Raw genomic sequence first — 144,179 nt, forward strand, 5'->3', positions numbered from 1 at the left:
GATGTGTTGCAGGTCAGAATGAACTTGTTATTGTGATTTGTGATTTCTTTATTATGTTTAACTCTAAAACATCCCTCAAGATCAATTAAGCGATTTAAAAACTATCTAGGTGAGTTTTTTTAATGAATAAATCTAATTATTAACTTGTAAACAAATCAACTTAAATCGAGTCAGCAGGCACATTCTAAAATGGAAGCTAATCCACAGTCTATGCGAAGCTCAAATAATTTAGCCTCGTTATCTTTAGGATAATACGGAAGTGTCAGAAATGTCTTGAGCTGTCTTTACATTCCCTAGGCAGTTTGCTGGATTTGTACTCATTAATGTCAATCAACGCTCGTGTTGCTTTGGAGAAACTGAGCTTCAAGCCCCAGTGGTGACAGTCAGAAGCCAAGCGTTCAGTCACAAGCTGAGCTCATTAAAACCACTTAACCAGAAACAAAAGCCGGACAGTAAATCTAACACATTGGCTGGTCAATGAATGATTAAATATCAATACAGTAAACAGATTTTGCACATCAATACACTACAGTAATGAAAACCGATAGATTGTATTGCTGTGACATCTGACATTTAACTCTGGATCATCATTTTCACACATTGACTGTCGAAATCTTTTGATTTGGAAACACACAGCTGGCTACATACAGTTTAACAGCTGAAAAAGCATATTAAAAATGGATATCAATGCAAAAATCGAGAGGTCTGATGAACTGCCTGCAGACTCGGGAACAGGACTGTGTTGAGGTGGAGATCTGATCTTGGAAAAGAGACAGAAATTTGCTGCATTGAACACTCTCAAGAGCACAGAATGGGTACAATTGTTACCGGACGTCCAGCCAAACCGAGGAACTCTGGCTGAGCTCCAGAGATCATGTGTGGAGATTAGAGTTACTTACTGAAGAAAAGCATCGCTGCAGCACTCCAATCTGACTAGATGGACATCTCTCAAATCCAAGACTTGATCCTACTTAAACATCTCTGCAGGGTCCAAAAAGCGACCCACAGATAGCAGCCATCCGACTTGACAAGCCAGTTTAGGAGAATCTGCAGAGAATAATGGCTCAAAATAAATCCCAAAGTGTTGTCGCATTAAAGTTTTAGACCTTTAGTGTTTATTTGACTCCTATCCACAGAGTGGTAGGGTTTGGTATCAGTAGCGTAGTGCAAAATGGGTGCCCCCCCCGCAAAAATTATTGATGGTGGGCCCAGGTGGCGATGATCCCGAACTGAAGAGCAGCCGGGGCAGGGGTGGGGAGTCCACTACGCCACTGTGTACAATATAGTATGGTATGCATTTACAGTTGGAATTACATTTCAAATCACCAGAGAGCAGAAGTATATAAACACTATGACAAATCAAAAGGTAGCAATTGTGTTTTAAAGCAGTTTTTTAAGCCCACTCAGCTTTAATGAGCACACTCAGATTTGCACAATCGGTTTCCAAGAAGTATGGGGTGCTTATAAAAAGCTGTCTGGTGCATATAGAGAGAAAAAGAGTCTCAACTACAGGTGGTTTGTCAAGCCCACTCACCTGCGCGAACAATGAAACTGAAACAGACAAGCACAATAGTTCATTAGTACGGTCCAGAGCCTCCTTTTGATGATGGGAATGAAAGATTCAAGTCCTGCACAGTGGCCAGCGGGATTTTGAGCCATTCCTTTTGTAGAATAGCAGCCAGGTCACTACATGATGCTGGTGGAGAAAAACCTTTTCTGACTCGCTCCTCCAAAACACCCTAAAGTGGCTCAATAATATTTACATCTGGTGACTGTGCAGGCCATGGGAGACATTCAACTTCACTTTGATGGTTTGATATTGCAGCCTAAACCATCACTGATCAACCTCCATGATTCACTCTGGGCATTCAACACTCTGGGTGGTACACTTCTTTGGGGCTTCTCCACACCGTAACTCTCCTGGATGTGGGAAATGCAGTGAAGATGGGCTCATCAGAAAACAGTACATGTTTCATATTGTCTATAGCCCAGAAATTTCGCTAATGGCACCATTGAAACTGCCGTTTGGCATTGGCACGAGTTTGGCTATAGCAGCCCGGTCATGTATATTGACCCTGTAGAGGTCCCGATGAACAGTTTTGGTTGGGACAAGAGAGTTGAAGTGCTTGTTTAATTCTGCAGTGGGTTGGGCAGCTGTGGTTTTGTTTTTTTGGATACAATCCGGGTTAGTACATGGACATCCCTTTCAGACAGCTTTCTCTTGCGTCCACAGTTACTCCTGGATGTGGTTCTTCTTCTCAGTGGTTTGCTGACATTGCTCTAGATATCTGGCTCTTGCACATCACATAGAATTGCTGTCTTGGTCACAGATGTGTCAGCGAGACCAACAATTTGTTCTCTTTTGAACTCCGATGTGTCACTCATAATGTTGTGTGCATTGCAATATTTTAAGCTAAACAATTTGTAAATAACTAGCAAAAAGTTTGAAGGCCTTTAAAAAAATGTCTTGATTTTGGGTAGCGGTAATGTGATGTTACAGAAGCAAGGTAATTTTCATTATCCAAACTCTTTTTTTTTTTTGGTTCCTCATGTCCTACTAAGTTTAGTTAGAGGTAACACATCATATTTAACCTTCTCTTTAGTTGTTTTCATCTCAAGGCTGGACCCGGAAAGCTGATTCATACTGTATATTAGAGCTAGCCTTGCTGAACTGATGGACAGAGGGAGAAAGAGAGAGAGAGAGAGAGAGAGAGAGAGAGAGAGAGAGAGAGAGAGAGAGATTACAGAAGTACGTCAGCTCTCAAAAATGCAGCACAGCAAAAACTTATTTCTCAGGGGTTCATTGGGGGATTCTACAAATAAGACGGTTTGTGCATGCTGTAATAATCTGGATGACAGGTATTAATAATTTGCTGGGGTGTTGGGACACTGAACAATGCCCAGAACAGAAAGATGAATGGTCTGAAGCTCAGAGCAGAAAACGAACAGAAGAAGAGAGTGTGGAGCAGAGCGTCGTCTTCATGTGGGTTCTCCTGCTGTGTACAGTAACTAAATCAAATAAGTATCGATTTCTAAATCAATGAACTGTGTTCTTCAGAAATACCAGCTTTCCCCGCGAGAATCTGAATAGGAATTTCAGATAAATTGCATGACAATAATATTGTCCGTTTCATGTGTTTTTTTATTGATTTTTAGAAATGATATACAGTTGAAATCAGAATTATTAGCCCTCCTGAATTATGAGCCCCCAGATTTCCAACACATTTCTAAACATAATAGTTTTAATAACTTATTCCTATTAACTGATTTCTTTTCTCTTTATCATGATGACAGTACTTAATATTTTACCAGATATTGTTCAAGATACTAGTATTCAGTTTAAAGTGACATTTAAAGGCTTAACTAGGTTAATTAGGTTAACTAGGCAGGTTGGGGTAATTAAGTCATTGTATGACGACGTTTGTTGTATTGATTAAGGGGACTCATAATATTGACCGTAAAACAGTTAAAAAAAAAAACTCTTCTCCAGAAGAAAAAATATTATAGGAAATACTGTGAAAATTCCTTGCTCTTTTAAACATCATTTGGGAAATATTTAAAAAAAGAGAACAACATTCACAGGAGGGCTAATAATATTGACTTTAATTAATTACTCACCCTTGTGTCCAATTTCCTGAGACCACCATTCATCTTCTGAACACAAATGATGAATAAACACTGCTCAAAAAATAAAGGGAACACTTAAACAACACAATGTAGCTCCAATCAAATTACACTTCTGTGAAATCAAGCTGCTCACTTAGGAAGCAACACTGATGGCATTTCATGTGCTCGCCAGAGGTAGCCTGACTGCCATTAGGTACTGAGATTCTCAGACCCCTAGTGAGACCAAATGCCGGTGCGATTGGCCCTGGGTTACTCCTAATGCAGGACAATGCTAGACCTCATGTGGCTGTAGTGTGTCAGCAGTTCCTGCAAGACGAAGGCATTGATGCTATGGACTGGCCCGCCTGTTCCCCAGACCTGAATCCAATTAAGCACATCTGGGACATCATGTCTCTCTCCGTCCACCATTGCCATGCTGTATCACAGACTGTCCAGGAGTTGCTTTAGTGGATGCTTTAGACCAGGTCTGGGAGGAGATCCCTCAGGAGACCATCCACATTGTAGGGAGGTCATACAGGCATGTGGAGGCCTCACAAACTTCTGAGCCTCATTTTGACTTGTTTTAAGGACATTACATCAAAGTTGAATCAGCCTGAAGTGTGTTTGTCAACTTCAATTTTGAGTGTGACTCTAAATCCACACATCAATGGGTTCATAAATTTGATTTGCGTTGATAATTTTCTGTGATTCTGCTTGTCATTCAGCTACAGTTGAAGTCAGAATTATTAACCCCCCTAAATTATTAGCCCCCCTTTTTATTTTCTTACGCAATTTCTGTTTAACAGAGGGATTTTTCAACACATTTCTAAACATAATAGTTTTAATAACTCATTTATAATAACTGATTTCTTTTATCTTTACCATGATGACAGTAAATAATATTTGACTAGATATTTTTCAAGACACTTCTATACAGCTTACAGTGACATTTAAAGGCTTAACTAGGTTAATTGGGTTAACTAGGCAGGTTAGGGGAATTAGGCAAGTTATTGTATAACGATGGTTTGTTCTGTAGACTACTGAAAAAAAAGTAGCTTAAAGGGGCTAATAATATTGACCTTAAAATGGAAAACTGCTTTTATTCTAGCTGAAATAAAACAAATGAGACTTTCTACAGAAGAAAAAATATTATCAGACATACTGTGAAAATTTCCTTGCTCTGTTAAACATCATTTGGGAAATATTTTAAAAGAAAAAAAAATTCAAAGGGGGGCTAATAATTCTGACTTCAAGTGTATGTAAAGAACATTTAATAAGAATATTTCATTCATTCAGATCTAGGATGTGTTATTTCAGTGTTCCTTTTAGGTTTTTAAGCACTGTATTTTAGATGAAGTCCTAGAGCTCTCTCATCCTCCATAGACAGCAATGGTCCTTCAAAGTTTAGAAAAGGAGTTCAAAAACATTGTCAAAACATTCCATGTGACTTCCGAGGTTAAACTGTAAGCATACAGTACAACGCTCCAAGAACATGATTGTGTGGCAAAATAAAAACTCTACAATAACCTTGTTTGTCTACAGTATGTCTTCCCTAGAGTGTGCATTTAATAGGAACAATATGATGATTGTGTGTTGCAGTGTAGTAAACGCCATGACCTAACACAAAAGCAAAGACTTTGATGAACAATTTTTTTTGTTTTGTTTTTTGGTGCACACAATGTCCTTGGAGAGCGTTCCAGAAGTCCACTGAGCCAGGACCTTTATCTTCAGCACATTTCTTTAAGAATGCAATTTGGTGCCGCAGTTATTAAATCGAAGGCATGGATGACTTGTCTTTTATCAGGGTTACCTCACAAAAATGTACTGACATCTACAGTATAGATACGCTTTAACATCCACAAAAGCTTTCTTCTGAGTAAAGGGTTCTTTAAAAAGAGGAAAAGATAAAAACGTGCCTGCCTTCCATACCATTGTTATTTGTTTGCTTGTTAACTCGCAAGTCGTATAACATGGTGGCATAGTTTTTAGCTGGGTTCACTGTAAAAAAATGTTGGGTTCCACACAATTCCTTCATGTTGTCCCAACACAAACCGATAAAGGTAAAGTAATTGTTTTAAAAGATTTTCAAGAGTTGATTGATTGATAATAAAGCATGTTTGGCCTGCTGTCCCGGGAGAGAGCCCTGAGCTTAGAAGATCCTCGAGCCTGTGCTCCTGTTTGAAGGGCAAGAGGGGAGTTTGAATTCATGTAGGTCTCTTGCTTGTTTATGGCTAATAACAAGTTAGGAATTGGAGAGATATATAGCTGACTAAGAGCTCATCTATGTTTGGTTTCATCAATTCACTTATGTCGCATGTCTTTTGCCAGTGGGAGGTAATCGAGGAACCCGGGGGGAAACCCATGCGAGTACAGGGAGAACATGTAAACTCCATGCAAAAACGTCAACTATCCAGAATCAAGCCAGAATCAACTTTTATCAACTTGGTAAGGACTTAAACCAGTGACATTCGTGCTGTGAGGCAACAGTGCTAACCACTAGGCCACCATGCCACTCTAACTAGGAAAGGAGGAGGAGTAGGGGTGGAAGGGGGATTCTTTTTGATAAAGATAACTGAGGTAAGAAACTTGATTGGTTGATTAAAGAAAATGTCTGATTGGTGAATCGTGTATTGGCTAATGCGGGACCAGCCGTGGCCAATCATAAGCATGTGATCCCTCTTGAAATTAGTTTATGAATAAACCTTTTCCCTGGTTTGTCACAGTGGAATGAACCACCACTTACTTGACAGATTTAACCATTTCTAATTTTAGGTGGTTTGTGTAATGCGTTTAATGTTTGGGAAAAATTATTTCTATTTGCATCTTATGCCTAAATCCGCCACAGTGGGATAGCATAGCGTGCATCGGATTCACTCTTCAGAATCCCGTCGGAAGTAGTAGGTTATCCGGGTACTTCTCACATACCGTTTTTCGAATTCTATGAATTCGCACATACTACTCGTCTCACATACTGTTTTTAACGTACTGTATATGGAAGTATATGACTTTGAACACAGCCTATGTCTTTGACAACATGAGGTTTCAGTTTTTACTGCAGCCTAATCTGAATTAAAAAAAAAACTGTTGAGAATCGATACAGAATTGTTAAGAGGAAGAATCGCGATGCATGGACTTTTTCTCCCAACCTAATTGTTGTTGGGTGTTAATGATATTCCTTACAATATAACAAAATTTAAGTGGTGGTATAAAAATAGTAAAGGTCCCATCTGATTGGTCAGATTTGGATAAACAATGCATGCAGCACACAAATGCTTGGCACATAAAATGAATTCATTACACTTCTCTGCGATATATTTAAGGCATTTACTATTATAGCAATAACGATATTTCTTTGCGATGTATCATGGAGACCTAATCTGCTGTGCTGAGAAGATAAAGCATTTTTAAAAACTACTGTAAAGAGACACTCTGATCTGAAAAAGCTTCATCACTCTGGTAAACTCCATGTTGGGAGAAAAACAAATCACACTTCCACAGAAAAAGTAATAAAAATAATAATTTTAATAAAAAATACATTTATATTTTTATATTATATACTATAAACGTTTGCATTATTATGCTTCGTACGCTGTTACGATACCAAGGTTCTAATTTGTAAAGCTATTGGGAGCCAACCCATTTAAGAACACAGTAAGAGAGAGTAGATGGAGAACTATAAAAGAAGAGCATGTGAACGGGGTTGCCAGTCTTTGTAAAACTACAACAGCATGAGGGTAAGACTAGGACTTGCTTCCAATCTGGTCAAAAGCTGGATGGAGTTTCATAATGCACGACACAGAGTTTGGCAGGGGAGATGGAAATATAAGTTTGGTTTCATCATGAACACAGAAGCAGCATCTATGTGATTTTCAATTACAAAATAAGGGCGCTAAAGTCAACAGCACTGCAGTTTAGACAGCCATTTAGTTACACAAGGGGGGAGGGGGGTATCTTACATTTCTTAAACATCGCTGTGGGCTTGTATGCTGGTTCATAAATTAAACACACAATCAGAATTTGTTGGGATTTTATAAGAGCAGCTTGACAGGTCAAACACCTCACTGTACGATCTCCAACATTGGAGTGATATGATGGCAGAAACATCCCTGTATGAGGATTTGAGACTGGTGTTAACAGTTGTGCTTGATATATTAAAGATAAATAATAGTAATAAAAAAACACTGAACTAAAATATGCAAGAAGAAGAGTTTCAGTCAGTTATGTGTGTGCGTTGGAGGTCTTCTGATGCTCTTACAAAGGTTTTTTGCCTTCTACTTGGAAGCAGTTTTTGTGCAAATAATCATTTGGTGACTTTACTGACGGCACCAGCAAAGTCCGACGCTTACAATGAGTGATTCATGAACAAGTACAAAAATAATAATAATAATAATACCAAAAAAGGCAAAGCGAGGGTCTTAAAGCTACGTCAACAAAGGATGATAGCTCAACGGTTTAAACAAACACACAACAGGTCATGATACACGTTCATGGTTAAAGGTGACCCTCGAACAACATTAAATAAAACCTGACAAATATCTAACCAAAACTCTAATCAGATGCACACGTATATGCAAAACATCTGATAATATATACATCAGTACAGGCTTTCATATAAAAGTATGAAAATTGACAAGCAGCACCTTGTTTTCCGTCTGTTGCTATTCACTTTGACCTGTGAACTCGGTATTGCACTCTGGAGAGAAAGTTCTGGAGGAGCACAGTCACTGTCTTGTACACGCACACACACATATACACACACACAGAGGTAAAATGTGCTAGGATAGAGTCCTGGTTGGCCCTCAGTGTCCCCTCTCAAAAGTCTTTTAGGGCATGAGGCTTTTCCAATACATCATCGTCTACAAAAAAAAAAAAGAGAGGAAAAAAGAGGGAGATTTATTATAAAATTGACAATACAGGAGTTTAATACCATTATATTACATGTCTGTGTGGAATACTTGATTCTGATTGGTCAGTCGTGACATTTCATTATATGTTATTCTGAGATAACAACCGCTAAATAACACAGGCTCATCCGGGAACTTTGAATCACATTTATCAGTAAAAATGTTCACAACCATATACTTGCGTACCCATTTTTATATATCTGCTTGTCTGTAACACTGCTGTTTTTGACTGTTTAGAGCTGTCTTGTAAATAAATAATACGTAGGGTAGTGTATGCTTCATTCAGCCAATTTCATTTTCTCTCAGCTCAACATTTTTCACTGTTTGACGCCATCTTGTCACTGAATAATGCACAGGGTAGTGTATACTTCCATCAGCTGTTTTCGTTTTTGTCAGCTTTGCGTTTCTGACTGTTTGGCGCCATCTTGTGACTGAACAATGCACAGGTTAGTGTATACTCCATGAGCTGTTTTTGATTCTGTCAGCTTTGCGTCTGACTGTTTGGCGCCATCTTATGCCTGAATAATGATCAGGTTAGTGTATACTCCCATCAGCTGTTTTCGTTTTTGTCAGCTTTGCGTTCCTGACTGTTTGACGCCATCTTGTGACTGAATAATGCACAGGTTAGTGAATACTCCATCAGCTGTTTTTATTTGTCAGCTTTGCATTTTTGACTGGTGCCATCTTGTGCCTGAATAATGATCAGGTTAGTGTATACTCCCATCAGCTGTTTTCGTTTTTGTCAGCTTTGCGTTTCTGACTGTTTGGCGCCATCTTGTGACTGAACAATGCACAGGTTAGTGTATACTCCATCAGATGTTTTTGATTCTGTCAGCTTTGCGTCTGACTGTTTGGCGCCATCTTGTGCCTGAATAATGATCAGGTTAGTGTATACTCCCATCAGCTGTTTTCGTTTTTGTCAGCTTTGCGTTCCTGACTGATTGGCGCCATCTTTTGACTGAATAATGCACAGGTTAGTGTATACGCCATCAGCTGTTTTTGATTCTGTCAGCTTTGCGTCGGACAGTTTGGCACCATCTTGTGCCTGAATAATGATCAGGTTAGTGTATACTCCATCAGCTGTTTTTGATTCTGTCAGCTTTGCATCTGACATTTTGGCACCATCTTGTGCCTGAATAATGATCAGGTTAGTGTATACGCCATCAGCTGTTTTTGTTTTTGTCAGCTTTGCGTTTTTGACTGTTTGGCACCATCTTGTTACTGAATAATGCGCAGATTAGCGTATACTCCATTAGCTGTTTATGATTCTGTCAGCTTTGCGTCTGACTGTTTGGTGCCATCTTGTGACTAAACAATGCGCAGATTAGTGTATACTCCATCAGCTGTTTTCATTTGTCAGCTTTGCGTTCCTGACTGTTTGGCGCCATCTTGTGACTGAACAATGCACAGGTTAGTGTATACTCCATCAGCTGTTTTTGTTTCTGTCAACTTTGCGTTTTTGGCAGTTTGGCGCCATCTTGTGACTGAATAATGCGCAGGTTAGTGTATATTCCACCAGCCATTTTCTTTTGTCAGCTTTGAGTTGTGAACAGTTAGGCACTATTGTGTGACTGAATAACACGCAGGTTAGTGTATACTCCATCAGCTGTTTTTATTTGTCAGCTTTGCGGTTTTGACTGTTTGGCGCTATCGTGTGACTGAATAATGCGCAGGTTAGTGTATACTCCATCAGCTGTTTTCGTTTGTGTCAGCTTTGTGTTTTTGACTCTTTGGTGCCATCTCGTGACTGAAAAATGTGCAGATTAGCGTATGCTCCATCAGCTGTTTTTGTTTGTGTCAGCTTTGTGTTTTTAACTCTTTGGTGCCATCTCGTGACTGAAAAATGCGCAGATTAGCATATACTCCATCAGCTGTTTTTGATTCTGTCAGCTTTGCGTCTGACTGGTGCCATCTTGTGACTAAACAATGCACAGATTAGTGTATACTCCATCAGCTGTTTTTATTTGTCAGCTTTTCATTTTTGACTGAAGCCATCTTGTGCCTGAATAATGATCAGGTTAGTGTATACTCCCATCAGCTGTTTTCGTTTTTGTCAGCTTTGCGTTCCTGACTGTTTGGTGCCATCTTGTGACTGAACAATGCACAGGTTAGTGTATACTCCATCAGCTGTTTTCGTTTTTGTCAGCTTTGCGTTCCTGACTGTTTGGCGCCATCTTGTGACTGAACAATGCATAGGTTAATGTATACTCCATCAGCTGTTTTCGTTTCTGTCAGCTTTGCTTTTAATTGAGAAGTTAATAAATTATTATGGCTCAGAACAATGTTTTGTGTCTAATTTTTATATGTTGTGGCAACCACATAATAAGTGAGACAAAGTACATCTAGGATGGTTGTTTGCTACATAAAACCCTTCAGTCTTACACAACACTGCTCTGCGTCATAAAAAGACATAAAGAAAGCTGAAAAAAAGCATTATAATTAAAAATCTACACAAACAATAAGTCGATGAGAGATTTATTTTGGTACAAGTAGTGTACAAACTTCTTTTTCCAATCAGTGATAAAACAAAATGTGCTGACTTTGGATAACATGCACTTAACACAACATGATTTTTTATTTATTTGCTTGTTTTTGTATACTCAGGCCCTGTCAAGTTTTCTTACAACAGAATTGTCTAACACAGATGGCAGTTGATAATAGGAACTGAAATTGATTAAAACTAAGACAGGAATGCTATGGGGCATATTTGTTGTGTTTAAAATGATTTAAAATGTATTAAAAGCAACATATCCCTCTACACCAGGAACATTCAGGAAAAGTGCCTACAGGATCAACAGAAACATCCATTGTTGTATGCTGGTTTAAAGGGATGATTTTACTTTTGTCCAAGTATACACTTCATTAAACATGTACACATAGACATCACCTATATGCTATAAAATATGCTATAAAAGTTAAGGATGTCTGTAAGTAATAACTTATATTTGATTGTAACTTTCACTTAATTTGATTGTAATGCATTAATCTGCACCTTTTGTAAAGCTGCTTTGAAACAATAATTATTGTAAAAAGCGTTATACATTTGAATTGAAGTGAATAAAGTATGGCTGGGCGGTAAGACCACATTTTTTCCCACTGTATGAGAATGTTTATTTCATGGTAATGATATCTTTCACCATATAGTTTTTTTGTAAAGTTAGTTATTCCAGAAAATGTAAAAAAAAGAAAAGGTTTTATATAATAAATACTCTTGAATTTTTTGAAAAAGAACTTGATTTTATTTAATTATTTAGTATTTTATTTTTAGCCTTAAAAATATGGTAAATAATCCCACTGTATTTCACATTTTATATTGACGGGCATTAATATTATAAACATTTCTCAAGTAACATCTCACAGATATCAAATATATTCCAAGTAACAGGAAAAAACTGTAACACTTATATATAAACTTATATATAAAATATATAAACTGATCACTTCTTGTTGTTGAAAATAATACACATATAATATAATTTTATGGTATACTCAGAAAAAAAGAAAATTTGATTCCATGGTAATAGACAAAGCATTTATAAAGCATGCAAACTTGAACATGTTTTGATTGGTAATTGTTTAGTTTAACTATTTAAATCACCATCTTATTTGATTATGATTAACATATGTTTACGTTTATATTTATTTGTCTGGTGTTCTGTGTCAACTGTTGCTGTAAACGATTTTGCCTCTCAGGGACAATAAGGAAATTCCAATGCAATGTTGCAGCTAACAGCACAATCCTTACAGGAAAATGCAGCATGTGAAGTACGAAACCATCACATACTGCTTGATGAATCATGATGCATTGTTATGAGGTGAATTAATTAGAACAGACTTGGACCGTTTGGAAAAAAACAACAACAAACAATCAGTGTATGACGAATTCATTTTAGCCATCTGTTCAATGAGAATAGAAGAGATAATTTGTTGACTGTGCTGATAAGAAAGCAAGCTTTCTGAAAAAGTGACAGATGAGGAGTGTCAGAATTCCTCCAATGAATTTAGGTAGGTCCAATTGCCAGCAGAGGGCAGTACAGAAAGAATAGAGCAGGGGGTCTCTAGTACAGGCTACAAAAACAGCTACACTGTCCTCAAGCAGCGCTGGATTAACCAATGGGCGTTATGGGCACAGGCCCAGGGCCCCGTGCGCACTTGGGGCCCCTGCGAGGGGGGGGGGGGTCTGGGGGGTTGTAGTGTCCATTTAGGCTAAGTGCAAATAGCACACCTCATTGGAATGAGCTAGTTGAGTGATTCCCACCTATCACTGTTTGACTGACAGAAACAACAGAAGAACTAGAGAGAGTGGCGTAGCCCGTAAAGCGCATGGCAACATGTTTTGACACGATCGATCATGAACCCGGTTCGAATCCAGCATCTGATGAACTCAATCTTCTGATTTCCCCACTACATATCAGATTTTGCCTACTCTTCATCAGGAGGAAGACAAGAAGGAATCATTAATAAGTGTGTGTATTATGGAAGACTCAAAATCATAGAACTGAACTGGATTGGAGAGGTGTTATATCCAAATCATATGCATTATAAGTTTGTAGAAGTTATAGATTAAAAATACCCTTAAATATACATTGGATACATTAAATATACATTCTGTGAACTTGAACAAGTATATTAAAATCCATTAATTGTCACTAGTTGTATTAGTATTTTTTTTTCAAAGTGTGCTTTAAATGCATTAAAAATAAGTTAAAACTTTGTAGACTAGAAATATATGTACTGTATATCATTTATTGAAAAAATGCGGACAATACGTTAAAAATAATTTTATTAAAAATTATTATATTAATCTTATTTTTTATTTCAACTATAGGGGTGCGGCCAGGTAGGGGGGGCTACAAGACATTGTGCCCAGGGGCCTCTGAATTCTTAATCCGGGCCTGTCCTCAAGACACAGATTCTACATTATATGTTAAATAATCTGATGGGTATTTTGATCTGAAACTTTACAGACACATTCTGGAGACACCAAAGTCTTATCTTACATCTTGCAAAAGGGGTCAAATAGGTACCCTTTAATGGAGTTCATAACTAATAAAATTCAGTTGTTTTTTTATTAACTGTAATAGAGCTATTTCTTGCTGATTTTAATGCATTAGCTAACCTTCACTAATGAGATGTTGTTGTAAAGTGTTACTGTTGTACTTTATCATGCTTTTGCGATATCATTTGTTTACACTGAACTTGTACATACAACAAATTAATAAACAAAGTATTTTAAAAGCTTAGGTAGGTCAATATCATGATAAAACCATATTGTACTGAGTACTACAGTGAAAGACTGTCTTACCGTAGCTTTACTGAGCCATAGGAGTCCAGCATTTGTGTGCTGGCTAACTCCAGATTCCAGTCATACATCTCCAGAATCTGCTGACACTCCAGCCGGGTCTTCAGCCCCAGACAGAAGAGCTGCTCCACCTGGACAACAACACTAATTCAACTCAGATCCTTCATAAGCATGAGGAATACATGCCCTTGTGTGCATCAAAAAGGGAGAATTCTCAAAAAGAGATTCATTTAGACTTAATGCTGGGCTCTTTAATTTAGTTTGGTGAGCAGCCAATCACTGATGACCTTTTAACTTCCTAGCCACACCCTAGCAACCAGTTATAGCACCCCAACTGCCCCATAGACGGTGAACAGTTGTTCTAACACGTGCTTATAATTCTAACATGTTAGTGACATGCCAATCATGCTAATCATGCTAGAAACCTGTCAATTTATACTTGGAAAAATAATTCAATCTAACAACAATCTAATTCCTACTAAAAGCATGCTAGCATCATGACTATTCATACTAGAAATGTGCTAGCAAAGTATGCTAATTCATGCCAAAAGCATGCTAGCAAAACAGGCGAGTATGAGAAATTCTTGCTAAAAATCATGCTAGCAACATGTTAAATCATACTAGAAACATGCTAACAATATGCTTCTCCATACTAAAATCATGTCAGAAGACATGCTAATTCATACTAGAAGCATGCTAACAACATGTTAATTAATGCAAAAAATAATGCTAGCAAAATGTCAAATCATACTAGAATCATGCTAATTCATACCAGAATCATGCTAACAACATTCTAAATCTTACTAGAAACATCCTGACAACGTGTTAATTCATACTAGAAGCATGCTGTCAACATGCTAACTCATGATAAAATCATGCTAGCAAAGTGTTTAATCAGACTAGAATCATGCTAACATGCAAATTTTTAATAGAATCATGTTAATTCATACTAAAAAGGTGATAACATGCTATTTCATGCTAAAATCATACTAGAAACATGCTAATTCATGCTATAATCATGTGAGCAAAATTTTCAATCATACTAGAATTATGCTAACAACATGCTAATTCATACTAGAATCATGTTAACATGTTAAACCCTACTAGAAACATCCTAACAACATGTCAATATATACTAGAAACATGCTAAAAACATGCTAATTTATATTAAAAAAAATCATGTTATCAAAATGTTCAATCATACTAGAATCATGCTAACAACATGCTAATTCATACTAGAAACATCCTAACATGTTAAATCATGCTAGATACATGCTGCCAACATGCTAAAATCTACTAAACAAATCTAAACAAACTACTTCCAACAGGTTTTCTCAAGCCACCATGAAGTTTGTCTTCAAACTTGATTATCTAGTTACAATTAAACCCCAACTAAGCAGCTAGGAAACTCCATGCCAGCTTCTATGGCTAGATGAGGTGAAAATCCAGATTTTTCAAAATGAAAACAAGGTAAGATGTTCAAGGCAAACATTACTTATAAAGCCCATTTTAACACAACTGTAGTTGATCGATAGTCCTTCACAATAATAAAAAATTTATTGGAAGGAGAATAAAATGCAAAACATGCATCACTCGAAAGCTAGAGTTTAAAAATAAGTTTAAGAAATGTTACGGAAGGTTTTCCTATTATAATATACACTTGTAGAAGTTTTGTAAATGTGTATGTTTTGAATGGAGTATAAATAACAATAATCTATCTTGGATAAAAGTTTATGTTACCTTCAAGTAGTGCACAGCCTTCTGCACATTCCAGCTGTGATTCTGTAAAGCCGTCAGGCATTCTTCAATTGTTACTCCATGAACGGCCTCCTGCACCTAAACAGCAAATCCAAAATACAAGAAATGCGTAAATTCAGGATGTAAAATACTTAAGAAAGTCAATATTTTAAAAAGTATTATAAAGTTGAGAAGTTCAAGCTTTAAAAGCTCACCAGAAAAATAAATATGAAAACAAAGAACTTCAAAAACCACACAAAGCCAGCATTTAAGACACTTATTCAATCAATACTGTAGGTGTTATATGCGATTGCCATCATCTTCACTTTGTGTAGATTTTAAAGCACCATTTTATTTTCAGAGAGATGGATTTGTGAGTTATCAATGTTAAAAACTCGCCTAGAGCACAGTCTGCTGTTAAAAACTAGCCTACAGCACCATCTGCTGTCAAAAACTAGCCTAGAAAGTAGCTTAAAATGATGGCTGCTGTTAAAACTTCCCTACAGCGCCATCTTCTGTTAAAACCTAGCCTATAAACCAGCTTCAAGCGCTGTCCGCTATTAAAAACTAGCCTAGACCACCATCTAAAAATTAGCCTAGCTTAGAACACTATCTGCTGTTAAAAACTAGCATAGAGCACCGTCTGCTTTTAAAAACTAGCCTAGAGCACCATCTACTCTTTAAAAACTAGCCTAGATCACCAACTGTTGTTAAAAACTAGCCTAAAGCACAGTCTGCTGTTTAACAACTAGCCAAGCACACCATCTACTGTTTAAAAACTAGACTACATCGTCAACTGTTGTTAAAAAACTAGTCTAAAGTGCTGTCTGTTGTTTCGAAACTAGCCAAGAACACCATCTACTGTTTAAAAACTAGACTACAGCATCAACTGTTGTTAAAAATCTATTTTAAAGTGCCATCTGCTGTTTAAAACTAGCCAAGAGCACCATCTACTGTTTAAAAACTAGACTACATCGTCAACTGTTGTTAAAAAACTAGTCTAAAGTGCTGTCTGTTGTTTCGAAGCTAGCCAAGAGCACCATCTACAGTTTAAAAACTAGACTACAGCATCAAATGTTGTTAAAAATCTATTTTAAAGTGCTGTCTGCTGTTTAAAACTAGCCAAGAGCACCATCTACTGTTTAAAAACTAGACTACATCGTCAACTGTTGTTAAAAAACTAGTCTAAAGTGCTGTCTGTTGTTTCGAAACTAGCCAAGAGCACCATCTACAGTTTAAAAACTAGACTACAGCATCAACTGTTGTTAAAAAATCTATTTTAAAGTGCCGTCTGCTGTTTAAAACTAGCCAAGAGCACCATCTACTGTTTAAAAACTAGACTACAGCATCAACTGTTGTTAAAAAACTAGCCTAAAGTGTTGTCTGTTATTTAAAACCAGCCTAGAGCGCCATCTACCGTTTAAAAACTAGACTACAGTGCCACCTGCTGTTTAAAAACTAGCCTAGAAACAAGCTTAATGCACTTATTATCCCACTATGAATGCACTACTTAGACTATTGATGCTACAAAATGGCTGGAATAGTGCATAAGTACAGTATGTGATTTGGGATGCACCTTTCTTTACTGAAGAATCAAGTGAACATTCTGAAATAAAAAAAAGATTCAGTTTGAATATCAATCTCCAAGTCTCTCACCAGTCTGACTCTGTCATGGTTGCTGTCAGCTTTGTTAAACGAGCCATCAGAGCTTACTCGGCACAGGCTGAGGGAGCTCTTCAGTCCGCCTCTAAATCCAGAAGCTGTCAGACTGCTATTGTTGTTGGAGGAAAAGTTGGACTTGAGTTCCCCGTGCTGATGAACCATAGGCTTGACAGTGGCGGTGTTCACCTGCTTCTTCTCCTCACCACTCTCAGCCTCTCTGAAGAACTTGTCGTAGCGATCCAGATACGGAGGCCTCTCGGGCAGGAGGTAGTAGTGCGTGTTGCTGACCTTCTTACCATCACGTACGATAGGCAGAATGCAGGGGCCTTTGGTCGGCTCCTTATCTTTGCCCTGTGCCTGGATGACTTTGGGAGCAGCATATTTGGGATCTGAGGCAAAGCTCTGTGTGGTCGGCATGAGTTTAGCGGGTGAGGTGGAGAGGTAGGATGAGCCGTAGATGGAGGCAGCGGAGCAGAGGCTACTACGAGTCTGAGGGGATCCCACATGGGGACTCGGAGTCCGAGATCCCGGTTGAGAGAATGGGTCACGAGGGGGAATCTGAGGCGGACGCTCTTTATCATCCTCATTTACAAAAACCGGAGACAGGTCACCAGACAAACGACTGTAATCACCACCAGCACGTTTGACTGGACGAGGTGGTATAGGGATTCGTGGCGGTATCTGGGGTTTGTCTTCAGAAAAAGTGAGGACAATCTGTCGATGTGGTTCCAGTCCAGGACTGGTCGAGTTCACAGGTACTTTAAGGTGCCTCATGCACTCCTGCTGGAGCTCTTGGAAGATCTCGGCGGACTGCGAGAAGGTGCAGGCATTGCTCAGGCAAGGCAAAAATAAATTGTCTTCTACATGAGGTTTGCTCTCGCCGGTAGGAGTGCAGGGCGTGTGTGGAGAGCAAGGCTCATCAGCTGCTCGTTCCGCACTATTTATGGAACTTACTTCATAGTCGTCCTCGTCTTGTGCTACATCGTCGTAGGCTGGGGGTGGAGGAAGAGGCCGGGCATCCCAGTCCACCACTGGGGTAGGATGAAGGGGCCGCGGTAGAGTCTGCGAGGGGCTCTGAGGAGGAGTTCTATCCAAAATGTTCTCTGCGTCAAGTGCTAGCTTAGCAAGGGTTGGGATTTGAATCTCCACCACAGGAGAGGGTGATGATGTAGCTGATGGAAACTCTTCTCCGAAGTCTATGAGAGAGACTTCTGTAGGTGTGCTGCCCCCTGGAGTCCGTGCACCGTATGTGGAGCGATCCCCTAATCTGGTAGCCGAGACCCAGGCGGCTGGTTTGAGTTTAAGGCCCTTTTTCTTTAAAGAGAGCCGTCGGAGGGCGGAATAAGTTTGTTCCTCATCTTCAGCAACAGCATCATAACAGGGTTCTGGGCAGATGACAAAAAAAACAAGAACAAAAATAATGTTTAGATGATTTTTTTTTAGTTTGAAATGTAATTTAGAGATAGAACATACATGAGAAGGGTCCTAAAGATTTAAGGCAGTGTTTCTCAACCACGTTCCTGGAGAATCAACAACACTGCATGTTTTGGATGTCTCCTTTGTCTGTCACGCCCATTACAGGTCTTTCAGCCTCTGCTAATGAGCTGATGATCTGAATCAGGTGTGTTTGGTTAAGGAGACATGGGTTGCGTCCGAAACCACCTACTTCCATATTATACAGTACGCAAGCAGAGTAGTATGTCCGAATACATAGAATTTGAAAATCAGTATGCGAGAAGTACCCGGATGACTTACTACTTCCGATGAGATTCTGAAGTGCGCATCCCATGCACGCTGCACTATCCCATAATGCCCCTCGAGAAAATTCATGAATGGGAGTAAAGCGACGCAACTGACGCATGTAGGTCACGTGACTATTACAAAATGGCAGATGTAGTACGTCCGAATTCCATTCATACTTCTCATATTCATACTGTATAGAACATACTTTCCTAGTACTATGAGTAGTACATATAAATTCAAATGCAGTACCTACTGAGTAGTAGGCGGTTTCGAACACAGTCATGGAAATGTGCAGAGCTGGTGGTCCTCCAGGAACATGGTTGAGAAACACTGGTTTAAGAGATAGTTATAATAACAATGTCATCATTTACTCACCCCTCACTTGTTTCGAACATGTTTGAGTTTCTTTCTTCTGTTGAACACAAAAGAAGATAATTTGAAGAATGCTGAAAACACGTAACCATTGACTTTGATATAGTATTTATTTATCCAATTATGGATGTCAGACTTTCAGCTTTCATCAAAATATCTTCTTTAGTGTTGAAAAGAAGAAAAAAACCATTGCTTTATAACCACTTTAGAGTGAGTAAATGGTGAATAGACTTTCATTTTGGATCTTACATTTCCTCAGAAACTAATGAATGACTCCACACATCTCATACCCCTTTTTCACCAACATTCGACATGTTTTATGTTGTATGTTTTAATGTTGTATGTTACACCAAAGATTGTGATGGAAATTCTATGATGAATTGTAAACTTACAAGGTTCTGTGGAAGGACCGCAGTTCATTAATTTTTCATTAATCATTCCCTTGTTCATTAATTTTTCTTCGGCTAAGTCCCTTATTTATCAGGGGTTGCCACAGCGGAATGAACACCCAACTATTCCAGCATATGTTTTATGCAGTGGATGCCCTTCCAGCCACAACCCAGAACTGGGAAACACCCCTTCACACACGCACTCATACACCACGACTGATTTAGTTTACCCAATTCACCTATAGTGCATGTCTTTGGACTGTGGGGGAAACCAGAGCACCCAGAGGAAACCACGAATACGAGAAGAGCATGCAAACTCCACACAGAAAAGTCCACTGACCCAGCCGGGACTCGAACCAGCGACCATCTAGCTCTGAGGCCACAGTGCTAACCACTGAGCCACCATGCCGCCCTGACACATATCATCTATCTCCAAAACTGTTGTTTAAGTTAAAGTTAATATATTATAGTCTCACTGACATCCAAAGTAAAATTAAAATGCCCTATACACAAGTCTATGTACATACCAATAAAGATAATAGTAATAGGTCTGTAATACAAGCAAAACAAAATGTAAATACATGATAAAAGAGGTCACTATAATAGGCAGAATACAGAATATAGTAACAGTTACATAATTATTTAGTTCTCAAATAAGTGAATGTTGTGGAAAAATGTGGAGAGCTCCATAAACAACACTGTTTTGGTGAAAAATGGGTATCAAACATTTAGCAGATGTTTCAGTCTGTCAGCACAAACGACCACAGCAAATACACGACACGCAGGTTTAGGAGAGAATGGCGAACAATTGAGAGAGAAGCAGAGGGATGAAAGAGCAAGCAAAAAATGTAAACAATACAGATGTGCTGTACCTTTGATGAGGGGTGCTAGAAGTGAACAGAGGGGGCATGAGCAGTGCTTAAACTGAACTGAGGGTCCACACTTACTCTTAACCAGCAAAGACGGCTGAGGGGGCCGAGGGGGAGGGTCCTCTGCAGAGCAAGTAAGCCAAAGATAGAAAGCAAATGCAAAACAAATTAGCAGGTAAGAAAAGACAAAACAAAACTAAGGAGAAGGTTGAAAGAATGAGGTCCTGCCATTTCAAAATAATAATACATAATTTTTTCATTATTTTCATTGGGTAAGTATTAAAGGGATAGTTCACCCAAAAGTATATATTTACTCATTGTTTACTCATCCTCAATTGGTTTTAGGCATGGGAAGATAACCGTTTTCAAGGTATCCCGGGGTCTGGAAAAGTCAAGGATTTAAAACCGCTAAAATATTCCTATGGTATGTGTAAGATTTTTTTTTTTTACATTTTTTTGTTTGTTTTTTTAGGACAACAGTATTTTCAGCAGAAAAAATATCCAAAAATGCCGTTTTAAATTATAAAGAAATCTGTGTTTTTGAAACAAATGAAGAGACAAGAAGTCAATGAATCATTGAACCCAGGCTCATTCTGAAAACGTGGTCCCGAGGACGTTTCTGGAGACCGCGAAATACATCCTGGGAGGTACGTATTTTTGCAGTTTTTGGTTTTCGCGAATCTGCGAGAGGCCCCTGTGTGTGCCTTTTTGGCTTCTCGGACGTCTCCCGTGAGTGCCGTTCGCGCCCGTGCTGTTCTCGCGTGAACCCACTAGAGGCCGCTGTCAAACGAATGTCTGTCTGTCCGACTGGCTGAATGATTGACTGGGCGATCGGCCAATCGGCCGGCCGACCCACCCTCCTCCTTCCCCGAACCCAACCAATTTTACCAATCGACCCGCCTGCCCTAAACCCAACCAACGATTTACAAAAGCCGTTCGGAAAAGAAAAGCCCTCGTCTGATTTATTTATTTTTTTTAACCACATTCTCACCCGGTTATGAACCTCTTTGCTTTATTTCTTGGATTCTGTTTTAGTCTTACCTGATTTCTGGAACCGCTCTTCCCCGGACTCGAACCCGGTCGTCGTCGTCGTGGTCAGCTCCTCTCTGCGTATCAAGTCCGTCGACGTACAGGACGAGCTAACCGGACAAACTGGTTGCAACGGGAAAGCCCTCCACATGAAGGTAAGCGGTCAGCCAGCGAGTGCTAAAAGGAACGGCGTCATACCGCCCCGCAGCGTTCACTTAAAAAACTAAATGCAGCCATACGTACCTCTGGCTACATAATTCGCGGTCTCCAGAAACGTCCTCGGGACTACGTTTTCGGAATGAGCCTGGGTTGGATTCATTTGAACTATTTAGCCTGACATGCTTACTGCATCAAAATATTTAAAATATATTGTGTTCAAAAAGGAAAAAACTAATTGTTTACTACTCAGGCATTCAAAAAGAAGGTATTTTAGAGCAGTAATCGCAATACTGTGATATAGTGAAACCGTGATATTTTTATCCAAGGTTATCATACCGTCAGAATCTTATACCAGCCCATGCCTAATTGGTTCACAACCTTTTTAAGTTTCTTTCTTCTTTTGAACACTAAAGAAGATTTTTTGATGAAAGCTGAAAACCTGTAACCATTGACTTCCATAGTAGGAAAAAATAAATACAATGCATGTAAGTGGTTACAGGTTTTCAGCTTTCATTAAAACATCTTCTTTTGTGTTTACAAAAGGTTTGACACAAGGAAAAGGAGAGTAAATGATGGCTTAACTTTCATTTTTGGGTGAACTATCACTTTAAAAAAAAAGAGAAAGCAAACGCAAAAGAAAAATATGGCAGGTACTGTAAGAAAAGGGGAAAATAGAACGGGAAGATTGTATATAATATATACAATTCATTATGTGCATACACACACTGGTCAATTTAAGTGTATTTATTTATAATTTTATTTATTTTTTGTATACAGTATTGTATTTGATTTGATATCTTATTTTAAGTGTTATTTTCTGTTTAATAAATGTTGGGGTGGAAAAGTACATATTTCTGTACAATATTCTGTACTGTTCACTAGGCTTTGTAATATAATTAAAATCAAAGTAAAAAAAATAAATAAATAAATAAAAATCATAATATTTATGGGCTATTTATGATCAGGGATTTAAGCTTATGATGACATTAACAAAAATATGATTTTGTATGAGTTGTTTGAGAAAATAAATCATTTCTTGTTAGGAACACGTTGTTGTTTAATGCATTAAAATTCTTAATTTTGTTTTAGTAACGTTATTTATTTTCAAGAAGTTGCTAATACTTTCATAAGGCTTAGAAACACAAAATCCACACTGTAACATTTTGTCCACCTGAAAAAAGGCAACCGGGAACACTCAAATGACATTTGACAACACAGTACAGTAGATAATAATGATCACACTGCACACTGACGTGTCAATCACCAGTCCATCTATGCTATAAAATGCAAATGCCTTCATGTTTTGCCACAGGAGCATATTTGCAGGTGCATTTTCTGTCATCTTTGCAGGAATCTAATATGGAGATTGCAAGACTGTGCAAATTAAAATTTATCTACAAAAGTGGGCACACGCCGCTATAAACAGATACTTCTATTTGAACACACTGTGTGGATTTGCCATATTAAACTGTTTTTATTTGAGAGAGTAATATCAAAGTACTGTAAATATATCACTTTTGAAGTGAAATAAACCATTAAGCCACAATCACAGCTTTTCTTGCACATTAAGGAAAGACTTAAATCTGTCATATACTGTACACAATTTCTCTTACAATTGAAGATATTCAATACTTTTGAATGACCTAAAACATAATGAAACTGAATTTAGTGAAGATTTAGTAACAGGGTTTCTGCAGGTTTCAAGTCAAAAGTAAGACTTTTAAGACCTTTTTAAAACTATGATGAATTAAATATCAGACTTACACAGGGATGAACATTAATGGAAAAGGAAAAGGTTTTTACTTGCATCATAATTTAAAAAAACTCATATAGATATGTCTTAGCCACATTTTATATAATGTATCAAAACAAGCAAACTCTAGTGCAGGGATGGGCAAACTCGATCCTGGAGGGCCGGTGTCCCTGCATAGTTTTGCACCAACCCTAATCAAACACACCTGCTTGTAGCTTTCTAGTGATTTTGAAGACACTAATTAGGGTGTTCAGGTGTGTTTGATTAGTGTTGGAGCAAAACTCTGCAGGGACACCGGCCCTCGAGGATCGAGTTTGCCCATGCCTGCTCTAGTGGCATACAGTACATGCACTTTTTTCAACATGTTTATAAAATGTAAAAAATAAAATAAAATAGACAAGTTTTAAAACTATTTTAAGTCTTATTAACAGTCTGTCCAGGTCAGTGTCCCCATTATAAATACATGAAGAACTTTAAAACACTTTATTGTGATGAATATAATTAGGGGAGCGCGGGGCACAAACTAACACAGGGTAAAATGTAACAGAATTTTAAGTTATTTGCTCAGGGTTAACCATGGCATGCTTCTGAGGTTTTCACCACAGTTTCGTCAGATGTCTTTCTGACAATTATTGAAAAAGTTTGCTGAAATTTGTAAGAGAAACACAGGAGAAACCATTATTGCAGGATTTTTTTTTTTTTTTTTTTATTATAGTCAATATTTTTTTATTTTAAAAAAATCTGCAAAAGTATGGATGAAAAATCTTATATTGTTGTGATTACAGTCTTCTAGGCTGAAAGATGAAACCATTTTGAAAGATAAAAACACAGTGACTGCTAGCCAATTTTGAGGAAAACACAGGGAAACAGGGTGTTTCCCACACTGTTGGTCATCAATTAAATTAACAAAATATTTTTTGAATTTTGAGTGTAATGTTGAGAACTTTTTATATCAAAATGTTTTTAATAGAAAATATTTATTAGAAAAAAAAACATTGTATTGTTAATAACGCAAATAAAGGCATTGTATAATAATGGATAATAATGCAAATAAATCAAAATGTGTTTATTCAGTAGATAAATAAATAAATAAACATACTGTGCTATGTAGAATTAGAAAAAATAGCTACTGAGGAAATACACTATTTAAAGTACACTGATTTTAAATTAATTGTGTAAAATTTGACTTTTTAAGCACGTGTTACTGTATTACTGCTCCGCTCTCCCTTAAACCATATTGGCAAATAAAAGTTGAAATGAAACCTTTGTTAAGGGTGCTTTCAAACCTGTAGATCGATTGTTTTGTTCTGATACAGGTATTAAAATGGTTACAATGTTTATTTTTGGTGCGGTTTGGTTTGACATGGCACACGTTTCTAAACCAACCAATATAGTTAAAACAAGTCACATGCGAGTAAACTCTCCTCACATTAAAAAATAAACCCAGAAACTCTGACCAGAGTCCCACGGATTCCACTCGGCTGTCATATGTTGTTACTTAGGTTTATGATCATAAGCAATGAGACATTATAAGGGAAAGGGTGCACTTTAATATTGACAGCCGCAGACATCGTCACAAATATAAATCAGAGAGGTCAAACTTTCTCATACACAGCCTCATTTCAGTTGCTAGGAGTCGTAAAAATCTATTGAATTAATTAATCTATTAAAAATATTGATGGCTAGAATTATGCATTATGGGCTTAAATTATAGAGAGAAATAACAGATGAACCGAGACTGCATTCTTATCATGAAGCAGATCAATGTTGCTCTTTCTGTCAAGGTGTCAGTGCAGAAATACAATAGGCCTAATACAACATATTATATGATTAAAATATGGAAAAGTCATCAGATGGTAATCTCTGTCAATTTTCCTAACAGATAAACAGCACTCAGTAATATTTCAGCTTGCTTTTACTTTCGTATTCGACATGAAACGCTCATTTGCCCCGTAGAATGATATCCCACCCTACTCATAATTCTCTCGTCATATAGCCCAATATATGGCTATTGCACAACCATAATACACTGTGATATAGCCTGGTTCATTCATTTGTTGGATCATTTTGCTTTCTCACAACAATCGATCCGAGCATGTTTGCTGGAGTCACATTTGCCAAATGAACCACACTAACTGGGCAAATGTTTACGTGGGAAAGCACGCTAAAACTTTTATTGAATGGGTGTTGGCCTGATTGGGTAACTTTACATAGACATGTAATTAAGTGACTTAATAAAATGGTTTAAGACCTACAACACAATATTTAGGTAGATTTACGACTTTTTAAGCCCTAACATTTCGCTTTTGCAAATTAAGTCTTTTTAAGGCCCCCTGTGTAATGACCCGGCAATATCTCATCTTTTTTAACAGAAAGGCAATGGCTCACTTTTTGCTCGTCCGGGGAGTTGAGTTGGTCTGGCAGAGTTCAAATCCAGCCCAAGAACATCTGGCGGATCCATGGGATTCCCAAGATAAAGACTGCAAAAGAAATCAAATGACAGGAGCATTCAGCAGCTATATACTGCAGGAGTTCATTTCTGAACAAAGGAAAACCGGGACTGCGCTTTTATTTGGTGGATTTAATGACAGTATATAACCAAGGACGCAAAAAGACATTTCATATTTTAACAGTTGCACTGATTTTACTGGTTGTTTTATGGAAGTATTTACAGGCCATTGATTTGACCACATTTATGGTCGAGACAGAGTGTGTTGTGTTCTACTGCCACCTTGTGTTGATGAAGCAAAGCGTTTTTATCCTTTATTGTAAATAAAAACTTGGACTTTTGCTGTGTGTACAGTCAAATAAAAAAATAATACAGACCTCTCTCATGATATTACAGTGTAGAAAGTGATACTAAAATATAACAGATTAATTCAATTGAGTTAAACTGTCTCAGAACTTCTTCATAATGTCAGATAACTTTGATAGAAAGGATTATGATCAACCACAAATAATTCAGATAACTGTTAGATTGAGAATATTTACATGATTATTAATAGGCTCAATGAAAGCCAGTAATTTCTGCTGTAAATCAAATTCATCAAACCTGAACTTCAATATTTTCCCAGACTGGCTGCTGGATATTCCTCATTTCCTGTTGGTTCAGCCTGATCTCACGAGAAAACATAACTATTTTAATGGCTAATTCATACGAGTGCAGTCGTACGAAATTGTACGATTTTAAAAAGGAGGCGTGGCACCTAACCCCACCCCTAAACCCAACCGTCATTGGGGGATGAGCAAATAGAACCAAATTGTACGAATTAGATCATACGAATTCCTACGAATTAGCCACTAAATCAAAAGTTACGAATTGCCGTGAGATTGTGTTGTTTTAAGTCCTCTGTTTGAATATTTATGAGTATAATAATTCAGTCTGTATTATTTTTCTATTCGTACTAACATAAATAAACTATATATATATGTATATATATATATATATATATATACTGTATATGCCGAAATTATTCATACCCCTGGCAAATTCTGACTTAAAGTTACTTTATTCAACCAGCAAGAACATTTTTTGACCAGAAATAACACAGGCTTCTCCCGAAAGATAATACGATGGTGTACAAGAGGCATCATTGTGGAAAAAATATTTTTCTCAGCTTTTATTTACATTTGAACAAAAACTTTAAGTCAGAATTTGCCAGTGGTATGAATAATTTCAGACTTTACTGTATGTGTATGTATGTATTTTTCCCTTCTAGTGGGTACTGGTAAATAAATATAAAAATTATAACTATTTTATCCATTTGTCAGTGAATATAGACAATATAATTTGGTGCACTACAACAACAAATGTCAACTATATGCTATAAGGTTGTCTTGAATTTCTTCTTTATGTAAATTGTATTTTATATTTTCGCTTAACATATTGATCAGGGATGTCAGTGAAGTTAAGTTATTTTGTTAAATTAGATGTAGTTTTTGGCTTTGGTACTGACTAATCTAAAGTATTTACAAATGTTTTTGTAAAGCATCATAAAAAGTATATATACACAGTGCTGTGCGAAGGTCTTTGGCCACTATTAGATTTGTCATTTTAGTATAATTATTTATATGTATTTATAATATAATATAATATAATATTATAATCTCTCACTTTTCACCTGAACAGTTATAGAAATTTATATTGATTATGAAATTATATAATATTTATAGATATTCGTGATATTTATAGACAAAAAAAGCTAAAATAGTCATGAAAGGGCCTCCACAGAGTCCAGACCTTAATATAGTATTATAGGGGTAGTATGGGATTACCTGGACAGAGGGGAAAAAAGCAGAATAAAAACACTTAAATTAGAAGATAAACTTGGGTCTGGTATATGGACTCATGCTAAATACTGTCTTTAGCTTGCAGGAGCCATTTTAGTGTTTTGTTTTTGTCAGTTTTGTCATACTTCTTTTCTATCCATTTATATCTTAATGCAGAGACCAGTCTTATATCTGGAAAGTCATTAAAATTTCACCAAAACACACACATATAGATGTTTCTGAATCATAGGAGCCCTACTCTCATCTACATAAATGTGTGATTCATTAAAATTGGTAGCAGTTTTGTGCATAGCTTACTAAGAGAAAACATTGGAGGTAAGAAGAATGTTATTTTTTTGGTTATAAGGACTTAACAACATGTTAAATGGAAAATGAGGACTCACTCATCAATCCTGTCAGGAAAGCCCCAGCAGCGGTGCGGGTTGGTGTCTCCATGGCCTGTGTGGATGAAGCTGTTCTTCAGTGGTCTGCTGATGTCGTGGGCCGACAGACCTGCCACTGACGTCACCGTGTTCCTGGGAAACTGACCAACCTTCAGGGTGCGCTTGTTCTGACCTCTCCACCAGTAGTTCTCTGCCCTGCAGGACACATTCAGACTGTTATAAAGACCAGATTTTTGTTCAATATTAAAGAGGTGCAGATACAGAACATTTTTGAATGGTTCTATGGCATTGTGGATCTGTTCATGACCAGTACAGCCTAATTCAGTGTTTCCCAACCCTGTTCCTGAAGGCACACCAACAGTCCACATTTCCAACCTCTCCCTAATCAAACACACCTGAATCAACTCATCATAACATCAGAAGAGACTCCAAAACCTGAAATGAATGGGTCAGATAATGGAGACATCCAAAATATGTACTGTTGGTGTGCCTCCAGGAACAGGGTTGGGTAACACTGGCCTAATTCATAAGGCTGCAATTATGCTGCATGGTTCAAGTGACTCAATTCCAATTTTTTTTTTTTCCGTAAGCAGGTTCAGGCCTACTTCATATGTTGAAATTTATTCAATATGAATCGGATCCGTGCCCTCATGTCTGCAGTGTGAGCAGATAGATTGGATTTTCACCTGTCAATGTGAGTCGCGCATCATTAAAAACCATAGCGAATGATATCAGACTGACGCTTTCATTTCAGAACAGACTTCAGCAGAGTCCCAAACATAGGCGGAGCGTGTGTAAGGCTGGGGAAGGCTTAGCCTCCCCCTGGCCAGAGACCACGGAGATAGCAGCAAAGAAAAAAATCCATTGAAAACATGTAACGGGTGTAAGGCGTAATATGAATGTAATTTATTGTTGATGATTAACACAACACTTTAGCTATTGTAAGTTTGTCAATCAAATTTCAAGTCCCCCTCCGCATAAAAATGGAACTGTCCAACCCCGCACGCTGCACGCTGCGCTGTTTATTACTGGAGTTCGCAGCAGCTCAGAAAGCCAAATCAAAAGTGCTGGCCAGCGGACTATTCTGATTTGCTGGTCAAGGACATGAGTACTAAAACGACAAATGAGTATTATAATAATAATAACATATTATAATATATTATAATAATATATTACACTGGTTTAACTTGTTTTCAGCATTAAATGAAATTGGTAGTTTCATTGTAACGTAGTCTAGCCTATAGTGTAGTAATCTTGTTTCAGCAATCGTTTGGAGTTTTACATTTTAAAGGTCAAATATTTATTGCTGAATTACAAGTTCGGTTTTCAACTGGCCTCGTGAAAAAGAGAATGATTTCGTATTCTCAGGGCCAGCGTGTCCAGAGGTGACCTAGGGCGGTAGAATAGTGAGGGCTGTGTCCTCTCTAATAGTAATTATTATTATTATTATTATTATTATTATTATTATTGTTGTTGTTGTTGTTGTTGTTGTTGTTGTTGTTGTTGTTGTTGTTGTTGTTGTTATTATTATTATTATTATTATTATTATTGTTGTTGATGTTGTTGTTGTTATTATTATTATTATTATTATTATTATTATTATTATTATTATTATTGTTGTTGATGTTGTTGTTGTTGTTATTATTATTATTATTATTATTATTATTATTATTATTATTAATAGAAATAAAAGCAACAAGGAGTAATAATTTCATTTGAAACTGCATACAGTAAGTAATAAATAAATATTTAATAAATAAGTATTTAACAATTTTTTTATATTTACTAAATGCCGTCTTGATGAATATAACAATTTTAATTTGATTTTTAAAAGTAATAATAATAAAAAATAAATAAACTGACCCCAAACTTTTCAAACTGTGTAGATCAGTGGGTTAGTTTATTAAAATAATTTAATGTGCGGGTTGACTATAATGGACGTTTGTTGATAGGCGGTGCTTTTGTTAAAACCTCTTCTTGTTCGGTCGCAAATCTTTTTAAATGCATTAAATGGCAGCGCAAATATTAGCCTTACCCTGGAGTTTGTTCACCCTCTGCCTATGGTCCCAAACCTTAAATCTCATACTGGAGGACTAAAACAGCATTTATATTGTCATGTAGCACAAGTATTTAAGCATGTTAACAAGAGAGGGCTAGAGAGAGAGCGTAACATCCGCCATGTAAACAATATAAATTAATATAAAACTGTTGCATATGACAGTGCATAAATCAGCAAAGATTTTTTAAATACTTTCTCCGATCATTTTAAGACCTCATCACCACTACAAGTTCTAATCAGTACTTAACTTCATAAACAGTTGCAGTTAAATAAATGAATAGAGCACAACCATGCAAGAAAGAAACAAAGGTTGAAAGAATAAATTACGTGTTGATTTTCGGCCACTGTTTAAACTCGTCTTTCTCCAACCAGGAGTACGCAAACTTGCATTATCCAATTTTGCCGTCTGTTTTGCTCTATGGCAAAGCTATTCAATTAGTTCGTCATGGGGGCCAGTTCATGAAAAGCATCCAAAATGAGGGGCTGGAGAGATGTGACTTGCAATATGAGTGATGACAAAACAGCATATAAGAGCCCATATGTTGTATTTTTGCTCCTTAAGACACCTACATTGTATTTTTCTACATTGAAATGTTAATACATTGTATTTTGAAACTACATAATACATCAGTGCATTGTACAATGGGGCTTTTTTTTACATTCAAATGTAGTATTTCAAAACACAACAAAAGCAGTGCATTGCTTAAGTAAGCTTCTTCTACATTCAGACACATTCATATGTTATGTTTTGAACTGCATAACAATTACGAATGCAACGATTATAGATTTTTGTTGTACGATTATAGTCTGAAGAATAATCATGGTTTCACGGTTATCACATCTAATGTAAATTTAAGCTTTATATTAGGTAAGTATTTATATGAACTGTTGTTATCATCTGCGTTCATACATCCATGATCATTTTAATAACTTGTAATAATTCTTCTAACATATCTTTTGTTTACATTGCACTGAAAGCCACACACAACTCTCACCGTTATGGCGTGACATGTTTTCTACTCGGTGCGTCTGAAAGGCGCGAACACATCACTCTGCTTGCGCACGCATATTGACATATATTCTTACATTGCAAATAACGAACTTGCGCGCGGAAAAGACACGATGGGATATAAGCTCGGAACTTTAAACTAGCGCACAGGTGGCATAACTTTGTTTAGTTCCATGTAACAGAAACGCGGCGTTAAGAAGCCCTTAAGCTTAAGTATCCAAGTATGTTTTCGGCTGCTTGCGCCACTCGCTTAATGTCAGGTGACTCACGCTCTGCGCAGCCCTCAACTGCAGCTCGTGCTGTTTTGAACAGACGCAAGTCACTTCATAACTATAGCGGCCATTTTTCGACTGAACTAAATTTATTTTTGATGTCTTGGTCACACTATTTAGATGGTCAGAACAAATTGCCTCGCGGTCTGCCAATTGAATAGCCCTGCTATATGGTTTCGCTACATGTGGAGAGCATCACATCACCTTCCCGCGTTTGTCACAAATTACTTGACATCACCCGGACAGAGGAGCTTGGCCGGACGCACCCAGCCCGAACCAATCCAGGAAAATAAATATATTTCTGCTTTTTTGGAGTCAAACACTTAAACAAAAACTTAAAAAAAAAATTAAGACCTCGTAAAAACAGGATTAAGGCTTTTTAATACCTTTTAAGGGCCTTCATTTTCTCATAATTGATTTATTAACTTTCAATAGTTTTTAAGACCCAGCGGACACCCTGATATTGTAAAAAAAAAAACTACAGCAATTAAATCTCATGTCACTGAGAGTAAAGTAAGCATGCTTTTAAATGAAAGAAATTTTAGAGGTCTAGATGTTTTAAGAGCTTGGTATTCTTCAGTGACTCTATAGTCATTCACAATAGGCAGCAATCGTCCCTCTTACCCTCAAACACCATAAGACGGTTAGAGCTGTTATCAAGTAAATCCTAAACAACTATAAGTGTCATGTCAGTGAGTTGCTCAAACATTAAGGACAAAGAGGGGACCTTGGTGTGATAAATGTGTTTGCCAGCTTTTGTTTACCAAGATAATTACTTTCAAAATGAACGTGTCAAATAAATGAACCTACTATCTCCATTATATTCTGTAGTGCATGAGCTCACCTGCCCTCTATGATGGTAATGACATCATCCATCAGGATTTGAAGCTTGTCAGGTTCATCAAAGTCTTGCAGGGCCCTCATGTCTGTAGGCATGGTCTCTACTAGAAACTCCCTTAGGGCAACAAAGGTGGGCCGGTCATCTGGTTTTTGAGCCCAGCACTGCATCATTACATTATAGAGGTCTTGAGGACAGTCCTCTGGCTTAGGCAGCCTTTCGCCCTCCTTGTCAATTTTGTGAAGAATCTGTGTTAGGCACATTTATTTATTATTCATATTTCTGTGATAGTCTCAACCATACATTTAATGTAATAATGATGGCATAACTAATAAGCGCTTGTAAATATAAACATTTTCAGTTATATTCTGACCCTCCAGGATTTAGCAATTCAGTGATTGCTAAATTTAATACAAAATCAAGCAAAATTTGGTGGAGCTCGTTAATCAACACAGACAACGTAGCATTTATTTTCAAACAATTGTTTTCATTTTCAAATACGATACAGCAGGCTTTAGGGGTAAAATCTAGTTTCTCTCCGTTTCTCTCAGTGTTTCCTTTATATAAATTACAAAGATCTATAGTTCTCATGGTCAAAAAAATTCATAATGTATGTGTATATTTTTATATCAAATCCCTAAAGGACATTCAGCTAAATTGGAATCAGAATCAGAAAGAGCTTTATAGCCAGGTATGTTCACACATACTAGGAATTTGTTTTGGTGACAGAGCTTCTACAGTGCAACAGGATTACAGAGACAGGACAAAAAACAGATAATAAATATGTTTTAAAAAATAGAAGTAAGTAGTGAGTGCAAATATACAGATTGACAAGTGTATGTACATGTTTATTACTATATACAACGTTATATGTGCAGCTGTTATGTGCAAATTGGCATGTAAAGTGTGTTGTTAAATAAGTGTATATGTGTATAAAAGTGTATAGCAAGTAGTGATGTTGGTTTCGCAATTATTATCATCAAGTGTTCATGAGATGGATTGCCTGAGGGAAGAAACTGTTTCTGTGTCAGTGAGTTGCTCTTTGGCAAACACTTATTCCAAAATCACAAAAACCTTTTTTTTTCTTAAAATCCTGAAGGGAGTATATATTTGCAGGCTGTTCTTGTATGGCAAATTTCCACTGAGTGGTATGGTACGAGTCGGTACGCTTTTATGTCCGTTTCCACTGTCAAAAGGTACCAAAAAGCGAACTGCATCATACCACTTTTTGTGTACTCTTTCCAAAGAGTACCTAGCAGAAGAAAAGTTTACCAAAAGGCGGAGCCAGACATGCAGTGACGTTACAGAGAAATGTCAATAACTCGTGCACAAGCATGAGAATGAAAACAAAGAAAAAAAAATTTTTTTTAATACACAGCTAAGACTCTACACCATAATAATATATACATATAATATCAAGCCATGGTCGACCCAAGCTTAAACAAACCTTGTCGTTGTCTTGATAAACAGCCACAAAGCCAAGATGAAGAGCAGAATCTACCATGTGTCCTGTTGTTTATTACAAGGTCGTCTAAAAACGTGTGCGGTTTCACTTTCTCCAGAGAGCTCGCGTTTGTCTATATTTGAAATAACGAACTTCTTGAGCTGATGATAATAATGTACGCATGATTATTGAACTGCTTCTGACATCTGATCCTTTCAGAAACAAACGAACGCGAGAGTGAGGTGCGAAAAAACTAAGCAGCTGGAAAAAACAAAGGAGCAAGTGATTCTTACAGCAACCTAAAACATGAACGAACTGCCATGTTTAACTATTATCATCACCTTTTGGACTATTATGAACTCGGAATGACGGAATTGCTTTCTAACAAGATGTTACATGTTACATGTACTGGTGAAGGTTAAAGATGAGAGGTTTGTACTGGCTGTATACGTTTCGTATCATTTATGAACCCAAAAAAGGCCTAAATGCATGTTTTGGGTATTTGTTATTTGCAATTGGTAACATTTCAGAGATTATAAGTCTCTGTATGTGAATATAAATGGTTTTTTATTCTTTATATTATTTATTTGCAGACATTACAGTGGGCTACTTACATTATCTTTGATCTGCAGCTATAATCAAATACTGTTCATAGAAAGGTTATTAACTAACATTTATACATACAGTTGAAGTCAGAATTATTAGCCCACCTGAATTATTAGCCCCCCTGTTTATTATTTTCCTAATTTCTGTTTAACGGAGGGATTTTTCAACACATATATAAACATAATAGTTTTAATAACTCATTTCTAATTACTGATTTATTTATCTTTGCCATGATGACAGCCAATAATATTTGACTAGATATTTTTCAAGACACTTCTATACAGCTTAAAGTGACATTTAAAGGCTTAACTAGGTTAATTAGGTTAACTAGGCAGGTTAGGGTAATTAGGCAAGTTATTGTATAACGATGGTTTGTTCTGTAGACTATCGAAAAAAAATAGCTTAAAGGGGCTAATAATTTTGACCTTAAAATGGATTTTAAAAAATTAAAAACTGCTTTTATTCTAGCTGAAATAAAACAAATAAGACTTTTTCCAGAAGAAAAAATATTATCAGACATACTGTGAAAATTTCCTTGCTTTGTTAAGCTTTGAGAAATATTTTTAAAAAGAAAAAACAATTCAAAGGTGGGCTAATAATTCTGACTTCAACTCTAAGTATTTATGTATATAAAGCATGTTTAGTAAGAAGTGCTTCTCATACAATTTGTGAACTTCAAGCGAGAATGACGTCAACTGCAACTTTCTGTCGAACACCACGCTTACCAAAAGGGTACCATTGGTACCATTTGGCAGTGGAGACACAAGCCTGATAAAGGTGACCCATACCGAACCGTACCGTACTGTACCACTCAGTGGAAACGAATCATTACTCAGTAAATGTTTATGAGCAACTGGAAGTTCAGAGTGTATGAGGAAGTTGTACCTGACTACCATTTAGCCCCAGCCAGGGCTCCTGACCATAAGTAAACATTTCCCACAGCGTCACACCAAACATCCATGTGTCTGTGGCATGAGAAAACGTGCGTGTCTTCAGGCTCTCTGGGGCACACCTATGAGAAAAAACACCAGAGGAAAAATTAGGTCAGCAGCGTAATTCCTGAAAATGAACAAGTGACCAGGGGGAATAAAATTAAACGAGGATCATGCACAACTCATTTAATCAAAACAAGGGACACAAACAATGACCTCATTCATAATGGATCTGAATTCTGAGCTTTGGCAAGTCACTGCAGATATTCAAAATCAACCAAATGAGTTTAAACTCCTGTATATTTTGTAATGTTTAACACATTTCTAAAATTAATAGTTTTAATAATTAATTTCTAATAACTGATTTCTTTTATCTTTGCCATGATGACAGTAAATAATATTCGATTAGATATTTTTTAAGATACTAGTATTCAGCTTAAAGTGACATTTAAAGGCTTAACTAGGTTAATTAGGCAAGTTAGGGTAGTTAGGCAAGTCATTATATAATGATAGTTTGTTCTGTAGACAATCAAAAAAAATATTGTCAATGTCAATTTTATTATTGCACTATAAACACAGCCAAAGGTTGACCAATGTGCTGCAAAACACAAATCACAAAGAGAAAGACATACATTTATAGCTAAAACAAACAATTCTCGCTGATAAAATGCCAAATCAAAGAGGTAAGTTTTCAACATAGATTTAAAAACAGACAGAAATTATATAGATCTTATACAGAGGGGCAGAGCATTCCACAATGTAGGACCAGCAACTGTGAAAGCACCGTCACCCCTGCATTTCAGCCTCGACTTAGGGATGCATAATAATCTCTGGTTTGATGACCGAAGAGACTGACCAGGCTGATGTTTCATTTAATGATTTAAAAAACCAAGAGAAGAATTTTAAAAGTGACACTGGCAACAGTGCAAAGAGCGTAAAACTGATGTGATTTCATATTTTTTGGTACCGGTTAGAAGCCTTGCAGCAGCATTTTTAACTAAATAAACGGGATAAAGCTGTCAGAATAATTCCAAAATATAGTGAGTTACAGTAGTCTAACCTAGAGGTATTAGTATGAATTATTTTTTCTAGATACTATAGGTTTGACTGATGTTAAGAGTCGAAGCTGAAAAAAGCAGGATTTGACAACTGCATTTATCCATTTATCAAATCTCAAGCCATCATCAAAGATAACACCCAGATTTTTATTGCTTATTGCTTTATATTCCTTAAGGGAGCCAATAATTTTAACCTTAATTTTTTTTTTTTACTGTAAAACTGCTTTTATTCTAGCTGAAATAAAACAAATAAGACTTTCTTCAGAAGAAAAAAATAATACAGGAAATACTGTGAAAAATTCCTTGCTCTGTTAAGCATCATTTGGGAAATATTTGAAATAGAAAAATCATATCTTGACTTAAACTGTATCCCTTCTTTGCAGATTCAAACACAAACTCTTCTGTCGTGAGAATAATTGTCCCTCACCAGGCAAACGGGACTTTGCGGTGCTCCTGCATGACGTAATGGTCATCGTTTTTGGGCAGTGCCCTCATCAGTCCGAAGTCTCCGATTTTGACCTGCTCGCTTGAAGCCAGCAGTATGTTTCTAGCAGCCAGGTCCCGGTGGATGAAGCGTTTGGACTCCAGGTAACCCATGCCATTGGATATCTGGATAGTGTACTGACACAAGGTAGAGATGAGGAAATGGCCCAGAGTCTTTCGCAAGCGGTCCAGCATGGAGCCGAGAGGGGCAAGCTCAGTCACCTTAGAGAACGAAAGATGATAATGAAAGGGTCAATCAGGGAAGAGAGGAAGAGGAAAGAATAGAGCACAATGGACCCTTTTCAAAAGCCTGTTATGACACGTTTAACAGTCATCAGCAAGTTAAATTCTTATTTTTTTTCTATATGTATGAACATTTCTATATATTTACAGTATGTATGTATTATATCATCATTGCTTCAAATGACAAAAGGCACGAGGTGTCTCTAATGCAGCGTCTATGGGGCAGTACAGTAAATTTGAGGTTGTTCTCCCCTCTGGCTGCCGTCATCAGTCTCACACTAGTTTTTCCTTTTTCTGAAAGTCTTGATAACATCATCATGGAGTTTTTCTGCATGTATAATGTGCGTAATGACTGTGTTTTCATACTTAGGTAATAGTTAGATTGCAGTGTTTACTTTAATAATGCCACTAATATAAGCATACTCCACATGTCTTAATTCCATATCTGTTTAGTTCAGTTATGACTTTAGTCGGATAAAGGTAATCAAAAATCGATGTTTACATGGTAGACTCTTAATCCGAGTATTTTCTTAATCATATTAAAATCGTATTAAAGTATTGTTGCCCATGTAAACAGACTCAATGTTCGACTCAACCACACCGTCAGGGCTCTGCGAACTTGGCTTTGCGAAGCAGCATTTTCTGTATGTACGTACATCAAAAGCAAGTATGCTGTGGCTCACGTTTATTGACAGTGGAAGATGATTGACGGTTAGTCGTGTCAGGAATTCCACCACAGATCAGCATGTTGTCCTTACAGAAACAGGCTCAGCCATCCCACTGAATCAGGTGAGCTGTATATTTATGTTTCAATGTAATTAATGCTAGGCACTTTAAACGCAGCAAGTATGTGAATGATGTTTGGGCATGCATTATAATTTTGGCTCAAGGGAGAGGTGCCTGGGGAGGCGCGAGTGAAATTGGACAAACTTGGGGGGGGGGGGGTGTCCTAAAAGTTTGAAAACCCCTGAACTACTGTCTAATCCCAACTCAACATTGCACATCATGCGGTGTGACTATTGCACATGTGTACATTGCGATATCGACGCCGAAACAATATACATCGTGCAGCCCTAAGATTAATTTCATAAAAACTGAAGTAATGATCTGCTGAGAAGTATCTTAGCCATCGGAGACAATGAACGCTGCCAATCAGGAACAACTCCAGAAGCCAGTGTCAGCGAATAATGAGTCTGAGAGAGCATGCAAATGTCAGGCCTTATTTTAGCCCACCCCTCCCTTCTCAAGACCTTAATACTTTAGCACCCTGTCTTTGCCGCCAATATGATTTAGATCACACGCATTCACACACTCACCATCTTCATGGGGTGTGTGAGGACGACTCCATAGAGCCGGATGAGGTTCTGGTGGTCGAGCGAGTGCATGGCGTTGACCTCGCGGATGAAGTCGTCCAGAGCATCTGGCTGGTTGAGCACGTCCGTCTTCAGACACTTCACTGCCACGTTGAGCTGAGGAGGACATGTTGAAAGAACAACACACACTGGAAATGAACACATATCCCACAAGTCACTTCACTGAGGCCAACACATCTGTCTTTGCTGGGCAAGAGCTCAGAGCAGCTGGACTGACCTGTACACACATAACAATCCCACACACATGCTAATGACCCCCTCTGGGAGCTCTGTTGCTGGAGCTCAGTTCATAATTACACAGAAAACATTATTCCCTGAGCACCAGCGTGGACTCTGGCTGAGGTTCCAGCTTTTGGATTGACATCATGTAGCATCTGGCATTGTTCAGATCGCCGCACAGGCCTATCTGAGTTCATGTTTACCAGATTTGTACACAAGTGTTTTATTTTTCTGTTTTATAGGTTAAAGTCGGGATAAAACGGGAAGTTTTTTCCTTTTTTCCACTAAAGTTATTAAAGCTATTATGTGCATCCACTTGAAATGGTCTTAAAAAGGCAAGTATAGTATCGTGTATCGACGATAGGCTAAGATATCGGCAAGAGCTGAGACCTATGACGATTTTGAAGACGTTATTTAGCTCGTTTCGAAATCATGTAGACCTATAACATGTTTTAATTGCATTATTAAATAAATAGAATAGTATAACTTTTTTAATTATCATCATTATTAATAAATGAACTACAATTAATTTACATCAACATCACTTGACTGACACTTTCGGACAAAAAAATTATTTACTCTCTTGCGCTCTCCCTCTCTTTGTCTCAGCAGCAGCAGTTGAAGCGCGAGCTGCACGTGAGGGCACAGCCACATCTCATAGCAAATTAGTTAGCATAAAAATAATAACAAACCTGGATTTAATTAACAAACAAGTTAAATAAAACGATTTTTACAAATGAAACAACTGAAAAAAAAAAGTGAAAGAACCCTGAAACATATAACAGCACTCCCGTTTCTAAGTTTTAAGGTGGCTAGCCTATTTTTTCAGTGCATGCATTGACTGCTCCTTCAAATACATGGAATATACATACCTGTCTTATTTGTGTTTAATGGAATAATGAACACGGACACGCGCATTTTCAGAATATAAATAATATTTTTAATTAAAAAATATTTTAGACCTATGTTTTTATGCTGGTTCTCTTCACTTTCCGTTAGAGAGAAAAATCGACTGCAAAATTTAGTCAAGACTTGCTCCAAGATTATTGGTCTACCTCTGAGGAGTCTAGCAGAGTTACATGAACAGCAAGTATTAAGGAAAACTCAAAGTGTGATAAGAGATGACACCCATCCTCTGAAGCCTTTTTCTGTTGCCGTCTGGAAGAAGGTTAAGGAGCATTAAATGCTCTTCCAACAGATATAAATTTACATTTGTTCCAGAGGCAATAAGGCTTTACAACATTACATTTAGCAAGTTTTAAATTCACATACATGTGACATACAATTCTAATACATGTGTTTTTCCAAGGTTTTTTTTTTTTTATACATGAAGCATGCTGGATTGTTTTTTTTAACACTGTTTGTAAGTGATTTGTCTATGTTTGTTGAATCATGAAAAGCTATTACCCTAATCTAATTGCCCCTGGTGGGATTAATAAAGTTGTTAAACCGTTAAACCGTATATTTATTTATATAGGCTCTTAAAATATTTTTTATTTATTTATTTAAACTAGCCTATATTCAATTAAATCACAATCTGTATTTTACCATTCGTTTGGCATTAAATAAGTATTGAACAGATTATTAATAACTTCTCAAAGAACATTTTACTGAGCGCATGTGTTTGGACTGTGGGGGGAAACCTGAGCATGTGGGGGAAATCAGAGCACCTGGAGGAAACCCACGCCAACATGGGGAGAACATGCAAACTTCACACAGAAATGCCAACTGGCCCTCTGCAATGAAGGATTAAGGCAATTCTGAAGGCAAAAGGGGGTCCAACCCGGTACTAGTAAGGTGTACCTAATAAAGTGGCAGGTGAATGTTTTTTTTTAATTATTATTATCATAACTTTCATTAAAAAAGACAAGTTTTAAAAACAAGAAAGAACTGAATTTATTCACAACATACCTTTATGCACATACATAGAGAACTTTTAAACAAATGTTATTGTAAGGATTCAAGGAAGATAATTAAACCATATTGGTATATAGGGTTAATCAATTGTACTTTTGTCAGATGTTTGCTTTAGATGGATTGTTGGTTGTACCGATTGCATAGCTTTACATGCACAAATGAAAACTAAGACCCGTTTAAAAGTTAAGACATCCATCACAATATTTCAGTAAATTTAAGACTTTTTAAGGCCTAAATTTCAGCTTTTGAAAGTCAAGACATTATGAGCCCCTGTAAAAAGATCTGTTGGCATAAATATTAGATGTCCTGTCATTTTGTGTACAGCATAACAGAGCAGGGTTTGATCAGACAGAAGATAGATATTCTCAGTCGGGTCCCATGTGGACAGAAGCCTTTGGTGTGCAGCACAGACTATCACTACAGCCTCCGGCTCCATTCACATGACATCTGACCCCTCATCAGGTCATTAGAGGCCCGTCTCTCCCACTCTACAGCCTCCTCCGGAGAACACAGCTGCTACGACATGTAGAGATCAGCCCTGAAACAGGATGTTCACATAGAGTCCTGGAACACTCCAAGGGAAAGGTGGGACCACAGACACAAAGTGTCTGAAAGCTAATCTTGTGTTGATATCTGTTCCTGAGTGCCACAAACAACGCTCCAGCCAAAAACGTGCTGCAGTCACTAGTCCATTAAGGTGTTACTTGATGGATTTCAAGTGATGGAGCAAAAAATATATATTAGTGAGATATTCAATGCACTCATACCTCAATAGCACAACCTGAATCTCAATCTTGAGTCCATCCCAAGCAGGGTTGGGTGTAATTATTTACAAAGTAACTGGTTACTGTAATTAGATTACCTTTCTGCTGAAAAAGTAATGGATTACTTTTCATTTTTAGGTAATTTATTAGCTACTTGCCTTACTGTACATACTGTACATGAGTTCAGCAGATGTATACAGTGTATACACATTGATTCAGTGAAGCAGAGTAATATAAATTTACTCATAAAATTATTTACTCATTCATAATGATACTATTTTTATTGTGTTTTTGACAAAACAAAAGTACATTACATTGAAGGTATAAACAAGTAAGTAGTAAAGGTAGTAACAAAGGCATTTTCATTTTTTTTTCCTTTTTTAACCACAAACTGATTTAAGACAGGGACCAAATGAACAGAATTAAAAATGAATAAGAAAAAGAAATGAATGAAATGGTTACATTTAATAAATTAAATAAAACTTATTTTAAAAATAATGTAATTAATTAATAAAAAAAATATGGGGGTTGGGCGGGGGTTCATGGTTGGACTATTTTTAAGCTAAAAACATTTAGCGAGGTAATTTGAGAGTGAGCGATTGCTACATGACGGTATAGGTTTAGAAAAGTTCAGAGAAACATATTAATTTATTATTGAGAAATGTTGCACAAAAACTTTTGTCTGACTATTGACATTAAGAAACAATTCTTTTAAATTGTACTGTATGTCAATATATGGATGTATGATATATTCTGTCATTATTCACTTGAAACCTTTTGTATTCAGATATTGTTCAAACGGTGATTAAAATAGATTTAAAACTTGAATTTAGAGAATTAAAAACATCTACCGTCTATCTTTGTGTTGAGATTTATGTGGATTGTTTGTTATTGAGTCCAGTGATTGAATTACTTATTGAGTAACTAAGTTATTTTTTAGACAAAGTCATGTAAATACCACTTTAATGATGTAATTAGTAATGGGGGTACTAGTGTTTTTCCCCTACAGATAAACTTAACATGACTATTTTCTATTTCATAAGATTAATTTTACAGAGTTGATGTTGTAATGTAAATAAAATATAATCAGTAATAGATAAAGCCTTCATTCGGTTGTTCAAGCGTAAAACGTAATGAAAGCTGTTTAAACGAAAGCACCGTCAGGAGAATCAGGCGAGCTCCATTGAAATACTGGGGTAAAATAAATGTTCATATTTTAAAGACATGGAGTGGGACAATGGAATATGCAGAGCTTCTTGTACATTCTGAGACCTACTTTATATTGGACATTAATCAGGGAGTGAAGATCACTGATTTTTAAAGAAAACAGACCTTAAATTTTGTAACTGCATATAGTTCACAGCATATAGGACGCGCTTGAAGTGGGTTACTGACAATTAAAAATACTTCTGCATATACCCTATTTACTTACCCAACCCTGACCCCAAGTGCATGCATATTGTATGTGAACACTGCATCTGCAAAGCTGATGTTTTTTAACAAAGCCTCCACTGTTTTCCAAACACTTTCATCTTTTCTCTACTCACCACTTTTCCGTTCGGCGTGAACCATTCTCCACGCTTGACCACACCGAAGGAGCCGTCACCTAGTTTCTCAAAGAGGGCTAGGTCTTTCTCGCTGATGAGGCAGGTGAGGGCCTGCTGCTGGCCGTCCACCAACGGAGGCGTAGGAGAGAGTTTCCGGAAAGTACTCGCTGGTTGAGGATTGAAGTCCTCTCTTCTGGTCTCTTGCCACTGAACACCTGAGGGACAACAACAACAATAGTTTGCGTCTAGAGTTACAAAAAAGCCATTCGCTATTATAATGGCTCATGTTTTATTTGTGTGCAGCAAGATTATTTTTTAAATAACCATAAAACCATAATAAAAATATAAAATACAAATGTTACAATCAATGAAAATCTAAACTGACCAACTAAAAGCTGAAACTAACTGAAATAAAACGAGCAAAGTAAATAGAGGTGTGATACTACACTAGTCTCACGGTTCAGTTACAATTATCATGCCATCGATTGCATTGACGATACTTTCCATACACAATTTTATATTTACTTCACAGGCGCTGTTCACCGATGAATGACACTGATAAACTCGCAGTGTTGCCAGTTTGGGCGGTTTTGGATAGGCACTTGACAGGTTTTGGATAGTTTTGGGCTGGAATCAGTCAGCTACATCTGGCAACACTGCAGCGGCGATCACTGCTGATCATGATAGATGCGGTGGAGAAAACTCGCGCCACTCGTGTCTGTATCCAGAAGTACCGCTGTAACAGCCGAGAGGAGAGGAAAAGTCACGCAGCCGGTCAAATGGGCCACAGTCAATCCAGTTAAATAAGGGCCTCTGCTGTAAGTGTCTGTGAAAGACTGTCCAGCAAACACACACGCAGTGAAATTGTGCAGTTTTTCGTTTTTAAGTAGTTGGAGTGTTGTAAATACTCGTGCTTGCCTCCATCGCCTTAGTAAGCTGCAGCAACATGGCGCATATGAGATAAATGATGTCAGTACATAATAAACGGTTATGATTATTACCGAACTGATACCAAATTGTCTGCTGTCTACATCGCGGTGGCACTGAAGAAACAATTAATTTTGACACCCCTAAAATAAATAATCGTTTTTCAGAATTCATAAGCACCAAGGCCCAATCCTAATCTACCCCTTAGACCTTCCCCTTATCCCTACCCCTTGTTTTGCGCGTTCATTGGCTGTCCCAATTCTCTTTAGCTTGAAGGCATAGGGCTAGACAGCCCTTGAAACTGAGATTCTTCAGGACCACACTTGAAACCAAGGGATGTGGAAATTTCCCAGAGTACACCATCTACAACGACAGCATGGCTGCACATGGAAGTCAGGAGATGCACACATTAGTATTTGTTGTCATTATTTTGCTAAAATAAAAACGGCTAAATTGGCTATAATATATAAATCTATAATGCCTAATAATAACTCCTGTACAGCAGTCCCACAACATTCTGTCACTCGATGACACTCGAATACCCCTGTCAGAAAGTCTAGTGGCTGGGAATGAGCTTTTTACAGTTATTTTTGTTTTCATGTGTTTACATAGATGAATATGGCCACAGTTGTAAATGCACAGTACAGTTACGATCTTATTGCCACATTATATCATAATGATAACATGATAATCGTTCCCTTCATAGATTTCTTAAGATAATACCAAAAAATAACACAACTGGAATAACTACAGCAGTCGCCATCATTGATCTCATATGATGCAAGAGATTGCGATGACATATGATGACGTTTGCAGGTGTGTAGTGCTTGTCCCATTTCTTAGGGTAAACTTTGAACGCCCTCCCATTTACACTCTGTTTCAAGGGCCAAGGGAATTGGTAGGTGTACAAAACAGAATTGGGAGTGGGTTGTGGTGTAAAATCTAACCTGCTGCTATTAGAGAAACACAGTAGATGGCGCTTTTACAACTAAACGCATCAGTCAAGCGCATGATAGTATACAAAAAACTAATTTTCTTTTATACGTTCTGTTATTGCTTAAAATGTAAACTAGGCATGTTTAACTGTGTATACTGTATGATCAATAATATGACGATTTTTTGCCTGAATGTATCATTTTTACTTTTATTTGTTGAATTTATTTGGTTCTGGATTCACTGTTTTGTTCGAACAATTATTTTCTTTTTTATTATAAAATAGTTTTATTGCACAAGATGTTCTAGTAAGCTGTGCAAACCCTAATTAGCTGTGGTCGACACTGGACTTGTTTTGTTAACTTTACTAAACTACAAATACTAAAACTAAATAGGTGAAAACTTAATAAAACATGTGTTGTCCCGGCTGTTGCGCTGTGTCGCTCAGTCTGCTGTTTTTGTCTGTCTGTTTGCTCCCTTTACAGATGTGCTGCATGGCAAGGAGTCAATCAATTAAATTTTATTTATATAGCACCTTATTACAACCAGGAAGCTGCCCAAAGTGCTTTGCAGTATTAAAAACAAAATGAAACATTAAAACACATGACGGAAAGAAACACAAGTGTCAATAAAACAATAAAAGAACATTTTATACTATCAAATATCAAAAGCAAGTCTAAATAAATAGGTTTTAGTTTAGTTTAAACAGTGTCACAATTGTGACTGATGCAAAGTACTAAAGTTAGGGTAAATCCACAGTTTTGGACTGCCACTGCAAATGAACCCATTGTTTGTACCTGGATCAGGGGACCTACGGCAACAATCGGTTTGTGAACCTCTAAAATGTCACATAAATATGAAGGTGCAAGACCATTAACCGCATTAAAAACAAACACCAGTAGTTTAAAATCAATTCTGACTTTAACAGGAAGCCAAGTGAAGAGAGTAAAGGACAGGTGTAATGTGGCTATTGGTCAGCATGCACGCGGCAGCATTTTGCACCAGTTGTAACCGATGAAGTATGTTGTTAATTCCAACATGAAGTGCATTGCAATAGTCCAGACGAGAGCTGATTAAAAGCTATGAATGGCTTTCTCTAGAATCACGCTGGCTCGGAGAGATAATCTGTGGCTGTGCTTCTTTATCAGCATCCTGGTCCTGTTTGGAAGAAGCTCAGAGACTTCTTGATTGAACCAGGGGTTGGATGGAGATCAGCGGTGTGCGATTTGGCAAGGCTTTTTGCCTAATATTTAATCACTGGGTTTAAAAATAAACTCTTTTGACTTCCCCTCCTTTTTTTTGTTTCGCCTTGAGCGTAACAGTTTTCACAAAAGAACTAAATCAAACAAAAACTAAAGGGAAATGAGCAGCAAATGTTTAAATGGTATTGAAATACTTAACAATGCAAATCTGCATTTAAGGTTCTGAAATGTGCATTTTTTTTATTCAAACTTTGACATAATCTGAAAAATTAAGAGAGGGTGGGACCATAGAGTAGCTCCTCCCCTTTTAAAAAACAGCCAACAGCATTTAGTCTTTCACACAGCTCTGCCAGTGAGAGTGGTTGAGCTCAAGCGCATCAAATAAACAGCAAATGAGACGTGTATTGAATGGGGCGAAGCATGTCAGACACTAGAGAGCGCTTGATTGCTCAAGATTGATGCGAAACAGGTTTATATTTTCTAAACGTGAATTATTTCACTGTTGTAGAGCACACTTGCTCATCGATATCCTTAAAACTACCATCCAAAAATCTTAATGTTTACACTAAACTTACTGGTTTCATTGCAACCATTTCTTCTAACATGGGACATCCCAAAACCAAAAAGATGTACAGCAGCAGAAAGGATGAAAGAGACAGACGGCGCTCTCTCCAACTGCTTATCAGCTCTTGATTGGACTTTGTATGAGGAGCCTGTGGCTTGGCTGTGAAGAGCTGAAGCTATCATGAACCAGGGTGTGGGATGAGGAAATACAGACTCCAAACTCAAAGGATGGAGAAGTTAGATGTAGCCCTGACCTTAACCTTATAACACAGACAGACAGATCGGATTAGAGATGACGCTGCAAAAAAGGGCTGAACCGAATAGAGAAAGAGGGGACGCCATGTCTGTAGCCTTGAAAGCGAGAGCCTAGATTTGATGGACAGCTGAAAATAAAACAACCAAACTGGGACCAGAGTGACTATAGAGAATCCAGACAGCAATTTGAGACTCAAACTACTGCGTGATAAGTGATGCATAGCAAACATACATTACACACTGACAAATGCCCCAATGAATAACAGATCTAACCACATCTTTCCATTGGAACTTTTATTGACTTCAGTAGAGACGAACCACTGGTATTTTATGTATTATTGCATTAGTTAAGAAGATCCTTAAAGTCTGTGTGAACCAGAAACCCAATTGAAACTTTCTTTGAACATCATTCCCTCACAGCAAACTAACGGTAAGAGAGGTGCCCCAATTCGCATACTTATACTACATCCTAAAAGTATGTACTGTATTTGTGAAGAAAAAGTACATACTTTTAAATGTGTAACAAGAATATGCAAGCTACTTCCTCATTAACAGACCATAATTTTGCTTAGTTACGTCCCCTGTCAATCATCTCAACACATCATCCACATTTGTGTCATATTTAATCCCCTACTACATTCAAGATGCAGCAGCAGGTAAATCTGCCATTCACGAATCTTTGATGCACAGAAATCTCCTCAGGTCTTTGAATAGTTATACATTCACAAGTTAATGTCCCAAACACGTCTTTATAGAAGTTCACACTGTTGCAGCAGATGAAATATAACGTGAAAAACATGATTTCAATATTTTCATCTGGTTAGATATGAATTAATAGTCATTCAAACTCTCTACTTGATGGTTGTTCTCGTGCGTCCGCCATATTTGTAGTTTGTTTACATTTTAACCTGGGTTTGTAGTTCTAATTGAATTCACATCCAACTTGCAAAGTATTGTGGCCACTATTATCGTTACGAGCACGGATGGTTCTACACTTCAAATTTCTACTGGAACTAGTAGACCATACGGGAACCTTTGGCATACTCGATGATTGGTCTCATGCGTCCACCATATTTGTAGTTTGTGCACACATTTTAACCCGAGTTTGTAGTTCTAATCGAATTCACAACCAACATGCAATGTATTGTGGGCAATATTAGAGTACTCTATGTTAGAGTACGGATGGTTCTACACTTCAAAAATTCTACCAGAACTAGTAGACCAGACGGGAACCTTTGGCATACTCTTACTTGATAGTTGGGTCTTATGTGTCCACCATATTTGTAGTTTGTTTACTCTTTTTAACCTGAGAGAGTAGTTCTTATCGAATTCACATCTATTGTGCAATGCATTGTGGGCAATATTATCGGTTAGAGTACGGACGGTTCTACACTTCGAAATTCTACTGGAAATTGTAGACCATACGGGAACCTTTGGCATACTCTTACTTGATGGTTGGTCTCGTGAGTCTGCCATATTTGTAGTTTGTTTACACTTTTTAAACCCGAGTTTGTAGTTCTATTCACATTCACATCCAACATGCAATGTATTGTGGGGTATTCAGGATGAATAGTATACAAATTAAGACACAGAAAGTGTATTAATACACAGTTGTAATGGAAGCCCTCAGGCTGACGTCAGCATAAGGACTGCCACTCCAAACGCGGAAGCGAAAGGTCAGACTTTGATTGAATATTACCAAAACAAACTATTTTTTTTCAGTGGATTAACCTGCACGGATTAATTATTCCCCTTAAGAATTACAATGTGAGCTAGCAAAATAAACATGGTAGACATTAAGGTGTTTCAAAATGGAAATTGTTCGCTGCTTTCCACACTACTGACGATTTATATTTTAGTCAATGCCTCCAAAACACAAACAGAGCTATTTAGCCCTCTGGACATTGGCTATTTGAATGAAAGCAGTATTTGAAACAGTGAGAGCACTTACTGAAGTGTCAACTAAAAGTATGCCCACACACACACTAATAGTGGAGTGAGAAGGCAGATTACTCAGCCTGCTCTCGGTGCCAGGAACGGAAACAAACAGGTGTAATTTTAGAAAGCTCTCATCCTCTCAGACCACTTCCTGAGGGCCCAGACCAATGCTGCAACTGAAGCCCTTCACACACAAGAGCAAACAAATGTGGGTATGTTGCTTTCATTATTTTAGAAGCAGGCGAGTGCTCAGTGGAGAGACCTAAAGCCTGATTTTGTCAAGTGATTGCCCATGGTACATGTATTGCACTTGAGCATTTATACTTCTGTCTGTGATATGCTGGCAGTAACACTTCTGAAACGATAGTAGGCAGTGGGGTTTCTATGGGGTTTCAATCAGCTCCCTAGCTCCCGAGGTCATGGAACTATCTGCACCATGTCTTTTAAAATATGCAAATTTATTTTACCCCAGTATTTTCAATGAGTTTTCTGCTCTTGCCTGCTGCTACTGACGGCAGGTTTGGGTTTTACACGGTCTTTCATCACACGTTTTACAACAGTTGAACAACTCCATGAATGCTAAAGTCTATTTCATTACTTCATTCACTTTCCTTCAGCTTAGTCCCTTATTTACTAGTGGTTGTTACAGCGGAATGAACCACCAACTATTCGGGCATATGTTTTACGAAGCTGAAACTCTTCGAGCCAGGCCGTGATCAAGCATTTGTGTTTTTATTTATTTTTTAGTCATTACTTATTTAGCCTAATTGCGTTGAGAGCTAAACACACATCCATAATGGAAGCATTGGATTACTTTCAAACTCATTTAAAACAAAATTATTTGTGTTTAAAATAACAGATGCCAGGACGAGCACACATATTATTAAGTGTATTTGTCTGTGTAAAAACACACCCAAATACCAAAGCTTCCACTTTCGCTTATCTTCAAATCGCATGTACAGTAGCTGATCTGAAAACAGTGTTCTTTATACAGAGCGTGTTGGTCAGTCACCTGTGCGCAGAACGTATGGAGAGCAGAAGCAGTATGCAGGCGTTGCCTTTCAAACCAGCTGCACCTGCAGCATGAAGCTGATCAGCGTCTGCGGCACAGATCGATCTATCTCTATTCTTTCTAGTTGACTATCTTTCTTTATATATAAATACTTTTTTTCTGCACCAAGACCTGCAGAAACTTCCTGTGTGTGCAATGTGAAACAGGCATTACATGAATTGACTGATTCAGAGATTGCATAGTGAATGCAGCCGTTTTTATATAATAATAACAACAACAAACAATTCCTTACATTTATATAGTGCATTTCTGGATACTCAAAGCGCTTTACACATTTTTGGGGGGAATCTCCTCATCCACTACCAGTGTGCAGCATCCATCTGGATTGACGCAACGACAGCCATATTGCGCCAGACCGCACACCAGCTTGATTGGTGGAGAGGAGACAGAGTGATGAAGCCAACTATGATATGGGCATGGTTAGGAGGCCATAATGGACAGAGGCCAGTGGGCAAATTTGGCCAGGATGCTGGGGTTAAACCCCTACACTTTTTAAAAGGACATTTAAAATGGACATTTGTAATGACCATGGAGAGTCAGGATTTTGGTTTAACGTCTCGTCCAAAAGACGATGCTCACTGAGGGAGTCCCCAACAATATACTGGGGTGTTAGGACCCACACAGATTGAGCACCCCCTGCTGGTCTCACTAACACTATTTCCAGCAGCAACCTAGCTTTCCCATGTGGTCTCCAATCCAAGTCCAGTCCAGGCCCAGCCCTGCTTAGCTTCAGGGGGCGACAATGTGAGAGTTGCAGAGAGCTAGCTTCTGGCTAATATTCATTTTCAACGAGCTTTCAAGCTAAAGTAAAGCCAAAGCTCTCTTGAACAGCTCTTGCAATTAGACTATATCACATTTAAGATCACCCCTTTGATGTTACTTTCACTTTTTATAGAAACATATGGAAAAATGCTTAAACTGGATGACAGCGGGATAGAATGGTAAAAAACAGGAGAATCCCGGCAAAAACAGGAGGATAAAGTCCATTAAGACACTGACTTGCTTCACTACATATTGGGACACTGACTACATTTACATGGACACCAAAAATTCGATTTTAATGCGATTAAGACTCTGATTAAGAGATAACAGTGTAAACAGCAATTTTTGATTCGTTTAATCAGATTAAGGTCGTAATGGAAGTATAGAGAAATCGAAGACGTGTGGAGTATGCCGATTTTAGTCGCACTATTGAAGTGCAGTAGAGGCATGTAAACACCACACATCGAATTATTACCATCATGTAGGACTTTTCCCCACCTTTTGCGACAGGATAGTCCACACACACACGGCTGTTTGACACTCTTCAGACCTACTGAGTCAGTGCAGACCACAGACACCTGCATCGTGTGAAATGCGGAGGGTTATTGTCTTCCATTCAGCATGCGGTATGAACGTCCATTAAAACAACTCTTCCAGCAGTTCATAGTTGCATCCAATATCTCGTTTGTCATGGAGGGTGTGCATGAAATGTTCGTGATTGAAAGTGAAAGTGCCAAACTGCAGTTAAAGTCTGAAAGAAATTGCATGCAACTCCGGATGAAATGTGGACAGCGAGGTGAAGCAATGACGTTAATCGAATTATGTGCTATAACATGTCAAACGGGATCATGAAAGTAACACTAAAAAAAGCAACTCATGTAAACACCTACAGTAAGTCTTATTAGTCTCCTAATTAGATTAAAGCAAATAATTCGATTACTGATGTCCATGTAAACATAGTCATTGAGTGGGACATGAGAACATCCTCATTGAACAACATCAAAACTGCAATTTATAAACGGACAAGCACAAAGCACAACTAATTTCTTAATACATTAAAGAACTTTTTAGGTTAAGTTTCACAAACTAATTTCGAGAGGAGCACGTGATATGATTGACTGCAGCTGGCCACTCATCTACATGCATTAGTTAGCCAATCAGATTGATCCAAACTCACTATAAGTAGCCTAGCTAGAACTACTCTCTTATCTTCGTTTTTTCCGAAGAAACCCCCCATTCACCCCCTCTCCTCCTTTACCACGGGGAGCTCTCGAGAACCACCTGATCTCGTATTCCCCTCACATGCTTTATGGACAACCCAGGCTCATTCTGAGAACATAGTCCCGGGGACGTTTCTGGAGACAGCGAAATACGTCCCGGGAGGTACGTATTTTTGCCGTTTTTGTTTTCGCGAATCCGCGAGACGCCGCTGTGCACGCTTTTTCCCGCGTCGTTCTCGCGTAAACCCGCTAGAGGCGCTGTCGAACGACCTTCCGCCTGTCTGCCTGGATGACAGAATGATTGACCGTGCGACCGGCCAATCGGCTGACCCACCCTCCTCCATCCCTAAACCCAACCAACGACGATTCACAAAAGCCGTCCAGAAAAAGAAAAGCCCTCGTCTGATTTTTACCACGTTTTCGGATTTTTGGACCACATTCTCACCCTGTGACGAACTTGTTTGCTTAATTTTTTGGATTTTGTTTTCTTACCTGATTTCTGGAAACCCCTCTTCCCCGGACTCGAAACCCGGTCCGTCGTCGCAGTCAGCCCCTCTCTGCGCCTCGAGTCCGCCAGAGTACACGAAGAGCTAACCGGACAAACTGGTTGCAGCGTGAAAGCCCTCCACACGGAGGCGAGCGGCCGGCTGGCCGGCCGGCAAGCGCCGAAAGGAACGGCGTCACACCAGCCCCGCAGCGTTCGCTTAAAAAAATTAAATGCAGCCGTAGTACCCCCGCCTACGTATTTAGCGGTCTCCATAAACGTCCACGGGACTACGTTCTCAGAATGAGCCTGGGTTGGCTATGGACCAGGGAGGAGCCCTGGGCTCAACTATCTCCGAGCTTAGGGTTCTCTCCCGGGACAGCATACCAAACCTGCTAACAGTTGTCAAACAATATCTGAGTGTGAAGTCTTGAAAAGTACATTACAGCTAAATAATTTGATCGTTTCATATACCAGCCACATTTAAACCATTAAACAATTATAAATGTTCACCAGAGTTCTTCCCCTGGCTATCTATGTTTGTTAATGTTAAATCTAAATAAATAACAGTTTCTGTTTTTCGGAAAAAACATCTCTCATTTGTCGTTATGTTTGATGATGGTTCACATGATTCATGTTTCATGCTTTCAAACAAGGGAGCTGATTAAGACGTACCTTCACTTCCAGTTTCAACTGTTTTGCTGGTATTTCAAGTTTACGCCATGCAAGGGAATGCTACTGCCCTGTAGAGTTTCATTTCAATCTTTGCAAACCTGTAGGTTTCAAACAAGCCCGAAAGACTTCATTAGTTATATCAGGTGTGTTTAATTAGAATTAAAGCTAATCTGTGCAAAGCTGTGACCCTAAAGCCTATTTCACACTACAAGATTTTAAGCCTGATTTGAGCTCCATTTGGAAGTTAACAAGCTCGCCGACAGATCGGGGAAAAATCTGTGGGTGCTCAGCGCTCTGCAGTCTTTAAGTGTTAACTACTGAACGATGCATCGAAGAGGTTCGCTGCCACATTGCAGACACCATCCAAACAGAAATCCAATATCTAGCATGCTGAATATTCCAGAGCAGTTGGCCGACTCGACCCCATGTGTGGTCAGATGTAGTGACGAGCTGCAGCCAATGAGAGAGCATATCAGCATGAGCTGAATGGCCGTTGTGCTCAGGAGCTCAACAGAAATGTCTGTGATTGGCCAGAATGCACATCGATGCATTCGCTTCATTCTGCGTTAACATGAATATGAGAGTAGGCTATATTGACAGTGGAACTAGAATTCTGCACTAATAAAATTACCATGTTATCTTATGCGACGTCATATTGTCACATCATATTTACATCCAAAGCTTCTATTGAGATAGTAAATTTAAGCTTTGAATGTCTGTCATCATATTTTATGACACCACTACCCTAAAAATATTATCTTTTTTGGTAATACAGCCAATAAATATGTAGTATAGATACTAGAACACCCACAAAGGTCTGCTCCTTGCCTTCATTTTCACTTTTAAACAGGAGCTATATCGTGGTACAGAATATTCTGTTTTAAAGGATGTATCTGAAGTCAATTTATGTTTTTGCTATCAGAAAGTTATGCTTATGTTAGCAGGAAGTTGCTAGGCAAAAAAGGCACGCATATTTAAAGTCACAGCGGAAAGTAGCAGACATGCGTGCATCCATTTTGACCAATATGGTAAATAAAGGTAGAAATGCTCAGTTCTTTACTGTTTTGTAATTTTAAAAAATGACAATGTTAGAAAGAAATACACAGATTTTTAGGAAACGTCTATCTATTATAGATAAGTTTTATTTCATAGAGTTATTAAATTACAAAAATTAACAACTCTCTGACTACCTCGGTAGTTCTAGTGTTAAAGCCACATCTATCCACTTAAACCTTGCAGATGAGCGATTGATCCACTGACGCATCAGCTGACTGACTGTTTTTAAACGTTCCCTTGAAAACTTAAAACTCTGTCAGTGATGTCATCAGCACATAAGCAGCCAATAGTGTTCAGCTTTTTCTGATGGCTCCTCCCTCAAATTTTCATTGGCTGTGGTTTGGTAGCTTGACTGAGCTGTTGGCGAACAAGTTGTTGTCAGATCATGCAGTGTGTGACCCCCCTCTTGTGGATCATTTACGTAGAGTGGCGTAGTGTGAACACCACAATAGAGCTGCACATTTAATCGAAAAAAAGATTGCGATCTCGATTCGACCTCCTAGACGATCTCAATCCAGCATTTCTATGATTCTGCCAATCATATTTTCAAGTTCAGGAGAGAAGAAAAGGCGGCCGCACAAGTTCACATTGTTTTACATATGTTGTTCAGCAACGTGGACACCAATGGTGTTGAAATGGTGTTGAAAGAGTCACATACTGTATTTATAATAAATAATTCACCCAAAAATGCCATTTCTATTTTCATGTAATGATGTATTCGCGGCCGCGAAATCACACATGACGTGAGCTGCTGACGGTGAGCTGTTACGACAGAGAGGGCGGGCGCGCGCCTGTGAATGAAGTCTACTTTAGTGAACAGAACCTGCATAGGCTGTGAATAACAGGCAATAAAGTTGTAAATAACATTCAGTTTGTGGAACGGAGTAATTTTTTGAGAGCCGCGTGGAAAGGACGAACCGCACTTAGCAGTGAAAATGAAACCGAAAGCATGCACAACATTTAAATAATCATATGGCATTATAGAGTTATGATTAGGCTATGACAAGCATTTGACATGCTTTTATCTTTCTTAGCGAACACAAAGTTTTGTGCATGAGAATAAACAGTAGACCTACAAATAATAGTAATGTAGTTTTTTTCCCATGTTTGAGAAATAACAATAATAATAGCCTACTCATAATAACCTTTATTTTACATCTACAGAATCGTGAGAAAATCCTGATCTTTATTTTAAGCAAAAAAAAAATAAAATAAAATAAAATAAAATAAAATAAAATAAAATAAAATAAAATAAAATAAAAAAAAAATAAATAAATAAAAAATAATAATAAAAAAAATAAATAAAAAAAATAAATCGCGATTCTCATTTTAGCCAGAGTCGGGCAGCTCTACACCACAACGATTTAAAGACACAAAATCAAGTCATGCAATGTGAACGGCACATCGATCTGCCGATGTTTAAAGTCATGTAGTGCGAACTAGGCTGAAAGGAACTGAGTTTAACACCACTGCTGTAAATCATCCACCCATAATTAGTTAGTGTAAATATTCCTACTCTAAAGCACAAAAAGGCATCTTTCTTTTTTTTAAGTTTCAAAGTCATCCCTTTAAACATCAACAAAAGGCCTTGATCATATCTTCGTAAGTGCTTCAGTTAAAGCAAGTGTACAGTTTCTGGTGCCAAAGGTCAAAATGTCCTCTCATCCCACATACAGTGGAATTTGCTCTGACGCTGATGCTTCAGACAACAGTAATCATTCGCTGACCCTGTGTGCATATCACTCCCATACACACTGTAAATGTGCACACACACACACAGTCTATCATCCTTAAATACATGTGGGAACATGAGATTAATGACATGGCAAGTCAAACACAGCAGGAAGAGAAAGATTCATTCTGTGGTCTCGACTAAATTGTAGACTCGGCTCTTTGGGCTAGACTACATTGGATAAAACTGACATTGCAATGTTTTGTTTTTCTGCAGTACAATTATGTCGATATGAATATAATTTCACCAGATGACTTGAATAGCTCTATTTGTAAAGAATGATCATTCATTTTCGACTGATTGGGGGTGATTTTCGTAGAGCAGTGCATCTGGATGAAATATAATAAACCAATTCATTTTCCTTCAGCTTGGTCCCTTATTTATCAGGGGTCGCCACAGCGGAATGAACCACCAACTATTTCAGCATATGCATTACACAGTGGATGCCTTTCAAGCTGCAACCATGTACTGGGAAACGCCCATACACGCTCTCATTTACACACATTTATACACTACATCTAATTTAGTTTCTGGGTTCCACACAATTGATTTGTGTTGGGAAAACATTAGGGAGTTAAGTTAACATATAAATTAAGTGGATTGAACAAAACAATTAAGTTGTCGGAAAAAACGTAAGAATTGTGTTGTTTTTAGTTCTTTGTAAATAAGTAGTTTGAACACAGAGCAAACATCATTTTCTGAGCGTATAGTCTTCTATGTATCAAACTGAATACAATTAAATTTTGTTAAGGTTACAAACGTTATAATGTCTTATACACTAATGGGTTGAATTTGTACAGTCAGAAGCCTTAAAAACACAAGCAAATAAAAAAAAACGTTCCCTCTATTAAGGGTCAAACTTCGCAATGACACTCCACAGTGTTCTGAACTATAGTTGTTGGTCAACTATAATCCCAACAAGACATTCTGCAATGAGATTTTGCAATGTGACTTGCAGACGCACTCACTGCAATATCGATGCTGAAACGATATACAATTGAAGTCAAAATGATTAGCCCTCCTGTGAATTTTTTATTCAATTTCAAATATTTCTCAAGTGATGTTTAACAGAGCAAGAATTTTTCACAGTATTCCTATAATATTTTTCTTCCGGAGAAAGTCTTATTTGTTTATTTCAGCTGGAATAAAAATCGTTTTAAATTAAAAAAATAATAAAATTTTAAGATCAATATTATTAACCCCCTTAAGCAATATATTTTTTCAATTGTCTACAGAACAACCATCGTTATACAATGATTTGCCTAATTAACCTAGTTAAGCCCTTAAAGGTCACTCCAATTGCCCGTTTTCACTGAGTGGTACAGTACGCTATGGTTCAGTTCCGTACCTAGCATAACAAAAGGGTGCCAAAAGGCAGAGCTAGACGCACAACTGTACGCTATTGGTTTACAGAGAACTCTCACTAGTGTGTGCACAAGCCAGGAGAATGAAAAGAAAGGAAGGCCCATTTTTAAAATACACAGCCGAGACATTACACACCGTAATAATATATGCATATAATAACGAGCTATGGTCAACCTGAGTCTTGATGAACAGCCACAAAGCAAGAAGATAAATCTGTTGTTCTTTTACGAGGCCGTCTAAAGTGCAAGCGGTTTCACTTTCTCCAGAGAGCTCGCGTATGTCTATATTTGAAATAACAAACTTCTTGAGCTGATGATAATAACGTGTGCGGGATCATTGAATCCTTCTGACATCCGATCCTTTCAGAAATGGACAAACGTGAGAGTAAAGCGCGAAAAAAACAAAGAAGAAGCCGGAAAAAAACAGAGAAGAAAATGATTCTTTCAGCAACCTAAAACATGATCAAACTGCCATGTTTAACTATTATTATCACCTTTTGGACTATTATGAACTCAGAATAATGGATAAAGATATAATAAAAACACAGATGAGAGGTTTGCATTGACTGTGGGCTATATTTTGTGTTGTTTTTGAACTTAAATAAGGACTAAATGTCTGTTGTGTGTAGTTTTTTCTGTAATTGGTAACATATCGGAGACTGTAAGGGTCTGTATGTGTTCATATATGTTGCATTTATTTATTTATTTCATATAATTGCAGATGTTACAGTAGGCTATTTTGCATCATTGATCTGCAGCTATAATCAACTCATGTTCATAGTGATGTTAGTAATAAACATTTATACAGAAGTATTTATGTGTATGAAGCATCTATTTTGTGAGAAGTGCTTCTCATATGATATGTGAACGACCTGTACAGCTTTACTGGAGACATTTCTTCGAGCGAAAATGATGTCGACTGAAACTTTCAGTCATACACCACGCCTATCAAAAGGGTACCACGGGTCGCCTGATAAAGTACTGTTCCATACCACCCGGTGGAAACTGACCATAAGCTGAATACTGGTACCTAGAAAAATATCTAGTCAAATATTATGTGCTGTCATCATGGCAAAGATAACAGAAATCAGTCATTAGAAATGAATTATTAAAACTATTAATAGAATTCAAGCACCGGGGGGTGAACCGACAGAAATATACAGAAATTAATAAGTGTGTCTGTTTAGAACACACATGCTGTACACAACTGCGTTTTAAATCTGACTGTGGTTCTAGGGAGGCCTTTGGTCAAATACAAACCAAACATCCAGCCTTATAAAAACAGCTCTGACACTGACGCCATGCTATAACCGGCCATGCAGAAACAGCTCAGACAAAGTATACAGTTATTTAGGTCAGTTTATGGCATGTATGGCAAAGCTTAAAGGGGACCTATTATGCAAAAAATTACTTTTCTAGGGGTTTAAACACAGTTGTGTCGCAAAAGTCTGTAAATATAGCCAGCTTCTAATGGTAAGAATGTAAACATTTTATTTGCTATAATCAACACTTGATAAAAACAGTCTGCAGAAAACACTTTGATTGACATTTTCTCTTTGTACGCATCATCAGAGGGTAAAAGCCCCGCCCATTGGTAACGATCTCTCACTAATTAGCATAGGATGTTAGTCTTGTTTTTGAATCTGCCACTATGCTGCCACAGTGTCACATTTGTAGCTTCACCCTCTTTTGAAAAAGCATGATCTGAATTTATAGCGACAGTCACCAAAATGGCACAATTAGGATCAATGCCTAAAAGATGCATCTTGTAACAAGATGTAAATAAGTCTCTGATGCTCCTAGAATGTGTTGTGAAGTTTTAGCTCAAAATACCACACAAATAATGTTTTATAACTCTTAATAAGGGCATAAAAGGTCCCATATAATGGTGTTAAGGAAACATATTAGCCAAATACAAATTGTGGTTATATTAGCTCTAATAATCAGGGCAAGACAGAATCTGTGGACATTTCTTGCTATCTCAGAGCAGAACTTTGTACAAAATATGCAGATTTATGTGGAATGGTTGTGAGGGTATAACCTAAACTAAATAATGCCTTTTTAATTGTATTTAAGTTTACAATTTGAATCCAATTAGAACCACTTGTTTAAGTAAGTGTCTCATATAATTATCAACCAAATGACAGAAAACATTACTTTACAAACTGCATTGTACTTAAATTATTTAAACATTTGCACATCATTCAATAATACTACTGAAATTAATATAAAAAGCTGAATAAATGTATATTTACACACATCTAGATATTCATTATAGCAAATAAATTGAATGACGGGATTAAAAATCTGTGGATATCGGTGCAGAGGGCCAACAAATTCTGTGAGGGCCTACATATTATACAGGTTTGTTTTTTCACCACCAATGCAATATGCTACCCACAAAACCAGTCACAAGGGTCTTTTTTTCTGAAAAGGGTATAATATAAAGTACATAATCTGAAAGCTGGAGATACATTTACTTCCCAATGATGTATGGCTTGTTAGGATAGGTCAATATTTGGCTGATATACATCCATTTAATAATCTAGAATCTGAGGATTCAAAAGAAAATCTAAACATTACTGAGAAAATGTCCTTTAAAGTTGTCCAAATTAATCTCTCATCAATTATTAATCAGTAATATTAACTAAATTTTGATAAATTTACTGTAGGAAATGTATTAAATGCCTTTATTGGAACATGATCTTCACACAATATTGTAATGATCTATATTTTTTACTATGTATTTTTGGATATTTAAAAAAAATGCTCATGCACCATTGGACTGATTTTGTTTCCAGGGTATGTATTAAAATAAAATATCAATAATAATAAAATAATAAATATATAAAAAATAAAAAAATTATTAAATAAATTACTAATTTATAAATATAAACAAAATACCTAAAAGAAAATAAAAAAATTACATAAGAATAAAAAAATACTTATAAAATAAAATTAAAATTTTATTAAAAAAACAAAATACCTAAAAAAATAATAAAATTAAATATCAAATATAAAGTAATAAATATACAAAACAATTAATATAAAAAATAAAATATAAAATTAAATAATTAAACATTTATAAATATAATAAAATACCTAAAAATTAAAAATAAAATATAAAATAAAATACTAAATATATAAAAAAATTAAATATAAAATATAAAAACATTTTAAATTAATAAAATATAATAAAATACCTAAAAATTATAAAATAAAAATAAATGATAAAATATATAAATAAAATAATAAATATATAAAAATAAAGATAATAAAAATAAAATAAAATGAAAAATAATTAAAAATGTAAAAAAAGATAAAATATCTAAATAAACAAACATTAAAATAAAATATAATAAAAAAATTATTTAAAATAAAATCAAATAAAAAATATTTTAAAAAATAAAATAAATATCAAATAAAAAGCAAAATAATAAAAAAATATATCAAATTAAAAAATATTATAATAAAATAATAAATATAATAAAGTATTTTTTAAAATAATACTAATAAAATAAGTTTCATCCAGTATGAACCTCATAGTATTCAGTCTGGCAGAAAGAATCAGCCACTAAACTTAATTTCCTCTGCATTCTGAATCTACCGTCAAACATGCACACAGACCACACCACAGGAGAATGGCCTACATTGTGCTGATTTATTGCTTGTGACTGATGCCAATTTGAGGCTCTTTCTGAGCCATTTGAAGGACCATAACCAGGTTAGTGCTTTAGAGAGTGAGCAGCAGGGCAGAAATGGACACTTTCAGACTTGTGCACTCTGTGACCCAGTAACCTTCCCACATGCACTGAAACTGTCATATAACTAACTTGTATATAGTTGATTGAAATATACTAATATTAGCATAATTCGCCCATCAGGAAACTTCAAGAATAGGTTATTTTCTATCATGTATTTGACCCTTTGAAACATTATCATATCACATTTAAAAGTTTTAAGTAAACAGCCAGTGTGCAGTAACAGAACAGTGACTGTGCTACAGTAACATTAACCATGTGAGTAATCAGTTCTGCAAGACAGTCAAAATTGCTTTCAGAGAGAAAACGTTATCATGTTTAAACTGTCAACAAATGCTTTAACCAGAAAAAACTTTAAAAATATCAGATAACAGGCATCTATAAATAATATTCCAAAAATATACATACAAACACACTGCCTGACAAAGTCTCAACGTCATTTCCAGTAAGAGCAACACATAATAACTTCTAGTTGATCATTTGGAAAAGTAGTAGAAGGTCGATTTCTCTGATGAATCATCTGTTGATCTGCATCCCGATCATCACAAATACTGTAGAAGACCTACTGGAATCCACATGGAGTCAAGATTCTCACAGAAATCAGTCAAGTTTGGTGAAGGAAAAAATCATGGTTTGGGGTTACATTCAGTATGGGGGCATGCGAGAGATCTGCAGCCTGCGGTAAATACATTTGTGCTGCCCATTACATTACAAACCACAGGAGAGGGCAAATTCTTCAGGAAGGTTAACGCTCCTTCTCATACTTCAGCCTCCTCATCAAAGTTCCTGAAAGCAAAGAAGGTCAAGGTGCTTCCAGGATTGGCCAGCCCAGTCACCAGACATGAACATTATTGAGCATGTCTGGGGTAAGAGAAGGAGGAGGCATTGAATCAAGGAATGATCATATTTTATTTCGGTATAATAAGCGTAATCTAGAGGCCTTTACCTTCATATAAGCCACTTCTGATACCAAATGATCAACTAGAAATCAGTTATTATCTGTCGTTTCTAAATGTGGATAGGCGACAAGACCTTTGTCAGGTAAACATATTTCATAATCATTGTGATTTGTAAATGTTAACAAACACATTTGTTAATGTTGTTCCACGTTTGGGGAAAACAGCAATTTAATAATAGCTAACACTTTTAAATAAAGATTTTATAAATCTTTATAAATATTCGTTTAATTCATTTTAAATAACTTCATAATGCTGCATTTACACCAGACTCTGCACGAACGAACAAAATGCATTCTATTCCTGCGTAAATAGATGCATGAACATTTTGAGTTACTCGCTTCATTCGCACGTCAAATTCTCTTCACAATAGCAGGGCTTCTGTCTGCCCGGTGACTCTAGCTTCATTGCCAACATGGGTTTTATTAAGAGATTAGCTGTGTTATGTGCGTTAGGAAGGCTGAAAACAGCACAGATTGGTTCGGCGCACATGTCTGAATGCACTAGTGCTTTCTGAGGTGCACCCAGCTCTGTGAGTTCATCACCTCCTCCAGAAACTATACCTGGATGGTGGAGGCTTTCAGCGGTGCTTCAGACTGAGCCAAACCCTGTTGATGAGCTGTTGTCTAGAGTCAGCAGGAGGATTTCCTCTCAGGACAACCAACACAGGCACTACTTCATAATCACGGCCCTACAGAGCAAGCTCCCTGAGTGGTTAACGCGGCGCAAATGTCCGCTAAAGTTCCGATTTTTCAATTCAAACGATTTGCGTGTTAAGCACGTCAAACGCACAAAACGCTCAACTCCGCGCCGCTTAATTCGTGCGAATCGCATCATTCACGCCACCTCATACACGCAAATCGCATCGCAGGATGTCTATTCGCATCTTTGCATTGACTTAACATGTAAATCACTCACGCTTGACACTTCATCCTCGTCTGGTGTGAACGCACCATAATGAATACTTTTAAATAAAAAAAAATTTGAGGAAAAATATATTTGTTTGTATATGCTGTTGATTAAGTTCGAAGAATTATAGTTATTTTATAGATTTTTTATATAGAATTATAGATTATAGTTCTTCTGAAATAAATAATCGGAAATGAGCAAAAAAAAATCTGTGTGAAGTTATTAAAAAAGTATCAATCAAAATTGACCAAGAAAATTGCAATCGGCGCATCTAGTCAAAATATAATCATGGAAAATACTATTTCTCAACCCAATAACCTTTAACAGTTAACAAAAGTTGACAAATATAAGAGTAAGAGCTCATAAACCTCTTTTAATTATTAATAAAGTTTAATTTTAACACCAGAGGAGCAATTTATAAAACGCTTGGCTTCATGTATATGAAGTTGCTATTCTGCTATTTGCTGGAGCAGGCCAAAGCTGAACTCAGAGCTGAAAAATAAACACTTATGGCAGAAAATGACAACAGCCAATCAGAGTCAGAATAGGTTTTCACTCATTCACGGTGTTTTAAAAAAATAAATGTTTTGCACTTTGACTCTGTGTCTTTTTTTTGTCTGAATTACAGTCAGTTATCTTATATTCATATCTTGTCTCCTCACCGTAATTTGATAAAAAGAGCTCAAGCAGACTACAGTACAGAAATATGAAAGGTTTGCAGTCAACTATTTTAAGCGTTAGTCTTTGATTTAGGCTTTTAAAGTTCAAAAAGTACACTTAAAAGACTTCAAAGCTCTTGAACTCAACGGCCATGAAAGTAGCAAAGCAAAGGCCGTCTCTATGAGCACAGATATGTGTCTGTGTGTGGGACTTGACCCTGGACTGGAAGTCTCATTAATCTGTCAGAGAGTTGAGGAAGACCGATGACGTACCTTGCTCATCCATGATTTTCGTTTGCACATGTTTTTTCTCCTCTTCACAGCTTCCCACAGCCGTCTTTGACCTGTTCAAGAAAGAAAATGAGGAAATCGATTTAACCTAAGGGATGTTAATGCTATGAACAGTTCATATTACAATTAGGGCTGGAAAATATATCGCAAAAATATCCTTATCGCGATAATAGCATATGCAAAATACGATATACGTATCGCAGACATCTGTGATAAAATTAATTCAACCAATCACATGTGGCCTTACTATCTTTATCCCCACCTCCCCAGAAGTCGCTGTTCTGCTATTGGCTGGAGCGGGCCAAAGCTGAACTCAGAGCTGAAAATAAACACTTATGGCAGGAAATGACAACAGCCAATCAGAGTCAGGATAGGTTTTCACTCATTCGCGGTGTGTTTTAAAGAATAAATGTTTGCACCTTGACACAGTGTCTTTTTTGTCTGAATTACAATTAATTAGATCTGAAAAAAAATATTATACTCGTATATATTTTAATATATCATTTAACATAGTGTCTTTCTAAGGAAAGTTAACAACTCAACAACAATTACTGTATCGCATATTGCATATTTTTCCAGTATGATCCAGCCATAATTATAACTATAGTGTCCAAAGGTATTATGTTGTCATAGTTTTGTAAAAATAAGCTGCAAATGTTTGAGAAATAAACATCACACACTCACTTAAAGGCATTCCACTACGCTTTGTATCTGAAAATGAATACGAACAACATACATATCACAGCTTTATGAAACACTTTGGATTTGTTCACTTATATTACAATATTTCATGTACATTGTTTTTATGGTTACAAATGTTTGTTTGTTTTTTCACAAAATTGCATAAAAGTGCTTTATAAAAGCCATAAAGGTGTATGATTTAACAAAAATATCTATCTATCTATCTATCTATCTATCTATCTATCTATCTATCTATCTATCTATCTATCTATCTATCTATCTATCTATCTATCTATCTATCTATCTATCTATTATATATATCTACAGTATCTATCTACAGTATCTATAGTATCTATCTACAGTATCTATCCATCCATCCATCCATCCATCCATCCATCCATCTACAGTATCTATCTACAGTATCTATCTATCCATCCATCCATCCATCCATCCATCTATCTATCTATCCATCTATCTACAGTCTCTATCTACAGTCTCTACCTATCTATCCATCCATCCATCCATCTATCTACAGGTATCTATCTATCTATCTATCTATCTATCTATCTATCTATCTATCTATCTATCTATCTATCTATCTATCTATCTATCTATCTATCTATCTATCTATCTATCTATCTATCTATCTATCGTATATATCTACAGTATCTATCTACAGTAGCTATAGTATCTATCTACAGTATCTATCTATCCATCCATCCCTCCATCTATCCATCCATCCATAGTACCTATCTACAGTATCTATCTATCTATCTATCTATCTATCTATCTATCTATCTATCTATCTATCTATCTATCTATCTATCTATCTATCTATCTATCTATCTATCTATCTATCTAATCTATCTATCCATCTATTGTGTCTGTCTGTCTGTCTGTCTGTCTGTCTGTCTGTCTGTCTGTCTGTCTGTCTGTCTGTCTGTCTGTCTGTATGTCTGTATGTCTGTCTGTCTGTCTATCTATCTATCTATCTACTGTATCTATCTACTGTATCTATCTACAGTATCTGTCTGTCTGTCTGTTCTGTCTGTCTGTCTGTCTGTCTGTCTGTCTGTCTGTCTGTCTGTCTGTCTGTCTGTCTGTCTGTCTGTCTGTCTGTCTGTCTGTCTATCTATCTTCTCATCTTCTGGTTCTCGAATCTGATTGGCTGATAGCAGTGTGATATTCCGCAATAACAGCACTCGTGCAGCCTCTACACCCTTTTTAGGGCGAGAATGTAGTGTTTAGTTTGCAACTACACCGTTTATTTATAAGGACAGTGCCTATTTTAAATATTGTAATTTCTGAGATTCAGCGCGCCGTCAGCCGATACCAAAAGCAGGAAAGTATATGAAACTGAGAAGAGTTAATCCATCCTCTTTTTTTATTTAAACACTTTCTAATTTCAATTGACAACTCTGCAAACATAGTTCATGTTTGATAGAAGTCAAATCAGGAAATGACAAACGGACGATAAAAAGAGTGAGAAGAAAACGAATGATAGAAAAAAAGGGCATATGTGCCAAAAAAGACTATATAAAAGACAATAATCAGTCAGCTAAACAGAAATGACATCAGCAGAGTTCACACTTCAGTTGTCACACAATGGCTCAATGCTGAGTGTAGACTGACACACTGATTAGATCTGGCCAGCACTCAATGTTTGTGCTGGCTTCACCAGAGGAAAAGAAATCCCTGCTCCCCACAAAGAAATCTCAATAGTCCCACAATCACACTGTATATGTGTTTTCTTTATGTATTCTTCATTTAGATCCCCATTAGATCTTTATGAGATTTATTTAGATCCCCAAAACAACAAATCCCAAAGAAAGAAAACAATAAACACAATTATATATACAGCTGAAGTCAATATTATTAGCCCTACTAATTTAACAGAGCAAAGATTTTTCACAGTATTTCCTAAAATTGTTTTTCTTCTGGAGAAAGTCTTATTTGTTTTATTTCAGATAGAATAAAAGCAGTTTTTAAATTTTTTAAAAATATTTTAAATTAATATTATTAGCCTCCTTAAGCAATATTAGTTTTCAATTGTCTACAGAACAAACCATCATTATACATTACATTTACATTTAGTCATTTAGCAGACGTTTTTATCCAAAGCGACTTACAAATGAGGACAAGGAAGCAATTTACACAACTATAAGAGCAGCAGTGAACAAGTGCTATAGACAAGTTTCAGGTGTGTAAAGTCTAAGAAGCAAAGGATTAGAAAAAATTTAGTGGTATAGCCAGAGAGGCAGAGAGTACAGATACATATACCTGCCTAATTACCCTAACTAATAAGCGATTATTATGTTTGATGAACACCTTTACTAACTCACCAGGCCCGGCCCATGCCGATCTTCTCCAGGTCCTCATTCTTGACATAGTCAAAGTGTGAGAGTCGTGTAATGTTGAGCTCATCTCGGATGCGCAGGAAGTACTGCTGCAGTTGCACTTCCATCAGCAGCTCCAGCAGCCACTCGGTGCCTTCTTCAACACTGCATACTGCTGCCCAGCTCTGCACACACAATCAGGAATCAAGGTGTTTTGTTGTTTTTTGCACAAATTGCTTTTAGATAATTACTTTTGTGTGTCCGTTTTGACATGTAATAGTAACATGTAATCAACGGCACGTCATTTCACTGTAAAAAATACAGGGTTCCACACAATTCATTCATGTTGTCCCAACACAAATCAATTAAGTTGACTTAAAGTGGATTGAAACATAAAACAAGTTGTCCAAAAAAATCTCTCAAGAATTGTGTTGATTCAGCTCATTTTTAAAAAGTAGTTTGCTAAACAAGCAGCAAAATTATTGGCATGGGATGCCATCTGAAGTTCCCTCCTGTATTTCACAGACCAACATTTAGTTTGCCTTAGTTATGGTACTGAATGTTCGGAGGCCGAAATTGTCCTGACAATGGCATTTTTGGATATTCAGCAAAAATAACTAAATTCTGAATACATGAGATTAAGAAAGCGACTTTGCTGTGACATATATACTTCATTTATAGGATTTTTTCATAAATTTGCACAAAACAGAAAAACAAACTGTCCAACAACAACAACAAAAACAAACAAACATCCCCAACACTTATTTCCTCTTATGCTGTAACAGAAGAAGCACATAGCTAACAGTCTGCAAACGTCAAGGTTCAAGTCCTCAAGCGTCATACAAATGCAAAGCAAGTGTATGTATAGTAGGGCTGTATAATATATCGTTCAGCATCGATATCGCAATGTGTGCATTTGCAATAGCACATCGCAAGACATTCATATTGAGTTCATATGTTGGGATTATATTTCACTGTAGAGTTTAACCACAATAAAGTAAAAGTTTATTATTTGCATGTGTTTTTAAGGCCAATGACTGTATAAGCATTTACAGCGTAAAGTAATCAGGCAAAAGAAATTGTACCATTTTGGAATTTTTTATAAAAATGTATTTGTAATGTATTATTTATGCAATGAAATGTTACTTAAGTGTGACTTTACATTTGAGCATTCAATTTCTGTAGCTGAATACTGTTCATGAATCATAAAGAATTGCTTGTTTCACTTTTATCATTGCTCTACAGTATTTACGCTTGTATTTTTTTTTTATTATTATATTTTACGCTTGATTCACTCCCCTGCCAAATCATCCCAATCAGTCTAAATAAGAGGTGTCTAAACTCAGCCCTGGAGACCTAGTGTTCTGCATAGTTTAGCTCAAACCGCCATCAATGCACCTGCCTGGAAGTTTCTAGTATATCTATAAAAAGCTTGATCAGCTGGGTCAGATGTGTTTAATTTGGGTTGGAACTAAAATATGCAGGACATCGGCCCTTTAGGATTGAGTTTGGGGACCTCTGGCCCAAATAAAAGAATTCTATCAAAAATAGAGCTATTTAGGCAATCTGGTGAAACTGTAGTCATATCGCAATATATGTCGCAGGAAAAAATAATAATTGCAATGTCAGATTTTTCCAATATCGTGCAGCCTTAATGTATAGGGTGCATATACAACAACATTACAATAGCAAAAAGAAAGAAAGAAATTAAATAAAACTGTAAAAAACGAAAATACAAAAAGACTTGCATAAATTGTATTTAGTGTATAATAGCAGAAAGATTCTGTTTACCTTTATAACAAGTAAACCAATTGTGGTTAATGTGTAAGGAATTACAAGGTTACAGTGAGAGGGAAAAAAGTGTGCTGGTTTTAATCTACCTTCAGTCACTGCACAGTGTAAAGTGGCTTTCACACCAGACGAGATAAGCACTGTGCTATGAAAACCCATTCATTAAATTGCTTGCCCACACAAGGCCAGTTTGTTTGTTCAAAATAGATCAATATTCCACTCTGTGGATATTCTCCTCATGTACATGTATGTTATTCATGTATGCAGTGCACATGCTCACTGGAAAAGCAAAGTCTGCTCAAATAATACGACGGCAGGGCATTTTTATGCAATATACTTCACTGTAAATATTGCTAGGTTCCACACAATTCCTTCATGTTTCCCAACACAAATAGATTAAGTTACTTGAGTTGTTTTTGCAAATTTAGGTGGATTGAACATAAAACACTGAAGTTGTCCATCTTCAGAAGACAATTTTAATTTCGCTTGATTCCATGGTTTTTAATTTTAGGGAAACTTCAAGTCAAAATGACAAATTCTTGCTCAAAAGCCATGTTATTTCGTTTACCGCCATTGAACTTTGTCACAAAATGCAGTGAAACGTCCTACAGTATGGTAATTAAGGTGATTAAGTCAATAATATAAATAAAATAAGAATACTTCACGTCTAAATATGTTTACTTCATGCATTCTTTAGTCACAAAATCTCTGTCTACATTGCAGATTCCTAATGAATATGTCTTCATTTCAGAATTTTGTTATCCATGTAAATATACTGACTCATCCTCCCCAAAACCCCAAGAGCAAACATACAAAACATCTCCTAACCAGCAGCCAAAAGAGTGAAAAAAACAAGCGTGACTGAGCATTTAACGTATTATTAAAAGTGATCCGGTTTAGAGAACGCTGCAACAAGAGCTCATGAAAAATGAAATAAAATACAAGTAGGCTTTTACTGTTAACTGTGGTACACATCTGGTGAGCACACACACCACTGAACATGCACACCTGAACTTCATAAAACCCAGCTGGCATTGGCCCGGGCCCAGGGCACATCTGCTGAGCCACTCTTGAAAACTATGTTATTACTCCCAAAAAAGAACGTCTCCACACCTCCACATGTAACCAGGCCTTACCTTTCAACAGCATCTCCAATTCTACTTCTGACCTAATTAAAAATGTCTTACGTGTTCATAAAAATCCCAAGCACTCAGTTTCATCGTCACCTTTCAAACACTGGACATCCACGGCCCCTTAAAGCTTCTGTTCTGTAACAAGAGGAGCTGATGAACGGAGTAGCAAACAGATGGAAGAACACTGGCAGTGGTGCGTGGAAGCTCTGGGGAAATAAAAAGTGCGCTACTGTTTCCTAGCTCTTGCCGTTGTGCTTGTTTTCTGGGTATTTTTTTTCTGTTGCAGCGTATTGGACATCAGCTGCTTTCAATTTTCAATCTCTCCCTCCCCCGCACTCCTTCATACTGGTGTTCTTTCTCTCTGACACACTTTCTTTCTCTGGAGGACTTCTGGTCAGTCACTTCTTAACAATCATAAAGGCAAGACAGGGTGGGGAGTGTGGTGAGCGACCAATAATGTTGCAATCAGAGAGACTGAAGTATTTCCTGGTCCTTAAATGACCACTATGTTTGAATGCATTTGTTTTTAGACATTTGATTCTTGACATGTGACTTTGGACCACAAAACCAGTCATGTCAATTTTTGGAGATTGATATGAATCCCAAGCAGAACGATGATCCATAGCTCACCAGCAAGTCCACTTCTGAATGGCTGAAGAAAAACTAAATCAAGACTTTGAAGTGGCCTAGTCAAAGTCCTGACCTGAACCCAATTGAGATGCTGTGGTCCTGACCTTAGAAAAGTCGGTTCATGCTCGAAAACCCTCCAATGCGGCTGAATTAAAACAATTCTGTAAAGATGAGTGGGCCAAAATTCCTCCACAGCACTGGAACAGACTCGCTGTAAGTTATCGAATACGCTTGATTGCAGTTGTTGCTGCTTAGTGGCCCAACTAGTTATTAGGTTTAGGGGGCAAAAAAATTCTCACACAGGTCTATGTGGTTTTGTTGACTCTAATAATAAAACATACATTGCAAAAGACATTATAGTTGGCTTATAATTCAATTTGTTTGATGATCTGATACATTAAGTGTGACAAACATGCAATAAAATAAGAAATTAGTAAGGGGGCAAACAGTTTTTTACACCACTGTATGGTTTATTAGGATAGAAAGTATGTTGTATTGTAAAAAAATATTCAATAATTATCGATACCGAACGATATGGAACATGATATCTGTTTTTTTTTTTTTTTTTTTGCTGTATTTACTGAAAGGCACCAAAACAAAGTCAACTCAAATAAAATGGCATTACTGTGAGAGAAACAATGTATAACAGACCAAGTTTGGCTTTATTTCTACACTGTTTATTCAGTCACTGGCGTACAGTCAACCCAGTTTTTGTCACTTGTCAAAATAAGAGGCTGTTTACACTGGATATGTCCTTATTTCTGTCGGGGCTCTTTTATAAATAGTTGATCTATGCGCAGACAAAAATCTCCAGCTGTTTCTTATTCGTGAAAGTGGCAGAAACTTGCTAAGACATTCATGTAAAACTAGAGGTTGCGAAGTCAACAGGTTTCTCAGATGAGAGTTAGAAAGATAGAGAGCATAGAGAGTCTTTTGTGCTCAAGGTGCTTCCTGTGTTGACTCGTAAAAAGTAGTGGGTCAGAGGGGTCAAGACCCTTTTGATATAATCATCAATAACTTTCAGAGTACAGTCACACAGTAAAGATTGTGAAGGGTTCTTTCTTTTCTACTTCAAGTATGGGAAATAGTACACCAAAAAAAAAACAAAATTCTTGCCAAAGTTGAATCAAATTAACCTATTCTAGTCATCTAGATCATACAATAGAATCTAATTATTATACTGATGGATGGATGGATGGAGTGGTGGATGGATGGATGGATGGATGGATGGATGGAGGATGGATGGATGGATGGATGGATGGATGGATGGATGGATGGATGGATGGATGGATGGATGGATGGAGGATGGATGGATGGATGGATGGATGGAGATATATAGAGAGATGGATGGATGGATGGATGGATGGATGAACATATAGAGAGATGGATGGATGGATGGATGGATGAACATATAAAGGGATGGATGGATGGATGGATGGACGGACGGATGGAGATATAGAGAGATGGATGGATGGATGTATGGATGGATGGATGAACATATAGAGAGATGGATGGATGGATGGATGGATGGATGGATGAACATATGGATGGATGAACATATGGATGGATGGATAGATGGATGGATGGATGGATTGATGGATGGATGAAACATATAGAGAGATGGATAGATGGATGAACATATAGAGAGATGGATGGATGGATGGATGAACATATAGAGAGATGGATGGATGGATGGATGGATGGATGGATTGATGGATGGATGAACATATAGAGAGATGGATGGATGGATGGATGGATGGATGGATGAACATATGGATGGACGGAATGGATGGATGACATATGGAATGGATATAACTTAAGCTAATATCAGGGGTCAAAAAGTAGAATGCATGGAAGACTACAAATATTTGGGTCCCATTATTGACCTTTTTTTTTACTTTGTAGCAAACTGTGAAGCTGTGTGCAGGGGGCATCAGTGCCTTTTTTGCCTCAAGAAACTATCACGTTTTCACACTGGCCCCAATATGCTAACTCTTTTTTTTTTTTTTATCGTGCTTTTATTGAGTCTATTCTATCCTTTGCTCTGGTGGCATGGTTTGGAAGTCTGTCCCTTAAAAACAGGAATAGACTGAGAAAGGTTATTAGGTGGTCTAACAGGTTGATTGGTGAATCACAGCTGAGTATTGAATCCCTGTAATAGGCATCTTTCATGGATTGCCTAGTACATTAGTAGCTGTAGCTCTCATCCTTTGTCTGAGGAGTTTAACCTACTCCCTTCGGGTCGTAGGTTAAGCTCGTTAAACATTGTTAATATGAAACTAGATTATATAAATGTATATTTCCACAGTATGGAATATACACATTTTGGTAGACTAAGTCAGACAAACACGAGACACCCAAACACTGCAGTGCTTTTAACATTTCTCCAGAAACAAAACTTGTATCAGAGCTGCAGCAATGTTTCGTCAGCTTGTCATCCTCTGATTGAAGCTGTTGATGGTCACCTAGTAGTGATAAAAAGGTTGGGGACCACTGCTCTAGATGCTTGCTGTATAGTAGATAATTGCCAAACAACCTTCCTGACACACCTGACTGCTGCATTGTACAGTATAAACTCTATAAGTACTCTTAAAACACAAGCTGTAAAGTTATGCAAAGCAAGTTCGCTGAATTTCTGGCGTCAGACTCCAGTAGCGAACTGCTTGTTCAAACTACTTATTTAAAATGAGCTGAATCAACACAGTTACAACTTAAGCGTTTTAATTTTAATCCACTTAAATTTGTTTAAAACAATTAAGGAGCAATTCCATGCAAATGTCAGCCTTGCCATAAAAAATAAAAGTTTTCGCCAAAATAGCAAAACCGTTTCTGCATAAGCAAGTATTACAGTGCTTTAAATATACTCAAAAGATTTTTAGATTAGATTAGATAAAATTTATTGTCATCACACATGTACAAGTACAAGGCAACGAAATGCAGGTGCTAGGCGCCGGCCGAGGCGCCGCGCCGGGGAGGCCGCCCGCACCGTGCCTCCCCCCGAGAGGAGAAGACGCCCGGACGGAGGTCCCGACGCGGGCCGTAGCTGGGGAGAATCCGCGAGAAGGGCCCGGCGCACTCCAGAGTCGCCGCCGCGCACCGCAGCGCATCCCCCCCCCCGCGCCCCGACCCTCGGCGCGCCGCGGCGGACACCCCCCCACCGCAACACCCACCCCGAGCCCATGAGCCGCCCGGCCCTCCCCCACCCGAGGGCGGGGGCGACCGGACGGACGTGAGCAAGAGGCAGGGCGACGGGGGGTGGGGGCCGCACGACGCGCTCCGGAGACGGGAACGAGAGGGGGCGCCGCTGGGCGGCCGCTCCCCGCCGCGGCGCGGGCCCAGCCCCGCTTCGCACCTCAGCCCGACCGGCCCAGCCCAAAAATGTCTCTGCTAATGTTTCAAACTATTATATTTGATTTACTCAAGTCACACAAGTGCCAATTCCACATCTGTCACATCTATAACAGAGTGATTTCACATCCATAACCAAGCTTTTCCCTCATAAATGCAAAAATGTAAATAAAATCAATCATTTTTGTTCTATAGAGAGCAACTCTTATGCTCTTGCTTTCTTTTGGGTTGTGCAGTTTAATTCACAGAATTCCTACAAAGTATGTTGTAGACCAGTGGAGTAGTATACGCACATATACTCAGTATGCCTACTTTTTTCCACTAGCTGTTTGGGTGTTACGACTTCTGAGGGTCAATAATCGCGTACCTCGGTATACTCACTTGTTTTGCTGATTAGACTTCCCTTATTTACGTGCATTCGCATCCCCTTTAACTGTATACCAAATGTTTTTTTTAACTCTCATCCTAATTTGTTTTTCGAAGTCAACTGAATGATGTCTTGCTGAAACGTTCAGGTAAAATTATAATACAGCATGGGCGGGTTGGGTGGGTAATAGTACACCACCTTTTTTTTAGGACTGCACCACTGTCCCTATAGACTGTAAACTGGCAGACTTTTTTGGTCACATTCATAACGCATCTTTATTTCCCTCATTCAAAACCTAAAAGTTGTTTACAGATTGATGTTTTTCTGATCCCATAACTCTGTGGTTAGTAGTTTTGGAAAATATAAACAGATGTTTCAATATAATGTTGACATGTACTTAGTGATGTAAAGTAACTAATTACTCAAATGACTGTAATCGAGTAGTTTTTCCCAGGAATTTTTATTAGCTGAGTAGTTTTATAAATGTGTCCTTTTACTTTCCCTTGAGTACATCTTTAGTGCAGTACTGATACATTTACTCCACTACTTTCCTTCAACCTGCAGTCACTACTTTATATTTTCTTGTCTATGGGGATTAGAAAGTTCAGTCCTGTGATTCCTGTCCAATCAAATTTCACATAGAAGGTAAATCGCATCATACTGAACAACCTCAAGACATGGGCGATTTATAATTGCAGCAAACTATTTAGAAGCATTAAAAGTGTGTAAGAAGATGTCCAAAATCTTACACGCATCGCCCCAGAGATGCATGTCACTGATGAGAAAATGACGGATGTTTACTGTATGATGACCGAAATGGCCAAATTGACGTACGCCAACATCATGGGGACATAGCATTTTGTTTGAATATGAAAATCATGTAGACATCAGAACTCAACGTCAGGCCAACGTCCAACCCAAAACCAACCATCAACGTCTAATGATGTTACAGCTTGACGTTGTGTTGATGTTACCACAATGTCTATCACATGTTGGATTTTGGTTGCCATACCTGATGAATAAATGTCAGTATTTGATGTCAATATGACGTTGGTTAAGATGTTAACTCAGTGTTGGATTTTGGTCACTTTTTAACACATCATAAAATCCACCAAATATCAACGTCATTTGATGTCATTGATGGACATCAAAATAACGTTGTCCTAAACACTGAATTTTAGTCACCTGACGTCACGACCTAAATCTAACCTAATATTAAAGTCTTATGATGTTATGTGCCTGCTGGGCAATAACTAAACGCACTACAGAATGTTACGTTTACACACATCCACAAATTACATATAAATGCATCAGCTTTTCACAGCGTAATACTCACTACTCACTACTCTTGAGTACTTTTAAATGGGCTACTTTTTACTCGTACTTTGAGTAATATTTACAACAAATACTTTTACTCTACTTGCACTACATTTTTAGGCAAGTATGGTACTTTTACTTGAGTATGATTTTCAGTACTCTTTCCACCACTGCATATACTGTACTTTGTGAATTTATGTTATGAGATTGTACTGCAAATGTCACATCCATAACGCTGGAATTGCTTTTACGTAATTTTAATCTATTTGTGTTAGGACAACATAAAGGAATTGTGTAATATCCAGCATTTTCTACAGTGTATGGTCTGTTGATATTAATGTACACGGCTAAGCTTTGACAGGTGTAAAGTTATGGTGTGATTTCACACCAACACAGAATCCTACATGAACCAACACACACACACACACACACACACACACTCATGCACATGTCATAATGAAAGCATGCTCTGCACAAGAGAATCAAAACCAGACTTACTCTGTACACATGGAAATGAGCAAGAAATGGGAATGACTTTTTGAGCTTGTCAAAACGACGCATCTTGAGTTTTATCCCCCCCCCCAAAAAAAAGTCAAAGTTTCTGAAACTCCTTTGCTGGAAAACAGAGTTCGGGATGACTCCAAAACCGAAGGTCTCTTAGTTGTAAGGTCTCCTGAAGTTGTGCAGCCCACATACTGCATTCCATCCCTGGGCAATCCACATTAAGCTCCTTTAATCAAAGCTCAGCACTAGCATGGAGAAAGAACGTGTGTATGCGGGGGAACAGTGTGGGCCAAGGCAAGAAAACACCACAGAGCAAAAGAGAGAGAGAGAGAGAGGTCTGCCAAAGGGAACTGTTCACTTGGCAGCTAAGTCAGAACATCCCAAAACAAAGTTCACACTGCGGGCTCTGGAGACAGACAGAGAGAATCACAAAGCTTATAAGGTGACGTCCTCATTGCACCATGTCTGGAAAGATGTACTTGTTGTTCATTCCTCTGTTCATCCAGCTATTAATAGGACGGTTCCTTCTATTCCCGAATCCCTCGCTCCGATGACAGCAACAGTGAAAGTGATAAGAGAATCGGTAAGAGCTGCAATAAAGTTGGTGTGTTCGAGGTCTGCGTTAAAAGAAAGCTTGTTTTCTTTTAGTCATAGTGAGTGTGTGTTTGTGTCATCTCCGTCTAGGACTCGCTCGTTCTTTCTCTCTCTCTGCTGTGACTGTGTAATTCCTGCAACTCACAAACAGACGCTGGGGAAGTGCCCCTTCTATTTCCCTCCCTCCCTCTCTCCAACGCTAGTGCCCGGGACAGAGACTCTATGGTATTCGGATGGAGGAGCATTTGATCGTGAGCCAAAAGGTCAGATTTAACTGCAGGATGGAGAGCTCGTTTCCTGTGTTCCTCCCATATGCTGGGCTCTTAACAAATCCCCCTCCTGAGCACCAGCACCATATCCCCTCCTATCTCTCGCTCTCACCACATCTTTCTCTCTCGACTCCCACATGGCCTGACTTTTCTCCTTTATTTGGTTCGCTCTAAAAGTCGCTCTAAAAATGTTATCTCAACCTCTTGTAAACAAATGCGCTGAAAATGTTTCCCCTCCCCCCGGTTCTAATTTAAAAGGGACATTTTTGGCGTTCTCGGCCATAGCAGAAGAGCAAATCCAGCGTTATGGATGTGAAGAAAATACGGATGTCAACATTATACTGAAGCATCTGTGGGCGACATGGTGGCTCAGTGGTTAGCACTGTCGCCTCATAGCAAGAAGGCCACTGGTTAGAGTCTTGGCTGGGCCAGTTGGCATTTTTGTATGGAGTTTGCATGTTCTCCCCGTGTTGGTGTGGGTTTCCTCCGGGTGCTCCGGTTTCCCCTCACAGTCCAAACACATGCACTATATAGGGGAATTTAATTGACTAAATTGGCTGTATGAGAGCGTGTGTGAAGGTGAGAGTGTATGGGTGTTTCCCAGTACTGGGTTGCAGTTGGAAGGACATCCACTGTGTAAAACATATGCTGGATATGTTGGTGGTTCATTCCGCTGTGGCGACCCCTGATGAATAAAGAGACTAAGCCGAAGGAAAATGATTGAATGAATGAAACATCTGTTTATATTTTCCAAAACTACCAGTGTTGTGGGTAACGCATTACAAGTAACGCGAGTTACGTAATAACATTACTTTTCTAAGTAACGAGTAAAGTAACGCATTACTTTTCAAAATTAGGTCATAATATTTGAGTTACTTTTTTAAAAACGTAATGTGACTTTTTAGTTTAATTAATTAGCTTTTCAGAATACATTGCTGAATTAAAATTAAAGTAGTCACTAGTGATGTAACGGACAGTTCGCATCACATTATGTTTTTGTCGTCACAGATCGGACCATTTTTTGGATCAGCCAAAAAGGGGAGACGACGCTATTAACATTTATTACAGAAACAGCACCGCAAGGCACTTTCAGTTTTAACAAACATAACTAAAAACCTGTAATTTTAATTAAATAAATGAAGAAATAATCAGCTGAATAAAAATAAACTGTGAAATATTCAGTCCTGTGAAAAATTCACTGTTACTACACTGTTATTCACTGTCAAAATAAGATTTGTCACCAAAAATCATTCTGCTAGCTGAAACACCGAAGTTGTGGCCAAATTAAGACACTAAAATCACCCCAGAGTGGATGAAAACAACCCCAATAGTACATCAAGCATGGTTTCCGCTTCATTCATTCTTCCATGGCGGGGCGCCACACCAAAATTCATCCTGCCACGGCTACATTACAGCTTCTCATTCAAAACATTCAGCCTTTTTTTTTTTTTTTAAATAGCGGATTATAATCGCACCAAAACGTAATAAAAAGTAAGTGAATTATGACAGCGCGAATTTTCTGTAATCGAATTTTCTGTAATCGACTGACAGGTGCATGATCCTTGAGGCCAGCAAACACGACGAAGCTTTCAGTTACGACGAACACAGTTTCCATAATTATATTTTATTTATAGATAAAGGTCTGTGGCTCTGCATACAATGACTTTATCTTGCTGGAGTTTATAGCTGTTTCACTTTACTTCAGGGCGCATTAATGCCACTCTGTAGGTCTATTGGAGACATTCATAAATATTCCTAGCAAATCTAATAAATGATAGAGACATACTCGTTACATAATCGCACTAAATAGCACTTCAGCAGCGTTTATTTGAGAGCGCACAAGAAAATCTGCACTTGAGCAGTGTATATTTGAGGGCGTAAGAAGTTTAGTGCACAAACAGATGAAATCAGTGCTCGAGTAGAGAGATTCACATGCTCGTATTACATAAATGTGATCTCGACTTGTAATACTGGAGTACCTCAATATTGTAATGCATTATATTAAAAGTAACTTTTTTCAACACTGAAAACTACAAACCATCAAGTTAAGGGATCCGAAAAATATCAATCTGTAAACATATTTTAGATTTTAAATGAGGAATATAAACATGCGTTATGGATGTGACCAAAAACGTCTGTGAGTTTACAGTCTAAAACAGCAGTGCTCAACCCTGTTCCTGGAGATCGACCTTCCTGCAAAGTTCAGCTCCAACCCTGATCAACACACCTGAACCAATTAATTAGGACCTGAACAGCACTTGATAATTACAGGCAGGTGTGTTTGATATGGGTTTAACTGAAATCTGCAGGAAGGTCGATCTCTAGGAACAGGGTTGGTCACCTCTGGTCTACAACATACTTTGTAGAAATTCTGTGAACTAAACTGCACAACCCAAAAGAAACAATGCTAACCACAAGGATAAGAGTTGTCTCTCTATAGAACAAATATGATTTAATTTTAATTTACTTGACATTTTTGCATTTATGAGGGAAAAGCTTGGTTATGGATGTGACGTCTCTCTGTTGTGGATGTGACAGATGTGAAATTGGCACGTGTGACTAAATCAAATATAATAGTTTGAAAACATTGACAGAAACATTTTTCCAGTACTCTAAAATACAAGCCTCCCCAAAAAAAAACGTACAAAGATTTCGCTCTTTGTTTTTCATGGCGAGGTTGACATTTCATGGAATTGTTCGCAATAAACCCTGTTTTATTTGCGTCCTTTCAGCCTCACTCATTCCCCAGTGATTCAACAAGTCCTCAGACTAAACCAGATGTGCGGCATTTCGAGCGATAAACAAAATGTACGAATGCAAGTCGGGCTGTGTTTTGTTTTTTTTGATGAGGTGAGCAGGGACATCGGCTGTAACGCTAGGCTCTGTGTGTCATAAACAGTCTGCCTCCAATTACTGACACAAAGAATTTCCAGCACCACTTCAGAACGAGCATCTAATGCCGCAGGAATGTTCTGGAGACTTATCGAAGTATTTTAAAAAAGGAAGAAAGAAAAACTGTGGTAATGCTAGAACAGCTGTAAGAGGAAAGTAAGGGTCTCTGGTGGAGATCAGACATTTGGCTGAACACTTAAACCAGCTGTAGACTATGTAGATGTCATTGTGTCTGCTTCATTTATTTTACAGAGGGTTTTATATATATATATATATATATATATATATATATATATATATATATATATATATATATATATATATATATATATATATATATATATATATATATATATATATATATGTGTGTGTATATATATACATACATATATATATATATATATATATATATATATATATATATATATATACACACACATATATATATACATATGTGTATATATATATATATATATATATATATATATATATATATATATATATATACATATGTGTATATATATATATATATATATATATATATATATATATATATATATATATATATATATATATATATATATATATATATATATATAAGATATGTTTGTACAGCTCAATACAGATGGTATAAAGCTAACTATAATCAAATGATCCTTGAAGGTTTTTAAAAAAATAGAGCTTTAGTAAAAATAGAGCACTTACAGATATATATTTCAACATTTAAATCAGCCCCAGAAATAATCTGCATGTGCGTTACTTTCGACCACACACTGAGAGAAACCGAAAGTAACCCAAACATATAGTACAGTCCTTTAAATGTCCAGTAGGTGGCAGGTCAAAACCACAAGTGGCTATATGAGATTACACAACAATGATAGTGATTCAAAGATATATGTTTTGGGGGCCGAATCTTGTTATATTTTTGACGTCAGTAATGGGCAGGAGGCGCAAATGGCCCGCAGGCCGGCAGTTTGAGACCCCTGGCATAAACATTACGTGACCTATAAGCATTTACTGCACAGAGATTGTTAATCTTAATTTTTAACTTATTAAAACTGCCTTTAAATGTTGTAAACTTAAGCATAAATGGGACTGCTTTGGCAAAAGAGAGACATGTGCATGATTCAAGCAAGTCTGATCTTCCATTTACCATATGTGACCCTAAACCACAAAACCAATAGCCAAAAATTCTTTGTATGGGTCAAAGTTATAGATTCACTGGTAAAAAGATAGATACGCTGGTTGACAGAATCGATTTGTGTTGCCACAATATGAAGGAATTAACTCATTCGTTTTTACAAATTTAAATGGATTGAACATGAAACAATCTAAATCTAAAAGTGTGCTGATATTAGAGATATATTTCAATTCAAATGGCTGTCTCTTTTCAGAAGACTCAGACTGCTTTTACAATGTTTAATGAAATTTAAAAACTTGAAGACTTCAAGTGATATAATGCGATGCGAAAAGTAACATCTTCATTTGCATTCCAAATATAAACAAAAGTCTCTGGAAAGATAAAAGGTGCATAAAATTTGTTATTCTCTGAAGAATTTTCACTTTCTTGAACTAAAAAAAAAGTCCTACTTTATATTAAGTGGCCTTAACTACTATGCATTTATTTGTGGATGCAAGTACAATGTATTTCCTGTGTTCATAGTGCTTTCAGAACACTTCTGGTGCTCTTGAGGTGGGATACAGGTAGGGTTAGGGACAGGTATGGTGGTTTGAATAGGTTTAATAGTAGGTTAAAAAGTAGAGGATGGTCAACAGTGTAATTAAAGTGTAATAATAGAGATGTAGTTACATTAATTTAATCAGTCATGTACAATGTGAACACAAGCATTTACACATTAAGTACATTTTAACATTCATTCATTTTCCTTCAGCTTAGTCTTGAGGTCGCCACAGCGGAATGAACCACCAACTATTCCAGCATCCAGTACTGGGAAAATACATATGCTCATATTACATTGTAACAAATGACTAATTTAGTGCAAGTACATATCAGTTAAGGCCACTTAACATAACGTGAGACCAAACAATAATAAACAAATCAAATAACATGGTTTCGACTGTGTGTGTTAGGCTACGTGACCTGTAGATAGCACTGACAACATTGCACATTGAGAGCGGATGAGTGAAGCTCACACTACACCTCTGTATGTTTCACCTCACAGAGAAGACAAATCCACCCACACTCTCATGTCTGCCAACAGGACTCAATGACAGACCCTGTGGAAACAGCACAAGTAGCCAAATCTGATTCGTGGACTCAGAGACAGCCTTGCTTAAAGCCACAAGACATAAGAACTACTGTAATGCTTGTTGTTCTTAGCTCAGTGTTTTTACTCAAATATTTCTTGTGGTCAGATGGATCGCTAGTGTCCGAGCTAGTGCTCTGATGAACCACAAGAGGGCAGCATTCACACACACAAGTGATTGTGAGCATTGGCAATTGACACCCAGTCATGTCCACACTTTGGTCCTAAAAAATACTCAATTTATCAATCAATTATATTTCAATATGACAAATTTATATGTAAACAAATAAAGAACAATGCTGTGCAAAACCCTGACAAGACTCAACATTTAGAATGATCTGATCAAACAAACGCAGCACTGTAAAAAAGCAGGGTTCCACACAACTCATACATGTCCAAACCAGCCTGATCTCACTAGAAAGCATAAGTATTTACGTTTTGTCAGTTTAGTGGCTAATTCGTACAAATTAAATGCACGATTTTAAAAAAAGGGTGTGGCACCCAACTATACCCCTAAAGCCAACCATCATTGGGTGATGAGTAGGCTCACACGGAATCGGCGTGCGCACAATTACGCAGATTTTTTTTTTTACACATCGATTCTGTTTATTTACTTGTGTAAATGTGTGTAAATTCATATTTATTCAGTTTTCTTAAATTAATTTCAGTAATATTATCGACTAATATGACAATATTTATATGATTTATTTACAATACAGTTTGTGAAGTCATATTTTCTGTCTTTTAATAGATATATTATATGAGAGACTTTATATGAGAGATGCTTACTTTCTAACTAACATTATCACTACAAAATGTAGATTACATTTTAGCGCTCCACCAATTAAAGACAACTTCAGGGAATCAAAGCCAAGCGTAAATGCAGCTTATATGAGAGAGAAACTGCAGCAAGGATCAATTAATAATAGGAGTGACGTTTAGTAAATACAAAGAAAATATAATGATAAGAGAAGGAAAAGAAAAAAAGGTGAAAATTACAGATGAAGGCGGTTCATTCCACTGTGGTGACCCCGGATTAATAAATGGATTAAGCCAAAAAGAAAATGAATGAATGAATGAATTACAGACGAAAATTGCAGATTCAGTGTGCAATATCCTTGAGTGTGTGTTCACACCTGTCAAGTTCATTTCACCGATGGTTAGTGCACATGTACTACAGTGCTCACAGTGACCTGAGTTCAATTTGCAGATCCTTCCCCTCACTCTGCTCCCCACGCTTTCCTGTCAATACTCTCTACTGTCCTATCCATTAAAGGTGAAAACCCCAAAAATAATATTAATAAAAAAAAAAAGGTAATTTTCCCTTTGGTGCAGATCTTTTAAGCAGGTCTGAATAAAGCAATCCCACTCTGGTGCGCACCAAACAAACAGACCGAGATCCAGCGAAAGTGGTGGTCTTGGGTCACACCCAAACAAACTCAGGGATGGTTCATTTAAGGTTTGAATACGATCCGACCTCAATCCAGGACATTTCAGAAAGCCCTTTGCCTTTTGAGTTATCAGGATCCAGTAAGTAGGAGTTGTAATAATCAACTATCACCCACAATCTCAATGAACCTCCGCTAACCCTCCACATCTAGCTCTGATACAAGTTTTGCTTGTGGATAAATGAAAATGGCATTGAAATGTTTGGCTGTTCTGCGTTTGTCTGAGCTAACTAGTCTCTTGTTAAAACTGTGTGTTTAATACACATTTCGCTCAGACTTTATTTTGATGGTCCGTTTGTTGAATTTAAGTTACATTGCATCTACGTACATGCCAAGTAATTCTCATTAGATTATAAGTAGACTGTTAGGTTGGGGTTAGGGTTAGTGTAAGTTGACATGTACTTGCAAAGTTTCTTATAGTCAGTTAAATGTCTGTTTAGCAGCAGTATCTACAGATATTAAGCAGATAGTCTACTAATACTCAAATGGACATCAAAATCAAGTGTTACCCACATTTCACTAAAAATCCACATCGTGTTTGGTCCAAACCAAAGCAAGTGAACTAATGGAACTTTGCTGGTGTGGTAAATATCCAGAAAATTTCCGTCATCCGCAATGACGTTTCGCAATTTTTCTGGAAAGGACCATTCGCATATCCATTCCAAAATACCAGTAAATTATGACATCATTAACCAAAAATGCCCTCAAAGTGGCTGTGCTTGCCTTTGTAAACATGACGGGGTCAGTCTTTTTGTTCATAGTTTGAACAGAACTGTGTGTAGGTATAGTGTGTCCACAGTCATATTGGAGTGATAAAAACATAACAAGTCTCTCTTTTTTTAAATTTCCTGATGTTAAAATAGGATCCAAACCCCTCCCATTTTGAGGCCGACTGCAACGTGACGTAGGAGTGCCGTTTCCCTGCCCACCTAATTGATTGACAGCCGCATATTACCATGTCTCCTTATTAACCTGTATAATCATGTCAACAAGACCGGACATGCATAAAGCAAACAGTATTAAAAGATCTGTTCAGCTCTCTGTGATCATCAATCATCATCAAATGTGATCAAGAGTGAGTTACAGGTTTAGCACGTTTTTAAAACAGTGCATGTGTGTAATGAATTACAGTGATTTTACCGTCTTTACTTGATCACCACAGCTGCATGTCAGCTTTTGTATAATGTACAATTATAAAAGGCACTTCAATCCCGGTTTGTGGACGTTAAATCGGGTTTATTTTGGACATGAACATAATGGATATCCATACAGCAGTGGAAATTAACCTGTATCCTCTCACATTTGCCGCGCAAAAACAGTGCAAAGTTAAACGTGCGCTGTGTGTCCATCGAAAGGGTTGAATTAACTCAACAACAAATATATCAAATAATCATTAGTAAAGTTCTAACTGTAGTATTTCTCAAAAACGTTATGTGAGATCTGCTTCCTTCATGTCTGTCACTGTGCTGTTTATCTGACTCAGCAAAGGCGGAGATTGATGCACACTCTGACAGGCACGTGGGAATGGAGAACTAGCATTAAAGGCACAGGCACCATAACAGCTACATTGTGTTAAGAGCAGTAAAATCCAATATTCTGAAAGGTCTAATAAATAATCTGATGGGTGTTTTGAGCTGAAACTTTACAGACACATTCTGGAGACACAAAAGACTTATATTAAATTTTGAAAAAGCGGTAAAATAGGTGCCCTTTAAAATGTTAGCATTCACGTAGCAGCTTTTGTCCCAAAGACAAACCAAATAAATATCGGGGGGAAAATATCACTATCATCCGAAGGCTGAAACGCTAACAGCTAAAAACAGCAAGATGCTACAATTTCTAAAAGTGCTTAAAAATGCTCTTACCTTTTCAATCTTCTTGCAAAAAATGACAATGAATGCAGTACCAATTTTTTGCTTGTTTGCCGTCTTTTAACTTCCTAAGTAACATCATTACTTCAAAATGCTTACATTTCAGTGCTCCACCAACTAAAGACAACTTCAGGGATTCAAAGCTAAGGGTGAATGCAGCTTATATGAGAGAGAAACTGCAGGATTTTTCTGCAGAAAAAAAAAAAAATCAATTGACAGTGGAGTGACGCTTATTAAAAACAAAGAGAATCCAATGGGGTAACAACAGGAAAAAGGAGAAAAACTGATGGAGAAACAGCCAAAGGTCAGTAACCAAACGAAGAAAACACAGAGAAACTGAAGGCAAGAGGTGTGAAGTCAGTTTCATTTCCGCAGGACTGAAACATCATCCGTGTCTCTCAAGGGGAGGATAAGGTCACAAGTGTGAGAAAGCCAAAATCCACAATGCTATTTCACAGAAACATACCTAAACATCTAAAAAGGATCCTGTTTATGTTTATGTCACTGACTGATTTTTTATTTTACTTCACTTTATTTTAGAAGTGATGTAAAAATCTAAAGGTCAACCATTTTAAAGTCTGCATGAATCGGAAGCTGCGACTATTTTTTTTGTGTGTGTTGTGATGCAATTCCTAGAGAAATGGATTACTAAATGAGAAAACAATGGGAGTGGCTTGTTTTTTCTGCTGTGAGCTGATTGGATGTAGTAAAGCAGGCATTTCGTTCAGAAGTATGGGGAAAAGGGGTTTAGAAGAGTAATCACAACTTAACAGACATCTCCTCCTCACCATTTCTGTTTGCAATTAAAACTGACAGATGGAAGGGCGTGGTTTTGTATGTTAGCCATGCCTAATACTTCAGACAGGTGTAATCACCACACCGGGTGCCACTCTTGGCAGCTAAGAAAAAGAAACTGAGGCTACAATTTGAAAATCGTTGCCTGTTCTGATGAGTCTCGACTTCTGCTGCAACATTCGGATGGTAGGGTCAGAATTTAGGCGTCAACAACATGAAAGCATAGATCCATTCTGCCTTGCATCAACGGTTCAGGCTGGTGGTGGTGGTGTAATGCTGTGGGGGATATTTTGTTGGCACACTTTGTCAACGCCACAGCCAACCTGAGTATTGTTGCTGACCATGTCCATCCCTTTATGACCACAGTGTACCCATCTTCTGATGGCTACTTCCAGCAGGATAACTCACCATGTCATAAAGCACAAATCATCTCAGACTGGTTTCTTGAACATGACAATGAATTCACTGTACTCAAACGGCCTCCACAGTCACCAGATCTCAATCCAATAGAGCACCTTTGGGATGTGGTGGAACGGGAGATTCGCATTATGAATGTGCAGCTGACAAATCTGCAGCAACTGCGTGATGCTATCATGTCAATACGGATTAAAACCGCGAGGGAATATTTCCAGTACCTTGTTGAATCTATGCCACGAAGGATTAAGCCAGTTCTGAAAGCAAAAGGGTGTCCAACCCGGTACTAGTAAGGTGTACCTATTAAAGTGGCCGGTGAGTGTATATTTACACACACAATTCTTCACTAGCATACAGTAGCTTAGCACAAACCAGAACAAAACATACATGCTAACATAAATAACAGATGCTGTTGGTCAGACAAGCGAACAACAATTACAGTAGTACCTCGATGCAAGTCACAGAAGCGCACACCACATGACCATTTATCCACATGTGGGTTATTACAATGTCTTGCAGACACACTGACACACTTACCAGAAATGTGAGTGTCTGCTTAGTCAGAGGTTTTCTGCTCTACTTCTGAGCATTTGAATTCTTCTCAACATTTACACGTACAGTAGCAGTTTATTCTATTTATGTAAATCACATCAATCGTTCACACTACAGACAACAAACATTCAAAACGTTTGGAAACTAGAGTTTGCAATTTAAAAACAACAACAACAACAACAACAACAACATGATCACTAGCACAGAAAATAGCATATATGTGGTATTTTGGGTATGTGTCATTCATTTTTTTCATTCTTCTTCTTATTATTATCATTATATAATAATAATAATAATAATAATAATAATAATAATAATAATAATAATAATAGTAATAATAATAATAATAATAATAATAATAATAATAATAATAATAATAATAATAATAATAGTAATAATAATAATAATAATAATAATAATAATAATAATAAAATAATAATAATAATAATAATAATATTTTTACAACAACAACAATAATAATATAATAATTTTCCCAGTACTGGGTTGCAGCTGGAAGGGCATCCGCTGCGTAAAACATGCTGGAAGAGTTGCCGGGTCGTTCCGCTGTTGTGACCCCAGATTAATAAAGGGACTAAGCCGAAAAGAAAATGAATGAATGAATGAATGAATGATAATAATAATAATAATAATAATAATAATAATTATTATTATTATTATTATTATTATTATTAACAATATTATTATTATATTGAGTTTTTAAAAATTGGCATTATGAATACAATTATTCTTATTATTTTATTATTCTTATTATTAATATTATTACATTATGTTTAAGAAAAGAGTATTATTATTACTATTATTATTGTTGTTGTTAATAATAATATTATTATGATTATTATTACTATTATTATTAATACATTGACTAAGAAAAATCACATTATGAATACAATTATTATTTTTTAAATAATTATTACTAATATTATTATTACACTGAGTTTAAGAAAAGAGCATTATGCATACAATTATTATTTTTATTTTATAAATATTAATTATTATTATTATTATTATTATTATTATTATTATTATTATTATTATTATTATTATTACATTGAGTTTAAGAAAAGTACACTATGAATACAATTACTATTATTATTATTATTATTATTATTATTACTACATTGAGTTTAAGTACACTATGAATACAATTATTATTATTATTATTATTATTATTATTATTATTATTATTACTACAGAGTTTAAGTACACTATGAATACAATTATTATCATTATTATCATCATCATCATCATCATCATCATTATTATTACATTGAGTTTAAGAAAAGTACACTAATAATAATTGTATAATTAATACAATTATTACTATTATTATTATTATTATTATTACATTGAGTTTTAAAAAACAGCAATATGAATAAAATTATTATTATTTTAGAAATATTACTATTATTATTATTATTACATTGACTAAGAAAAATCTCATTATGAATACAATTATTTTTAAATTATTACTATTATTATTAATAATATTATTATTACATTGAGTTTAAGAAAAGCACACTATGAATGCAATTATTATTATTATTGTTATTATTATTATTATTATTATTACTAATACTACTATATTGATTAAGAAAATTATTGTTTTTAGTATTATTATTATTATTATTATTATTATTATCATCATTATTATTATTATTATTATTATTATTATTATAACACCGAGTTTATGAAAACTGCATTATGAAATCATTTATTTTTAGAATTATTATTACTATAACTATTATTATTACATTGAGTTAAAACACTATGATTACAATTATTAATATTATTATTATTATTGTTGTTGTTGTTATTATTCCCTTCATTATGATTGATAACACTGAGTGTCTGCTTAGTGGTTTTCTACTCTACTTCTGAGCATTTGACTTGTATTCTTCATAGATGTCCTGTAATAAACTGCAATCTGTCAATGTATAAGACATCAATCATTCACACTACAGATAACAACCATTCAACAAACAACGTCCTGAAATAATACCTCATCCTCTTCACAGTCGCTGGACAGACGCTGGTATTCTGCCGTGTCCCCCATATTAAGGTCAAAACCAAGAGTTTATCCGCTTCAAATGGACATTGATGTAGCCTGATCCTCAGCGCACAGGTGACACCTTTGCTTTTTGTTCCTCAAAAGAGGGCTGCTCCTCTCCTTGGTGCCTAGCTAGCATGTAGCGATGCCACAGGAGTCTGTCCCAACCATAAGCATTTCCCAAACCTATTGTGCAGAAAGCTCTCTTGCTGGGGCTTCTTCATTTGAGACGCTCCATCCATCCCTTTCACAAACAGCTGTGAGTGTCCAAATGGAGTCCCGGCCGATGCCATGGGCTAATCCCTTGTTATTATTGTTGTCATGTTTTTCCTCTCTAATTTCTCCCTCCTTTTCTTTCCCCCTTTTTTTTAAGCCGTGCTGCTGCAGTGAGTGGTTGCCCCCAACAACACACTTGCTACCTCGTCAAGTGCACTCACCAGTGAGCACCGGGTTTGAGGCTCTCAACCAATCAGAATGGGCGCAGATGAAGAAGCTTTAATCCGAGTGTGTTCGAGAGAGAGAGAGAGAGAGAGAGAAAGAGAGAGAGAGAGAGAGAGAAATCACAGCCATCTGGGAGCCCACAATCCATGCATTTAGATGGATGAATGCGGAGGGAGGTGAAGGGTGGGACTGTTTTGCTTCCTCCTGTCGCCTCCATCTATTGGGACTCTCTCTCTGAGCAGGCTTAATGTGTGGCCAATCTGCCGTTCAATCAGCCCACCCAACCAGCGGTCTTCACTTGCCTGACCCTGCGAGGCAAAAGACTTAACGAGGAGAGCAAAACAGCTGCTGTGTCAGCTTACAGTGCTTCGCGTTCGTGCAGATTTTCCCAGCACGCTTGGACATCAGAGTTTGAGACTTAAAAAATAACAACAACAACAACAACAACGATCACGGACACAGAATTATTATTATTATTATTATTATTTTATTGAGTTTATGAAAAGTGGATTATAAATATAAATAATAATAATAATAATAATAATAATAATAATTATTATTATTATTATTATTATTATTATTATTATTATTATTATTATTATTAGGGGTTCGAGCGCGAAGCGCTGAAACCCTATTGTTTTTGTAAGGATTTTTATTATTATTATTATTATTATTATTTTACTTCTGCCATAATCACTATTGCCCAGGCCAAACCGTAAGGCCTATAAGCTTCAAACTTGGTCAGATTGTAGTACTCCTCACCGCTACTCAGATCCAAAGGCTCATCCAAATCGGCCCATAGGTGGCGCTACAGCGCTAAAAACGGAAAAAAAATTGTAATTTGGCCGCCATTTCTAAACCGTTTGTCGTAGGCTCAAAAACTTTACATTTTTGGAATCCTTGGGTCAGCCCGAACAAAAGTGGAGTCACTCAGATTTTCTCTAGGACACACCGTTTTCGCGCTACGCCGCGATTTGTCCGAAACCTACTTTTGCGAACTAGTCCTAGGGTTTTCGCTCAATCTGAACCAAACCAGTGTAGAAATGTTCTCTGGACACTGAATAGCAAAAGTTATCGAAAGAAAGTTGAAATTTTGATTTCACGCGAAATTGTACACAAAAATGTAACATGCTAATGTAAGCTAAAAGCTAATTTTAGCTGTAACTTTTGAACGGATTGAGATATCTTCACCAAACTTGGTACACACATGTATAAGGTTAATTTGAGGTGACCGTGCAAAACTCGCGGACTTTGGCCACATGGTGGCGCTATAAGGCTTAAAAAACATAAATAAGACTCTAACCATACAACCATTAGTCCAATCAGCTTGAAATTTGGCATGCAGTGTCTTTGTCCAACGTGTCATGACATACTATAAGGACATTGGCATATCTCAAAAAACATGGCCGCCATTAGCCAATTAAGATTGAGCAGCCATTAAACTAGGTTAACGATGCGTGATCTATACGAAACTCGGTGGGCATGTTCGACTCATGGTCCTAAAGGTCTGTAAGAATTTTGAAAGAAATTGGCCACTAGGGGGCGTTTTTGTGTTTTTTTGAGGTTGTAATTGATTGTTTATTACACAAAGTTTTGCACAGCCACACAAAATACATATCATATGATAGGCCTGCTCATACCGAACAGTCTGACACTAAAACCACTGCTGTAACTCAATCTGTTCATTAAATATTATTTAATATATGAAAAACCTACTTTTGCGAACTAGTCCTAGGGTTTTCGCCCAATCTGAACCAAACCAGTGTAGAAATGTTCTCTGGACACTGCATAGCAAAAGTTATCGAAAGAAAGTTGAAATTTTGATTTCACGCGAAACCGTACACAAAAATGTAACATGCTAATGTAAGCTAAAAGCTAATTGTAGCTGTAACTTTTGAACGGATTGAGATATCTTCACCAAACTTGGTACACACATGTATACAGTCAATTTAAGGTGACTCTGTAAAACTCGCGGACTTTGGCCACATGGTGGCGCTATAAGGCTTAAAAAACATAAAAAAGACTCTAACCCTACAACCATTAGTCCAATCAGCTTGAAATTTGGCATGCTGTGTCACACAAAGTTTTGCACAGCCACACAAAATACATATCATATGATAGGCCTGCTCATACCGAACAGTCTGACGCTAAAACCACTGCTGTAACTCAATCTGTTCATTAAATATTAATTAATATATGAAAAACCTACTTTTACAAACTAGTCCCTGGTTTTTCGCTCAATCGCCACGAAACCAGTGATGTATGAATCTCTGAACTGTGCAGATCAATAGTTATTGAAAGCAGGTTCACTTTCATCTTTAGGTAGCTATAAATGGCTCATTTACAAAAGGGGTGTGTCTTTATTGACCTACATGCCTGTAAATGCATAAAAATAACTCAAAACTTCATGTAATCAGGTATGCACATCTGACATGTGATTCTCAACAAGCATGCAAAATTTTGTGAAGATAGGTCAATAGGTGGCGCTATAACAGTAGAAAAGGTCTCAAAAACACTGATTTTCATTACTGTATGACCATGATTAGCAGAAAATGTGTTTATTTGAGACAGCTTTTCACAACTATACTTGATCTGACATATTATATGAAAGGCCTGCTCATTCTGATCTTTTTGGCACAAAATCCACTGCTGCAACTCAAACCATCCATTAATTATTTATTCATATGCTTCCGTAAAGTGTCTGAACATGCATTACTAATTTAAACCACTAGATGGCAGCGCAAGACCACATAATGTTGGTTCAAAGACACTAAAATTCCATTAAAGATCATTCTGAATCACATCTTGACAAGGTATAAACTCTGTTATTGCATTTAAAAGCTGATTTAGTCCCAGGTTACCACTTCATTCATTTACGCTTTATATTTTTCCATTTATTACATTCCATCATGGATTTCTTTAGTGTCAGCCTTAAATGTTGGGTTGTTCTACATCTAAGTTGCCTAAATGGCAATTAGCATGCCAAATGCTCGAACCCCGTCAATCGCCGCTTGCGGCTATATTTATTATTATTATTATTATTATTATTTTATTGCGTTTATGAAAAGTGGATTATAAATATAATTAATAATAATAATAATAATTATTATTATTATTATTATTATTATTATTATTATTATTATTATTATTATTTTATTGCGTTTATGAAAAGTGGATTATAAATATAATTAATAATAATAATAATAATAATAATTATTATTATTATTATTATTATTATTATTATTATTATTATTATTATTATTATTATTTTATTGCGTTTATGAAAAGTGGATTATAAATATAATTAATAATAATAATAATAATAATAATAATAATAATAATTATTATTATTATTATTATTATTATAATTATTATTATTATTATTTTATTGAGTTTATGAAAAGTGGATTATAAATATAATTATTAATTATTATTATTATTATTATTATTATTATTATTATTATTATTATTATTGTTATTATTATTATTATTACTATTATTATTTTATTGAGTTAATGAAAAGTGGATTATACATTTAATTAACAATAATTATTATTATTATTATTATTTTATTGAGTTTATGAAAAGTGGATTATAAATATAATTAATTATTATTATTATTATTATTATTATTATTATTATTATTTTATTGAGTTTATGAAAAGTGTATTATAAATATAATTAATAATAATAAGTATTATTATTATTATTAATATTATTATTATTAATAATAATAATTATATTATTATTATTATACAGAGTTATGAAAAGCCCATTATGAATACAATTACTATTTTAAATATTATTATTATTATTATTATTATTATTATTATTAAACAAAAAAATCCTGCTAACATTTTTAAGCTGAATCAAATTGAACTAATCAAATTGGTCCATTGAACTTATATTATGTTAAACAGACTTAAAACTGCTTGCATAACTTACAATGAACTAAAAACATCTGCTGTCATGACTAATTGTTCATATACTTTTTACAGTGTATTATTATTATCATCGTCATCATTATCATCATCATCATCATCATTATTTTCAATATTATTACATAAACACTGTTGTTGTTGTCACAGAATATTACTTCATCATTGCCAACTTTAGTATTATTATTATTCTTATTACTATTATTATAACATTGAGTTTAAGAAAAGTGCATTGTGAATTATTATTATTATTATTATTTGTTCCTTTATTATTACTATTACTGATAACACTGTTGTCGTCATCAGCATATTACTTCATTGTCAACTTTATTAATAATAATAATAATATTAATAATAATAATAATAATACAAATGCTAAATATTATTTAAATACTTCAAATAATATTTTGATTGTTAAGGCATAAGTTAGTACAAGTAAAATATCACCAGCTTTATTATTATAATTGATATTATTATAACTGTTATTATTTTTTTATTATTTTTTTTACCTTCATTTTTATTGAAACTATTGCCATCATTACAAAATATTACTTCCATCATCATCACTTTAGTACTATTATTACGAATACTAAATACTAATTAAATACTACCAAAATTATTCTGAATGCCAGTGCTGTTTATACGATTGTTTCCGTTCTGTGTTCATGTGTTGTTTGTTTTATACTGTTTCTAAAAAAAATATGATAAATAAATAAATAAAGAGTTTGCAAAATGTTAATATGTTAAAACAATAAATATAATAATAACAGTTTTTTTGCACTTAAATAAGGCAAGACTTGAGACCAAAAAGATTGAACATACTCAATTCACAGGAGAAGCTGTTTGCACGCTGAATGAATAACTAATATCAAACAGATTCATTATTTATTTAAATAATTCAATAAATAATAAATAAAATCACAATGTGTGGGCGGGGGTTTGACAAAATGAAAATGCTTAACAAATTGGCAAGGTCATCTCCTCTTCTCTAAAGAACGGAAGCTGTATTAGTGTCAACTCACTATTCTCATCAGCTCTTTCGGTGTGTGTCTTTACATCAGGACAGGCACACACATACACTCTGTCTGTCTGTCTGTCTGTGTGTCTGTCTGTCTGTCTGTCTGTCTGTGTGTCTGTCTGTCTGTCTGTCTGTCTGTCTGTCTGTCTGTCTGTCTCTCTCTCTCTCTCTCTCTCTCTCTCTCTCTCTCTCTCTCTCTCTCTCTCTCTCTCTCTCTCTCTCTCTCTCTCTCTCTCTCTCTCTCTCTCTCTCTCTCTCTCTCTCTCTCTCTCTCTCTCTCTCTCTCTCTCTCTCTCTCTCTCTCTCTCTCAATGTATTGGCATGACATCGTTACATAATTCCAAAACATACATCGTAACATAAATATTAATAGTAGTAAAATAGTTAGTATAATAATAATAATAATAATAATAATAATAATAATAATAATAATAATAATAATAATAAAGAAGAAGAAGAAAATATGTTAACAATAATAATTATAATAAGATAATAACATGATAACAATAACAAGATAATATGCTATAATAATAATAAAAAATTATAATAATAATATTAATTCATTCATTTTCTTTTCGGCGTAGTCACTTTATTAATCCGGGGTCGCCACAGTGGAATGAACCGCCAACTTATCCAGCACTTTTTTTACGCAGCGGATGGCCTTTCAGGCGCAACCCATCTCTGGGAATAAAATAATAATAATAATAATAATAATAATAGTAATAATAATAATAATAATAATAGGATAATAATCTGTATATATATTTGACTGTGCGTGTAAATACACAGAGATACTTGGCCTTGGGCACCAGTGAACATTTCAGCACAACAACGACAAAAAGTGGTGAAGAAATGGTTAACGTTTTGACAAATTCATTAATGTTTTGTAGTGGCTCAGCCAGAGTCCTGACTTAAACCCAATTGAGAATCTGTAGAGGTAGCTGAAGATCAGTGTGATGGCAAACAGACCCTTCAACATGAAAGAGTTGGAGCTCATCAATAAAGATGATTGGGCAGAAATACCAGTGCAGACATCCAAAAAGCTTGTCAGCATTTATAGAAAGTGTCTGATTGCTGTTATAGGCAATAATGGCTTTACTATTGAACACTGAGAAGGGTTTGAATAATTTTGGACATGCCACTTTTTGTTCAAATGTAAATAAAAGCGGAAACATATTTTTTTTCCACAATGATGCCTCTTGTACATAGTCTTATTATCTTTTGGGAGAAGCCAGTATCATTTCAGTCAAAAAAACTTCCTAGTTAAATAAAGGTAATATAAAATCAGAATTTGCCAGGAGTATGAATAATTTCATGCTTGACTGTGTATATACATGATGGTACAATAATGCATGTTTTCTCTCTAGCTCTCTCTCTCTCTCTCTAAACCCCACTTCACTCGCATGCCCTCCCTCCTCTTTCACCAGCCACAGATATTCTCCTGCCGTCGGTCTGTCCATCAGGGCAAGCCCACAGAGGAGCGTTCACCCCTACACTGTCCTCATTCATGGACAAAATCACAGCATAGACCAAATACTGTGCTTCACTCTAAATCAACAGGCTGCCTTTAACTGGACTAATTAACAATAGCACATGGCCTTTTACAGAAATCCTAATGGCAATTCCAAATCCCAAACTCAATTCTTTGATAAAAAAAAAAACCTTATTAACCCACTGGGGTCAATGAATGCACCAGTGTGATACTTTTTTTTTCAAATGACAGTGAAAAGAAGGTAAAATAAGAACCCTTTTTTAGTAGGGCATAGGCATCAAAACTATTAAATTGAAATCTGATTTTAAAGTAGCAACTTTAAATAAATAAAATAAAATAAATGCATTAAAATTATGAAAATATATTAAAACAAATTTACTTAATAATAATAATAATAATAATAATAATAATAATAATAATAATAATAATAATAATATTAATAATAAATGTTTCTCAAGGCACTTTACACCAAAAAGATACAAGGATAACATGAAGTACAGTAGATTAATGTACATTAGATTAGTCAGTAGCAAAGCCAAACAAACAAAAAAACCTTAAGATCAGAGTTTTCAAATTAATATGTTGGGGGAATATATTCAATCATTTTATTAAACATTCATTCACTTATTTATTTTCCTGTGGCTTAGTATCTTTTCTAGAGGTTGCCACAGCGGAATGAACTGCCAACTATTTCAGCATACGTTTTACGCTGTCTCTTCCACCTGCAACCCAGTACTGTTAAACACCCATACACTCCCGCATTCACTCACACACTCATACACTATGGCTAATTTAGTTTACCCAATTCACTTATAGCATATGTTTTTGGACTGTTGGGGAAACCGGAGCACCCAGATGAAACCAACGCTAGCACGGGGAGAACATGCAAACTTCACACAGAAATGCCAACTGGCCCAGCCGGGACTCGGACCAGTGACTTTTTGTGTGAGACGACAGCACTAACCACTGAGCCACCATTTTAAAAACCAGGAAAAAACACAAATCAAGCTAAATAAAAATCTAAGAAATTTAGTTCCCATTTTGTAGATTGTATTTATTTTGCAATAACTCCTTTGAATTTAAACGTATCATTCTAAAAATGTTAGGTGACCAAACTATTATTTTAATGGATATAACTGTTTAATAAAACTGATTTGTTTGAAATGCACCAACAATTATTCTCTATAGTCACTGAGAAATAGATACCAATATTCATTTTCAAAATGGGATGTACTCAATTATTCTGAGCACTGTATGTGCTCATGCACTCACTAGTATATAGTACCGTCAATGCCCTGTAGATGGCATTGCTGCAGCTTTAACAGAAATAAACCACTGCAAAAAAATATATGACAAGTAAAATCTAACGAACTAGTAATTAAGTCCCTCCACACTAAATTATAAACCAAATATATTCAAAAATGTAGTCAAGCAGAGAGTCAAAGTAGAGTGACTACATGCAAACACATTTTAATCATTGTTGTTGTTTTCATTTCTTATACTTATTTATTTGTTCTTGTTTATGTAAAGTCGGCCTGTCACAATAATCAATATATCTACTTATCATGCCATACTTGTAGATGAACTCAATAATTATTGCCAATGCAATATATATTTACAAATAAACGCAGTAAAGCCATTTTACAATGACATTTACTTTCTATCTCGCCGATGTCAAAGTTTATAATTAGACATTTACCTAATAGGTAGTGGGACGATAACCGATTTCAAGGTATACCGCGGTTTGGAAAAGTCAAGGTTTTAAAACCGCCAACATTTTCTGTTTTACCGTTTCCACGGTGTATGTATGTATGTATGTATGTATGTATGTATGTATGTATGTATGTATGTATGTATGTATGTATGTATGTATATGTATATGTATATGTATATATATATATATATATATATATATATATATATATATATATATATATATATATATATATATATATAAAATTATTTTATTTTATTTTATTTTATTTTGTTTTAAGTTTTTTAGGACAACAGTCTCTCTAGCAGAAAAGATATCCAAATATGCCGTTTTAAATGATAAAGAAATCAGTGTTTTTAAAACTAATGAAGACAGCAGAAGTCAATGATTAATTTTAATTATTTAGAACAAAGTTCTTGTTTTTCACCCAGATATTTAAATAGAATATATTTTATAACAGTAATTAATACTGTGAAACCATGATATTTTTATCCAAGGTTATCATACCGTCAGAATCTTATACCGGCCCATGCCTAATAGGTACTGTAGGCCCATACAGAAGCTGCACTCACAGAAATTTCCACAGATTTTAGCCAATCATTGAGTCTAATTATTTACTTGTTTAAATATGTGTAAATTTATATTTATTTATTTTTAAATTAATTTCAGTATAATTATTGACTAATATGAAAATGTTCATATGATTTATTCATGATACAGTTTGTAAAGTCATATTTTCTGTCTTTTAGTAGATATATTAGATGAGAGACTTGCTTTGTTAATCAAATTAGTGGATCTATTATTGGATCTATTTACAATTGGATTTGCACTGTAAACATTAAATAAAAGTTCTTAAAAAACGTATTATTTTTTATTTGATATATCAAGTTTTTTGTTGATACTCCCAAAATCATTCCGCATAAATACGCAGATTATTTACACAATTCTGCGCAGAAATAGCAAAAAATCTCTGCAGATTCTGTCTGACCCTAATAGGACATTTAATAGTATATATATATATATATATATATATATATATATATATATATATATATATATATATATATATATATATATATATATATATATATATATATATATATATATATATATATATATATATATATATATATAAAATAGGACAGTTACCTTTTTAACATAAAATTATATCATCTAAATAACCTTAAGGATGCTAAGAATTTTAAAGTGCTGATGGCTATTTGCATTATTATGCTGTTATACAATCATTATATAATCAGTGGCATAAAATGATCTTAAAATGACAATAATATCTCTTATCGCAACAATTTCTGCAACAATATATCACACAACAATGTAAATGAACCTAATGTAACTCCCTTTGAATGACTATTGTGTATGGTCACACAATGACCAAAGTTGAAGTCAGGATTAATAGCCCCCCTAAATTATTAGCCCTCCTGTTTACTTTTTCCCTTTTTCAGAGGTAAGTTTTGGGTATTGGGGTTTGAATTATTGTAAAACCTTGAAAAAGCTCAAAGACATTTATACAAAAAAAAAAAAATGCTTTTATTCTAGCCGAAATAAAACAAATAAGGCTTTCTCTGGAAGAAAAAATATTACCAGACATACTGTGAAAAGTTCCTTGCTCTGTTAAACATCAATTGAAAAATATTTTAAAAAGATGAAAAATGTAAAGGTGGGCTAATAATTCTGACTTCAACTGTAAACAAACTTGCCTTGCCTAATTACATTTAATTAAATACTTTAGACTGGTTTGGGTGCAATCCAGTGTGAGAGATACTTTAACCATAAATATATTTACAATTAAAAAAAATGTCAAAAGGGCATGTCCAAAATAACTTGAGGGGCCCCCAAAACTCCTTCAAACCCAGATGGCAGACAAGCGCTTTGACTTCATGAACTCCAAAAGATCGAGCAGTAGCTGAGACAAAAGGGCAAAGATAACAAGAAAGCTGAGAATGATGGGAAAGAGAGAAAGTCGGTGTGTGTTACAGTCGATCACCATGGTGCTCCTAAAGCACTCTCTCAGATCAAGCTTTACAGCAGCGCCCGCCATATGATATCCCACAAGACCGCTCACACAGGTATGGAAAATGGATTTAGAGCCTATAGGCTGACCTGCATGATAAACAGTGACTGCGACAGCTTTGTGAAAACAACAGATTTCCAGGGGCTGCATGTTACAATGGAGATTTAATTTTCTACTGAGCTTATTCTTCACGTACGAGCGGATGCGACCATTGTAATCTTTTTGGCTCAACACTTCTGGTCTCATTCACTTCTATTGAATTTTAGGAGTTAAAACAGCTCGTTATGCCTCTTCATGTTGCAAACTGATATTCATTCATTAATTTTCAGCTTAGTCCCTTTATTAATCTGGGGTCGCCACAGCGGAATGAACCGCCATCTTATCCAGCATATGTTTTATGCAGCGGACACCCTTCCAGCTGCAACCCATCACTGGGAAAGCAACTGATATTATCTTATAATATTATTCTTATGGCGGTACGGTGGTTCAGTGGTTAGCACTGTCACCTCACAGCAAGAAGGCCACTGGTTCGAGCCTCGGCTGGGCCAGTTGGCATTTCTTTGTGGAGTTTGCATGTTCTCCCCGTGTTGGCATGGGTTTCCCCCACAGTCCAAAGACATGCACCATCAGCTGGATTGCTCTAACAGAGCTCGAAATTAACCCTTTTTCTTGGTAGCACCGGTGCTCCTAACTTCAAAAAAATAGGCGCACCAGACAAAATTTTGTTGCACCCACCAAAAATAATGAGCACCATTACTACACGTTTTATATTAACAGATGTATAGCATTTGAAATCAACACTAATGACAAACAAACTAACAAACAAAAATCTGCATGTGCTCACCGGCCCTGCACACACTGCTTAACGTGAATGAGATGAACGGAGTTAACAATAATAACTGTGCTGTTTTCATGGGTGGTGTCTGATATTGCAGATGATATTGACATATTTGCATACGTCATCTTAATAGCAATAACGGTCTTTTCATAAGCTGCAATATTAGTTTTATCTCAGTGAATGCATGATCTTTAGCGATGGTGAACACGGTGTCTGTCGCACGACTGACCGCACAGTGACAATTAAATGAAGGATTAAATAGAGCATCTCGTGTTTAAAATGTGTAGATGTGGCAAACACTGTTACCAGCAAACTCCGTCTCACCGGCTTTACGGTGAATTAGTCATGTTCATAGCGGACTTTAACCACTGGAAGTCTTTTATCCACTCTTCAAACAGTGTAAATGCTGGACTGACATTCATTACATGATCACTAATCAGATGTGCCATTATTTGTAACTTTAAGTGGTTTCTAAAACTAAATCGGTCAGTGTTGTTTTTATTCTCTCGTATCCAGACCTTTACTTTTTCGCAGCTGTAGCTCTCTATCATCTGAACTGAGTGATTGACAGCTGATATTAACCAATCCATTCGCATTCTGTGCTAGCGCAGTGGGCCAATAAGAAAAGCTTGAGGTGGGGCAAGCACTGCGGGCTTTGTTAACTGCAGCAAGTTGAAATGTGAACTGTTTTAAACCCTTCCTGAGCGCAGAGTTTGGTGTTTTTAGGTGCAGAGATGCTTAATGCGTGAATGTCTCTCCTAAATCAGCACATGCGGTGACCATTTTGCTGTGAAAACTAGTCGCATGACAACAATTTTATGCACGTCGGTGTCAGTGGTGTAGTGGTTAGTGTGTCGACACATGCACTTCGGTGCTCACGGCGACCCGAGTTCGATTCCGCCTCGAGACCCTATGCCGATCCTTCTCCTCTCTCTGCTTTCCTGTCAATACTCTCTACTGTCTGGTCTAATAAAGGTAAAAACCCTGAAAAAATAATTATTAAAATAAAACTATTTTATGCACTCGCACAAATGCTCCCAAATATATTTTGAGGTCGCCAAAACGGTCGCAATTTTGAGCCCTACTCTAACCCGGTCCAGTATCCCTGATTCCCAGAAAGCTTTACAGTTGCCTTTAGCCACAAACAATGATGTGAAAGTGAGAATCCATCAAAAACACACACACACACGCACACACGCACACACGCGCACACACACACAGTCTGACTAATCTCTGCTTTTGTGGAATCCTTCTAGGAAATGCTGTGTAGTCATGTGAGCCACATTGGCATCAAGGCACTGTGTTGTGTGAACGTGTGTGTGTGTGTTTGACAGGTGTGGTTTAAGAGGGGACGCAAGGCGAGAGGATTACTGATCTCTAGTGAAGAGTGCAGGGGACAGGGTGACCCAGGTGTATCCTGGGGTCATCACACAAATCCACTGATCCTGCTGTGATGGCACCTAACTGTATCACACTTGAGGCCAGTAAAACGATCAGAGCGACTGACTAACTAAGCAATGTGCTATAAATAGTGATCCCACTTATGGACATGTTTTACTCCTGCAAATGTATTTATTTAACTGTGTTTGTTTGTTTGAGATGAAATACTATGAAACAAACATCAGTAAACGAAAAAACAAAAAAAGCTTCTTAAAGGGATAGTTTAGGGCTGGGCGATAAAATCGGTATCAATATTTATTGACCGAACACCATTGTCAATATCAATTAAAAAAAATTCGGTATGAAGTTTTGATATTAAGGCTATGGTTGTAATAAAATCTGGCTGCTGAGCACGTACCTTTAAAGGAATGCCAATAAACTTAGAGTGCAAGTCATTTCCAATGGAGAAGCATTTTCCAGGCACACCTACTTGAAAAACATCTGAACTTTTCCGAAAGCCGCAAGCGCACCGTATAACTAACCAATCTGCTTCACACTTCAGTGTTTCCTCTAGGATTTTTTCCAGCTGTGGGGGCAGGCCTTTTTTTACACAGATCTACCAACCACCTGTGGTGTTATTTCAATGACAAATGTCATAAGCGCAGTATAACAAGTCGAGATCGCAACTAAGTTATAGCCTACGAGCATGCAAATCTGCTTTCGTGCCGACTTCCTCTGCTCGTGCACAAAACTTCTTGCATGCACGCCCCCTAAAAATATACGCTGCAAGTGCAGATTTTCTTGTGCGCTCTCAAATAAACGCTGCTGAAGTGTGATTTAGTGCGTTTATGTAACGAGTATGTCTCCAACATTTATTAGATTTGCTAGGAATATTTATGAATGTCTCCAATAGACCTACAGAGCAGCATTAATGCGCCCTGAAGTGAAACGGCTATAAACTCCAGCAAGATAAAGTCACTGTATGCAGAGCCACAGACCTTTATCTATAAAGTATAATTATGGAAACGGTGTTCATCTGAACTAAAGCTATGTCGTGTTTGCTGGCCTCACGCATCACGCACCTGTCAGTCAGTTAAAAAAAGTTTGCGCTGTTATAATTCACTTACCTTTTAATACATTTTGGTGCGATTATAACCCGCTATTAAAAATAAATAAACAACAGCCAAATGTTTTGAATGAGAAGCTGTAATGTAGCCGTGGTGGGATGAATTTTGGTGTGGCGTCCTGCCATGGAAGAATGAATGCAGCGGAAACCATGATACTGTATTACAGATGTCACCACTTCAATATGTTCCCTCAGCCGCCGTCCTTGCTGTCGCCACAGCAGTAGTAAGTGCGGTCACAGCTTTTGATCGCTGGGTGGCATAGATTTTCAGTTTTGCCTTTTCACAATACTAGATGGGACGGTACCGTATGTGTACCTTATGTGATGTGTTCAATTAAAAAATAATTTTGTTTGGTTGTTTTGGTTTTCTTAGTACTAAACATGCTTTTACACTATACTGTGTGTATTAGAAAAGATACAATACATGCTAAATACATGTTAAAATACTCAATCTCATGGGTACTGATATTTCACTTGTAAGGGGTTTGGCTGACAAACAAACAACAAAAAAAGTTTGTGAATTCCTTGTTTAATGCAAAACAAAGTTGTTGAAACACACAAAATGACATATTCCTGACTCTGAATGTTGAAGTTAATAGTAGCACTGTAGCTATGCGTGACTATTAAACACACAAAGGGCAGCCCATTAGCTCTGTGTTTACTCAACTTGAGTTAAACCACATCCTTAGAGACACAACAATCCAGGTGAGCGGATGGTCAGCTGACTGAATGTAGGTGTGAGAGAGACATGCAAGAGACACAAAACAGTTTGTTAACCTTTGAGTAACTTTTTGATTTGTTAACTTTTGGGTACTTGGGTAACAGTGAATCTCTGTGGTGTGAAATCATGCAGGAGCGCCACCTTTATGAATGGATTTTTGACCGCGTGGGTGGCTATCAGTAGCATGTGACACTACACACAAAGTGTCAGTGTGCTGGGGGAAGGGCGTGCATGTGTGTGGGAGTGGTTTTCTGAAAACAGAGTTGTGCTCTTTAAGAGAGCTGGGTTATTGCATCACTTCTTGTTCTATAAACACTGAGGATGATATTGTCATTCTGTGTTGCACACTCCTTCTGATGTGATGGTGAAAAATAGTGTTGATTTCAACAAAGAAAACAGCTAGACATAAACAGAAACTTGACATAGATCTGCCGTGCCAGTAAGATAGTGCCAGTAATGTGCACGCTCTGATTCACTCATCTAATTAATGAACAGTGCAATGCAGCGGATTATAACAGAAATTCATGTTGGTTAGTTTTTATCCTCTGACTATATTTAAGTTTAGTCTATTTTCATCAACAGCAGCCATGTTTCCATCCAAAGATATGAATTAAATTTATTTTCAAAACTGAAATATCGCATAAAAAATTAGCAAATAACAAACAATAACAAAGTTTTAAGTTTAAATTAAAGCATCAAAGTTTCCATCCAGTGAGTTCAAGAGAACAAAATCATCATTTAATATTAAGCTGATGCCCAATTTAAAAAGATATGGAAGTTGGTGCGTTAGGAGAATGTCTTTTGTTGTATATAATAACTTATTTGTGTCTTAGGACATGTAGACGAAACACAATGTGCACAGACAGTCATGTCAAGCTCACAGCTCTTGGAGGATTTTCACGTTCGGCTGATGTTTTCCATCAAGGATGGTCATCGTATATCTTTAAAAATGTTCAGATGGTTAGTGCAAAAGCCTAGTGGTCATTTTGCAACAAGACGCACACACAGCAGGCATTCGACGACAAACAAATGGGAATAGCTGAACGCTATTGGTTTACAAAGATACGTCACTACCTCGTGGACAAGCAGGAGAATGAAAACAAAGAAACCACCATTTTAAAACACAGCCGAGGCTTTACACCGTAATAATATTTACATATAATATGCCATGGTCCGCCCGAGCTCAAACAAACAGCTTTACTGTAGACATTTTCACAAGCGAGAATGACGTCGACAAACTTTCGGTCATACACCACGCCCACCTAAAGAATACTATTGGCAGTGGAGACGCAAGCCTCATAACAGTGACACGTACCGTACTTTACCGCTCAGTGGAAACAGGCCATTACAACCTGCTGCACATGGGTGTTGGAAGGTTCGGAAACAGTATACAGTCACTAAGTCAATTCAGATGTATTTTTGCCCTAAAACAAGGAACAAATATAAAAGAACTTCATTTGAAGTATACCAGGGCCTTAATGCGTTGATCATTGCAGAAGTCATGTCAAGTTCAATTTGTCTCAACAATCTACAGGCAAAGAACTTTTTGTTTTTTGCCCTTTTTTTGGTTGATGAAATGAACACTAATGAAAAACACATTGTGGAGAAAGTGAGAGCTATTAAACATCTCATCCCGAATTCTGAATCTCCCAGCCCAGGGGTGCCCAAACTTGGTCCTGGAGGGCCAGTGTGCTGCAAAGTTTAGTCCCAACCCCAATCTGACACACTTGGGATAGCTAATCAAGCTCTTACTAGGCTTTCTAGAAACATCCTTGCAGGTGTGTTGAGGCAGATTGGAGCTAAACTCAGCAGGACACCGGCCCGCCATGACCGACTTTGGACTACCCTGTCCTAGCCAGTGTCATCTGTCTTCATCTCAAAATCCCAGTGTGCCAAAGGACCACATTAGGAGCATGCCAGGAAATCTTGTCACCACTGACATATGTCCTTGAGGAGGGGGCACTGTAAGGCGAAGCCGGTCCTTTTGAAGGCGTGGACAGAGGATTCGAGTGGTGTGAGGGGGGCGTAACATGGGTGACACACGGGAAGTGACAGATAGGGAGGTTAAAATAACACAGTGCTCCATGCTGGTTCCTCATTCAAGACAATACTCTGATTAAGAGTGCACCATATAAACAGGGATTTTTGATGACCTTAGTCTGACTAAAGTCATAATCGAACTTAACAGAAATCGAATTAAGACATGTGAAGTATTTGCATGTCTCTACTGCACTTCAATAATGCGACAAACATGTAAACACCTCAAAATATAACCATTTGTTGTACTTTGTGCAACATTTTGCGACAGGACACACGCAAGGCAGTTGTCAGGCGTTTGATGACAAACAAATGAGAGTGGCTACAAGCAAGAGAGCACATTTTTGATGCGAGCGAGAAAAGATGACTATGCTGAGAATTCTCCCATCAGTCCTAACTCCATACTCCCTCCGGTGAATCAAACTATTTCAACTATAACATGGGTGACACACAGGAAGTGACAGATAGGTGGTTAAAATAACATGGTGCTCCGAGCTGGTTCCTCATTCACCCATGCAGCGCCCTAGAGTTGTCGATCTTGGCTCTCCAGTCTCTCCAGGCATTTGCGACACCTCTCCACAAGCAGCACGCTCACGGCTATTTCAGCACACACAGACAAACACTTCCTATGAGGTAAAAACAGCCACACTTCCCCTGATGGAAGCTAAACCCCCCAACCTCTGCGAGCCTCTGTTCTAAATATGCTCAGGGGCATATTTATAATAAGAGGCATAGCTGACCCACACTGAGTTTATAAATATAACCCTGAGACCACCATAATCATAATCAAAAGCCCTTGATATGTGGTTTCCACTCCCGGCCCACAGAACTAAACACATACGTTTCTGTGACCCATTGCAATTTTGAACTCAACCTGCCATTCGTGGAGGGTATGAGAATTTTTGGATTGTCTGATTTTGATTTGAATAAACAAAGTGCACATTAAATATCAGAGAGCCCAGAGACACTTTTGGAAAACCAAAGCCCAGGCAGATGCCATAAGTGAATACTATAAACCAGGAGTGCCCAAACTCGGTCCTGGAGGGTTGATGTCCTGCAGAAATTAACCTTAACTTGCCTCAACACACCAGCACGGATGTTTCTAGTAAACCTAGTAAGACCTTAATTAGCTGGCCCAGGTTCGTCAGATTGGGGTTGGGGCTAAACTTTGCAGGACACCCACCCTCCAGGACCGAGTTTGGGCATCCCTGCTATAGACCGCCAGTAGAGTAATCAGGCATCAGTCAGAATGGGATCAGACTAGACCAGGCATGGGCAAACTTGATCCTCGAGGGCCGGTGTCCCTGCAGAGTTTTGCTCCAACACTAATCAAACACACCTGAACACCCTAATTAGTGTCTTTAAGATCACTAGAAAGCTACAAGCAGGTGTGTTTGATTAGGGTTGGAGCAAAACTATGCAGGGACACCGGCCCTCCAGGATCGAGTTTGCCCATCCCTGGACTAGACCTACAAGTCAGATTTTTCTGCAATATTAAAAACAGTTGTGTTAGTTCTTGTTGACTGTCAATTTATATTGATATATGACCTAATACAGTGATGTGGCATCGCGCTTGTGTGCTTACAACATGTAGAAACAGGCACACAGGTACACGATTCCATGATTTGGTGCTTCTCGAATGAAAGTGGCATAATAATGCATACTTCTTCTGTGGTTGATGCATTCTTGCAAGTTTCATGCCTCCCGATAAACACGTTGCGCATTTCATGTCAATCTCACTGCTCGGCAGAAATTCTCTTATATTTTCATGTTTGGATAGACTTTGTATGTAATCTACTTATGCGAATACTTTGCTTTTGGTGTGATCCCAGCATATTCTAATACATACGCTGCATGCAGGGACGTTGCACAAATCCGTAGATGAAGGATCTGAAGTGAAGTAAAGTTTTTTTATTCTCAGGTTAGTAGGGAGTAGTGAACACTGAGTATGTTTATATGGACACCAATACTCAGATTTTAATACCATTAAGACAATACTTTTATAAAGAGTCTACCATGTAAACAGAGATTTTTGATGACATTATTCTGACTAAAGTCATAATCGTGTTACACACAAATCGAATTAAGACGTGGAGTTTTCCTATTTTAGTGGCATTATTGAAGATCAGTTCAGACATGTAAACACCGCAATCAAACTATTACCTTTGTGTACCTTTTCGCTGCATTTTGCGACAGGATAGTCTATACACACATGGCTGTTTCACACTCTTCTATGCACAATGAAGGACCACAGACACCTGCATCTCCAAGTGCACACACAAAGTGAACTCCTGGAGACTTGTCACACCCAATAATGACTAGACATTTTTCATATAATAATGTTATGCGGCCATCCCAATACCATCACAGGCCACAAGGTGAAAACCACTGCCTTACAACATCACTTTCTGAAGCAGAATACTGCTCAAAACCCTGAAGTCACAAGTTGTATGACATATGGATATTGTCATATCTCTCACACACAAAGGCCCTTTTTAAACGGGTGTATTTAAGAACCGCTCCACCTCTAGATAACTCTGCTTAAAACCCTGTTCTAATTATAGATTTGGCTAAGATGGAAGCCGTGCAAAGCAGATAAACATACAGTAATTACACTCGGTCTGAGATCATTTCCTCCCAACACACAGTCCGGAACGCATGTTTTCACAGACTCCAAATCCTTTGCACCCTGACAATGTGGCAAGAACTTCTTGAACAAACAAATCACATACATTGAAAGTATCCCTAAAGAGTTCTATGCTGTATTCAGGGTGTTTATAAACAGAGGCTCTAAGTCAGGGTTGCCCAATCCTGTTCCTGGAGATTTAGCTTCCTGCTGAGTTCAGCCGCAACCTTGATCAAACACACCTGTCTTTAATTGCCAAGTGCTCCTTCAGGTCCTACTTATGGTGCGGTCACACTAGAGCTTGAGCAGGCACTGCGAAAAAGGGCCGGATTAAACAAGATGATTAGACATCTTAAAAAGCGAGCGATTGGTCCATATTTTTAATTTCTGTCCAGAGGTGTCAAGTTTTGTTTTTCGATTGGTTTCACGCAGTCACGTGATGCAATTTCGCAAGTCAGAGTTCACAAAGCTTGAACTTTGCAAGGCTGCGAACTGTGAAACTTTGCAGTCGCACGAGCTTATGTTTCCAGTCTGCCTCATTCGCATGCGTATGAATGGAAGTCTATTTGCTTATTTCACGCGGCCGACATTTTAAAACACGAAAGCGAGGTGGTCCTCTGCAGCACACACCTCGTGTTGTCTGTAATAGTGTTGTCCCGGTACTGAAAATTTAAAAACATCCATTTCCCGCTAACATTTAAGCATCGCTGAGTCCGTTCATAAACACTGCTCATTTGCCATAGTATTCACCAGTTCTCAACAGAAATGACTGTGGCTGGCCGTGAAGGTTATCCGTTCACCACTCTTCACCAAGTGCAAACACAGATACTTGAGCATTTTAAAGCCGCAAAGATCAGTCGATTGCTCGTCTGTGTTTGGACTCGGTAAGCAGTGGTGAAGTGCGGTGAACTAATGACCTTCACAGCCAATCACAGTCATTTCTGTTGAGCGCTGGTGAATACTTTTGGTTAGCGGGAAATTTACATTTTTTTTAAAGTACCGAAATTCAGTTTCATGACAGGTCTAATATAGTGAAAGAATCAGTTCATTAACTTGAGTTCGATAAATGGCATCTAAAATCTGTGTTTGGGAAAAAAAACGTTAGCTAACTAGCCTTTTTCTGGTCTGATATGCCTTTTTATTTTCACGACCCACTCAGAACAGACTTGGAAGACGGTGAAACTATAAATTTGTGTCACTTTCTCTTCGCTGATAAGATATACAGCCAGGTACACTACATTTCTGTGTGACTCTGGCGATACTTCCAGGTTTCTTCCCACCGCAGCCTCGATGTCGCTTTTGAAAATGGCGGCCACGTGAAATCAGTCTATGGGGAGAAAAGTGCAGTATGACCGCGGCATTAGTTGGTTTAGTTGTGTTAGATCAGGGTTGGAGCTGAACTCTGCAGCAAGGTAGATCTCCAGGAACAGGATTGGGCACCCCTGCCTAAGTCACTTTCCAAAACCTTTTCATTCAATGTTCCTCACTGGTGGAATTATCTTCCCATTTTGAAACCCTGAACCCACCTCACCACACGACAACCTCAAAACATTATGCAATTCTGAGTGTTCCTTACACAGCTGAGTGGGCTTGACAAACCACCTGTAGAAAACACACTCTTTCATATCTCTGACGCTTTAACCGGCACTTGCAGCAGGTTTGCACCAGATACTTTCCTTACAATCACTCCATATCTCAAAAAGTAAAAACATTGGGCATTTATGAATCTCACAGGTGAGTAGGATTGACAAACCACCGGTAGAAACACTCTTCTCTCTATACAAAAAATGCCCCACTCCTCCTTACTCTAGCACTTAATTCTTTGAGCACCAAGTGTTCCTTTGTATAATTAGCACTCCTTGTGTGTATTACCTCTTCCTGTTGAATCGCTGAATGCCTCCTCAATTGTAAGCCTCTTTGGCCAATAGCATCTGCCAAATGACTAAATGTAATAAAACATTAATTTTCCTTCGGCTGAGTCTTTATTTCAGAGGTCACCGCAGCTGAATGAACCACCAACAATTCAATATGCTTTACACAGCTGATGCCCTACCAGCCACAAACCAGTACTGGGAAACACCCATACACACTCATACACTATGGCCAATTTAGTTAATCTAATTCACCTATAGCGCATGTCTTTGAACTGTGGGGGAAACTGGAGCATCCGGAGGAAACCCACGCTAACATAGTTTAATAAAAAAAGAGAACCAGTAATTTTTGCATGGTCAATGGTCACCATTATGTCCTTCAAAAACATGACCACATGTGTATATTTACACAATGAACAACTGTGGAACATTCAAATCATGTAAAAGCAACAGATCTCGGGGTGACTACATGGGGAGGCAGGTCAAGGCTGTGGACCCCACAGAGGGTGTTTGATTCGGGATAACACAGAGACAAGCGGAGTCAAATGACGGTGTTCTAGGCACTTGAGCACGTAGAGTAATAAGATACAGAGCGCTCACCTTTACAGTCCATTTGACCCTCCACATAGCACATGATGGATGGGATGAGGGTAGAGAGTGGTGCGGCATGTGCGCAGTGCAGTGATACATACTCAAGAACACACACACATAGATACACAACAGAGCAAAGGCTTCTGCGGAGTGCTCGGTGTGACCTACATGTCTTGCACGTAGTTGCGCATTCTGCGCGCGGTTTGTGTTGCTCTGCAATAACACTTCCGAAACACTAGCTGGCAGTAGGTTATGTTCCCCTGTGTTGAGTGTCTTCATGGGTGTTTTGTTTTGTCTGAACTCTACCTTAATGTAAAAGTAGCTAAAACGCGCTCATTCAGATGCAGGAATTGGAGGACGTGGAACAACTTTAATCATAAGGTAAACACAAAACATCTGGAGTTCCTTCATGGGACTCAACACGTGAAAACACTCACTTAATCGGGCTCAAGTGGCTCTCAGCACCGCCCACAGTTGTCACAGCTATCAAGCCGACCAATCACAGAGCTTGCACTATGCATCGTTGAGACATGTAGATACATTTTTTTGAGAGGTGAGCGTCAGAGTTGGCGTCAGCCACGGTGAGGGCTGTGCAACAGTGCAAAGGCTGCGCCCGAGCATACGCGTACACCTGACCCAGAAGTATAAATCAGTCTTAAGTCCACGCCAGCTTATTAATTCAAAAGCATATAATCACTTCAAAAGAAAAATGCATACAGTTGAAGTCAAATTTATTAGCTATAATACATTTATTAGATATAAATCTTTTTCAAATATTTCCCAAATGATGTTCAACAGAGGAAGGAATTTTTCACAGTATTTCCTATAATATTTTTTCTTCTGGCTAGAATAAAAGCAGTTCTTCACTTCATTAAAACCATTTTAAGGTCAATATTATTAGCCCCATAAGCTATATATATATATATATATATATATATATATATATATATATATATATATATATATATATATATATATATATATATATATATATATATACACACACACATATACATACACTTCTGATTGTCTAAAGAACAAACCATTGTTATACAATGACTTGCCCAATTACCCTAACTTGCATAATTAACCTTGTTAAGCATTTAAATGTCTCTTTAAGCTGTATAGAAGGGTCTTGAAAAATATCTAGTCAAATATTATTTACTGTCATCATGGCAAAGATAAAATAAATCAGTTATTAGAAATGAGTTATTAAAACTAGTATGTTTAGATATGAGTTGAAAAAAATCTTCTCTCCCTTATACAGAAACTGGGAAAAAATATACGGGGGGCTAATAATTCAGGAAGATTAATAATTCTGACTTCAACTGTACATTAGCACAAATGAATGGACTTACCAGCTATCCACCAAGTAGGAGGACTGACTGTCTCTTCAGTTTTTTGGGGCAGTGTGTGTGTGTGTCGCACAAATGTAGGTTCACACACAGCATACAGGCAGGCTGTCTGTGCGGTGGCTGACGTCACAGGCTCCTATGTCCATCACACCATCGTGCACATCTCCATCCATTGGGATCCACTGTCGCTGTAAAAAAAATAATAAAATAAATTCCTTAAAATTATTACAAAATACAACTGAAGTCTGAATTATTAGCCCCCCTGTATATTTTTTCCCAAATTTCTGTTTAATGGAAAGAAGATTTTTTTCAACTCGTATCTAAACATAATAGTTTTAATAACTCATTTCTAATAACTGATTTATTTGACCTTTGCCATGATGACAGTAAATAATATTTGACTAGATATTTTTCAAGATACTAGTCTTCAGCTTAAAGTGACATTTAAAGCCTTAACTAGGGTAATTAGGGAAGTTAGGTTAATTAGGCAAATCATTGTATAACGATGGTTTGTTCTGTAGACAAATCGAAAAAATATTGCTTAAAGGGGCTAATAATTTTGACCTTAAAAAGGTTTTTAAAAATTAAAACTGCTTTAATTCTAGCCAAAAGAAAACAGAGACTTTCTCCAGAAGAAAAAATATTATAGGAAATACTGTGAAAAATTCCTTGCTCTGTTAAACGTCATTTGGGAAATATTTGAAAAAGAAAAGAAATTTACAGGAGGGCTAATCATCCTGTCTTCAACTGTACACATATTTGTTGTACTCCCCCATTGATTGCGCTCTAGGTTTACCCAACTATAGTGATTTCTGCTGCTGAAAAACCCGAAAATGGTCCATATCTACCCATATCTATTTAAGGCCTAGGCTGGGCGATATCACGATATAATCATTTCAAGAGTTTACATTTAGCTGATGATTGATTATAAAGCTTGTTTGACATGCTGTACCGGGAAAGAGCCCTGAGCTCATAAGATCCTCGAGCCTGGGGCTCCCTCCCATTGCAGGGCGAGAGGGGAGTTTGAGCTCAGGTAGATCTCGAAACTCCTTTGCCATAGTAGCTAATGAACAGACAGTGACTGCTCTTAAGAGATAACTACTTACTATGAGCATGTCTATGGTGCAGATTTGAATGTCAAATAACTTAAGTTGCATGTTTTTGGGCGGTGGGAGAAAACCGGGGGAAACCCACGTGAACACGGAAAGAACGTGTACACTCCGCACAGAAACGTTGGCTGGCTTGGTAAGGACTAGAACCAGTGCATTCTTGCTGTGAGGCAACAGAAAAGTTACCTCACAGAAGCAGAAAAGAGGCAACTAGGAAAGGAGGAGGAGTAGGGGTGGAAGGGTGGATTCTTCAAAACAAAGATGGCTGTTATATGGAACTATGGGTATTTATAGTGGCTTAGGAATCATCTGATTGGTTATTCATAAATTGGGTAATGAATGACCAGCTGTGTTCAATCATAAGCACGTGCTCCTCTCGAAATTAGTTTATAAATAAACTTCACATAAAATTTGGTATTTATAATTACCGATTTTGTTTTTAACAAATCGCTTCATAAATAAATTCCATTAAGATTTAATTTAACCACTTTATGCTAATTTACCAACATTACTAAAAGGCAAATAGTTTTAACAGTCAAAAACAGGTAAACAAATATATATTGTCTCCTATAAACATCAATAAATCGGGTTGCAGCTGGATGGGCATCTGCTGAATAAAACATATGCTAGATAAGTTGGCGGTTCATTCCGCTGTGGCGACCCCAGATTAATAAAGGGACTAAACCAAAAATAAAATGAAGGAATGACATTCTATGTCATCTATGACTCCTGACATCAGAACATCCAGTCTATGCTCTTCTATGATGTCAGACATGACACAGCAGGCCGACAGTGGCATGGTTAGGAGGGCCAGTGTTTGGTGGGTGGAGTCCTATGCCCAGTCACCAGTCAGTGGGAAGTTTAGGAATGCCACCAGGCGCCATGCCCTGAATCAGTCTGATTCACATGGTCACCAAACCTCCACCTACAGCGAGGAACAAGCCGTTTAGACACACCAGGCCATTCTACTCTGCCCTACACAAAGAGCACTTTTGTCCACACACAAATATATACAGCAGTACATTTCCTCCACAGTCCTGGGATGCCTGTTTGTGGGGACTGATGGCTGACGACTGACTTTTCCAGCCGAAAGACAAACATTGTGTAATTGGAGTTCAGGGAAAGGGTTGTGTTTGGCGCACTGTGGGAGGAAACTGCTTTACTTAAACTATCATCATCAACTACATCATCATGACTAGCTGCGTTTACATCCACATATTTATATGCACATTTTGGAATATTGCATAATAATATCGATAATATGGATGAAAACCCCAAGATGTGCATACATTTTGAAAACGCGCATAAATTATGTTCATAAACTACAATGGAAATGCATTTACAGAATAAATTCCAGCATGTGCATCCAAAAAGTCATGTGATTCAGCTTCAACAGATCATGAGATAACAAAAATGGCGGAAAGTGACGGGTATGTTTGGGTGGATGATAAACATTTTTAAATGTTATATATGAGAAAGAAGGGACGATCATCCTTGATGGAAAACATCAGCGGAATGAGCAAATCTCCAAGAATTGCGAGTGGAGATGATTCTATTCTATTCTAAGATATGACAAAACGTGAACTGTTTTGCATTAAAATGGAAAAGCCTTGTGTGCGTTCACACCAAAAGCGGCGAGAGCGTCAAAGTAGCTGGAAGTTATTCATTTTCAATAGGAGCAGGTGGCGATAAGTCACCAGGAGCAGCATGGCGTATCTTTACCGGTGTGGGCATCAAGAATAGCTAAAATCAAGTCAACTTTATGGTAATGTTGCAGTTCGGCAGCAAGCAATCGTAATGTAGGAGTTAGGGGTGTCAAAATGAATTGTTTCTTCTGTGCATCGCGATGTAGACGCTTGACAATTTGGTATCGGTTCAGTAATAATCCTAACCGGTTATTATGTACTGATGTCATTTACCTCATATGTGCTATGTCGCCGTAGCTTACTATGCTAACTTCTCTCTCTCTCTCTGTGGCCCATTTGACCTCCTGGCGTGACTTTTCCTCTACGCTTGGCTGTTACAGCAATACTTCGGGATACAGGTACGAGCGCGTGTCTGCAGAGCGAGCTTTCTCCATCGCGTCTATCATGGATCAGCTGTAATCACCGCTGCCATTTGTCAGTGTCACTCATCAGTGAAAAGCGCCAAAGCGTTAGAGCCAATCGCAGCCCTTTCTGTTGAGCGTGTGACCAATCAAAGGGGTGTAAGAAAGAACTTGCTAGACAAAGGTTTAGAAATTTACATTTGTTTATTTATTTATTTGTCTATAAATGATCATGTCATTCTGTGCATGTACTTGAGTTTTTAAAGGTGCAGTTCATATATATATATATATATATATATATATATATATATATATATATATATATATATATATATATATATATATATATATATATATATATATATATATATATATATATATATATGACTGTTTGTATTAAAAGGAAAAAATTGTATTACAAATAGTATATAACCTCCTAGGGCTTGAAAATTGCAGCACATTTTAGCTCTTAAGTGGCTATTTAAAATACTTTGAATGTTTTATATTTTGTTACAGACATACAGTTTCTTCCTGCAACTGTTTTGCATATGAAATATCCCAAACCCTATTGTAAACTGTCCAAAATGGGGGAAAATGTTGTTTTTACTCTCTGATAGTCAAAGCAAGTCAAAAAAATAATTCTATGTTAAATATGCATTTAAAAAATTCAGGAAAAAGTGTTTTATGTAAATTCGGACCACGAGTCCACATATATGGACATCATTTTTCTCTTAAAGTACATCATGTCAAAAGATGATACTTAGGTTTTTATTCTAATTAGGTTCCAATAAGCCCAAATAGCAAAGGGAAATAATAACGCATGTAAAAAAACACCTTGACTCTTAAGAGGATATAAATATATTTATACATTTTAATACAAGAATTGCTGTGCTGAGAAGAAAATATAAAACTGTGTATGGAAAGCATCGTCAATGCACCGTGATATCGAATTGGACCAAATCAACGGCATGATAATCGTAACCGAACCATGAGAGCAGTGTAGGTTCACACCTCTAGTAGGAGTCTACTGTTTGAGAGGATTCCAGAGAACATGGTCCCTTAAACTTTGGTTTCGAACACAGTGGTTCCCAAGGGTTTGATTATTGCGGTCACCGGATTTCTAATTATTTACAATGTTTTCTTACAGGGACATAAATTCTTTTAAAAAGTTAATGTTAATGTGCGAGTTACTTTTCCTTAAAGCGGGAATCTCATGCTAACTACAAAAACAATAAACAACAGTATTGCTGCTTCAGAATGTTTCAGACATATGGACATAATGGATAACTTGATCTTTCATAGATGAATGAATTTGATAAAAAGTGTGCAACATTTTCACGCTAGAAAGAATGTTTTTGTGTGTGAATATGTGGGACTGATTTGCTGATGTGCTGCAACAGCCTCTTTAAATACGAGATCAATGTAGTGAATTTTAACGCTCTCATCCCCTTTGGTGTGAAGACACAGTTAAAGGTGCTGTATATAAGCTTGACACCCAGTGGTGGAACTAGGTATTGCACTACTAGTTCAAAACACATGCAAGAGCAGGTTGCCAGATTGACGACACCAAGAAAGGCTGATTTAAGTCGTGTTCTAAATAAAAGCAACGGCACGCGATAAGAGGAATATTTTCCATATTAAAACGAGTTTTTGTCCAAACCAACATCTGGAATTTATATTGTTGAAACAGTTTCTATTTCTTGCAGCTGAACAACAGAAAACTGACATTGGTCACCTCAGGTACACCTCATGTGCTTTATTCAGTGTTAAATGCTAATAATGTTAATTTGAATGCCATTCTACATGACATGTATTAGCATACTACCGAAAGCAGCAGCACATAGCTCACCTCAGATCTGGAAAATAAAATAAACCATTTAAAATTGAACTTCAGAACTGTGACTCTGCAAAACCAACACATATCAGTGATTCAGCATGTACATTTAATAATGTTGAGGAGGTTTAAGATGTATTAATTCGTTTCTAAAGATTATAATTTCGTTGGAGTGCAATGAGTGCACTATTCTGTGCTTCTGAATGGCTGGTTTTAAATTTCTGTCATATTTCATCTGGTGCAAACAGCCAAGTTGCTTATCGCTGCAAATCTCATCACCTAGCGTGCTGTTAGGACACAGGGTTAGGCAAGGCAAGTTTATTTATATAGCACATTTCATACACAGCGGCAATTCAAAGTGCTCTACATGAACAGGAATAAAAGAAACAAGTATAAGAAAATAATAAAATAATAATAAAAATAATAATAATAAAAAAAAATCTAATAAAATAAATATACATAAAAACAGATAAAATGTGTTATAAAAGAATGAAAAAGAAGAGAAAAACATAATAGTGCTATCTGTCGGACGTAGCACAGTGCTCATTCAGTAAAAGCACAGCTAAACAGATGTGTTTTCAGTCTTGATTTGAATGTGCCTAATGTTGGAGCACATCTGATCATTTCAGGAAGCAGGTTACAATGTAACCTGCTCACCTAATGTTTACATTAATAATATTTATATTATTTGCTAATTAATAACCACCTTAATAATAAGTTTATCAGGATTCATTGGATGGACCTTTTATGTAGGTTTTGCGCATAAAATTAATTAACTTGCATCTTTGTATGGAAGCATAGCTACTGTTGGTGATCTGTACTTGCTTCCAACTGATGTCAGAGCACAACTTTCAGACATAATGACAACACATTTCAGTGCCACTGACATCATGGCACCACTGTGAGGGCACAATGCAATGGTACTGTTTAATCAGCATTCAATGTGCCACAATAACAGTAGTCATTCACTGTACATACCTATGAAGAAAGTTTATGCATTGCCATAACACATTAGCCATTTACTAGCACTGCTTGATTATAGAGAGAAATAAAAATCATAATCATAGTTATGTTGGTGAAAATTGTAATCACAATTATGAAAAATGATTATCAGTGAGCCATATAACCTAAACGTTTTAGATACAGTTGAAGTCAGAATTATTAACCCCCCTCTATATTTATCCCCAATTTCTGTTTAATGGAAAGACGTTTTTTTCAACACATTTCTAAACATAAGTTTAATAACTCATTTCTAATCACTGATTTCTTTTATCTTTGTCATGATGACAGTACATAATATTTGACTAGATATTTTTCAAGACTAGTATTCAGCTTAAAGTGATATGTTAAGGCTTAATTATGCAAAGGGTTGTTAAAGGGTTAATAATGTTGACCATAAAATGGTTTTAAAAAACAATTATTTTAAAATTTCTACCCGAAATAATACAAATAAGACTTTCTCCAGAAGAAAAAACATTATAGGAAATACTGTGAAAAATTCCTTACTCTGTTAAACATCATTTGGGAAATATTTAAAAAGCAAAACTCATAATAATTTTGATAATTCTAATAATTATTTTAATATTAATTCTAATAATTTTGAATTCAGCTGTACATATAGCAGAATGGGACAAAATTAGAAAACAAACTAACAAAAAAAATCCTCAAAATTATGAAAAAGACCCAAATGAAACAAATTTTGCTTTAAGTATAGTCTTCACTTTAAAAAATAAACTGTAGGGCTGTGCGATTAATTAAAATCAAATCGCAATCAGGATTTGAAACATTGCGATTAGCTGCGATATGAAATATGTATTACTTAACTTCCCCTTCCCAGAGCAAATGTGTGACTGCCATCTGTGTGTGACAGTCTTACTAACCAATTGAGTGAGCATACTTTTGTGGAACGCCCACAATAAAAATACAAACAGGAAAGTGCGAACAAGTGGGATGATGGCATCCGCCGCTTCAGAAGCATTAATCGACGAATTAAGAAAAGAAAAACAGAACGTTGGTAATATGGGAATAGCTTGGTTTCAGTCACAGACACCAAACAAAACCAGGTAATTTGTAAGAGCTGTCACAGAATTGTTGCCACAGCATGAGGAATTGCAACAATCAGCACCTAAAAAAGCACTTTAGGCAGCTATATGAGGAGCATCTTGCTAAAAAGGTATTTTACTAAAAGTATTGCCAGTGACACTCAATCTAGTAGCAAGCAAAGTACAATTTCAGAGTTGTTTGCTAAAAGTTGATATCTTTTCAGTTCATTTTTTTTACTGCATTTTAGCAGTAAGAAGCTCTTAATTCTCATAATTGATTTAGCAACTTTTAATACTTTAAGACCTCGCTGACTTGAATGAACATTGATCAGAAAGACTGGCATCTTTGTTGTAATGAACTGTTGAAAGTAAAAAAAAAAAAAAAAAAAAAAAAAAAAAATCAATTTTTTTGTGGAATCAAGTGAACTTTTCTAGTCGTCTCAACTTACATTAATCAAACTGACTAAAAATATTAAAGTTAATATTTAGTTAAAGCAAAAGAGTGTATAAAAGGCGGTTGTGTTACAGAAATACATGTAAAACTATATTTCATTCATTCATTTTTCTTCAGGTTAGTTCCTTATTTATCAGGAATCACCACAGAGGAATGAACCGCCAACTATTCCAGCATATGTTTTATGCAGCGGATGCCCTTCCAGCCTCAGTCCAGTACTGGGAAGCACCCATACACTACGGCAAATTTTGTTAACCCAATCAACCTATTCCCACTGGACTGTGGAGGATACCGGAGGACCTGGAGGAAACCCATGCCAACATGTGGATCAAGCATGCCGTTTTTAATATTAGGAGGACAATAAATATATTTATGCTTTTTTTTTGGAGTCAAACATTTTGGACAACGACTGAACTAAATTTTATGACCTCATAAAAGCATGATTAAGACTTTTTAATACCTTTTAAGGGCCTTAATTTTCTCATCATTGATTTATCAACTTTTAATACTTTTAAGACCCCGTGCACACTCTGTATATAGATCTAAACAGTATTTTAAAAAGTTTTTCCTTAAGTTTTTTTGTGTTCATGATTACACGCCATTGACCAATTTAACGAATCTCCCATTAACTTTTATGATTCATTTAGCATAGCCTGAATTGCTGCACTGTCTTAAATTTTGGAAGATTTTAAACCGGATAAGGTGTCATAATACTATACCAGTACGCTGTTCTGGCACAGAATTACACGTGAACCCACATACTAACACTTTTAAATGGCATTTAAATAACATTAAACAGAAAACCAACACAGAAACAAAACTAAAAAGAAAGAATTACAGGAAGTCATGAATTCTGTCACAATGGTCAACACAAAGCTTGAATCTTTTGATAGGAAGTGCGGACAAATAAGGAGACACAGGCAGGGAGCTGGTTGACATGGAGCTCATGTATCTGAAAAATGAACGTCAGGCCTATAAGCAAACACAGAATGAATGCGGGATTTTGTAAGTGTACCCAGAGAACAATAGGTGGTAAAGCACAGGCCTGACTGCACTGGGTCGGCGTGGGGGGACCACGAAATAAATCAGCTTCTTTTGGATATATAAATATATAAACATTACACACCTGCTGAATCATAAGGAGTTGTGCTGAGTAATTCTTCTCTGTGAAGAGCTGAAGTCATCTTTATGAGGGAAGAGAACCGCTCTCCTAAGCTCCTTACTAGAGTAACAAATGTACACTGACATACGGTGGGGGGGGGGGGGAGTATTCAACATGTCATGTTTTTTTTTTTTTTTTTTCTGGGACCAGATTTTGGTAAAAACCCAAAAAATACAAGCATAAAAATAAAACAAAACAAAAAAAGTCTACACAAATTATTATGTGTATTAATAAAATGACACGAGGAGAAAGTGCTGAACTACTGAATCGTATTTAATACTTTATATAAAAGGCTTTTTTAATGATGACAGCTTAAAGACGCCTCTCATATGGAGAATGAAGTCATGCATTGCTCAGGTGTGCGTTTTTACAGACTTCAACAGAGTGTAAAAATCTTGATGGTTCTGTGGATTCTATTGGATTCGGTTCAGGTGATTGGGTGGGCCATTCTACAGCTTGATTTTCTTTCTCTGAAAGCATAAGAGTTTCCTTGACTGTGTTTTGGATCATTGTTGAAATGCTGAAATGTCCACTCTGGTTTCATCTTCATCATCCTGCTAATGTAGATGTTGTACTGAAGCAACTAATGTCATTTACACTGACGAAGGGCAGAGGGTTGCTAAAGAATTACTGAGAGATTTCAGGTGCTGTCTGGGCTTTCACTGCCTTTCTACACCTTCCTTTCTTCATGTGTTCAATACTTTTTTCCTTTGTGATTTCGTTTTATTACACATTTGTAACTTCATTTGAAAACTAATTTATATTGTTTCCTTTGCATATATGCATTTCTTTGGTTGTTATGGACATCCAGTAAAAATTTCATGTCAACAACACGTTTAGAAATGGTGACATGTTCAATACTTATTTCCCCCATTGTAGGGCTAGGTAATAAGACCAAAAAAAAATCACGACATAGTCATGTGAAAAAGTGATTGCCCCATTTCTGATTTCTTTTTTTGCAAGTTTGTTAGACTTTAATGTTTCAGATCATTTCACATTAACCGTGATAGGTGCAGCAGATTTATTTTAACAGGGCAATGTTTACCCCATATCTTATTGTAATCGCTATTCATTTCTAAACTGTCTACAGAAGCCACACTCATCCAACCGACATAGGAAAATCCAATTAAGCATTGATCTGAATTTGATTCTGTGCACAAATCAATGAGCAGCAAGCGCTGTTAAATCGACTGGTCTAAATGCTTCTGTGTAAGTGCCTGCATAAAAAGGCTGAAGGGCTGAATAGGATTTTCAGCAGACAAAGCAACTCATGCAAGAGCTTTATTCTGTGATCTCTCATCAGAAAGTGTTACCAGTTCTGCCTCCCATTGAGAAGACTGGCATTTGGCCACATTTCTAAGTGGTGAAGGGATGCTTCTGTTAACTTCAGGCACACAGCCAGCGGAGGTAATCCAGGGCTCACAGCGCCTGTCGAAAAGGAAAGCTGTCACCTGAGTCAGCAGATCTACTGACAGTACAGGGATGGCGTTGTTTTCTTTTCTCAGAATTTCAGTCCTCTTTAATGGGCCTGTCTCTATACATGTTCAAATTATGATGGAGTCACTCCTCGGTTGAAGCTGATTGATGCTTTTGCTTGTTTAGCCTTAGTGTCATCCAAATCTGATTTTGAGCATATTTCACAAGAATACAATTATTCATTCTTTCATTTTCTTTTCGGCTTAGTCCCTTTATTAATCCGGAGTTGCCACAGCGAAATGAACCGCCAACTTATCCAGCACGTTTTTTGCAGCGGATGCGCTTCCAGCTGCAACCCATCTCTGGGAAACAATCATGCACACTCATTCACACTTATTCACACTCATACACTATGGACAATTTTGCCTACCCAATTCACCTGTACCGCATGTTGTTTGGACTGTGGGGGAAACCGGAGCACCCGGAGGAAACACAGGGAGAACTTGCAAACTCCACACCGAACTGACCCGGCCGAGGCTCGAACCAGCGACTTTCTTACTGTGAGGCGACAACACTACCTACTGCGCCACTGCGTCGCCTGGAATACAATTATATTTAAACAAAAGAAAGGAAAATAATACATTTAATTAAGTTAAAGGTGCAGTTTATAACTTTGACACTCAGTGGTTGAACTAGATATTGCACTCCTGGTTCAAAACACATGCAAGCGCAGGTTGCCAGATTGATGACACCAACAGCTAAACAACTAAAGGCTGATTTAATTCATGTCCTAAATAAAAGTGACGGCATGTGATAGAAGGAATATTTTTCATGGTTTCCGATTCATTCATTCGTTCGTGGCGGGGCGCCACACCAAAATTCATCCTGCCACGCCTACATTACAGCTTCTCATTCAAAACATTCAGCCATTTTTTTTAAAGAGGGGTAATAATGTCACCAAAACGTAATAAAAAGTAAGTAAATTATGACAGCGCTAACTTTTCTGTAATCGTAGTACTGCGTTATTTGTTTAACTCTTTAAGGTAACGTGCTGACTGACTGACTGACAGGTGCATGATCCATGAGGCCAGCAAACATGACGAAGCTTTCAGTCATGGTAAACACAGCTTCCATAATTATATTTTATTTATAGATAAAGGTCTGTGACTCTGCATACAATGACTTTATCTTGCTGGAGTTTATAACCGTTTCACTTTACTTCAGGACGCATTAATGACGCTCTGTAGGTCTATTGGAGACATTCATAAACATTCCTAGCAAATCTAGTAAATGTCGGAGACATACTCGTTACATAAACACGCTAAATTACACTTCAGCAGCGTTTATTTAAGAGCGCACAAGAAAATCTGCACTTGAGCAGTGTATATGAGGGCACGCAAGAAGTTTTGTGTAGGAAGTGACGAAATCGGTGCTCGAGCACAGAGATTGACATGGTCGTAGGCTATTACATGAATGCGTCTCGACTTAATACTGCGCTCACGAGATTTGTCAATGAAATAACACCACATGTAGTTGGTAGATCTGTGTAAAATGCCCAATAGTGTCTGCCACCACAGCTGAAAAAAACCTTAGAGGAAACACTGTTTTCCATATTATAAGGAGTTTTTGTCTTAACCAACACCTGACTATTATAATTTAGAAACTTCTATTTCTCACAGATGAACAACAGGATAAACTGACAATGATGACCTCAGGTATACCTCATGTGCTTTACTCAGTGTTAATAATGTGAGTTTGACTGTCATTTCACGTGACATTTATTGCCATACTACTGAAAGCAGCAACAGATCTCAGATCTTGAAATAAAATAAACCGCTTGACATTGAACTTTAGATCTGTGACTCAGTGCAAACCAACACATATCAGTGATTCAGCATGTGCATTTAGTAATGGTAAAGAGGTTTAATACATATTTATTAGATCATAAACCTTACCGTTTGGTTAAGGTGCAGTAAGTGCACTATTCTGTGCTTCTGAATGGCTGTGTTTAAATTTCTGTCGTGTCTTGCTTATCACTGCAAATCTCCTCATGTAACGTGCCATTAGGACACAAGTTACAATGTAATGTGCTCATCTAATGTTAACGTTTGTAATATTTATAATATTTGCTAATTAATAACCACCATGTGCAACTCTGAATCTGCATCTAACTTTGAAGTCTGTACACTGGAGGTCGCATTTCGGTCCCGAATGTACACTTCGAGAGCCTTCCTGACTAAGTTAATTAAATGCATTGTTTTCCACCAAGGCAATCCAGGGTTAGGACTGTCACGACATCTATTTTTTGCTGGCCGATATATTACACCCAAATTTATTGCGATAAATGATGTTATTGCTTTAGAACTTATATAACTAATAAAAAAACGCAAAAAGTGTGTTCACTGTAATCGGCCCCTTATGCAGCCAAACCTAAAAAAAATATAAAATGCTTTTTTTAATCGTTAAACTGATACCATTAACCGGTTACAAATGCACCCTTTTGGTTAACGGTTATTCAGTTATTTTGAGCATCCCTAATTTCCACGTTGAAGAAATGGGTAGGGTGGTTATGTTTTAGGTGTGATTCAAGGCAAGTTGTGTCACCTTTTTTCGTTGGCACTGTTCTGAAACAAATTCTACATATCGGCTCGTTCACATAAGCGGACTCTCCTTTCTCATTTGGCTTAAAGCCCAAAATGTTCCCACATCAGAGCTGAAGACTGTGGTTTTAAAGCAAAGTCCATCGCAACTTGTTTATCCTAACTGACTGTAGTTTCTAAACATAAGTCAGTGGGTACACGTCTTGTCTTTTTCACCTCCACTTTCTGCTCTCTCTCGCACGCACTCTGTCTGTGTGTGTGTGCGTGGGGATGCTGCATAAGCCCCGCCTTCCACATAAAGGAGAATGTAGCGCGTTCAACAAAAAGCTTGTTTTATTATGTAGCCTAATCATCATCATCATCATCATCTTAAATTTATCCCACCTCCATAATTAACCACCCTCATTTTCATATATTGCGTGATAAGTCAATATATCGACTATCACGACAGGCCTACCCGGGGTGCTGAAATATAACTGACATTGGGCAGGTTAAATGACCAAAACAAAGACAGCTGTTCCAGCCTGTAACACACATTTTCAAATCAGAATATCTGACTTCAGCATTGTTTTTTAGATAAACAAGAATGCTTACTTAACATGTTTCTTAAATATCTGCAAACATATTATGGCAGGGGTTCTTAACCTTTTTCACTTCGAGGCCCACCTTCTTCTCTGAAAATGTTTTGAAGACCCAAATTGAATGTCTAGAAAAAAATTGCTCATTTTAAAGCTTTATTTATTAGCAATATTTATTAGTATATTGCTTTTGCCTTCTATTATTCTCTTTTTTGGATCATTTTACTAAAAAAAAAAAACATTATAAATATATATTTAAATATAATAAAAAATATAATAATTTATATTTTCATAAAAAAAAATTTAAAAAAACGCACAGACAATTTCAAAGCTCCTGAATTCTTCAGTTCAGTTATTCTTTAGAACTGCAGAGTATTTGGGCCTTTGCGTCAATAAATAAATCTGACAGGACAACAGGACATGGCAAAAAAACGTTTCTGCCTTGAATTAGATTGACTACTATTCCTCTATTGATCTAGTATTCATATCCATTAAAAATAAACAAAGAAATGTAAAACACCATAAAAAACGCTTAAATCAGTTGAAACACATTGATCTGAAGGTGGTTTGGTTTGTAGCTGGATATTATTGGAGTTCGCTGACAGGAACAGTGAACAACTGTTCACTACTAAAACACTACCAAGTCTCACTAGATCCTCCTGTACGACTGCATGTCCATTATAAAACACTCGCGAGACATTACTTTGGACAACTATGCAGATATTTTAAAGTGTTCGCACAAAAGGAGCACGCATAGTTTGTGAATCAACTGACTTGTGTAACACAGTTCAGGTCGCGGACGTGAGGCACACAAAGCTGGTTATTAAAAAAATTATCGTTACCTTTACATTTGCGCGACAGTTTAATTTATACAACTGAGAATGTAGTCCTAGTTGACACGCAGCGGTTGGAAGTTTAAACCACATGTCTGTATTTAACAGTGAGGCTGTTTTTGCACCGAGTCCGAATTAGCCTATTCAATCACAGAAAAAGGGAAATGCCATTACATCAATCATTTTAATATGACATATTCATATTTAATATTGAAATCAAGTAATTATAGTATAATAAAATAAGTTCATTTTAAGCTATCTCGCCGCCCACCTGCAGGATCGCTGAGGCCCACCGGTTGAGAATCCCTGTATTATGGTAATGTTTTATGCTTTAGAAGAGTCAAAAACTTACAGCACCTTTATTAAATTAGATTTTAATGAATATTTTTACAAATATGGTTAAAGCCACATCAATTTGTGGTTAGAAATCCGCTTCAAATCACATATTAGCAACTGCAGCATTATGGATGTGACATTTGCGGTAAAAACTTCATAGAGAATTTATGTACTGTATGTTTGCAGTCCATTGAAACATCTCTTTATTATACTATGCAACATACTTTGTAGAAATTCTGTGAATTAAACGGCACAATCCAATAGAAATAATACTAGGAATAATATCAAGAGTTCTCCCTGTATTATACTTTTTTATCATGACTACACAAACAGGTTGACATCTGAATGAAATTGCTCAGCTGAAAATTAGTTTCTGTCTGATCAAAGTTTAAGTGGCTTTTTGCCTACATCACTTTCTCACACATTAACCCCTGTGCACATTGGGACGATTTTTACTCATGCTTATAGGCAATTTTAATGCGTCATAACTAAACCAAACAAAGGAAACAAATGTGAGTGAGCCACGCACACCAACGCTCAAAATGACAGGCGGAAATGTCATCAAAAAAAAAAAAAAAACCCTCAGGCTTTTTAGGTTTGACTCACCATGTTAAAAAAATTTGTCGACCAATAAGATTGCCACTTTTATTCACATGCCTGAAGCTGCTAAAATTACAGTAAGCATGTTTCTCAATATGCAATCTTTTTTATATAAATATTATTAATAATAATATATAGGGATGCTCTGATCAGGTTTTTTTGCAGCTGATACCAGGTACTGATTCCTTGTCATGGTGATCAGCCGATACCGAGTACCGATTCTGATGATTCAAGCGTTTTCTAACTTTGCTTTTGCATAAAGCACATTTTCCCTCTAAGTATGATACTTAAGTGGAGATCTCTCCTTAATTAAGGGAATAAATGAAGGATGATGCACTATATAACTCTTTACATATGTCTTTTATAACCATTTAGTGTGGACATGTCGTAATCAGAAGCAGCTTTACAAAAAAATATTAGATAAAACGGATTTAAAAATTGGTAAGAAAAATGTCTAACACTGCAATTTGGAAACACTGTAAATGATAGAAGAATAATTCTTCACAATAAAGTTTATTTATTTAACTTTTGTTGCTCATCTCCAACTATTGATAGCAGCACAATCGCTCGATGAAAGAGAGAGGGAGATTTGCACTCGATTTATCTTCACTGCTTTATTTATTTCACCTATTCAACTGTAATGCTTGGAACCATCACTGCGCCTCTCGTGATCTGTTCTTTCGCTCATTCACTCTCGTCGTCATGATTTTTTATTTAAATATATATATATATATATATATATATATATATATATATATATATATATATATATATATATATATATATATATATATATATACAAAATTATTACCGTGATTTCAACAGTAAAAAAAAAAAATGTAAAAATGCTGTGGTAAAAATCCATAACCTAGTTAACAACCTAGTTAACTCAATATACGGCGAATAACTGTAAATTGACTTAGCATTCCCTGCATTACACATCACTTTTTACGCTTTTTGTTGACATTACTATCGATCTATTTAGTTGTTTCCCCATCAGTGATGTACATTAGTGATTTATGTTACATCTAATGTTGATAAACAATGTTTATTTCATGACTTTAATGTTATGCGTGTTACCATACTGGTGTTTAGTAGCTTTGTGAATGACACTGAGCATCTTCTATACACTGATACACTTCTCTGCTTGTGGGAAAAGTTGTTGTGATGAGCATTGGTTCATTATGTAACTTTCTCATCACCACCAGCATATGGCTGTGTTAACGTGTCTAACTGTGTAACAAAAGATGTGTAGATGTTGGTAGCACAAAAGACAGACATATTCCATCTATAAATTAATGAAATACGGTAGTTTACTTTTTAACGGTAAAATACTGGCAACCACAACTGCCGGTTTTTTTACCGTAAATTTTACGGATTTTTTTTTTACAGTGTATATCGTGTGTATTGGCAAGTAGTTCCAATAATGGTATCGTATCGAAACAACTCTACGTAAGGCAGTAAGAAGAGCTTTCTACATCTAAACTCATTGTAAATGAGTCCAATTTAGAGCACAGTCTAAAAAATAATAAAATAAAGCCAAACTAACCACACCAAGGTAGTATAGCTCTAGAAAAGAAAAGAAGAAAAGTCAATAAGGCCACTGATGTGTCGGCATAGAACAAATCTTCCTTGGAGCTCTTCTTCGCCAGCTAAAAAAGAAAAAAGTGGCAGCGGGTTTTGCGGCCTGGCTTGCCTTTACATGCATGGATAACTATCACACCTACACCAGACTGAGATTTAGGGCCTAGGGGCAGCACTTATTGAACACCAGCCTTTATCTACAACACACTGAGCTCTAGTAAGAAAAGCAGCACCCAAACAAGACCCTACAGTACAAACACATAAGTGACAAACAAACTCAAACTATTCAAGGTCTGCAGGAACCATCATCTACTTCACACACACACAAACGCACACACACCCCTACCTGCAGGCCAGAATGAGTCATGCTGCGCTGCCATAATACAAATAATGACACTTTTTATGCTAGTCATTACGCAACACGCTCACACTTACAGTACATGCTGCTGCAATGAAGGTTAAGAGCAACAGCTGCAGTCATACGTGTGACCCTGAGCTCTAAAGCTGCCGTGCATTCGGCATCTGAATCAACCTATTGTCCTGCATGACTGTAATTCAGACCTGATCACAAGCGAGGCTTTCTTTTTTCAAAGACGGAGACAGGAAAGCCAATAACAATGATATGAAGCTGCTTCTAATGCCATCAATTAATTAAGACGCATAATAAAGACATTAAGTAGATCATCTATGATCTACAAGACCAGGAAATATCACACCAGCAAAATCCATATCATGCAACAAAGTAAATTATGATTTTAGTCTCTATGTACACTTTAAAAAGATGCTGGGTTGTCATAACCCAACACTGTGTCAAATATATATATATATATATATATATATATATATATATATATATATATATATATATATATATATATATATATATATATATATAACAAACTGGAAGTTACTTTGATTTTGTCTCTTAAATTTAAATTACACATTTTAAACCCATAATTTATTTAAATAATGATTATAGTCAATTATGATTTTAGTCTTTACATACACTCACAACCCAACTTTCAGTTAAATCTATACAAACCCAAAGTTGGGTTATTTTTTCCATTACATTTAAATGACACTTTTTAAACTTAATATTTAAATGATGATTTTAATTTTTACATACACTCTTAACCCAACATTGAGTTAAATATAAACAAACATGAAGTTGGGTTGATTTTTTTCTATTAAATTTAAATTACACTTTTTTTTTTATCAAATTAACAATTTAAACACAATTTTAATGATGTAATTAGTAATTACTTTTTTTAAAGTAACTTAGCAGAACCCAGATTTGTTTTAGTGTGTACTTATGAAAACTGTATAACAACAACAGTGTGTTTTTGTTCACTTGTGACTATTTGTATTAACTTACGCTTTTCTACAAACATCATGGTTAAACTTGTTGCATGTTTACTGTTGCAAAAGCATTGCTGATCTTTGGTTAATTATATTATATTATATTATATTATATTATATTATATTATATTATATTATATTATATTGTTAGAAATAGTAAAAAGAATTGCTTGAATCCTTAAAAACTGGTTTAACATTGTAAACATCTTTTCAAGGCTCCAAATAAGCTATTCCTCTTAAGGTGAGAGTCAAAAGGTTGGTAGAAAAGAAAAGTATTATGGCTAAACTATGGTTAGTGTTGGTTAATTATATTATATTATATTATATTATAATATATTATATTATATTATATTATATTATATTATATTATATTATGTGGTTAGAAATAGTAGTAAAAGTAATTTCTCGAATCCTCAACATTGTGAACATCTTTTTCTAGGCTACAAATAAGCTACTCCTCTCAAAGTGACAGTCAAAAGGTTTGGACAAACCAAATGTATTATGGCTAAACTTTGGTTTCTGTTGGTTAATTATTCTATTCTATTCTATTCTATTCTATTCTATTATATTATATTATATTATATTATTCATTTTATTTTTGGCTTAGTCCTTTTCTTAATCTGGGGTCAACACAGCGGAATGAACCGCCAACTTATCCAGCTTATGTTTTACGCAGAGGATGCCCTTCTTATATTATATTATATTATATTATATTATATTATATTATATTATATTATATTATGTGGTTAGAAATAGTAGTAAAAGTAATTTCTTGAGTTCTCAACATTGTAAACATCTTGTTCTAGGCTACAAATAAGCTACTCCTCTCCAAGTGACAGTCAAAAGGTTTGGAGAAAAGAAAAGTATTATGGCTAAACTATGGTTACTGTTGGTTAACTATTATATTATATAATATAATATTATTCACTCATTCATTTTCGTTTTGGCTTAGTCCCTTTATTATTCTGGGGTCACCACAGCAGAATGAACCGCCAACATATTCAGCATATTATATTATATTATATTATATTGTTAAAAATAATAGTAAAAGTAATTCTTGAATCCTCAAAATTATAAGCATCCTTCTCTAGGCTGCAAATCCAAAAAAGCTACTCCTCTAAGTGACAGGTTAGAGAAAGGATTTAGAAAATAAAAACGTATTATTAAAAAGTGAATCACATAAGCACAAATACGTAACTACTAACCTAACATTAGTATAAGGGACAATCTTCAAGCCTTTGGGAGCCAAATTCCCGACACTCACTTTTCACACACGCAGGTGAAACACTGAAATCAGCGCGAGGACTGAGATTTGAGGAAACGACAGACGACAGTGTTTAATTCTTAAATTGTCTTTAAAATCCGTGCTCTCGAGAAACGTATACACTGCAGTGACATGGTAAGATTGTACGATATATTATGACACGCACAGTCTTTACAGTCCTACCTGTCAGACTCGGTGTTCACTCGACAATGCCAGGTATCTGTAGACTGAACAAAACTTCACTCCAAGTTGCTCCCGTGTGTTTACGACAAAGTTCAACGAATTATTCCGTTGTTTAAATGTATTTAAGTGTGAAATACACTCTGCTGAACAACGGCTGTCGCTTTCTCAGTCATTTCTCGGGTGGTTTTGTCGGTAAATTGAAGCGCTGGCTCGAGCGTCATTACTCAATCTCACTCGTGCTCTGGATATACATGCATCCATTGACAACCCACTCTTAAAGAGACAGGACACTTTTATTATGACAGCGCTCCTCAACAGAGCTCAGTTTAAAGGGATAGTTCACCCTAAAAAAATGACAATTCTGTCATCATTTACTCACCCTTAACTCTTTCCAAACTTTTTTTCGTCGAAGAAAGCTGTAAACCTGTAACCATTGACTTCTATAGTATTTGTTTCTCTTATTATGGATGTCAGTGGTGACAGGTTTCCAGCTTTGAAGTCTTTCTTCATAATATCCACAGACAGAAATGAACTCATGAGGGTTTGGAACTATGGAGGACCAAACCTGCAAAATTAAAAATAAATAAATTTCAAAAAAATAATAATAATTGCTTAAATAAATTGTATAAATAATAAAAAACTAAGATATATGTTTTTAATTTAATGTAATCAATTATTGTTTTGTTTCCTTTTAGTGTTCAGCCTGTAACATGGAAATGAGGGAGGAATTAGGGTTGTTTTATGTTACTTTAACTTATTTTAATACATTAATAATATTTTAATACATTAATCAGGTTTCAACTATTTTAATACAAAGTTTAAACAAATATTCTAGTCCGTTTGATTGATGCAAGGTAATAATAAATGTATTTACAGTGTTTGTTTTTTGAAAATAACCCACTTAATAAACTCCATAGTAATTATTGTAAGGCTGTGTAAACCCTTTATTGCCCCACCAACAAAAAAGAAAAACTTGCATTGCATTTTCTAATTCTTAATGTTGCTAGTTACATCCCATAATTTCTATTTGGTTGATATGTCGGTTTATGGTAAAAGTAGCGGAATTAATATAAATACTATGAAAAATCAGAAAACATGAAGTGTAAGACCAAACATAATCAAAATAAAACATTTTTGAATACTAAATCATCTTTATTTGTTGAAGTATGCCATCAAATATTTCAGATTCTCATTTAACACACTTTTTTTTTACAATAAAACCAAAATCAAGTGTAGAAGTGCAACAGGATCATGTTTGTTTGATTTTTTTGTAAACCAACAATGCTGTGTAGTGGGAATCATTATTTAGTCATTATTTAAAACAGTTAAAATATGGTCACCCATTTGGTTGAGCAGGCAGATAAGGGGTTAATACCAAGCAAAATGTATTTTTGACCTCCATTATAAGGTTTGAATTAAACTTAAAGGAGCCTATCATACACCTGGCGCAATAAGGCCCGAGATGTGTTTCCATGACGTGTTGATATTTTCAGACCAACGCAACCATCATTTTCCTGTAGCTAATCCATGTGGACTCATGGGTGTTTCGATCTAGAAAAGAGGTGTGTTAAGGCGCATTGTTGGCGCGTTGCTATTTTGAGGAACTAAAATAGACTGTGCAATAGACCAGATGAAAGCAGGTCTAAAGTCCAGCGCAGAGCATGTTAGTTGTGCGCCTCGCTTACTTGTTGCTTACAACAGGCAGGATGTACAGCAATACGGAAATATCTTTACAAATGAAAAAGAATTAAAGGATTAAAATATTTTTAAAAATATTACTTTCTACATTAATATAAAAACCACTGCATGGGGGGCCTAGGCTTTTTATAGTTTATTCATGACAACTTGATTTGTATAATGTTATTATTACTAGTAGTAGTATTCATTAAATGCATATTTATATCTGTTTTATTAAAAACAAGCTTGAATTTCACCACTTGTCAGGTTTGGAGCATATGGAGCACAGCATGTGTGTTTGGATATAACTCAGTTGTTTGACCATACTTCATTATTATTGTTCATATATTCGTTTGCTGGTAATTAGAAGTGAATTTAGAAATAGTTTTGAAACAAATCTTTGCGCTTAACAAAGGAAATTAATTTTTAAAGCTATTCAATGTCTGTGCATACAATGTTTCCTTATCCACGAAAGAGTGAAAGTGAAAGCCCGATTGGAGGAGGCTCATTCTCTCATTGTCGTGCTGCAGATGCTCTGTTTGACTGTTTTCTCGCTAGTGAAGCGTTCAGTTTTTCCACTAACAAAGTCCGCCATGTAAATAGCAAATGCGCCATGGCATGACACAACTGACTCTTAAAGGGAATGGGAGATGAGACTCCGGTTTATTCTCAAAACACACCCAAAACTCATTAAGAGAATAAGCTCAACCCTGTTAGACCATGCGCTGCAGTGTATTTTTCCATCCTTAAAATAGCTAAAGTGGATTCGGATTAATGCTTTTGCATCCTGCGCTTCAGACTTTGCGCCTTGATCGTTAAAATAGATCCGAAAGAACATTGACTTAATAAAACATGCACTGTAAAACCCAACTGTCAACTTTATCAAATGAAATGAGTGTCGTTAACTCAAAAGTGACTAAAAGTTCATTCTACTCATTTGAAGAGAGTTTTGAATTCAGTGTTGAAGGTTAATTCCATTGAATGAGTTAATTAAATACCTCATTACTTCACCTGAAATGGAGTAAGTTCACAGTACTCATATAAATTAGTTTTTAACTTAAATGGTTTGTAGCAATCGGTTTTCCTTATTGGGTTTTACAGTTCTCAGTTGGTTTGAGTTCTCTTCATTTATTGGGTTTTACTGTGCCCAAATTGTTTCGTTTACTCAAATGGATTAAGTTCAAAGTACTCATTGGGATTAGTTTTTGAACTTAAATAGTTTGTTGCAATCGGTTTCCTCAAATGGTTTGAGTTACTTTAACTTATTGGGTTTTACAGTGTGGCTGTAATAAGAAAATAGTCAATTAAAGAGAACGCTCACGCAAAAATGTCATTTTAATCACCATTTACTCACACTCAGGTGGTTCCAAATCTTAATGTGTTCTTTCTTCAGTTGAACTCAAAAGAAGATATTTTGAAGAATGTTGAAAAAATCAGCAGTCATTGACAATCACTGTAGGGCAAAGGTGTCAATCTCAGTTCCTGAAGGACTGCAGGTCTGTTAAGTTCCAACCCTAATTAAACACACCTGATCAAACTAATTGAGTCATTCAGGCGTGTTTGAAACCAGCAGGTAAGTGTGTTGAAGCAGGGTTGGAACTAAACTATGCAGAGCTCTCCAGGATCAGAGTTTGACACTCCTGTTGTAGGGAGAGGTTGGGGGGTACTATGGAAGTCAATAATGTCCAGATTCCAACATTCTTCAAAATATCTTCTTGTGTGTTTGACAGAAGAAAGAAACTTTTATGCATGGACTAAGTGAAGGGTGAGTAAATAATGACTGCATTTTCATTTTGGGGTGAGTTGTCCCTTTAAATGAGAACACTTTAAAGTACTCTAGTTCTACCATGTGGTCATTTATAGAACTGCAGACAGGACCTTACTCCATACAAATACTATTTTAGAATACAATGAAGTATCAGTCGTGTCCGTGTATATTTACTGTAGCAAACTTAAATGCATAACCTTGGATGTCTAACGGTGTTAAAGCCTTGTTTTTACATTTTGAAGACAAGCTGAACCCAGCTTCTACATTTGCTGATTAATAGTCAATGTGTATTATTAACAATACAACATCAAATGTTGATTTATTCTACTTTACATTTTGGAGAATGGCAGTGATGCACACAGACTAATAATCAAACTATTTATTTAATAATGTAGTCTTGTATGTCCTGGCCAGTTTTTTGAGACACACAGACTGAGCAAATAACAATTAAATAATTTATTTAATCATTTAGTCTTAAACGTCCTGGTCAATATTTGAGATATACAGACTAAGATAACAAATAATTGAATAATTGATTTAATAATTTAGTCTCAAATGTCCTCAATATTTCAGAAACGCAGACTAATATAACAAATAATAATCGAATAATTGATTTAATAATTTAGTGCTTAATATCCTCAATATTTTAGAACTATGATAACAAATAATACTTTATTAAATAATTTAGTCTCAAAAATCCTGTCAAAACTAACACATACAAAATAAGATAATAAATAATAATTGAATAATTTGTTTAATAGTTTAGTCTTAAATGTGTTCAATATTTAAGAAACAGACTAATATAACAAATAATAATCGAATAATTGATTTAATAATTTAGTGTTAAATGTCTTCAATATTTTAGAAACACAGACTAAGATAACAAATAATAGTTGATTAATTGATTTAATAGTTTAGTCTTAAATGTCCTCAATATTTTAGAAACGCACACTAAGATAACAAATAATAATTGAATAATTGATTTAATAATTTAGTCTTAAATGTCTTCAATATTTTAGAAACACAGACTAAGATAACAAATAATAGTTGATTTATTGATTTAATAGTTTAGTCTTAAATGTCCTCAATATTTTAGAAACGCACACTAAGATAACAAATAATAATTGAATAATTGATTTAATAATTTAGTGTTAAATGTCTTCAATATTTTAGAAACACAGACTAAGATAACGAATAATAATTGATTTAATAATTTAGTGTTAAATGTCTATAATATTTTAGAAACACAGACTAAGATAACGAATAATAATTGATTTAATAATTTAGTGTTAAATGTCTTCAATATTTTAGAAACACAGACTAAGATAACAAATAATAGTTGATTAGTTGATTTAATAGTTTAGTCTTAAATGTCCTCAATATTTTAGAAACGCACACTAAGATAACAAATAATAATTGAATAATTGATTTAATAATTTTGTGTTAAATGTCCTCAATATTTTAGAAACACAGACTAAGATAAATAATAGAATAATTTATTTAATAATTTTGTCTTAAATGTCTTCAATACTTTAGAAATGCAGACTAAGATAACAAAGAGTAATTGAATAATTGATTTAATAATTTAGTGTTAAATGTCTTCAATATTTTAGAAACACAGACTAAGATAACAAATAATAATTAAATAATTTAGTGTTAAATGTTTTCAATATTTTAGAAACGCAGACTAAGAAAACAAAGAATAATTGAATAATTTAATGTTAAATGTTTTCAATATTTTAGAAACGCAGACTAAAATAACAAATAATAGTTGAATAATTGAATTGAATAATTGAATAATTGAATAATTTTGTCTTAAATGTCTTCAATACTTTAGAAATGCAGACTAAGATAACAAAGAGTAATTGAATAATTGATTTAATAATTTAGTCTTAAATGTCCTCTATATTTTAGAAACACAGACTAAGAAAACAAATAATAATTGAATAATTTGTTTAATAGTTTAGTGTTAAATGCTTTCAATATTTTAGAAACACAGAGGGTCAGTTGGCGTTTCTGTGTGGAGTTTGCATGTTCTCTCTACGTTTGCGTGGGTTTAATTAGAGGTTAAACATGCAATGAAAATCCTAATTCTTCAGTCAGATCTGTCAGTAATCCTTGATGAGAATTGCTGTAATTTACTCCTCAGTCCAGAATGTCACAGAAGAGTCGTGACACTTTAAACCAGTTATTCAAACTTTTTTATTAATCACTTGCGGACATCAAAATAAAACTGAGATTCAGTGCATGAAGTAAATGAAGTGTGTCTACAATAAAACCACTACCGACGCAACAGCAAGCTTTAGAAACATTTGACAAGATATGCATTTATGAACAATCATCAAACTGACTTTGAAGGATACTATTTAAGTCTCATTTCCATATATTCCACATTATATAGCTTCTGTTTCAACAGGAAATATTTAAAAGTTTTTTGAATCCGTAAAATAAATATTTTCCAACTACAACTATCATTTTAATCTCTCATCTGACAGCCATGATATAACTGCACCATACGGAAAATATGAAAAGGACAGTTCACCAAAAAATGGAATCATTTACTCACACTTCTTTGTTCTTCTGAACACAAATGACGATATTTTAAGGAAAGCTTAATATTACGGGGGTTTCAGATTTCTTTAAAATGTCTTCTTTTGTGTTTAATAGAACACAGAAATTTAAGAGTGGAGTAAATAGTGAGTAAATGTTCATTTTTGGGTGAACTATCCCTTAAAATGTGAGGAAATTTCCATCTTTTGGTGAATTACCATATTAAAACATCGTAATTTACTCTGAAGAAAATGAATACAATCGGAATAAAGTTACAGACACACAAAGAAAGGAACAAAAAAAGAAAGAAAAACAAATGGTAATCTACAAGGCACAAATAAGTCAATACTGCACCAGAAACAGAACAAAACGAAATACGAAAACCAAGTAGCTCTTCTAGAAGCTCTTAATAGAATCTTACAGAGTTCCTATCTCATGCTATCATATAGCTGCACCATTAGAGAATTATTAAAGAGATATTTCACCCCAAAATGAATTCAGTTGCACAGAAATGTACGGTTTTTAAAAGGAGGCGTGGCACCAAACCCCACCCCTAAACCCATCCATTATTGGGGATGAGCAAATCCTACTAAAATATATGAAGGAGATCGTACAAATTCATACGAATTAGCCACTAAATCCAAGTTCCGAATTGCTGTATGATAGCGTTCTTATTTAAGATATAAATATAAATATCTTATTTTTGGGTGAACTACCCCTTTAAATCCAACTAGCATTCTATATGAGTTATGAATCGGAGCTTCATAACTAAAGCTGCGGTCACACTAGACTTTTCTCCCCATAGACTTCCATTCATACGCACGTGAATGCGTCAGACCGGAAACGCAAGGTCGTGCCGCAAGTTTCGCAGTTCGCTGCGTTGCAAAGGTCAAGCTCGGTGAACTCTGACCTGTGAAATCGCATAACGTGACTGCGTGAGACCAATCGATGATCAAAACAAGACCTCTATGAAATATGAACCAATCGCTCGCTTTTTTAAATGTCTAAACATCTTGTTTAATCCCGCCCCGTTTCGCAGCGGCGTACGACAGAATTTCGCATGCTCAAACTCTGGTGTGACTGTGCCATTACTCTGTTTGATGGAGATCAATACAATCTGAAGGAAGTTAAATACACACAGAGAAAAGAGGTAAGATTCATCTTAATCTACAAGGCACAAATAAGTCAATACTGCACCAGAAACAAACGAAATACGAAAACCGAGTAATAACAGAACAGACAATAATCTTCTAGAAGCTCTTAATAAAATCTTACAGAGTTCCCATCTCATGCTATTATATAACTGCACCATAAAGAATTATTAAAGAGATATTTCACCCCAAAATGAAGATTCTGTCATCATTTACTCATCCTCTACTCGTTCCAAACCTGGCTGAGTTTCCTTTTTCTGTTAAACACAATAATATACTGAACAATAAATAAAAACATCAGTGACTTGAGTATTTTCGGTTCGAATTACATATCAGTGGCTGCTTTTTCTTCAGAATATCTTGTTTTGTGTTCAAAAGGAAACTCGATGTGAGTAAATAGTGAGAAAATATCCAGCCTGAGCATACGAGGAAACATAACTATTTTACGTTTTGTCAGTTTAGTTGCTCGTTCGTACGAGTTCAGTCGTACAAAAATGTAAGATTTTTAAAAGGAGGCGTGGCACCAAACCCTGCCCCTAAACCCATCCATCATTGTGAGATGAGCAAATCCAACAAAATATATGAATGAGATCGTACGAATTCATACGAATTAGCCACTAAATCAAAGTCACGAATTAGCCACTAAATCAAAGTTACGAATTAGCCACTAAATCAAAGTTCCGAATTAGCCACTAAATCAAAGTTCCGAATTAGCCACTAAATCAAAGTTATGAATTAGCCACTAAATTAAAGTTACGAATTAGCCACTAAAACAAAGTTACGAATTAGCCACTAAATCAAAGTTTCGAATTAGCCACTAAATCAAAGTTATGAATTAGCCACTAAATTAAAGTTACGAATTAGCCACTTAATCAAAGTTACGAATTAGCCACTAAATCAAAGTTACGAATTAGCCACTAAATCAAAGTTACGAATTAGCCACTAAATCAAAGTTACGAATTAGCCACTAAATCAAAGTTACGAATGGCCATAAGATAGCGTTGAAATATCTTTTGGGTGAACTATCCCTTTAAATCCAACTAGCTAAACAGCTTCATAACTTACTCTGTTTGATGGAGATCAATACAATCTGAAGGAAGTTAAATACACACAGAGAAAAGAGGTAAGCTTCATCTTAATCTACAAGGCACAAATAAGTCAATACTGCACCAGAAACAAACGAAATACGAAAACCGAGTAATAATAATAACAGAACAGAATCTTCTAGAAGCTTATAAAAGGATCTTATGGAGTCTCCACTCCATATTTGATCAATCCAAGGCAGAAGAAGGCAACAGCGCTTGATCGGTAATGAGAAACTGACTCACAACAGAGAACTATAGTATGGCAAGAGTGTGTGAATACAGACGATTTGTACATCATCATGGGAAACACTGTTCCCGATAATTACATCCACGCCACAGTGAAATATGAGGGGCACTGCCCTCGATATCAGCACATCGGTAGGCAAAAACTACCATCATCTTCTTCGCATTATGGAAGACACTGCTCCCGATAATGATTCTGGATCAGGTATAACATTGATTCAAAAGGAGGATACCAGAGACTTAGGCCATGTCCACACATACACAGGTCATTTTCCCTGCTTTCGTTTTTAAAAAGAATCTCTGTCCGCATGAAAATGGATGGATGTTAAAGGGCATGCCGATCCAAGAGGGACAATCGATTTGTGTTGGGACAACATTTAGGATTTAACGTTTTAGTTTACCAATTTAAGTGGATCAAGTTGGAATAATTAAGTTGTCCCAAATAAAAAAAACTTTTTTTTGAGTGTGCTGGTTTCACACCAAATGGGAAAATGCAAACGTTAGAACAGAGGCTGATGTGCCGCAATGCGCACAGCACAGAATATTGCGTTGTGTTTGCCGTGAACGAGCGGAATTTCCCCCATTCTTGTCACGTTGGCCAATCAGAAAGGAGAAAACTGTGAGCATTATGGGTGTAAGGGATCATGGTTGATCCGTGATTTGTACAGACCACAACCCAGTTTGGAACACACGTGACCTGTGAAGTCATACATTTTTTGAGAGATCGTCAATTAAATCACCTGTATTAAAGCATTTAGGTTTTCCTGTAAAATATAATGATGACGGAAGAAGTTTTGGTGGGTTTTTGGCATGTGGTGGGTTTCTTAGGTTATTAAAGGTGTTTTCTGTCACTACTAGTTTAGCCTGCAATAATGCATCTGCACGATTAAACATTAAAAGTTCGGGATCTCAACACCCACGCAGCATAAATTATAAATGATGGTGATTTGCATGTTTATTAATCCTTCGAATCGCTGCATTCAAATCTGTGTTTGACAAATGCAAATATCAAGAAAGAGATTCAGTCTTTAGTTTACAAACAGTCAAATAACACAGAAACACTGGGAAAACTGTTTATAGTTCAGATAAAACCACTGATGTTTATGATAAAGATTAAATTATCATCATTTGCATTTAAAAAGTGACGCTCAAAAATGAAAGTTGTAGGCAGCAATTACATTATTTAACCAATAGGTGGCGACAACCAGCCATCAAAAATATGTCACTGAATAATTCTTCAAAAATGATCATCTAGCAATGAAACATGAAGATTTATGAGTGAAGAACTGAATCATTTATTGAAATGAGACTAAAAATAAATTTAGGTTGTACTAATTATATTAGATTTCTACATTTAGCGTTATCAGCAACAGTAGTAGTATTCCTTCAATAGTTGTTATTCAGCTGATTATTTCTTCATATTATTTTTTAATAAAATTACAGTTTCTAAGTTCTGTTTGTTAAAACTGAGAGTGTCTTGCAGTGCTGTTTCTGTAATAAATGGAAAGCAAATGACATTTGTCGTCTCCCTTTTTGGATGATCCGAAAAATGGTCCGATCTGTGACTAAAAACCATAATGTGATCCGAACAGTGAGATTTGTGATCCGTTACACCACTAATGTGCATGCTGCCGTTATGAGGCTGAACTCCAATTTCAGTTCTGTTCGCACTGTTCCTGAAGTTTCGGAAAATCTCCACCCTGGCCAGAGTTTTCGGTTTCATTTTTGTGTGGACAAACAGCGAATCTGCATAGCAAAAAAACTGTGGTTTTGAAAATACTCGTGTTCATGTGGACAAGGCCTAAAAGACATTTTCTCAAAATAGCTTGTATTAATTTAAAGAAAGAATCGGTGTCAGTCTCTGGTCACAGCTTTTAAAAACAAGGTTTTCTCCGTAGCAGATGCTGCTTTCATATTTCGACAGTATAACTGTCATAATTATGGAAGGCACTGCTTCCGATAATTATACATTTGTTTAAAAAAAGGCGTTACAAAATGCTATTTATAGTGATCCCTGTCACTGATAAATAAAAAAACTAATAAATACTAATAAATACAGGAAGCGTTTATTTCATCTGATCGGAAATGCTCCTGGATAAGTGTATCCTGCTGGAAAATGTGAAAAATACTGTGCTTGGTTAGAAAATTTAAAATGTCATTGGCCGTGTCTGGAATTGCATACTTTCATACTTTGTAGTATGTGAAAAACAGTATGTGAGAAGTGTAGTACGTACGAATACATAGTACTGAAAAACATTGAAATTGAATTTCGCTGAGATTCTGAAGTGCGCATCCAATGGACGCTACGCTATGCCGTGAGGTCACGCAATAGAATATATGAATGGGAGTGAATGTAGTACGTCCCAATTCCATTCATACTTCAGTCAATGTTCAAATTCAAATGTAGTAACTTCTCGAGTAGTATATGATTTGGGACGCAGCTTGATTGTCTAACATGTCTAGCCTTTTTTTTTTTTTACATGCGTACTGTTAAGACTGAAATTTTTTATTTAATAAACTACAGTAGTCAACATTTGAAGTGGACTGAAACCTTTCATCAAAAGTGTCCCAATAAAACCGAACAACACCTATTTCTTGTAATGGGACAATTTCGATAAAAATGTTTGATTCACTTCAAATGTTAATTACGGTGGACTACTGTAAAGGGATATACTTAACCCACTTTTTTTGTACATTGACCTCATTCGAAAGAAACATATTCATGTTAAGTATTTAGAGGACAAATTAATGATATGAAATACTTTTATAATAATTGACGTAATTTTGAGGCTTGGAAGCTCAAATAACTTCTTGGGAATCAGCAACTAGTACATTCAAATAATCCTTTTTTGTGTACCACAGAATAAATTCTTGAATTATTGATCAATTATGACTTTTTGGTCAACTACTGCTTTAAATAGTGAGCTAAACCTAACCATAAAATTCATGTAAATAGAGCACCATTATCATGTTTTGTATTGTCTTGACTGATGGAAAACAGTTGTAAACCTAAAGAGGTGAGCTGAATCTAAATTTGATTATCCAAATCCCAGACTTCCCCTGCCAGCGCATTGGCACAGCCCTGGATGGTCCAGGTGGCGAGAGCGAACTGGTTCTTGAACTGGTCGATGTCAGCAGATTCCAGGCCTCCTTTAATGGCTTCGAGGTGATCCAGCAGAGCTGCCAGCGTGTGCGAGCCAGAGCCCAGCAGAATGTGCCGGAACAGAGTCTGACGGGGAGACACGTATGGAGAGAGCAGACTGCCTTCCACCTTAAAATAGACACAACGTGTGAACGTGAGCAGCAAATCATTTCCATTTCACAACTCCTTCCTTTAATATGAACATTGTTTCACAAGACAACTGTGTAAATCAAATATACAGTGGGGGAAATAAGCATTGAACACGTCATGGTTTTTTCATAGGAATAATCGTTCTAAAGGAGCTGTTGACATGGGAATTGAACTAGATTTTGGGGAAAACCCAACCAATAAATAAAATTTAAAAGGTAAAAATCTGAATAATGATTTACATGTAATACCAGTGGAATTACATGAAAATAGAGTACTGATCTACAGCTTTTTTAATGATGGCAGCTTAAAGATGCCTCTCATATGGAGAAACAAGTCACATGCATTGCTCAGGTGTGAGTTTTTTCACCGAGTGTAAAAATCTATCAAATCTGAGCTTTATTTTGTATTTTCTATATTGGGTTCAGGTCAGGTGATTGGCTAGGCCATTCAACAGCTTGATTTTCTTTCTCTGAAAGCATTTGAGAGTTTCCTTGACTGTGTTTTGGATCATTGTCTTGCTGAAATGTCCACCCTGGTTTCGTCTTCATCCTCCTGCTAATGTAGATGTTGGACTGAAGCAGCTGATATTCATTTACAATAATGAAGAGCCGAGGGTTGACTACTGAGAGATTTCAGCTGCTGTCTGGGCTTTCACTGCCTTTCTACACCTTCCTTTCTTCATGTGTTCAATCGGATTTCTTTGGTTGTTACCAACATCCAGTGAAAATGAAGTAAACAGCATCTTTAGAAATATTTTTCCTGAGAAAAATGGTGACGTGTTCAATACTTATTTCCCCAGCTGTATTTTTTGGGTTAATTAGTATTACCTATTT

The 144,179-nt window shown here is 36.5% G+C and overlaps 2 protein-coding genes across 4 annotated transcripts in view; both read right to left on the reverse strand.

Annotated features, from left to right (window-relative positions):
• Window positions 1–7,110: 7,110 nt before the first annotated feature.
• On the reverse strand, window positions 7,111–66,918 carry tnk2b (tyrosine kinase, non-receptor, 2b). Of its 3 annotated transcripts, none has more exons than XM_056471278.1 (14): window positions 66,732–66,918; window positions 63,705–63,775; window positions 42,963–43,177; window positions 38,459–38,611; window positions 36,844–37,121; window positions 35,312–35,438; window positions 32,383–32,624; window positions 28,199–28,393; window positions 25,914–26,005; window positions 20,663–20,707; window positions 17,206–18,596; window positions 15,553–15,648; window positions 13,816–13,943; window positions 7,111–8,462 (listed from the first exon to the last, which is right to left on the reverse strand). In XM_056471278.1, exons 2-14 carry the CDS (start codon window positions 63,715–63,717, stop codon window positions 8,456–8,458), a joined length of 2,982 nt encoding a protein of 993 aa, XP_056327253.1. In that variant the 5' UTR covers window positions 63,718–63,775; window positions 66,732–66,918; the 3' UTR covers window positions 7,111–8,455. The 3 variants fall into 3 exon arrangements, with proteins under 3 accessions (XP_056327253.1, XP_056327245.1, XP_056327261.1); XM_056471270.1 differs by having other exon boundaries at window positions 20,588–20,707; XM_056471286.1 differs by lacking the exon at window positions 20,663–20,707.
• Window positions 66,919–137,203: 70,285 nt separating this feature from the next.
• The window catches only part of tfr1a (transferrin receptor 1a), a 31,295-nt gene continuing 24,319 nt past the window's right edge, over window positions 137,204–144,179 (reverse strand). The window contains exon 18 of the mRNA XM_056471297.1: window positions 137,204–143,325. Coding sequence (XP_056327272.1) covers window positions 143,083–143,325 — 243 coding nt within the window. The 3' untranslated portion in view covers window positions 137,204–143,082. The remainder of the gene's footprint in view (window positions 143,326–144,179) is intronic.

The sequence above is a fragment of the Danio aesculapii genome, chromosome 2 (genome assembly GCF_903798145.1).
Source record: "Danio aesculapii chromosome 2, fDanAes4.1, whole genome shotgun sequence".
In the NCBI taxonomy this organism is placed as follows: domain Eukaryota; kingdom Metazoa; phylum Chordata; class Actinopteri; order Cypriniformes; family Danionidae; genus Danio; species Danio aesculapii.

Bases quoted from the DNA above. Each gene is read 5' to 3' on its own strand.
- tnk2b (XM_056471270.1), bottom strand. The intron at 18,597-20,587 runs GTACAGCACATC...TCATCTGCCCAG, and splicing joins TCTAGCACCCCTCATCAAAG to AACCCTGTTATGATGCTGTT. The intron at 15,649-17,205 runs GTGAGAGACTTG...TTTGCTGTTTAG, and splicing joins ACCATGACAGAGTCAGACTG to GTGCAGGAGGCCGTTCATGG.